This window comes from Eubalaena glacialis, chromosome 4 (assembly GCF_028564815.1).
Source record: "Eubalaena glacialis isolate mEubGla1 chromosome 4, mEubGla1.1.hap2.+ XY, whole genome shotgun sequence".
In the NCBI taxonomy this organism is placed as follows: Eukaryota; Metazoa; Chordata; class Mammalia; order Artiodactyla; family Balaenidae; genus Eubalaena; species Eubalaena glacialis.
The window spans coordinates 166,154,606-166,292,457 of record NC_083719.1 but is presented as its reverse complement, the minus strand read 5'-3'; positions in this window follow the sequence as shown (position 1 = coordinate 166,292,457).

The window sequence follows — 137,852 nt, the reverse complement described above, 5'->3', positions numbered from 1 at the left end:
AGCAGAGGCCGTCTCGACCAGCATCTCAAAGAGCGTCCAGTCACCAAAGGAACACATTGGGAGCAGGCTACCAACGCACAGCTTTCGAGGAAGGTAGCTCAGTGCCAAGAAAGTGACACCTGGAGGGTGATCCGGGCAGCGTTGTCTTCCCCTGGAAAGTAATGCGGGCCCTTGTGATCCCTAAGTGAGGTTAGCTGCACAGCGTGGGCCCCGCAATGGCGAGGCAAAAACATCTCAGAGTGCCAGTGAACCAGCAAACACACAGGCGCAGTAGCAGCACCCACTTGGCTCAGAGAACAAAGAGTTCCCGTGCAGCGCGTTCCCTCCTCGAATGGAAAGTTTCTTTTGGTGTGTTCAAAGGACAGTCATGTTCGAGAGCGCTGCACTAGCACACTCTCAACAGTTAAGGGGAAGCTGCACTCACTCGAGTGTATCAAGGCCGAACACCGTGAAGGCATTTCCCTGTGTGCCAAAGAAGAGAAGAGAAAGGCCCTCTCCCCCAAAAGCAAAGGGCTTGTACGGTGCTGCAAAGGAGCGACAATATTTTTCAGCTACGGCTCTTTCGGTGTGTGGGACTTGCTTCCACCGCTCGCTGTGCCTGCTAAAGTTTTAGAGGTCCGGCCAAAGGCTTGCGAGGCTGCCAGGAGAGGTGCCGGAAGCCTTCGCTTCAGGAGCCAAAGGAGCGTGGACTGGCTGCAAGCAGCCTGCCTAGGCTTCCTCGCTCCACAAGTATGCGTTTTCCCCAGGAAGGAGTTTGGACGTTGAAAGGCCTCCGTTACTTGCAGGGGTCCGGTACGCAGGAGAAACGAGGGCTGCACCAACGCGTTCTCAACAGAGTGAGCTCTCAAACCAAAGTCCTCACTGGCAGCGGTGGGACTTTCTGCCAATCAAGGGAGTGACCTGGACCATAACGAAGACCTTCTCCAACAGCCCATAGGCTCGGGCGGCTCCCGGGGAGGCGGAGAGAGTTGGATCCAGCAGCCACTGCAATGTTTTGGCCCCAGTTGCCTTGGCAGAGGCGATGGGCATACCGAATAGAGTCCCTTAGTGAAATCCTCGGGTAGGTAAGGGTACTTCTTAAGTGAGCTTGCGGCCAGAAAGTAGAAGCCAGGAGATGATTGGCAGGGAAAGGCTCTGAGATTGCGGCGGTCAGCACGAGCTTGACAGACGCACTGTCACCGAACGTTTCTTGTCCTAGGAAAGAACGCCAAAGCGGCGCATTCTTTCCTGGACTGGAAGAGACCTCTGAGCTCGGTGGCAAGACCACTGGTTGACTGTGACGTCCTAGAGCTCCTTGGACTCGTCCTCTGCAGCCGCGCTCATTTCTCTCTGGCGTTTGCCAAGCAGTAAGCAGGCCTCGTCCACAGCAGCAGAAGCCGGTTGCCCCCAGCTGCGAAAATACAGATAAGGGTGCAGGGAGAAGAAAGAGGTGTGCCACAGACAGTGCTCTCTGCACAGGCTACGGGAAGCCCGGCGGAGGACTGACTGCCTATGTGAGGAGAGTGGTAGGAGTTCTGCCCCCAAACCCTGTGGAGTGCTGCAGCCGCCGCCACGTAGCAAGCCGCGCTCAGAGGGTAAGTGGAAGCAGGACGCCCGTGGAGCCTGTGAAGGCTTTGGACTACTGAGCGTGGGCATCGGGGCCAGAGCGTGCCCTTGTGCCTAGGCACTTTGCGCCAGGGGCGAGGGCAGGTAAGTCGTTAGTTCAGAGCAGCAGAAGGTTGAACTTGGCGCAGGCCACGCTGAGCGTCTCCGCAAAGCAGCCTTCTCCAAGAGCAGAGAAGCAGAGGCCGTCTCGACCAGCATCTCAAAGAGCGTCCAGTCACCAAAGGAACACATTGGGAGCAGGCTACCAACGCACAGCTTTCGAGGAAGGTAGCTCAGTGCCAAGAAAGTGACACCTGGAGGGTGATCCGGGCAGCGTTGTCCTCCCCTGGAAAGTAATGCGGGCCCTTGTGATCCCTAAGTGAGGTTAGCTGCACAGCGTGGGCCCCGCAATGGCGAGGCAAAAACATCTCAGAGTGCCAGTGAACCAGCAAACACACAGGCGCAGTAGCAGCACCCACTTGGCTCAGAGAACAAAGAGTTCCCGTGCAGCGCGTTCCCTCCTCGAATGGAAAGTTTCTTTTGGTGTGTTCAAAGGACAGTCATGTTCGAGAGCGCTGCACTAGCACACTCTCAACAGTTAAGGGGAAGCTGCACTCACTCGAGTGTATCAAGGCCGAACACCGTGAAGGCATTTCCCTGTGTGCCAAAGAAGAGAAGAGAAAGGCCCTCTCCCCCAAAAGCAAAGGGCTTGTACGGTGCTGCAAAGGAGCGACAATATTTTTCAGCTACGGCTCTTTCGGTGTGTGGGACTTGCTTCCACCGCTCGCTGTGCCTGCTAAAGTTTTAGAGGTCCGGCCAAAGGCTTGCGAGGCTGCCAGGAGAGGTGCCGGAAGCCTTCGCTTCAGGAGCCAAAGGAGCGTGGACTGGCTGCAAGCAGCCTGCCTAGGCTTCCTCGCTCCACAAGTATGCGTTTTCCCCAGGAAGGAGTTTGAACGTTGAGAGGCCTCCGTTACTTGCAGGGGTCCGGTACGCAGGAGAAACGAGGGCTGCACCAACGCGTTCTCAACAGAGTGAGCTCTCAAACCAAAGTCCTCACTGGCAGCGGTGAGACTTTCTGCCAATCAAGGGAGTGACCTGGACCATAACGAAGACCTTCTCCAACAGCCCATAGGCTCGGGCGGCTCCCGGGGAGGCGGAGAGAGTTGGATCCAGCAGCCACTGCAATGTTTTGGCCCCAGTTGCCTTGGCAGAGGCGATGGGCATACCGAATAGAGTCCCTTAGTGAAATCCTCGGGTAGGTAAGGGTACTTCTTAAGTGAGCTTGCGGCCAGAAAGTAGAAGCCAGGAGATGATTGGCAGGGAAAGGCTCTGAGATTGCGGCGGTCAGCACGAGCTTGACAGACGCACTGTCACCGAACGTTTCTTGTCCTAGGAAAGAACGCCAAAGCGGCGCATTCTTTCCTGGACTGGAAGAGACCTCTGAGCTCGGTGGCAAGACCACTGGTTGACTGTGACGTCCTAGAGCTCCTTGGACCCTTCCTCTGCAGCCGCGCTCATTTCTCTCTGGCGTTTGCCAAGCAGTAAGCAGGCCTCGTCCACAGCAGCAGAAGCCGGTTGCCCCCAGCTGCGAAAATACAGATAAGGGTGCAGGGAGAAGAAAGAGGTGTGCCACAGACAGTGCTCTCTGCACAGGCTACGGGAAGCCCGGCGGAGGACTGACTGCCTATGTGAGGAGAGTGGTAGGAGTTCTGCCCCCAAACCCTGTGGAGTGCTGCAGCCGCCGCCACGTAGCAAGCCGCGTTCAGAGGGTAAGTGGAAGCAGGACGCCCGTGGAGCCTGTGAAGGCTTTGGACTACTGAGCGTGGGCATCGGGGCCAGAGCGTGCCCTTGTGCCTAGGCACTTTGCGCCAGGGGCGAGGGCAGGTAAGTCGTTAGTTCACAGCAGCAGAAGGTTGAACTTGGCGCAGGCCACGCTGAGCGTCTCCGCAAAGCAGCCTTCTCCAAGAGCAGAGAAGCAGAGGCCGTCTCGACCAGCATCTCAAAGAGCGTCCAGTCACCAAAGGAACACATTGGGAGCAGGCTACCAACGCACAGCTTTCGAGGAAGGTAGCTCAGTGCCAAGAAAGTGACACCTGGAGGGTGATCCGGGCAGCGTTGTCTTCCCCTGGAAAGTAATGCGGGCCCTTGTGATCCCTAAGTGAGGTTAGCTGCACAGCGTGGGCCCCGCAATGGCGAGGCAAAAACATCTCAGAGTGCCAGTGAACCAGCAAACACACAGGCGCAGTAGCAGCACCCACTTGGCTCAGAGAACAAAGAGTTCCCGTGCAGCGCGTTCCCTCCTCGAATGGAAAGTTTCTTTTGGTGTGTTCAAAGGACAGTCATGTTCGAGAGCGCTGCACTAGCACACTCTCAACAGTTAAGGGGAAGCTGCACTCACTCGAGTGTATCAAGGCCGAACACCGTGAAGGCATTTCCCTGTGTGCCAAAGAAGAGAAGAGAAAGGCCCTCTCCCCCAAAAGCAAAGGGCTTGTACGGTGCTGCAAAGGAGCGACAATATTTTTCAGCTACGGCTCTTTCGGTGTGTGGGACTTGCTTCCACCGCTCGCTGTGCCTGCTAAAGTTTTAGAGGTCCGGCCAAAGGCTTGCGAGGCTGCCAGGAGAGGTGCCGGAAGCCTTCGCTTCAGGAGCCAAAGGAGCGTGGACTGGCTGCAAGCAGCCTGCCTAGGCTTCCTCGCTCCACAAGTATGCGTTTTCCCCAGGAAGGAGTTTGAACGTTGAGAGGCCTCCGTTACTTGCAGGGGTCCGGTACGCAGGAGAAACGAGGGCTGCACCAACGCGTTCTCAACAGAGTGAGCTCTCAAACCAAAGTCCTCACTGGCAGCGGTGAGACTTTCTGCCAATCAAGGGAGTGACCTGGACCATAACGAAGACCTTCTCCAACAGCCCATAGGCTCGGGCGGCTCCCGGGGAGGCGGAGAGAGTTGGATCCAGCAGCCACTGCAATGTTTTGGCCCCAGTTGCCTTGGCAGAGGCGATGGGCATACCGAATAGAGTCCCTTAGTGAAATCCTCGGGTAGGTAAGGGTACTTCTTAAGTGAGCTTGCGGCCAGAAAGTAGAAGCCAGGAGATGATTGGCAGGGAAAGGCTCTGAGATTGCGGCGGTCAGCACGAGCTTGACAGACGCACTGTCACCGAACGTTTCTTGTCCTAGGAAAGAACGCCAAAGCGGCGCATTCTTTCCTGGACTGGAAGAGACCTCTGAGCTCGGTGGCAAGACCACTGGTTGACTGTGACGTCCTAGAGCTCCTTGGACTCGTCCTCTGCAGCCGCGCTCATTTCTCTCTGGCGTTTGCCAAGCAGTAAGCAGGCCTCGTCCACAGCAGCAGAAGCCGGTTGCCCCCAGCTGCGAAAATACAGATAAGGGTGCAGGGAGAAGAAAGAGGTGTGCCACAGACAGTGCTCTCTGCACAGGCTACGGGAAGCCCGGCGGAGGACTGACTGCCTATGTGAGGAGAGTGGTAGGAGTTCTGCCCCCAAACCCTGTGGAGTGCTGCAGCCGCCGCCACGTAGCAAGCCGCGCTCAGAGGGTAAGTGGAAGCAGGACGCCCGTGGAGCCTGTGAAGGCTTTGGACTACTGAGCGTGGGCATCGGGGCCAGAGCGTGCCCTTGTGCCTAGGCACTTTGCGCCAGGGGCGAGGGCAGGTAAGTCGTTAGTTCAGAGCAGCAGAAGGTTGAACTTGGCGCAGGCCACGCTGAGCGTCTCCGCAAAGCAGCCTTCTCCAAGAGCAGAGAAGCAGAGGCCGTCTCGACCAGCATCTCAAAGAGCGTCCAGTCACCAAAGGAACACATTGGGAGCAGGCTACCAACGCACAGCTTTCGAGGAAGGTAGCTCAGTGCCAAGAAAGTGACACCTGGAGGGTGATCCGGGCAGCGTTGTCCTCCCCTGGAAAGTAATGCGGGCCCTTGTGATCCCTAAGTGAGGTTAGCTGCACAGCGTGGGCCCCGCAATGGCGAGGCAAAAACATCTCAGAGTGCCAGTGAACCAGCAAACACACAGGCGCAGTAGCAGCACCCACTTGGCTCAGAGAACAAAGAGTTCCCGTGCAGCGCGTTCCCTCCTCGAATGGAAAGTTTCTTTTGGTGTGTTCAAAGGACAGTCATGTTCGAGAGCGCTGCACTAGCACACTCTCAACAGTTAAGGGGAAGCTGCACTCACTCGAGTGTATCAAGGCCGAACACCGTGAAGGCATTTCCCTGTGTGCCAAAGAAGAGAAGAGAAAGGCCCTCTCCCCCAAAAGCAAAGGGCTTGTACGGTGCTGCAAAGGAGCGACAATATTTTTCAGCTACGGCTCTTTCGGTGTGTGGGACTTGCTTCCACCGCTCGCTGTGCCTGGTAAAGTTTTAGAGGTCCGGCCAAAGGCTTGCGAGGCTGCCAGGAGAGGTGCCGGAAGCCTTCGCTTCAGGAGCCAAAGGAGCGTGGACTGGCTGCAAGCAGCCTGCCTAGGCTTCCTCGCTCCACAAGTATGCGTTTTCCCCAGGAAGGAGTTTGGACGTTGAAAGGCCTCCGTTACTTGCAGGGGTCCGGTACGCAGGAGAAACGAGGGCTGCACCAACGCGTTCTCAACAGAGTGAGCTCTCAAACCAAAGTCCTCACTGGCAGCGGTGGGACTTTCTGCCAATCAAGGGAGTGACCTGGACCATAACGAAGACCTTCTCCAACAGCCCATAGGCTCGGGCGGCTCCCGGGGAGGCGGAGAGAGTTGGATCCAGCAGCCACTGCAATGTTTTGGCCCCAGTTGCCTTGGCAGAGGCGATGGGCATACCGAATAGAGTCCCTTAGTGAAATCCTCGGGTAGGTAAGGGTACTTCTTAAGTGAGCTTGCGGCCAGAAAGTAGAAGCCAGGAGATGATTGGCAGGGAAAGGCTCTGAGATTGCGGCGGTCAGCACGAGCTTGACAGACGCACTGTCACCGAACGTTTCTTGTCCTAGGAAAGAACGCCAAAGCGGCGCATTCTTTCCTGGACTGGAAGAGACCTCTGAGCTCGGTGGCAAGACCACTGGTTGACTGTGACGTCCTAGAGCTCCTTGGACTCGTCCTCTGCAGCCGCGCTCATTTCTCTCTGGCGTTTGCCAAGCAGTAAGCAGGCCTCGTCCACAGCAGCAGAAGCCGGTTGCCCCCAGCTGCGAAAATACAGATAAGGGTGCAGGGAGAAGAAAGAGGTGTGCCACAGACAGTGCTCTCTGCACAGGCTACGGGAAGCCCGGCGGAGGACTGACTGCCTATGTGAGGAGAGTGGTAGGAGTTCTGCCCCCAAACCCTGTGGAGTGCTGCAGCCGCCGCCACGTAGCAAGCCGCGCTCAGAGGGTAAGTGGAAGCAGGACGCCCGTGGAGCCTGTGAAGGCTTTGGACTACTGAGCGTGGGCATCGGGGCCAGAGCGTGCCCTTGTGCCTAGGCACTTTGCGCCAGGGGCGAGGGCAGGTAAGTCGTTAGTTCAGAGCAGCAGAAGGTTGAACTTGGCGCAGGCCACGCTGAGCGTCTCCGCAAAGCAGCCTTCTCCAAGAGCAGAGAAGCAGAGGCCGTCTCGACCAGCATCTCAAAGAGCGTCCAGTCACCAAAGGAACACATTGGGAGCAGGCTACCAACGCACAGCTTTCGAGGAAGGTAGCTCAGTGCCAAGAAAGTGACACCTGGAGGGTGATCCGGGCAGCGTTGTCCTCCCCTGGAAAGTAATGCGGGCCCTTGTGATCCCTAAGTGAGGTTAGCTGCACAGCGTGGGCCCCGCAATGGCGAGGCAAAAACATCTCAGAGTGCCAGTGAACCAGCAAACACACAGGCGCAGTAGCAGCACCCACTTGGCTCAGAGAACAAAGAGTTCCCGTGCAGCGCGTTCCCTCCTCGAATGGAAAGTTTCTTTTGGTGTGTTCAAAGGACAGTCATGTTCGAGAGCGCTGCACTAGCACACTCTCAACAGTTAAGGGGAAGCTGCACTCACTCGAGTGTATCAAGGCCGAACACCGTGAAGGCATTTCCCTGTGTGCCAAAGAAGAGAAGAGAAAGGCCCTCTCCCCCAAAAGCAAAGGGCTTGTACGGTGCTGCAAAGGAGCGACAATATTTTTCAGCTACGGCTCTTTCGGTGTGTGGGACTTGCTTCCACCGCTCGCTGTGCCTGCTAAAGTTTTAGAGGTCCGGCCAAAGGCTTGCGAGGCTGCCAGGAGAGGTGCCGGAAGCCTTCGCTTCAGGAGCCAAAGGAGCGTGGACTGGCTGCAAGCAGCCTGCCTAGGCTTCCTCGCTCCACAAGTATGCGTTTTCCCCAGGAAGGAGTTTGGACGTTGAAAGGCCTCCGTTACTTGCAGGGGTCCGGTACGCAGGAGAAACGAGGGCTGCACCAACGCGTTCTCAACAGAGTGAGCTCTCAAACCAAAGTCCTCACTGGCAGCGGTGGGACTTTCTGCCAATCAAGGGAGTGACCTGGACCATAACGAAGACCTTCTCCAACAGCCCATAGGCTCGGGCGGCTCCCGGGGAGGCGGAGAGAGTTGGATCCAGCAGCCACTGCAATGTTTTGGCCCCAGTTGCCTTGGCAGAGGCGATGGGCATACCGAATAGAGTCCCTTAGTGAAATCCTCGGGTAGGTAAGGGTACTTCTTAAGTGAGCTTGCGGCCAGAAAGTAGAAGCCAGGAGATGATTGGCAGGGAAAGGCTCTGAGATTGCGGCGGTCAGCACGAGCTTGACAGACGCACTGTCACCGAACGTTTCTTGTCCTAGGAAAGAACGCCAAAGCGGCGCATTCTTTCCTGGACTGGAAGAGACCTCTGAGCTCGGTGGCAAGACCACTGGTTGACTGTGACGTCCTAGAGCTCCTTGGACTCGTCCTCTGCAGCCGCGCTCATTTCTCTCTGGCGTTTGCCAAGCAGTAAGCAGGCCTCGTCCACAGCAGCAGAAGCCGGTTGCCCCCAGCTGCGAAAATACAGATAAGGGTGCAGGGAGAAGAAAGAGGTGTGCCACAGACAGTGCTCTCTGCACAGGCTACGGGAAGCCCGGCGGAGGACTGACTGCCTATGTGAGGAGAGTGGTAGGAGTTCTGCCCCCAAACCCTGTGGAGTGCTGCAGCCGCCGCCACGTAGCAAGCCGCGCTCAGAGGGTAAGTGGAAGCAGGACGCCCGTGGAGCCTGTGAAGGCTTTGGACTACTGAGTGTGGGCATCGGGGCCAGAGCGTGCCCTTGTGCCTAGGCACTTTGCGCCAGGGGCGAGGGCAGGTAAGTCGTTAGTTCAGAGCAGCAGAAGGTTGAACTTGGCGCAGGCCACGCTGAGCGTCTCCGCAAAGCAGCCTTCTCCAAGAGCAGAGAAGCAGAGGCCGTCTCGACCAGCATCTCAAAGAGCGTCCAGTCACCAAAGGAACACATTGGGAGCAGGCTACCAACGCACAGCTTTCGAGGAAGGTAGCTCAGTGCCAAGAAAGTGACACCTGGAGGGTGATCCGGGCAGCGTTGTCCTCCCCTGGAAAGTAATGCGGGCCCTTGTGATCCCTAAGTGAGGTTAGCTGCACAGCGTGGGCCCCGCAATGGCGAGGCAAAAACATCTCAGAGTGCCAGTGAACCAGCAAACACACAGGCGCAGTAGCAGCACCCACTTGGCTCAGAGAACAAAGAGTTCCCGTGCAGCGCGTTCCCTCCTCGAATGGAAAGTTTCTTTTGGTGTGTTCAAAGGACAGTCATGTTCGAGAGCGCTGCACTAGCACACTCTCAACAGTTAAGGGGAAGCTGCACTCACTCGAGTGTATCAAGGCCGAACACCGTGAAGGCATTTCCCTGTGTGCCAAAGAAGAGAAGAGAAAGGCCCTCTCCCCCAAAAGCAAAGGGCTTGTACGGTGCTGCAAAGGAGCGACAATATTTTTCAGCTACGGCTCTTTCGGTGTGTGGGACTTGCTTCCACCGCTCGCTGTGCCTGGTAAAGTTTTAGAGGTCCGGCCAAAGGCTTGCGAGGCTGCCAGGAGAGGTGCCGGAAGCCTTCGCTTCAGGAGCCAAAGGAGCGTGGACTGGCTGCAAGCAGCCTGCCTAGGCTTCCTCGCTCCACAAGTATGCGTTTTCCCCAGGAAGGAGTTTGGACGTTGAAAGGCCTCCGTTACTTGCAGGGGTCCGGTACGCAGGAGAAACGAGGGCTGCACCAACGCGTTCTCAACAGAGTGAGCTCTCAAACCAAAGTCCTCACTGGCAGCGGTGGGACTTTCTGCCAATCAAGGGAGTGACCTGGACCATAACGAAGACCTTCTCCAACAGCCCATAGGCTCGGGCGGCTCCCGGGGAGGCGGAGAGAGTTGGATCCAGCAGCCACTGCAATGTTTTGGCCCCAGTTGCCTTGGCAGAGGCGATGGGCATACCGAATAGAGTCCCTTAGTGAAATCCTCGGGTAGGTAAGGGTACTTCTTAAGTGAGCTTGCGGCCAGAAAGTAGAAGCCAGGAGATGATTGGCAGGGAAAGGCTCTGAGATTGCGGCGGTCAGCACGAGCTTGACAGACGCACTGTCACCGAACGTTTCTTGTCCTAGGAAAGAACGCCAAAGCGGCGCATTCTTTCCTGGACTGGAAGAGACCTCTGAGCTCGGTGGCAAGACCACTGGTTGACTGTGACGTCCTAGAGCTCCTTGGACTCGTCCTCTGCAGCCGCGCTCATTTCTCTCTGGCGTTTGCCAAGCAGTAAGCAGGCCTCGTCCACAGCAGCAGAAGCCGGTTGCCCCCAGCTGCGAAAATACAGATAAGGGTGCAGGGAGAAGAAAGAGGTGTGCCACAGACAGTGCTCTCTGCACAGGCTACGGGAAGCCCGGCGGAGGACTGACTGCCTATGTGAGGAGAGTGGTAGGAGTTCTGCCCCCAAACCCTGTGGAGTGCTGCAGCCGCCGCCACGTAGCAAGCCGCGCTCAGAGGGTAAGTGGAAGCAGGACGCCCGTGGAGCCTGTGAAGGCTTTGGACTACTGAGTGTGGGCATCGGGGCCAGAGCGTGCCCTTGTGCCTAGGCACTTTGCGCCAGGGGCGAGGGCAGGTAAGTCGTTAGTTCAGAGCAGCAGAAGGTTGAACTTGGCGCAGGCCACGCTGAGCGTCTCCGCAAAGCAGCCTTCTCCAAGAGCAGAGAAGCAGAGGCCGTCTCGACCAGCATCTCAAAGAGCGTCCAGTCACCAAAGGAACACATTGGGAGCAGGCTACCAACGCACAGCTTTCGAGGAAGGTAGCTCAGTGCCAAGAAAGTGACACCTGGAGGGTGATCCGGGCAGCGTTGTCCTCCCCTGGAAAGTAATGCGGGCCCTTGTGATCCCTAAGTGAGGTTAGCTGCACAGCGTGGGCCCCGCAATGGCGAGGCAAAAACATCTCAGAGTGCCAGTGAACCAGCAAACACACAGGCGCAGTAGCAGCACCCACTTGGCTCAGAGAACAAAGAGTTCCCGTGCAGCGCGTTCCCTCCTCGAATGGAAAGTTTCTTTTGGTGTGTTCAAAGGACAGTCATGTTCGAGAGCGCTGCACTAGCACACTCTCAACAGTTAAGGGGAAGCTGCACTCACTCGAGTGTATCAAGGCCGAACACCGTGAAGGCATTTCCCTGTGTGCCAAAGAAGAGAAGAGAAAGGCCCTCTCCCCCAAAAGCAAAGGGCTTGTACGGTGCTGCAAAGGAGCGACAATATTTTTCAGCTACGGCTCTTTCGGTGTGTGGGACTTGCTTCCACCGCTCGCTGTGCCTGGTAAAGTTTTAGAGGTCCGGCCAAAGGCTTGCGAGGCTGCCAGGAGAGGTGCCGGAAGCCTTCGCTTCAGGAGCCAAAGGAGCGTGGACTGGCTGCAAGCAGCCTGCCTAGGCTTCCTCGCTCCACAAGTATGCGTTTTCCCCAGGAAGGAGTTTGGACGTTGAAAGGCCTCCGTTACTTGCAGGGGTCCGGTACGCAGGAGAAACGAGGGCTGCACCAACGCGTTCTCAACAGAGTGAGCTCTCAAACCAAAGTCCTCACTGGCAGCGGTGGGACTTTCTGCCAATCAAGGGAGTGACCTGGACCATAACGAAGACCTTCTCCAACAGCCCATAGGCTCGGGCGGCTCCCGGGGAGGCGGAGAGAGTTGGATCCAGCAGCCACTGCAATGTTTTGGCCCCAGTTGCCTTGGCAGACGCGATGGGCATACCGAATAGAGTCCCTTAGTGAAATCCTCGGGTAGGTAAGGGTACTTCTTAAGTGAGCTTGCGGCCAGAAAGTAGAAGCCAGGAGATGATTGGCAGGGAAAGGCTCTGAGATTGCGGCGGTCAGCACGAGCTTGACAGACGCACTGTCACCGAACGTTTCTTGTCCTAGGAAAGAACGCCAAAGCGGCGCATTCTTTCCTGGACTGGAAGAGACCTCTGAGCTCGGTGGCAAGACCACTGGTTGACTGTGACGTCCTAGAGCTCCTTGGACTCGTCCTCTGCAGCCGCGCTCATTTCTCTCTGGCGTTTGCCAAGCAGTAAGCAGGCCTCGTCCACAGCAGCAGAAGCCGGTTGCCCCCAGCTGCGAAAATACAGATAAGGGTGCAGGGAGAAGAAAGAGGTGTGCCACAGACAGTGCTCTCTGCACAGGCTACGGGAAGCCCGGCGGAGGACTGACTGCCTATGTGAGGAGAGTGGTAGGAGTTCTGCCCCCAAACCCTGTGGAGTGCTGCAGCCGCCGCCACGTAGCAAGCCGCGCTCAGAGGGTAAGTGGAAGCAGGACGCCCGTGGAGCCTGTGAAGGCTTTGGACTACTGAGTGTGGGCATCGGGGCCAGAGCGTGCCCTTGTGCCTAGGCACTTTGCGCCAGGGGCGAGGGCAGGTAAGTCGTTAGTTCAGAGCAGCAGAAGGTTGAACTTGGCGCAGGCCACGCTGAGCGTCTCCGCAAAGCAGCCTTCTCCAAGAGCAGAGAAGCAGAGGCCGTCTCGACCAGCATCTCAAAGAGCGTCCAGTCACCAAAGGAACACATTGGGAGCAGGCTACCAACGCACAGCTTTCGAGGAAGGTAGCTCAGTGCCAAGAAAGTGACACCTGGAGGGTGATCCGGGCAGCGTTGTCCTCCCCTGGAAAGTAATGCGGGCCCTTGTGATCCCTAAGTGAGGTTAGCTGCACAGCGTGGGCCCCGCAATGGCGAGGCAAAAACATCTCAGAGTGCCAGTGAACCAGCAAACACACAGGCGCAGTAGCAGCACCCACTTGGCTCAGAGAACAAAGAGTTCCCGTGCAGCGCGTTCCCTCCTCGAATGGAAAGTTTCTTTTGGTGTGTTCAAAGGACAGTCATGTTCGAGAGCGCTGCACTAGCACACTCTCAACAGTTAAGGGGAAGCTGCACTCACTCGAGTGTATCAAGGCCGAACACCGTGAAGGCATTTCCCTGTGTGCCAAAGAAGAGAAGAGAAAGGCCCTCTCCCCCAAAAGCAAAGGGCTTGTACGGTGCTGCAAAGGAGCGACAATATTTTTCAGCTACGGCTCTTTCGGTGTGTGGGACTTGCTTCCACCGCTCGCTGTGCCTGGTAAAGTTTTAGAGGTCCGGCCAAAGGCTTGCGAGGCTGCCAGGAGAGGTGCCGGAAGCCTTCGCTTCAGGAGCCAAAGGAGCGTGGACTGGCTGCAAGCAGCCTGCCTAGGCTTCCTCGCTCCACAAGTATGCGTTTTCCCCAGGAAGGAGTTTGGACGTTGAAAGGCCTCCGTTACTTGCAGGGGTCCGGTACGCAGGAGAAACGAGGGCTGCACCAACGCGTTCTCAACAGAGTGAGCTCTCAAACCAAAGTCCTCACTGGCAGCGGTGGGACTTTCTGCCAATCAAGGGAGTGACCTGGACCATAACGAAGACCTTCTCCAACAGCCCATAGGCTCGGGCGGCTCCCGGGGAGGCGGAGAGAGTTGGATCCAGCAGCCACTGCAATGTTTTGGCCCCAGTTGCCTTGGCAGACGCGATGGGCATACCGAATAGAGTCCCTTAGTGAAATCCTCGGGTAGGTAAGGGTACTTCTTAAGTGAGCTTGCGGCCAGAAAGTAGAAGCCAGGAGATGATTGGCAGGGAAAGGCTCTGAGATTGCGGCGGTCAGCACGAGCTTGACAGACGCACTGTCACCGAACGTTTCTTGTCCTAGGAAAGAACGCCAAAGCGGCGCATTCTTTCCTGGACTGGAAGAGACCTCTGAGCTCGGTGGCAAGACCACTGGTTGACTGTGACGTCCTAGAGCTCCTTGGACTCGTCCTCTGCAGCCGCGCTCATTTCTCTCTGGCGTTTGCCAAGCAGTAAGCAGGCCTCGTCCACAGCAGCAGAAGCCGGTTGCCCCCAGCTGCGAAAATACAGATAAGGGTGCAGGGAGAAGAAAGAGGTGTGCCACAGACAGTGCTCTCTGCACAGGCTACGGGAAGCCCGGCGGAGGACTGACTGCCTATGTGAGGAGAGTGGTAGGAGTTCTGCCCCCAAACCCTGTGGAGTGCTGCAGCCGCCGCCACGTAGCAAGCCGCGCTCAGAGGGTAAGTGGAAGCAGGACGCCCGTGGAGCCTGTGAAGGCTTTGGACTACTGAGTGTGGGCATCGGGGCCAGAGCGTGCCCTTGTGCCTAGGCACTTTGCGCCAGGGGCGAGGGCAGGTAAGTCGTTAGTTCAGAGCAGCAGAAGGTTGAACTTGGCGCAGGCCACGCTGAGCGTCTCCGCAAAGCAGCCTTCTCCAAGAGCAGAGAAGCAGAGGCCGTCTCGACCAGCATCTCAAAGAGCGTCCAGTCACCAAAGGAACACATTGGGAGCAGGCTACCAACGCACAGCTTTCGAGGAAGGTAGCTCAGTGCCAAGAAAGTGACACCTGGAGGGTGATCCGGGCAGCGTTGTCCTCCCCTGGAAAGTAATGCGGGCCCTTGTGATCCCTAAGTGAGGTTAGCTGCACAGCGTGGGCCCCGCAATGGCGAGGCAAAAACATCTCAGAGTGCCAGTGAACCAGCAAACACACAGGCGCAGTAGCAGCACCCACTTGGCTCAGAGAACAAAGAGTTCCCGTGCAGCGCGTTCCCTCCTCGAATGGAAAGTTTCTTTTGGTGTGTTCAAAGGACAGTCATGTTCGAGAGCGCTGCACTAGCACACTCTCAACAGTTAAGGGGAAGCTGCACTCACTCGAGTGTATCAAGGCCGAACACCGTGAAGGCATTTCCCTGTGTGCCAAAGAAGAGAAGAGAAAGGCCCTCTCCCCCAAAAGCAAAGGGCTTGTACGGTGCTGCAAAGGAGCGACAATATTTTTCAGCTACGGCTCTTTCGGTGTGTGGGACTTGCTTCCACCGCTCGCTGTGCCTGGTAAAGTTTTAGAGGTCCGGCCAAAGGCTTGCGAGGCTGCCAGGAGAGGTGCCGGAAGCCTTCGCTTCAGGAGCCAAAGGAGCGTGGACTGGCTGCAAGCAGCCTGCCTAGGCTTCCTCGCTCCACAAGTATGCGTTTTCCCCAGGAAGGAGTTTGGACGTTGAAAGGCCTCCGTTACTTGCAGGGGTCCGGTACGCAGGAGAAACGAGGGCTGCACCAACGCGTTCTCAACAGAGTGAGCTCTCAAACCAAAGTCCTCACTGGCAGCGGTGGGACTTTCTGCCAATCAAGGGAGTGACCTGGACCATAACGAAGACCTTCTCCAACAGCCCATAGGCTCGGGCGGCTCCCGGGGAGGCGGAGAGAGTTGGATCCAGCAGCCACTGCAATGTTTTGGCCCCAGTTGCCTTGGCAGAGGCGATGGGCATACCGAATAGAGTCCCTTAGTGAAATCCTCGGGTAGGTAAGGGTACTTCTTAAGTGAGCTTGCGGCCAGAAAGTAGAAGCCAGGAGATGATTGGCAGGGAAAGGCTCTGAGATTGCGGCGGTCAGCACGAGCTTGACAGACGCACTGTCACCGAACGTTTCTTGTCCCAGGAAAGAACGCCAAAGCGGCGCATTCTTTCCTGGACTGGAAGAGACCTCTGAGCTCGGTGGCAAGACCACTGGTTGACTGTGACGTCCTAGAGCTCCTTGGACTCGTCCTCTGCAGCCGCGCTCATTTCTCTCTGGCGTTTGCCAAGCAGTAAGCAGGCCTCGTCCACAGCAGCAGAAGCCGGTTGCCCCCAGCTGCGAAAATACAGATAAGGGTGCAGGGAGAAGAAAGAGGTGTGCCACAGACAGTGCTCTCTGCACAGGCTACGGGAAGCCCGGCGGAGGACTGACTGCCTATGTGAGGAGAGTGGTAGGAGTTCTGCCCCCAAACCCTGTGGAGTGCTGCAGCCGCCGCCACGTAGCAAGCCGCGCTCAGAGGGTAAGTGGAAGCAGGACGCCCGTGGAGCCTGTGAAGGCTTTGGACTACTGAGTGTGGGCATCGGGGCCAGAGCGTGCCCTTGTGCCTAGGCACTTTGCGCCAGGGGCGAGGGCAGGTAAGTCGTTAGTTCAGAGCAGCAGAAGGTTGAACTTGGCGCAGGCCACGCTGAGCGTCTCCGCAAAGCAGCCTTCTCCAAGAGCAGAGAAGCAGAGGCCGTCTCGACCAGCATCTCAAAGAGCGTCCAGTCACCAAAGGAACACATTGGGAGCAGGCTACCAACGCACAGCTTTCGAGGAAGGTAGCTCAGTGCCAAGAAAGTGACACCTGGAGGGTGATCCGGGCAGCGTTGTCCTCCCCTGGAAAGTAATGCGGGCCCTTGTGATCCCTAAGTGAGGTTAGCTGCACAGCGTGGGCCCCGCAATGGCGAGGCAAAAACATCTCAGAGTGCCAGTGAACCAGCAAACACACAGGCGCAGTAGCAGCACCCACTTGGCTCAGAGAACAAAGAGTTCCCGTGCAGCGCGTTCCCTCCTCGAATGGAAAGTTTCTTTTGGTGTGTTCAAAGGACAGTCATGTTCGAGAGCGCTGCACTAGCACACTCTCAACAGTTAAGGGGAAGCTGCACTCACTCGAGTGTATCAAGGCCGAACACCGTGAAGGCATTTCCCTGTGTGCCAAAGAAGAGAAGAGAAAGGCCCTCTCCCCCAAAAGCAAAGGGCTTGTACGGTGCTGCAAAGGAACGACAATATTTTTCAGCTACGGCTCTTTCGGTGTGTGGGACTTGCTTCCACCGCTCGCTGTGCCTGGTAAAGTTTTAGAGGTCCGGCCAAAGGCTTGCGAGGCTGCCAGGAGAGGTGCCGGAAGCCTTCGCTTCAGGAGCCAAAGGAGCGTGGACTGGCTGCAAGCAGCCTGCCTAGGCTTCCTCGCTCCACAAGTATGCGTTTTCCCCAGGAAGGAGTTTGGACGTTGAAAGGCCTCCGTTACTTGCAGGGGTCCGGTACGCAGGAGAAACGAGGGCTGCACCAACGCGTTCTCAACAGAGTGAGCTCTCAAACCAAAGTCCTCACTGGCAGCGGTGGGACTTTCTGCCAATCAAGGGAGTGACCTGGACCATAACGAAGACCTTCTCCAACAGCCCATAGGCTCGGGCGGCTCCCGGGGAGGCGGAGAGAGTTGGATCCAGCAGCCACTGCAATGTTTTGGCCCCAGTTGCCTTGGCAGAGGCGATGGGCATACCGAATAGAGTCCCTTAGTGAAATCCTCGGGTAGGTAAGGGTACTTCTTAAGTGAGCTTGCGGCCAGAAAGTAGAAGCCAGGAGATGATTGGCAGGGAAAGGCTCTGAGATTGCGGCGGTCAGCACGAGCTTGACAGACGCACTGTCACCGAACGTTTCTTGTCCCAGGAAAGAACGCCAAAGCGGCGCATTCTTTCCTGGACTGGAAGAGACCTCTGAGCTCGGTGGCAAGACCACTGGTTGACTGTGACGTCCTAGAGCTCCTTGGACTCGTCCTCTGCAGCCGCGCTCATTTCTCTCTGGCGTTTGCCAAGCAGTAAGCAGGCCTCGTCCACAGCAGCAGAAGCCGGTTGCCCCCAGCTGCGAAAATACAGATAAGGGTGCAGGGAGAAGAAAGAGGTGTGCCACAGACAGTGCTCTCTGCACAGGCTACGGGAAGCCCGGCGGAGGACTGACTGCCTATGTGAGGAGAGTGGTAGGAGTTCTGCCCCCAAACCCTGTGGAGTGCTGCAGCCGCCGCCACGTAGCAAGCCGCGCTCAGAGGGTAAGTGGAAGCAGGACGCCCGTGGAGCCTGTGAAGGCTTTGGACTACTGAGTGTGGGCATCGGGGCCAGAGCGTGCCCTTGTGCCTAGGCACTTTGCGCCAGGGGCGAGGGCAGGTAAGTCGTTAGTTCAGAGCAGCAGAAGGTTGAACTTGGCGCAGGCCACGCTGAGCGTCTCCGCAAAGCAGCCTTCTCCAAGAGCAGAGAAGCAGAGGCCGTCTCGACCAGCATCTCAAAGAGCGTCCAGTCACCAAAGGAACACATTGGGAGCAGGCTACCAACGCACAGCTTTCGAGGAAGGTAGCTCAGTGCCAAGAAAGTGACACCTGGAGGGTGATCCGGGCAGCGTTGTCCTCCCCTGGAAAGTAATGCGGGCCCTTGTGATCCCTAAGTGAGGTTAGCTGCACAGCGTGGGCCCCGCAATGGCGAGGCAAAAACATCTCAGAGTGCCAGTGAACCAGCAAACACACAGGCGCAGTAGCAGCACCCACTTGGCTCAGAGAACAAAGAGTTCCCGTGCAGCGCGTTCCCTCCTCGAATGGAAAGTTTCTTTTGGTGTGTTCAAAGGACAGTCATGTTCGAGAGCGCTGCACTAGCACACTCTCAACAGTTAAGGGGAAGCTGCACTCACTCGAGTGTATCAAGGCCGAACACCGTGAAGGCATTTCCCTGTGTGCCAAAGAAGAGAAGAGAAAGGCCCTCTCCCCCAAAAGCAAAGGGCTTGTACGGTGCTGCAAAGGAGCGACAATATTTTTCAGCTACGGCTCTTTCGGTGTGTGGGACTTGCTTCCACCGCTCGCTGTGCCTGGTAAAGTTTTAGAGGTCCGGCCAAAGGCTTGCGAGGCTGCCAGGAGAGGTGCCGGAAGCCTTCGCTTCAGGAGCCAAAGGAGCGTGGACTGGCTGCAAGCAGCCTGCCTAGGCTTCCTCGCTCCACAAGTATGCGTTTTCCCCAGGAAGGAGTTTGGACGTTGAAAGGCCTCCGTTACTTGCAGGGGTCCGGTACGCAGGAGAAACGAGGGCTGCACCAACGCGTTCTCAACAGAGTGAGCTCTCAAACCAAAGTCCTCACTGGCAGCGGTGGGACTTTCTGCCAATCAAGGGAGTGACCTGGACCATAACGAAGACCTTCTCCAACAGCCCATAGGCTCGGGCGGCTCCCGGGGAGGCGGAGAGAGTTGGATCCAGCAGCCACTGCAATGTTTTGGCCCCAGTTGCCTTGGCAGAGGCGATGGGCATACCGAATAGAGTCCCTTAGTGAAATCCTCGGGTAGGTAAGGGTACTTCTTAAGTGAGCTTGCGGCCAGAAAGTAGAAGCCAGGAGATGATTGGCAGGGAAAGGCTCTGAGATTGCGGCGGTCAGCACGAGCTTGACAGACGCACTGTCACCGAACGTTTCTTGTCCTAGGAAAGAACGCCAAAGCGGCGCATTCTTTCCTGGACTGGAAGAGACCTCTGAGCTCGGTGGCAAGACCACTGGTTGACTGTGACGTCCTAGAGCTCCTTGGACTCGTCCTCTGCAGCCGCGCTCATTTCTCTCTGGCGTTTGCCAAGCAGTAAGCAGGCCTCGTCCACAGCAGCAGAAGCCGGTTGCCCCCAGCTGCGAAAATACAGATAAGGGTGCAGGGAGAAGAAAGAGGTGTGCCACAGACAGTGCTCTCTGCACAGGCTACGGGAAGCCCGGCGGAGGACTGACTGCCTATGTGAGGAGAGTGGTAGGAGTTCTGCCCCCAAACCCTGTGGAGTGCTGCAGCCGCCGCCACGTAGCAAGCCGCGCTCAGAGGGTAAGTGGAAGCAGGACGCCCGTGGAGCCTGTGAAGGCTTTGGACTACTGAGTGTGGGCATCGGGGCCAGAGCGTGCCCTTGTGCCTAGGCACTTTGCGCCAGGGGCGAGGGCAGGTAAGTCGTTAGTTCAGAGCAGCAGAAGGTTGAACTTGGCGCAGGCCACGCTGAGCGTCTCCGCAAAGCAGCCTTCTCCAAGAGCAGAGAAGCAGAGGCCGTCTCGACCAGCATCTCAAAGAGCGTCCAGTCACCAAAGGAACACATTGGGAGCAGGCTACCAACGCACAGCTTTCGAGGAAGGTAGCTCAGTGCCAAGAAAGTGACACCTGGAGGGTGATCCGGGCAGCGTTGTCCTCCCCTGGAAAGTAATGCGGGCCCTTGTGATCCCTAAGTGAGGTTAGCTGCACAGCGTGGGCCCCGCAATGGCGAGGCAAAAACATCTCAGAGTGCCAGTGAACCAGCAAACACACAGGCGCAGTAGCAGCACCCACTTGGCTCAGAGAACAAAGAGTTCCCGTGCAGCGCGTTCCCTCCTCGAATGGAAAGTTTCTTTTGGTGTGTTCAAAGGACAGTCATGTTCGAGAGCGCTGCACTAGCACACTCTCAACAGTTAAGGGGAAGCTGCACTCACTCGAGTGTATCAAGGCCGAACACCGTGAAGGCATTTCCCTGTGTGCCAAAGAAGAGAAGAGAAAGGCCCTCTCCCCCAAAAGCAAAGGGCTTGTACGGTGCTGCAAAGGAGCGACAATATTTTTCAGCTACGGCTCTTTCGGTGTGTGGGACTTGCTTCCACCGCTCGCTGTGCCTGGTAAAGTTTTAGAGGTCCGGCCAAAGGCTTGCGAGGCTGCCAGGAGAGGTGCCGGAAGCCTTCGCTTCAGGAGCCAAAGGAGCGTGGACTGGCTGCAAGCAGCCTGCCTAGGCTTCCTCGCTCCACAAGTATGCGTTTTCCCCAGGAAGGAGTTTGGACGTTGAAAGGCCTCCGTTACTTGCAGGGGTCCGGTACGCAGGAGAAACGAGGGCTGCACCAACGCGTTCTCAACAGAGTGAGCTCTCAAACCAAAGTCCTCACTGGCAGCGGTGGGACTTTCTGCCAATCAAGGGAGTGACCTGGACCATAACGAAGACCTTCTCCAACAGCCCATAGGCTCGGGCGGCTCCCGGGGAGGCGGAGAGAGTTGGATCCAGCAGCCACTGCAATGTTTTGGCCCCAGTTGCCTTGGCAGAGGCGATGGGCATACCGAATAGAGTCCCTTAGTGAAATCCTCGGGTAGGTAAGGGTACTTCTTAAGTGAGCTTGCGGCCAGAAAGTAGAAGCCAGGAGATGATTGGCAGGGAAAGGCTCTGAGATTGCGGCGGTCAGCACGAGCTTTACAGACGCACTGTCACCGAACGTTTCTTGTCCCAGGAAAGAACGCCAAAGCGGCGCATTCTTTCCTGGACTGGAAGAGACCTCTGAGCTCGGTGGCAAGACCACTGGTTGACTGTGACGTCCTAGAGCTCCTTGGACTCGTCCTCTGCAGCCGCGCTCATTTCTCTCTGGCGTTTGCCAAGCAGTAAGCAGGCCTCGTCCACAGCAGCAGAAGCCGGTTGCCCCCAGCTGCGAAAATACAGATAAGGGTGCAGGGAGAAGAAAGAGGTGTGCCACAGACAGTGCTCTCTGCAAAGGCTACGGGAAGCCCGGCGGAGGACTGACTGCCTATGTGAGGAGAGTGGTAGGAGTTCTGCCCCCAAACCCTGTGGAGTGCTGCAGCCGCCGCCACGTAGCAAGCCGCGCTCAGAGGGTAAGTGGAAGCAGGACGCCCGCGGAGCCTGTGAAGGCTTTGGACTACTGAGTGTGGGCAGCGGGGCCAGAGCGTGCCCTTGTGCCTAGGCACTTTGCGCCAGGGGCGAGGGCAGGTAAGTCGTTAGTTCAGAGCAGCAGAAGGTTGAACTTGGCGCAGGCCACGCTGAGCGTCTCCGCAAAGCAGCCTTCTCCAAGAGCAGAGAAGCAGAGGCCGTCTCGACCAGCATCTCAAAGAGCGTCCAGTCACCAAAGGAACACATTGGGAGCAGGCTACCAACGCACAGCTTTCGAGGAAGGTAGCTCAGTGCCAAGAAAGTGACACCTGGAGGGTGATCCGGGCAGCGTTGTCCTCCCCTGGAAAGTAATGCGGGCCCTTGTGATCCCTAAGTGAGGTTAGCTGCACAGCGTGGGCCCCGCAATGGCGAGGCAAAAACATCTCAGAGTGCCAGTGAACCAGCAAACACACAGGCGCAGTAGCAGCACCCACTTGGCTCAGAGAACAAAGAGTTCCCGTGCAGCGCGTTCCCTCCTCGAATGGAAAGTTTCTTTTGGTGTGTTCAAAGGACAGTCATGTTCGAGAGCGCTGCACTAGCACACTCTCAACAGTTAAGGGGAAGCTGCACTCACTCGAGTGTATCAAGGCCGAACACCGTGAAGGCATTTCCCTGTGTGCCAAAGAAGAGAAGAGAAAGGCCCTCTCCCCCAAAAGCAAAGGGCTTGTACGGTGCTGCAAAGGAGCGACAATATTTTTCAGCTACGGCTCTTTCGGTGTGTGGGACTTGCTTCCACCGCTCGCTGTGCCTGGTAAAGTTTTAGAGGTCCGGCCAAAGGCTTGCGAGGCTGCCAGGAGAGGTGCCGGAAGCCTTCGCTTCAGGAGCCAAAGGAGCGTGGACTGGCTGCAAGCAGCCTGCCTAGGCTTCCTCGCTCCACAAGTATGCGTTTTCCCCAGGAAGGAGTTTGCACGTTGAAAGGCCTCCGTTACTTGCAGGGGTCCGGTACGCAGGAGAAACGAGGGCTGCACCAACGCGTTCTCAACAGAGTGAGCTCTCAAACCAAAGTCCTCACTGGCAGCGGTGGGACTTTCTGCCAATCAAGGGAGTGACCTGGACCATAACGAAGACCTTCTCCAACAGCCCATAGGCTCGGGCGGCTCCCGGGGAGGCGGAGAGAGTTGGATCCAGCAGCCACTGCAATGTTTTGGCCCCAGTTGCCTTGGCAGAGGCGATGGGCATACCGAATAGAGTCCCTTAGTGAAATCCTCGGGTAGGTAAGGGTACTTCTTAAGTGAGCTTGCGGCCAGAAAGTAGAAGCCAGGAGATGATTGGCAGGGAAAGGCTCTGAGATTGCGGCGGTCAGCACGAGCTTGACAGACGCACTGTCACCGAACGTTTCTTGTCCCAGGAAAGAACGCCAAAGCGGCGCATTCTTTCCTGGACTGGAAGAGACCTCTGAGCTCGGTGGCAAGACCACTGGTTGACTGTGACGTCCTAGAGCTCCTTGGACTCGTCCTCTGCAGCCGCGCTCATTTCTCTCTGGCGTTTGCCAAGCAGTAAGCAGGCCTCGTCCACAGCAGCAGAAGCCGGTTGCCCCCAGCTGCGAAAATACAGATAAGGGTGCAGGGAGAAGAAAGAGGTGTGCCACAGACAGTGCTCTCTGCACAGGCTACGGGAAGCCCGGCGGAGGACTGACTGCCTATGTGAGGAGAGTGGTAGGAGTTCTGCCCCCAAACCCTGTGGAGTGCTGCAGCCGCCGCCACGTAGCAAGCCGCGCTCAGAGGGTAAGTGGAAGCAGGACGCCCGTGGAGCCTGTGAAGGCTTTGGACTACTGAGTGTGGGCATCGGGGCCAGAGCGTGCCCTTGTGCCTAGGCACTTTGCGCCAGGGGCGAGGGCAGGTAAGTCGTTAGTTCAGAGCAGCAGAAGGTTGAACTTGGCGCAGGCCACGCTGAGCGTCTCCGCAAAGCAGCCTTCTCCAAGAGCAGAGAAGCAGAGGCCGTCTCGACCAGCATCTCAAAGAGCGTCCAGTCACCAAAGGAACACATTGGGAGCAGGCTACCAACGCACAGCTTTCGAGGAAGGTAGCTCAGTGCCAAGAAAGTGACACCTGGAGGGTGATCCGGGCAGCGTTGTCCTCCCCTGGAAAGTAATGCGGGCCCTTGTGATCCCTAAGTGAGGTTAGCTGCACAGCGTGGGCCCCGCAATGGCGAGGCAAAAACATCTCAGAGTGCCAGTGAACCAGCAAACACACAGGCGCAGTAGCAGCACCCACTTGGCTCAGAGAACAAAGAGTTCCCGTGCAGCGCGTTCCCTCCTCGAATGGAAAGTTTCTTTTGGTGTGTTCAAAGGACAGTCATGTTCGAGAGCGCTGCACTAGCACACTCTCAACAGTTAAGGGGAAGCTGCACTCACTCGAGTGTATCAAGGCCGAACACCGTGAAGGCATTTCCCTGTGTGCCAAAGAAGAGAAGAGAAAGGCCCTCTCCCCCAAAAGCAAAGGGCTTGTACGGTGCTGCAAAGGAGCGACAATATTTTTCAGCTACGGCTCTTTCGGTGTGTGGGACTTGCTTCCACCGCTCGCTGTGCCTGGTAAAGTTTTAGAGGTCCGGCCAAAGGCTTGCGAGGCTGCCAGGAGAGGTGCCGGAAGCCTTCGCTTCAGGAGCCAAAGGAGCGTGGACTGGCTGCAAGCAGCCTGCCTAGGCTTCCTCGCTCCACAAGTATGCGTTTTCCCCAGGAAGGAGTTTGCACGTTGAAAGGCCTCCGTTACTTGCAGGGGTCCGGTACGCAGGAGAAACGAGGGCTGCACCAACGCGTTCTCAACAGAGTGAGCTCTCAAACCAAAGTCCTCACTGGCAGCGGTGGGACTTTCTGCCAATCAAGGGAGTGACCTGGACCATAACGAAGACCTTCTCCAACAGCCCATAGGCTCGGGCGGCTCCCGGGGAGGCGGAGAGAGTTGGATCCAGCAGCCACTGCAATGTTTTGGCCCCAGTTGCCTTGGCAGAGGCGATGGGCATACCGAATAGAGTCCCTTAGTGAAATCCTCGGGTAGGTAAGGGTACTTCTTAAGTGAGCTTGCGGCCAGAAAGTAGAAGCCAGGAGATGATTGGCAGGGAAAGGCTCTGAGATTGCGGCGGTCAGCACGAGCTTGACAGACGCACTGTCACCGAACGTTTCTTGTCCTAGGAAAGAACGCCAAAGCGGCGCATTCTTTCCTGGACTGGAAGAGACCTCTGAGCTCGGTGGCAAGACCACTGGTTGACTGTGACGTCCTAGAGCTCCTTGGACTCGTCCTCTGCAGCCGCGCTCATTTCTCTCTGGCGTTTGCCAAGCAGTAAGCAGGCCTCGTCCACAGCAGCAGAAGCCGGTTGCCCCCAGCTGCGAAAATACAGATAAGGGTGCAGGGAGAAGAAAGAGGTGTGCCACAGACAGTGCTCTCTGCAAAGGCTACGGGAAGCCCGGCGGAGGACTGACTGCCTATGTGAGGAGAGTGGTAGGAGTTCTGCCCCCAAACCCTGTGGAGTGCTGCAGCCGCCGCCACGTAGCAAGCCGCGCTCAGAGGGTAAGTGGAAGCAGGACGCCCGCGGAGCCTGTGAAGGCTTTGGACTACTGAGTGTGGGCAGCGGGGCCAGAGCGTGCCCTTGTGCCTAGGCACTTTGCGCCAGGGGCGAGGGCAGGTAAGTCGTTAGTTCAGAGCAGCAGAAGGTTGAACTTGGCGCAGGCCACGCTGAGCGTCTCCGCAAAGCAGCCTTCTCCAAGAGCAGAGAAGCAGAGGCCGTCTCGACCAGCATCTCAAAGAGCGTCCAGTCACCAAAGGAACACATTGGGAGCAGGCTACCAACGCACAGCTTTCGAGGAAGGTAGCTCAGTGCCAAGAAAGTGACACCTGGAGGGTGATCCGGGCAGCGTTGTCCTCCCCTGGAAAGTAATGCGGGCCCTTGTGATCACTAAGTGAGGTTAGCTGCACAGCGTGGGCCCCGCAATGGCGAGGCAAAAACATCTCAGAGTGCCAGTGAACCAGCAAACACACAGGCGCAGTAGCAGCACCCACTTGGCTCAGAGAACTAAGAGTTCCCGTGCAGCGCGTTCCCTCCTCGAATGGAAAGTTTCTTTTGGTGTGTTCAAAGGACAGTCATGTTCGAGAGCGCTGCACTAGCACACTCTCAACAGTTAAGGGGAAGCTGCACTCACTCGAGTGTATCAAGGCCGAACACCGTGAAGGCATTTCCCTGTGTGCCAAAGAAGAGAAGAGAAAGGCCCTCTCCCCCAAAAGCAAAGGGCTTGTACGGTGCTGCAAAGGAGCGACAATATTTTTCAGCTACGGCTCTTTCGGTGTGTGGGACTTGCTTCCACCGCTCGCTGTGCCTGGTAAAGTTTTAGAGGTCCGGCCAAAGGCTTGCGAGGCTGCCAGGAGAGGTGCCGGAAGCCTTCGCTTCAGGAGCCAAAGGAGCGTGGACTGGCTGCAAGCAGCCTGCCTAGGCTTCCTCGCTCCACAAGTATGCGTTTTCCCCAGGAAGGAGTTTGGACGTTGAAAGGCCTCCGTTACTTGCAGGGGTCCGGTACGCAGGAGAAACGAGGGCTGCACCAACGCGTTCTCAACAGAGTGAGCTCTCAAACCAAAGTCCTCACTGGCAGCGGTGGGACTTTCTGCCAATCAAGGGAGTGACCTGGACCATAACGAAGACCTTCTCCAACAGCCCATAGGCTCGGGCGGCTCCCGGGGAGGCGGAGAGAGTTGGATCCAGCAGCCACTGCAATGTTTTGGCCCCAGTTGCCTTGGCAGAGGCGATGGGCATACCGAATAGAGTCCCTTAGTGAAATCCTCGGGTAGGTAAGGGTACTTCTTAAGTGAGCTTGCGGCCGGAAAGTAGAAGCCAGGAGATGATTGGCAGGGAAAGGCTCTGAGATTGCGGCGGTCAGCACGAGCTTGACAGACGCACTGTCACCGAACGTTTCTTGTCCTAGGAAAGAACGCCAAAGCGGCGCATTCTTTCCTGGACTGGAAGAGACCTCTGAGCTCGGTGGCAAGACCACTGGTTGACTGTGACGTCCTAGAGCTCCTTGGACTCGTCCTCTGCAGCCGCGCTCATTTCTCTCTGGCGTTTGCCAAGCAGTAAGCAGGCCTCGTCCACAGCAGCAGAAGCCGGTTGCCCCCAGCTGCGAAAATACAGATAAGGGTGCAGGGAGAAGAAAGAGGTGTGCCACAGACAGTGCTCTCTGCAAAGGCTACGGGAAGCCCGGCGGAGGACTGACTGCCTATGTGAGGAGAGTGGTAGGAGTTCTGCCCCCAAACCCTGTGGAGTGCTGCAGCCGCCGCCACGTAGCAAGCCGCGCTCAGAGGGTAAGTGGAAGCAGGACGCCCGCGGAGCCTGTGAAGGCTTTGGACTACTGAGTGTGGGCAGCGGGGCCAGAGCGTGCCCTTGTGCCTAGGCACTTTGCGCCAGGGGCGAGGGCAGGTAAGTCGTTAGTTCAGAGCAGCAGAAGGTTGAACTTGGCGCAGGCCACGCTGAGCGTCTCCGCAAAGCAGCCTTCTCCAAGAGCAGAGAAGCAGAGGCCGTCTCGACCAGCATCTCAAAGCTCGTCCAGTCACCAAAGGAACACATTGGGAGCAGGCTACCAACGCACAGCTTTCGAGGAAGGTAGCTCAGTGCCAAGAAAGTGACACCTGGAGGGTGATCCGGGCAGCGTTGTCCTCCCCTGGAAAGTAATGCGGGCCCTTGTGATCCCTAAGTGAGGTTAGCTGCACAGCGTGGGCCCCGCAATGGCGAGGCAAAAACATCTCAGAGTGCCAGTGAACCAGCAAACACACAGGCGCAGTAGCAGCCCCCACTTGGCTCAGAGAACAAAGAGTTCCCGTGCAGCGCGTTCCCTCCTCGAATGGAAAGTTTCTTTTGGTGTGTTCAAAGGACAGTCATGTTCGAGAGCGCTGCACTAGCACACTCTCAACAGTTAAGGGGAAGCTGCACTCACTCGAGTGTATCAAGGCCGAACACCGTGAAGGCATTTCCCTGTGTGCCAAAGAAGAGAAGAGAAAGGCCCTCTCCCCCAAAAGCAAAGGGCTTGTACGGTGCTGCAAAGGAGCGACAATATTTGTCAGCTACGGCTCTTTCGGTGTGTGGGACTTGCTTCCACCGCTCGCTGTGCCTGGTAAAGTTTTAGAGGTCCGGCCAAAGGCTTGCGAGGCTGCCAGGAGAGGTGCCGGAAGCCTTCGCTTCAGGAGCCAAAGGAGCGTGGACTGGCTGCAAGCAGCCTGCCTAGGCTTCCTCGCTCCACAAGTATGCGTTTTCCCCAGGAAGGAGTTTGCACGTTGAAAGGCCTCCGTTACTTGCAGGGGTCCGGTACGCAGGAGAAACGAGGGCTGCACCAACGCGTTCTCAACAGAGTGAGCTCTCAAACCAAAGTCCTCACTGGCAGCGGTGGGACTTTCTGCCAATCAAGGGAGTGACCTGGACCATAACGAAGACCTTCTCCAACAGCCCATAGGCTCGGGCGGCTCCCGGGGAGGCGGAGAGAGTTGGATCCAGCAGCCACTGCAATGTTTTGGCCCCAGTTGCCTTGGCAGAGGCGATGGGCATACCGAATAGAGTCCCTTAGTGAAATCCTCGGGTAGGTAAGGGTACTTCTTAAGTGAGCTTGCGGCCGGAAAGTAGAAGCCAGGAGATGATTGGCAGGGAAAGGCTCTGAGATTGCGGCGGTCAGCACGAGCTTGACAGACGCACTGTCACCGAACGTTTCTTGTCCTAGGAAAGAACGCCAAAGCGGCGCATTCTTTCCTGGACTGGAAGAGACCTCTGAGCTCGGTGGCAAGACCACTGGTTGACTGTGACGTCCTAGAGCTCCTTGGACTCGTCCTCTGCAGCCGCGCTCATTTCTCTCTGGCGTTTGCCAAGCAGTAAGCAGGCCTCGTCCACAGCAGCAGAAGCCGGTTGCCCCCAGCTGCGAAAATACAGATAAGGGTGCAGGGAGAAGAAAGAGGTGTGCCACAGACAGTGCTCTCTGCAAAGGCTACGGGAAGCCCGGCGGAGGACTGACTGCCTATGTGAGGAGAGTGGTAGGAGTTCTGCCCCCAAACCCTGTGGAGTGCTGCAGCCGCCGCCACGTAGCAAGCCGCGCTCAGAGGGTAAGTGGAAGCAGGACGCCCGCGGAGCCTGTGAAGGCTTTGGACTACTGAGTGTGGGCAGCGGGGCCAGAGCGTGCCCTTGTGCCTAGGCACTTTGCGCCAGGGGCGAGGGCAGGTAAGTCGTTAGTTCAGAGCAGCAGAAGGTTGAACTTGGCGCAGGCCACGCTGAGCGTCTCCGCAAAGCAGCCTTCTCCAAGAGCAGAGAAGCAGAGGCCGTCTCGACCAGCATCTCAAAGAGCGTCCAGTCACCAAAGGAACACATTGGGAGCAGGCTACCAACGCACAGCTTTCGAGGAAGGTAGCTCAGTGCCAAGAAAGTGACACCTGGAGGGTGATCCGGGCAGCGTTGTCCTCCCCTGGAAAGTAATGCGGGCCCTTGTGATCCCTAAGTGAGGTTAGCTGCACAGCGTGGGCCCCGCAATGGCGAGGCAAAAACATCTCAGAGTGCCAGTGAACCAGCAAACACACAGGCGCAGTAGCAGCCCCCACTTGGCTCAGAGAACAAAGAGTTCCCGTGCAGCGCGTTCCCTCCTCGAATGGAAAGTTTCTTTTGGTGTGTTCAAAGGACAGTCATGTTCGAGAGCGCTGCACTAGCACACTCTCAACAGTTAAGGGGAAGCTGCACTCACTCGAGTGTATCAAGGCCGAACACCGTGAAGGCATTTCCCTGTGTGCCAAAGAAGAGAAGAGAAAGGCCCTCTCCCCCAAAAGCAAAGGGCTTGTACGGTGCTGCAAAGGAGCGACAATATTTGTCAGCTACGGCTCTTTCGGTGTGTGGGACTTGCTTCCACCGCTCGCTGTGCCTGGTAAAGTTTTAGAGGTCCGGCCAAAGGCTTGCGAGGCTGCCAGGAGAGGTGCCGGAAGCCTTCGCTTCAGGAGCCAAAGGAGCGTGGACTGGCTGCAAGCAGCCTGCCTAGGCTTCCTCGCTCCACAAGTATGCGTTTTCCCCAGGAAGGAGTTTGCACGTTGAAAGGCCTCCGTTACTTGCAGGGGTCCGGTACGCAGGAGAAACGAGGGCTGCACCAACGCGTTCTCAACAGAGTGAGCTCTCAAACCAAAGTCCTCACTGGCAGCGGTGGGACTTTCTGCCAATCAAGGGAGTGACCTGGACCATAACGAAGACCTTCTCCAACAGCCCATAGGCTCGGGCGGCTCCCGGGGAGGCGGAGAGAGTTGGATCCAGCAGCCACTGCAATGTTTTGGCCCCAGTTGCCTTGGCAGAGGCGATGGGCATACCGAATAGAGTCCCTTAGTGAAATCCTCGGGTAGGTAAGGGTACTTCTTAAGTGAGCTTGCGGCCGGAAAGTAGAAGCCAGGAGATGATTGGCAGGGAAAGGCTCTGAGATTGCGGCGGTCAGCACGAGCTTGACAGACGCACTGTCACCGAACGTTTCTTGTCCTAGGAAAGAACGCCAAAGCGGCGCATTCTTTCCTGGACTGGAAGAGACCTCTGAGCTCGGTGGCAAGACCACTGGTTGACTGTGACGTCCTAGAGCTCCTTGGACTCGTCCTCTGCAGCCGCGCTCATTTCTCTCTGGCGTTTGCCAAGCAGTAAGCAGGCCTCGTCCACAGCAGCAGAAGCCGGTTGCCCCCAGCTGCGAAAATACAGATAAGGGTGCAGGGAGAAGAAAGAGGTGTGCCACAGACAGTGCTCTCTGCAAAGGCTACGGGAAGCCCGGCGGAGGACTGACTGCCTATGTGAGGAGAGTGGTAGGAGTTCTGCCCCCAAACCCTGTGGAGTGCTGCAGCCGCCGCCACGTAGCAAGCCGCGCTCAGAGGGTAAGTGGAAGCAGGACGCCCGCGGAGCCTGTGAAGGCTTTGGACTACTGAGTGTGGGCAGCGGGGCCAGAGCGTGCCCTTGTGCCTAGGCACTTTGCGCCAGGGGCGAGGGCAGGTAAGTCGTTAGTTCAGAGCAGCAGAAGGTTGAACTTGGCGCAGGCCACGCTGAGCGTCTCCGCAAAGCAGCCTTCTCCAAGAGCAGAGAAGCAGAGGCCGTCTCGACCAGCATCTCAAAGAGCGTCCAGTCACCAAAGGAACACATTGGGAGCAGGCTACCAACGCACAGCTTTCGAGGAAGGTAGCTCAGTGCCAAGAAAGTGACACCTGGAGGGTGATCCGGGCAGCGTTGTCCTCCCCTGGAAAGTAATGCGGGCCCTTGTGATCCCTAAGTGAGGTTAGCTGCACAGCGTGGGCCCCGCAATGGCGAGGCAAAAACATCTCAGAGTGCCAGTGAACCAGCAAACACACAGGCGCAGTAGCAGCCCCCACTTGGCTCAGAGAACAAAGAGTTCCCGTGCAGCGCGTTCCCTCCTCGAATGGAAAGTTTCTTTTGGTGTGTTCAAAGGACAGTCATGTTCGAGAGCGCTGCACTAGCACACTCTCAACAGTTAAGGGGAAGCTGCACTCACTCGAGTGTATCAAGGCCGAACACCGTGAAGGCATTTCCCTGTGTGCCAAAGAAGAGAAGAGAAAGGCCCTCTCCCCCAAAAGCAAAGGGCTTGTACGGTGCTGCAAAGGAGCGACAATATTTGTCAGCTACGGCTCTTTCGGTGTGTGGGACTTGCTTCCACCGCTCGCTGTGCCTGGTAAAGTTTTAGAGGTCCGGCCAAAGGCTTGCGAGGCTGCCAGGAGAGGTGCCGGAAGCCTTCGCTTCAGGAGCCAAAGGAGCGTGGACTGGCTGCAAGCAGCCTGCCTAGGCTTCCTCGCTCCACAAGTATGCGTTTTCCCCAGGAAGGAGTTTGGACGTTGAAAGGCCTCCGTTACTTGCAGGGGTCCGGTACGCAGGAGAAACGAGGGCTGCACCAACGCGTTCTCAACAGAGTGAGCTCTCAAACCAAAGTCCTCACTGGCAGCGGTGGGACTTTCTGCCAATCAAGGGAGTGACCTGGACCATAACGAAGACCTTCTCCAACAGCCCATAGGCTCGGGCGGCTCCCGGGGAGGCGGAGAGAGTTGGATCCAGCAGCCACTGCAATGTTTTGGCCCCAGTTGCCTTGGCAGAGGCGATGGGCATACCGAATAGAGTCCCTTAGTGAAATCCTCGGGTAGGTAAGGGTACTTCTTAAGTGAGCTTGCGGCCGGAAAGTAGAAGCCAGGAGATGATTGGCAGGGAAAGGCTCTGAGATTGCGGCGGTCAGCACGAGCTTGACAGACGCACTGTCACCGAACGTTTCTTGTCCTAGGAAAGAACGCCAAAGCGGCGCATTCTTTCCTGGACTGGAAGAGACCTCTGAGCTCGGTGGCAGGACCACTGGTTGACTGTGACGTCCTAGAGCTCCTTGGACTCGTCCTCTGCAGCCGCGCTCATTTCTCTCTGGCGTTTGCCAAGCAGTAAGCAGGCCTCGTCCACAGCAGCAGAAGCCGGTTGCCCCCAGCTGCGAAAATACAGATAAGGGTGCAGGGAGAAGAAAGAGGTGTGCCACAGACAGTGCTCTCTGCAAAGGCTACGGGAAGCCCGGCGGAGGACTGACTGCCTATGTGAGGAGAGTGGTAGGAGTTCTGCCCCCAAACCCTGTGGAGTGCTGCAGCCGCCGCCACGTAGCAAGCCGCGCTCAGAGGGTAAGTGGAAGCAGGACGCCCGTGGAGCCTGTGAAGGCTTTGGACAACTGAGTGTGGGCAGCGGGGCCAGAGCGTGCCCTTGTGCCTAGGCACTTTGCGCCAGGGGCGAGGGCAGGTAAGTCGTTAGTTCAGAGCAGCAGAAGGTTGAACTTGGCGCAGGCCACGCTGAGCGTCTCCGCAAAGCAGCCTTCTCCAAGAGCAGAGAAGCAGAGGCCGTCTCGACCAGCATCTCAAAGAGCGTCCAGTCACCAAAGGAACACATTGGGAGCAGGCTACCAACGCACAGCTTTCGAGGAAGGTAGCTCAGTGCCAAGAAAGTGACACCTGGAGGGTGATCCGGGCAGCGTTGTCCTCCCCTGGAAAGTAATGCGGGCCCTTGTGATCCCTAAGTGAGGTTAGCTGCACAGCGTGGGCCCCGCAATGGCGAGGCAAAAACATCTCAGAGTGCCAGTGAACCAGCAAACACACAGGCGCAGTAGCAGCCCCCACTTGGCTCAGAGAACAAAGAGTTCCCATGCAGCGCGTTCCCTCCTCGAATGGAAAGTTTCTTTTGGTGTGTTCAAAGGACAGTCATGTTCGAGAGCGCTGCACTAGCACGCTCTCAACAGTTAAGGGGAAGCTGCACTCACTCGAGTGTATCAAGGCCGAACACCGTGAAGGCATTTCCCTGTGTGCCAAAGAAGAGAAGAGAAAGGCCCTCTCCCCCAAAAGCAAAGGGCTTGTACGGTGCTGCAAAGGAGCGACAATATTTTTCAGCTACGGCTCTTTCGGTGTGTGGGACTTGCTTCCACCGCTCGCTGTGCCTGGTAAAGTTTTAGAGGTCCGGCCAAAGGCTTGCGAGGCTGCCAGGAGAGGTGCCGGAAGCCTTCGCTTCAGGAGCCAAAGGAGCGTGGACTGGCTGCAAGCAGCCTGCCTAGGCTTCCTCGCTCCACAAGTATGCGTTTTCCCCACGAAGGAGTTTGGACGCTGAAAGGCCTCCGTTACTTGCAGGGGTCCGGTACGCAGGAGAAACGAGGGCTGCACCAACGCGTTCTCAACAGAGTGAGCTCTCAAACCAAAGTCCTCACTGGCAGCGGTGGGACTTTCTGCCAATCAAGGGAGTGACCTGGACCATAACGAAGACCTTCTCCAACAGCCCATAGGCTCGGGCGGCTCCCGGGGAGGCGGAGAGAGTTGGATCCAGCAGCCACTGCAATGTTTTGGCCCCAGTTGCCTTGGCAGAGGCGATGGGCATACCGAATAGAGTCCCTTAGTGAAATCCTCGGGTAGGTAAGGGTACTTCTTAAGTGAGCTTGCGGCCAGAAAGTAGAAGCCAGGAGATGATTGGCAGGGAAAGGCTCTGAGATTGCGGCGGTCAGCACGAGCTTGACAGACGCACTGTCACCGAACGTTTCTTGTCCTAGGAAAGAACGCCAAAGCGGCGCATTCTTTCCTGGACTGGAAGAGACCTCTGAGCTCGGTGGCAGGACCACTGGTTGACTGTGACCTCCTAGAGCTCCTTGGACTCGTCCTCTGCAGCCGCGCTCATTTCTCTCTGGCGTTTGCCAAGCAGTAAGCAGGCCTCGTCCACAGCAGCAGAAGCCGGTTGCCCCCAGCTGCGAAAATACAGATAAGGGTGCAGGGAGAAGAAAGAGGTGTGCCACAGACAGTGCTCTCTGCAAAGGCTACGGGAAGCCCGGCGGAGGACTGACTGCCTATGTGAGGAGAGTGGTAGGAGTTCTGCCCCCAAACCCTGTGGAGTGCTGCAGCCGCCGCCACGTAGCAAGCCGCGCTCAGAGGGTAAGTGGAAGCAGGACGCCCGCGGAGCCTGTGAAGGCTTTGGACTACTGAGTGTGGGCAGCGGGGCCAGAGCGTGCCCTTGTGCCTAGGCACTTTGCGCCAGGGGCGAGGGCAGGTAAGTCGTTAGTTCAGAGCAGCAGAAGGTTGAACTTGGCGCAGGCCACGCTGAGCGTCTCCGCAAAGCAGCCTTCTCCAAGAGCAGAGAAGCAGAGGCCGTCTCGACCAGCATCTCAAAGAGCGTCCAGTCACCAAAGGAACACATTGGGAGCAGGCTACCAACGCACAGCTTTCGAGGAAGGTAGCTCAGTGCCAAGAAAGTGACACCTGGAGGGTGATCCGGGCAGCGTTGTCCTCCCCTGGAAAGTAATGCGGGCCCTTGTGATCCCTAAGTGAGGTTAGCTGCACAGCGTGGGCCCCGCAATGGCGAGGCAAAAACATCTCAGAGTGCCAGTGAACCAGCAAACACACAGGCGCAGTAGCAGCACCCACTTGGCTCAGAGAACAAAGAGTTCCCGTGCAGCGCGTTCCCTCCTCGAATGGAAAGTTTCTTTTGGTGTGTTCAAAGGACAGTCATGTTCGAGAGCGCTGCACTAGCACGCTCTCAACAGTTAAGGGGAAGCTGCACTCACTCGAGTGTATCAAGGCCGAACACCGTGAAGGCATTTCCCTGTGTGCCAAAGAAGAGAAGAGAAAGGCCCTCTCCCCCAAAAGCAAAGGGCTTGTACGGTGCTGCAAAGGAGCGACAATATTTTTCAGCTACGGCTCTTTCGGTGTGTGGGACTTGCTTCCACCGCTCGCTGTGCCTGGTAAAGTTTTAGAGGTCCGGTCAAAGGCTTGCGAGGCTGCCAGGAGAGGTGCCGGAAGCCTTCGCTTCAGGAGCCAAAGGAGCGTGGACTGGCTGCAAGCAGCCTGCCTAGGCTTCCTCGCTCCACAAGTATGCGTTTTCCCCACGAAGGAGTTTGGACGCTGAAAGGCCTCCGTTACTTGCAGGGGTCCGGTACGCAGGAGAAACGAGGGCTGCACCAACGCGTTCTCAACAGAGTGAGCTCTCAAACCAAAGTCCTCACTGGCAGCGGTGGGACTTTCTGCCAATCAAGGGAGTGACCTGGACCATAACGAAGACCTTCTCCAACAGCCCATAGGCTCGGGCGGCTCCCGGGGAGGCGGAGAGAGTTGGATCCAGCAGCCACTGCAATGTTTTGGCCCCAGTTGCCTTGGCAGAGGCGATGGGCATACCGAATAGAGTCCCTTAGTGAAATCCTCGGGTAGGTAAGGGTACTTCTTAAGTGAGCTTGCGGCCAGAAAGTAGAAGCCAGGAGATGATTGGCAGGGAAAGGCTCTGAGATTGCGGCGGTCAGCACGAGCTTGACAGACGCACTGTCACCGAACGTTTCTTGTCCTAGGAAAGAACGCCAAAGCGGCGCATTCTTTCCTGGACTGGAAGAGACCTCTGAGCTCGGTGGCAAGACCACTGGTTGACTGTGACCTCCTAGAGCTCCTTGGACTCGTCCTCTGCAGCCGCGCTCATTTCTCTCTGGCGTTTGCCAAGCAGTAAGCAGGCCTCGTCCACAGCAGCAGAAGCCGGTTGCCCCCAGCTGCGAAAATACAGATAAGGGTGCAGGGAGAAGAAAGAGGTGTGCCACAGACAGTGCTCTCTGCAAAGGCTACGGGAAGCCCGGCGGAGGACTGACTGCCTATGTGAGGAGAGTGGTAGGAGTTCTGCCCCCAAACCCTGTGGAGTGCTGCAGCCGCCGCCACGTAGCAAGCCGCGCTCAGAGGGTAAGTGGAAGCAGGACGCCCGCGGAGCCTGTGAAGGCTTTGGACTACTGAGTGTGGGCAGCGGGGCCAGAGCGTGCCCTTGTGCCTAGGCACTTTGCGCCAGGGGCGAGGGCAGGTAAGTCGTTAGTTCAGAGCAGCAGAAGGTTGAACTTGGCGCAGGCCACTCTGAGCGTCTCCGCAAAGCAGCCTTCTCCAAGAGCAGAGAAGCAGAGGCCGTCTCGACCAGCATCTCAAAGAGCGTCCAGTCACCAAAGGAACACATTGGGAGCAGGCTACCAACGCACAGCTTTCGAGGAAGGTAGCTCAGTGCCAAGAAAGTGACACCTGGAGGGTGATCCGGGCAGCGTTGTCCTCCCCTGGAAAGTAATGCGGGCCCTTGTGATCCCTAAGTGAGGTTAGCTGCACAGCGTGGGCCCCGCAATGGCGAGGCAAAAACATCTCAGAGTGCCAGTGAACCAGCAAACACACAGGCGCAGTAGCAGCACCCACTTGGCTCAGAGAACAAAGAGTTCCCGTGCAGCGCGTTCCCTCCTCGAATGGAAAGTTTCTTTTGGTGTGTTCAAAGGACAGTCATGTTCGAGAGCGCTGCACTAGCACACTCTCAACAGTTAAGGGGAAGCTGCACTCACTCGAGTGTATCAAGGCCGAACACCGTGAAGGCATTTCCCTGTGTGCCAAAGAAGAGAAGAGAAAGGCCCTCTCCCCCAAAAGCAAAGGGCTTGTACGGTGCTGCAAAGGAGCGACAATATTTTTCAGCTACGGCTCTTTCGGTGTGTGGGACTTGCTTCCACCGCTCGCTGTGCCTGGTAAAGTTTTAGAGGTCCGGCCAAAGGCTTGCGAGGCTGCCAGGAGAGGTGCCGGAAGCCTTCGCTTCAGGAGCCAAAGGAGCGTGGACTGGCTGCAAGCAGCCTGCCTAGGCTTCCTCGCTCCACAAGTATGCGTTTTCCCCAGGAAGGAGTTTGGACGCTGAAAGGCCTCCGTTACTTGCAGGGGTCCGGTACGCAGGAGAAACGAGGGCTGCACCAACGCGTTCTCAACAGAGTGAGCTCTCAAACCAAAGTCCTCACTGGCAGCGGTGGGACATTCTGCCAATCAAGGGAGTGACCTGGACCATAACGAAGACCTTCTCCAACAGCCCATAGGCTCGGGCGGCTCCCGGGGAGGCGGAGAGAGTTGGATCCAGCAGCCACTGCAATGTTTTGGCCCCAGTTGCCTTGGCAGAGGCGATGGGCATACCGAATAGAGTCCCTTAGTGAAATCCTCGGGTAGGTAAGGGTACTTCTTAAGTGAGCTTGCGGCCAGAAAGTAGAAGCCAGGAGATGATTGGCAGGGAAAGGCTCTGAGATTGCGGCGGTCAGCACGAGCTTGACAGACGCACTGTCACCGAACGTTTCTTGTCCTAGGAAAGAACGCCAAAGCGGCGCATTCTTTCCTGGACTGGAAGAGACCTCTGAGCTCGGTGGCAAGACCACTGGTTGACTGTGACGTCCTAGAGCTCCTTGGACTCGTCCTCTGCAGCCGCGCTCATTTCTCTCTGGCGTTTGCCAAGCAGTAAGCAGGCCTCGTCCACAGCAGCAGAAGCCGGTTGCCCCCAGCTGCGAAAATACAGATAAGGGTGCAGGGAGAAGAAAGAGGTGTGCCACAGACAGTGCTCTCTGCAAAGGCTACGGGAAGCCCGGCGGAGGACTGACTGCCTATGTGAGGAGAGTGGTAGGAGTTCTGCCCCCAAACCCTGTGGAGTGCTGCAGCCGCCGCCACGTAGCAAGCCGCGCTCAGAGGGTAAGTGGAAGCAGGACGCCCGCGGAGCCTGTGAAGGCTTTGGACTACTGAGTGTGGGCATCGGGGCCAGAGCGTGCCCTTGTGCCTAGGCACTTTGCGCCAGGGGCGAGGGCAGGTAAGTCGTTAGTTCAGAGCAGCAGAAGGTTGAACTTGGCGCAGGCCACGCTGAGCGTCTCCGCAAAGCAGCCTTCTCCAAGAGCAGAGAAGCAGAGGCCGTCTCGACCAGCATCTCAAAGAGCGTCCAGTCACCAAAGGAACACATTGGGAGCAGGCTACCAACGCACAGCTTTCGAGGAAGGTAGCTCAGTGCCAAGAAAGTGACACCTGGAGGGTGATCCGGGCAGCGTTGTCCTCCCCTGGAAAGTAATGCGGGCCCTTGTGATCCCTAAGTGAGGTTAGCTGCACAGCGTGGGCCCCGCAATGGCGAGGCAAAAACATCTCAGAGTGCCAGTGAACCAGCAAACACACAGGCGCAGTAGCAGCACCCACTTGGCTCAGAGAACAAAGAGTTCCCGTGCAGCGCGTTCCCTCCTCGAATGGAAAGTTTCTTTTGGTGTGTTCAAAGGACAGTCATGTTCGAGAGCGCTGCACTAGCACACTCTCAACAGTTAAGGGGAAGCTGCACTCACTCGAGTGTATCAAGGCCGAACACCGTGAAGGCATTTCCCTGTGTGCCAAAGAAGAGAAGAGAAAGGCCCTCTCCCCCAAAAGCAAAGGGCTTGTACGGTGCTGCAAAGGAGCGACAATATTTTTCAGCTACGGCTCTTTCGGTGTGTGGGACTTGCTTCCACCGCTCGCTGTGCCTGGTAAAGTTTTAGAGGTCCGGCCAAAGGCTTGCGAGGCTGCCAGGAGAGGTGCCGGAAGCCTTCGCTTCAGGAGCCAAAGGAGCGTGGACTGGCTGCAAGCAGCCTGCCTAGGCTTCCTCGCTCCACAAGTATGCGTTTTCCCCAGGAAGGAGTTTGGACGCTGAAAGGCCTCCGTTACTTGCAGGGGTCCGGTACGCAGGAGAAACGAGGGCTGCACCAACGCGTTCTCAACAGAGTGAGCTCTCAAACCAAAGTCCTCACTGGCAGCGGTGGGACTTTCTGCCAATCAAGGGAGTGACCTGGACCATAACGAAGACCTTCTCCAACAGCCCATAGGCTCGGGCGGCTCCCGGGGAGGCGGAGAGAGTTGGATCCAGCAGCCACTGCAATGTTTTGGCCCCAGTTGCCTTGGCAGAGGCGATGGGCATACCGAATAGAGTCCCTTAGTGAAATCCTCGGGTAGGTAAGGGTACTTCTTAAGTGAGCTTGCGGCCAGAAAGTAGAAGCCAGGAGATGATTGGCAGGGAAAGGCTCTGAGATTGCGGCGGTCAGCACGAGCTTGACAGACGCACTGTCACCGAACGTTTCTTGTCCTAGGAAAGAACGCCAAAGCGGCGCATTCTTTCCTGGACTGGAAGAGACCTCTGAGCTCGGTGGCAAGACCACTGGTTGACTGTGACGTCCTAGAGCTCCTTGGACTCGTCCTCTGCAGCCGCGCTCATTTCTCTCTGGCGTTTGCCAAGCAGTAAGCAGGCCTCGTCCACAGCAGCAGAAGCCGGTTGCCCCCAGCTGCGAAAATACAGATAAGGGTGCAGGGAGAAGAAAGAGGTGTGCCACAGACAGTGCTCTCTGCAAAGGCTACGGGAAGCCCGGCGGAGGACTGACTGCCTATGTGAGGAGAGTGGTAGGAGTTCTGCCCCCAAACCCTGTGGAGTGCTGCAGCCGCCGCCACGTAGCAAGCCGCGCTCAGAGGGTAAGTGGAAGCAGGACGCCCGCGGAGCCTGTGAAGGCTTTGGACTACTGAGTGTGGGCATCGGGGCCAGAGCGTGCCCTTGTGCCTAGGCACTTTGCGCCAGGGGCGAGGGCAGGTAAGTCGTTAGTTCAGAGCAGCAGAAGGTTGAACTTGGCGCAGGCCACGCTGAGCGTCTCCGCAAAGCAGCCTTCTCCAAGAGCAGAGAAGCAGAGGCCGTCTCGACCAGCATCTCAAAGCTCGTCCAGTCACCAAAGGAACACATTGGGAGCAGGCTACCAACGCACAGCTTTCGAGGAAGGTAGCTCAGTGCCAAGAAAGTGACACCTGGAGGGTGATCCGGGCAGCGTTGTCCTCCCCTGGAAAGTAATGCGGGCCCTTGTGATCCCTAAGTGAGGTTAGCTGCACAGCGTGGGCCCCGCAATGGCGAGGCAAAAACATCTCAGAGTGCCAGTGAACCAGCAAACACACAGGCGCAGTAGCAGCCCCCACTTGGCTCAGAGAACAAAGAGTTCCCGTGCAGCGCGTTCCCTCCTCGAATGGAAAGTTTCTTTTGGTGTGTTCAAAGGACAGTCATGTTCGAGAGCGCTGCACTAGCACACTCTCAACAGTTAAGGGGAAGCTGCACTCACTCGAGTGTATCAAGGCCGAACACCATGAAGGCATTTCCCTGTGTGCCAAAGAAGAGAAGAGAAAGGCCCTCTCCCCCAAAAGCAAAGGGCTTGTACGGTGCTGCAAAGGAGCGACAATATTTTTCAGCTACGGCTCTTTCGGTGTGTGGGACTTGCTTCCACCGCTCGCTGTGCCTGGTAAAGTTTTAGAGGTCCGGCCAAAGGCTTGCGAGGCTGCCAGGAGAGGTGCCGGAAGCCTTCGCTTCAGGAGCCAAAGGAGCGTGGACTGGCTGCAAGCAGCCTGCCTAGGCTTCCTCGCTCCACAAGTATGCGTTTTCCCCAGGAAGGAGTTTGGACGCTGAAAGGCCTCCGTTACTTGCAGGGGTCCGGTACGCAGGAGAAACGAGGGCTGCACCAACGCGTTCTCAACAGAGTGAGCTCTCAAACCAAAGTCCTCACTGGCAGCGGTGGGACATTCTGCCAATCAAGGGAGTGACCTGGACCATAACGAAGACCTTCTCCAACAGCCCATAGGCTCGGGCGGCTCCCGGGGAGGCGGAGAGAGTTGGATCCAGCAGCCACTGCAATGTTTTGGCCCCAGTTGCCTTGGCAGAGGCGATGGGCATACCGAATAGAGTCCCTTAGTGAAATCCTCGGGTAGGTAAGGGTACTTCTTAAGTGAGCTTGCGGCCAGAAAGTAGAAGCCAGGAGATGATTGGCAGGGAAAGGCTCTGAGATTGCGGCGGTCAGCACGAGCTTGACAGACGCACTGTCACCGAACGTTTCTTGTCCTAGGAAAGAACGCCAAAGCGGCGCATTCTTTCCTGGACTGGAAGAGACCTCTGAGCTCGGTGGCAAGACCACTGGTTGACTGTGACGTCCTAGAGCTCCTTGGACTCGTCCTCTGCAGCCGCGCTCATTTCTCTCTGGCGTTTGCCAAGCAGTAAGCAGGCCTCGTCCACAGCAGCAGAAGCCGGTTGCCCCCAGCTGCGAAAATACAGATAAGGGTGCAGGGAGAAGAAAGAGGTGTGCCACAGACAGTGCTCTCTGCAAAGGCTACGGGAAGCCCGGCGGAGGACTGACTGCCTATGTGAGGAGAGTGGTAGGAGTTCTGCCCCCAAACCCTGTGGAGTGCTGCAGCTGCCGCCACGTAGCAAGCCGCGCTCAGAGGGTAAGTGGAAGCAGGACGCCCGCGGAGCCTGTGAAGGCTTTGGACTACTGAGTGTGGGCATCGGGGCCAGAGCGTGCCCTTGTGCCTAGGCACTTTGCGCCAGGGGCGAGGGCAGGTAAGTCGTTAGTTCAGAGCAGCAGAAGGTTGAACTTGGCGCAGGCCACGCTGAGCGTCTCCGCAAAGCAGCCTTCTCCAAGAGCAGAGAAGCAGAGGCCGTCTCGACCAGCATCTCAAAGCTCGTCCAGTCACCAAAGGAACACATTGGGAGCAGGCTACCAACGCACAGCTTTCGAGGAAGGTAGCTCAGTGCCAAGAAAGTGACACCTGGAGGGTGATCCGGGCAGCGTTGTCCTCCCCTGGAAAGTAATGCGGGCCCTTGTGATCCCTAAGTGAGGTTAGCTGCACAGCGTGGGCCCCGCAATGGCGAGGCAAAAACATCTCAGAGTGCCAGTGAACCAGCAAACACACAGGCGCAGTAGCAGCCCCCACTTGGCTCAGAGAACAAAGAGTTCCCGTGCAGCGCGTTCCCTCCTCGAATGGAAAGTTTCTTTTGGTGTGTTCAAAGGACAGTCATGTTCGAGAGCGCTGCACTAGCACACTCTCAACAGTTAAGGGGAAGCTGCACTCACTGGAGTGTATCAAGGCCGAACACCGTGAAGGCATTTCCCTGTGTGCCAAAGAAGAGAAGAGAAAGGCCCTCTCCCCCAAAAGCAAAGGGCTTGTACGGTGCTGCAAAGGAGCGACAATATTTTTCAGCTACGGCTCTTTCGGTGTGTGGGACTTGCTTCCACCGCTCGCTGTGCCTGGTAAAGTTTTAGAGGTCCGGCCAAAGGCTTGCGAGGCTGCCAGGAGAGGTGCCGGAAGCCTTCGCTTCAGGAGCCAAAGGAGCGTGGACTGGCTGCAAGCAGCCTGCCTAGGCTTCCTCGCTCCACAAGTATGCGTTTTCCCCAGGAAGGAGTTTGGACGCTGAAAGGCCTCCGTTACTTGCAGGGGTCCGGTACGCAGGAGAAACGAGGGCTGCACCAACGCGTTCTCAACAGAGTGAGCTCTCAAACCAAAGTCCTCACTGGCAGCGGTGGGACTTTCTGCCAATCAAGGGAGTGACCTGGACCATAACGAAGACCTTCTCCAACAGCCCATAGGCTCGGGCGGCTCCCGGGGAGGCGGAGAGAGTTGGATCCAGCAGCCACTGCAATGTTTTGGCCCCAGTTGCCTTGGCAGAGGCGATGGGCATACCGAATAGAGTCCCTTAGTGAAATCCTCGGGTAGGTAAGGGTACTTCTTAAGTGAGCTTGCGGCCAGAAAGTAGAAGCCAGGAGATGATTGGCAGGGAAAGGCTCTGAGATTGCGGCGGTCAGCACGAGCTTGACAGACGCACTGTCACCGAACGTTTCTTGTCCTAGGAAAGAACGCCAAAGCGGCGCATTCTTTCCTGGACTGGAAGAGACCTCTGAGCTCGGTGGCAAGACCACTGGTTGACTGTGACGTCCTAGAGCTCCTTGGACTCGTCCTCTGCAGCCGCGCTCATTTCTCTCTGGCGTTTGCCAAGCAGTAAGCAGGCCTCGTCCACAGCAGCAGAAGCCGGTTGCCCCCAGCTGCGAAAATACAGATAAGGGTGCAGGGAGAAGAAAGAGGTGTGCCACAGACAGTGCTCTCTGCAAAGGCTACGGGAAGCCCGGCGGAGGACTGACTGCCTATGTGAGGAGAGTGGTAGGAGTTCTGCCCCCAAACCCTGTGGAGTGCTGCAGCCGCCGCCACGTAGCAAGCCGCGCTCAGAGGGTAAGTGGAAGCAGGACGCCCGCGGAGCCTGTGAAGGCTTTGGACTACTGAGTGTGGGCATCGGGGCCAGAGCGTGCCCTTGTGCCTAGGCACTTTGCGCCAGGGGCGAGGGCAGGTAAGTCGTTAGTTCAGAGCAGCAGAAGGTTGAACTTGGCGCAGGCCACGCTGAGCGTCTCCGCAAAGCAGCCTTCTCCAAGAGCAGAGAAGCAGAGGCCGTCTCGACCAGCATCTCAAAGCTCGTCCAGTCACCAAAGGAACACATTGGGAGCAGGCTACCAACGCACAGCTTTCGAGGAAGGTAGCTCAGTGCCAAGAAAGTGACACCTGGAGGGTGATCCGGGCAGCGTTGTCCTCCCCTGGAAAGTAATGCGGGCCCTTGTGATCCCTAAGTGAGGTTAGCTGCACAGCGTGGGCCCCGCAATGGCGAGGCAAAAACATCTCAGAGTGCCAGTGAACCAGCAAACACACAGGCGCAGTAGCAGCCCCCACTTGGCTCAGAGAACAAAGAGTTCCCGTGCAGCGCGTTCCCTCCTCGAATGGAAAGTTTCTTTTGGTGTGTTCAAAGGACAGTCATGTTCGAGAGCGCTGCACTAGCACACTCTCAACAGTTAAGGGGAAGCTGCACTCACTCGAGTGTATCAAGGCCGAACACCATGAAGGCATTTCCCTGTGTGCCAAAGAAGAGAAGAGAAAGGCCCTCTCCCCCAAAAGCAAAGGGCTTGTACGGTGCTGCAAAGGAGCGACAATATTTTTCAGCTACGGCTCTTTCGGTGTGTGGGACTTGCTTCCACCGCTCGCTGTGCCTGGTAAAGTTTTAGAGGTCCGGCCAAAGGCTTGCGAGGCTGCCAGGAGAGGTGCCGGAAGCCTTCGCTTCAGGAGCCAAAGGAGCGTGGACTGGCTGCAAGCAGCCTGCCTAGGCTTCCTCGCTCCACAAGTATGCGTTTTCCCCAGGAAGGAGTTTGGACGCTGAAAGGCCTCCGTTACTTGCAGGGGTCCGGTACGCAGGAGAAACGAGGGCTGCACCAACGCGTTCTCAACAGAGTGAGCTCTCAAACCAAAGTCCTCACTGGCAGCGGTGGGACTTTCTGCCAATCAAGGGAGTGACCTGGACCATAACGAAGACCTTCTCCAACAGCCCATAGGCTCGGGCGGCTCCCGGGGAGGCGGAGAGAGTTGGATCCAGCAGCCACTGCAATGTTTTGGCCCCAGTTGCCTTGGCAGAGGCGATGGGCATACCGAATAGAGTCCCTTAGTGAAATCCTCGGGTAGGTAAGGGTACTTCTTAAGTGAGCTTGCGGCCAGAAAGTAGAAGCCAGGAGATGATTGGCAGGGAAAGGCTCTGAGATTGCGGCGGTCAGCACGAGCTTGACAGACGCACTGTCACCGAACGTTTCTTGTCCTAGGAAAGAACGCCAAAGCGGCGCATTCTTTCCTGGACTGGAAGAGACCTCTGAGCTCGGTGGCAAGACCACTGGTTGACTGTGACGTCCTAGAGCTCCTTGGACTCGTCCTCTGCAGCCGCGCTCATTTCTCTCTGGCGTTTGCCAAGCAGTAAGCAGGCCTCGTCCACAGCAGCAGAAGCCGGTTGCCCCCAGCTGCGAAAATACAGATAAGGGTGCAGGGAGAAGAAAGAGGTGTGCCACAGACAGTGCTCTCTGCAAAGGCTACGGGAAGCCCGGCGGAGGACTGACTGCCTATGTGAGGAGAGTGGTAGGAGTTCTGCCCCCAAACCCTGTGGAGTGCTGCAGCCGCCGCCACGTAGCAAGCCGCGCTCAGAGGGTAAGTGGAAGCAGGACGCCCGCGGAGCCTGTGAAGGCTTTGGACTACTGAGTGTGGGCATCGGGGCCAGAGCGTGCCCTTGTGCCTAGGCACTTTGCGCCAGGGGCGAGGGCAGGTAAGTCGTTAGTTCAGAGCAGCAGAAGGTTGAACTTGGCGCAGGCCACGCTGAGCGTCTCCGCAAAGCAGCCTTCTCCAAGAGCAGAGAAGCAGAGGCCGTCTCGACCAGCATCTCAAAGCTCGTCCAGTCACCAAAGGAACACATTGGGAGCAGGCTACCAACGCACAGCTTTCGAGGAAGGTAGCTCAGTGCCAAGAAAGTGACACCTGGAGGGTGATCCGGGCAGCGTTGTCCTCCCCTGGAAAGTAATGCGGGCCCTTGTGATCCCTAAGTGAGGTTAGCTGCACAGCGTGGGCCCCGCAATGGCGAGGCAAAAACATCTCAGAGTGCCAGTGAACCAGCAAACACACAGGCGCAGTAGCAGCCCCCACTTGGCTCAGAGAACAAAGAGTTCCCGTGCAGCGCGTTCCCTCCTCGAATGGAAAGTTTCTTTTGGTGTGTTCAAAGGACAGTCATGTTCGAGAGCGCTGCACTAGCACACTCTCAACAGTTAAGGGGAAGCTGCACTCACTCGAGTGTATCAAGGCCGAACACCGTGAAGGCATTTCCCTGTGTGCCAAAGAAGAGAAGAGAAAGGCCCTCTCCCCCAAAAGCAAAGGGCTTGTACGGTGCTGCAAAGGAGCGACAATATTTTTCAGCTACGGCTCTTTCGGTGTGTGGGACTTGCTTCCACCGCTCGCTGTGCCTGGTAAAGTTTTAGAGGTCCGGCCAAAGGCTTGCGAGGCTGCCAGGAGAGGTGCCGGAAGCCTTCGCTTCAGGAGCCAAAGGAGCGTGGACTGGCTGCAAGCAGCCTGCCTAGGCTTCCTCGCTCCACAAGTATGCGTTTTCCCCAGGAAGGAGTTTGGACGCTGAAAGGCCTCCGTTACTTGCAGGGGTCCGGTACGCAGGAGAAACGAGGGCTGCACCAACGCGTTCTCAACAGAGTGAGCTCTCAAACCAAAGTCCTCACTGGCAGCGGTGGGACTTTCTGCCAATCAAGGGAGTGACCTGGACCATAACGAAGACCTTCTCCAACAGCCCATAGGCTCGGGCGGCTCCCGGGGAGGCGGAGAGAGTTGGATCCAGCAGCCACTGCAATGTTTTGGCCCCAGTTGCCTTGGCAGAGGCGATGGGCATACCGAATAGAGTCCCTTAGTGAAATCCTCGGGTAGGTAAGGGTACTTCTTAAGTGAGCTTGCGGCCAGAAAGTAGAAGCCAGGAGATGATTGGCAGGGAAAGGCTCTGAGATTGCGGCGGTCAGCACGAGCTTGACAGACGCACTGTCACCGAACGTTTCTTGTCCTAGGAAAGAACGCCAAAGCGGCGCATTCTTTCCTGGACTGGAAGAGACCTCTGAGCTCGGTGGCAAGACCACTGGTTGACTGTGACGTCCTAGAGCTCCTTGGACTCGTCCTCTGCAGCCGCGCTCATTTCTCTCTGGCGTTTGCCAAGCAGTAAGCAGGCCTCGTCCACAGCAGCAGAAGCCGGTTGCCCCCAGCTGCGAAAATACAGATAAGGGTGCAGGGAGAAGAAAGAGGTGTGCCACAGACAGTGCTCTCTGCAAAGGCTACGGGAAGCCCGGCGGAGGACTGACTGCCTATGTGAGGAGAGTGGTAGGAGTTCTGCCCCCAAACCCTGTGGAGTGCTGCAGCCGCCGCCACGTAGCAAGCCGCGCTCAGAGGGTAAGTGGAAGCAGGACGCCCGCGGAGCCTGTGAAGGCTTTGGACTACTGAGTGTGGGCATCGGGGCCAGAGCGTGCCCTTGTGCCTAGGCACTTTGCGCCAGGGGCGAGGGCAGGTAAGTCGTTAGTTCAGAGCAGCAGAAGGTTGAACTTGGCGCAGGCCACGCTGAGCGTCTCCGCAAAGCAGCCTTCTCCAAGAGCAGAGAAGCAGAGGCCGTCTCGACCAGCATCTCAAAGAGCGTCCAGTCACCAAAGGAACACATTGGGAGCAGGCTACCAACGCACAGCTTTCGAGGAAGGTAGCTCAGTGCCAAGAAAGTGACACCTGGAGGGTGATCCGGGCAGCGTTGTCCTCCCCTGGAAAGTAATGCGGGCCCTTGTGATCCCTAAGTGAGGTTAGCTGCACAGCGTGGGCCCCGCAATGGCGAGGCAAAAACATCTCAGAGTGCCAGTGAACCAGCAAACACACAGGCGCAGTAGCAGCACCCACTTGGCTCAGAGAACAAAGAGTTCCCGTGCAGCGCGTTCCCTCCTCGAATGGAAAGTTTCTTTTGGTGTGTTCAAAGGACAGTCATGTTCGAGAGCGCTGCACTAGCACACTCTCAACAGTTAAGGGGAAGCTGCACTCACTCGAGTGTATCAAGGCCGAACACCGTGAAGGCATTTCCCTGTGTGCCAAAGAAGAGAAGAGAAAGGCCCTCTCCCCCAAAAGCAAAGGGCTTGTACGGTGCTGCAAAGGAGCGACAATATTTTTCAGCTACGGCTCTTTCGGTGTGTGGGACTTGCTTCCACCGCTCGCTGTGCCTGGTAAAGTTTTAGAGGTCCGGCCAAAGGCTTGCGAGGCTGCCAGGAGAGGTGCCGGAAGCCTTCGCTTCAGGAGCCAAAGGAGCGTGGACTGGCTGCAAGCAGCCTGCCTAGGCTTCCTCGCTCCACAAGTATGCGTTTTCCCCAGGAAGGAGTTTGGACGCTGAAAGGCCTCCGTTACTTGCAGGGGTCCGGTACGCAGGAGAAACGAGGGCTGCACCAACGCGTTCTCAACAGAGTGAGCTCTCAAACCAAAGTCCTCACTGGCAGCGGTGGGACTTTCTGCCAATCAAGGGAGTGACCTGGACCATAACGAAGACCTTCTCCAACAGCCCATAGGCTCGGGCGGCTCCCGGGGAGGCGGAGAGAGTTGGATCCAGCAGCCACTGCAATGTTTTGGCCCCAGTTGCCTTGGCAGAGGCGATGGGCATACCGAATAGAGTCCCTTAGTGAAATCCTCGGGTAGGTAAGGGTACTTCTTAAGTGAGCTTGCGGCCAGAAAGTAGAAGCCAGGAGATGATTGGCAGGGAAAGGCTCTGAGATTGCGGCGGTCAGCACGAGCTTGACAGACGCACTGTCACCGAACGTTTCTTGTCCTAGGAAAGAACGCCAAAGCGGCGCATTCTTTCCTGGACTGGAAGAGACCTCTGAGCTCGGTGGCAAGACCACTGGTTGACTGTGACGTCCTAGAGCTCCTTGGACTCGTCCTCTGCAGCCGCGCTCATTTCTCTCTGGCGTTTGCCAAGCAGTAAGCAGGCCTCGTCCACAGCAGCAGAAGCCGGTTGCCCCCAGCTGCGAAAATACAGATAAGGGTGCAGGGAGAAGAAAGAGGTGTGCCACAGACAGTGCTCTCTGCAAAGGCTACGGGAAGCCCGGCGGAGGACTGACTGCCTATGTGAGGAGAGTGGTAGGAGTTCTGCCCCCAAACCCTGTGGAGTGCTGCAGCCGCCGCCACGTAGCAAGCCGCGCTCAGAGGGTAAGTGGAAGCAGGACGCCCGCGGAGCCTGTGAAGGCTTTGGACTACTGAGTGTGGGCATCGGGGCCAGAGCGTGCCCTTGTGCCTAGGCACTTTGCGCCAGGGGCGAGGGCAGGTAAGTCGTTAGTTCAGAGCAGCAGAAGGTTGAACTTGGCGCAGGCCACGCTGAGCGTCTCCGCAAAGCAGCCTTCTCCAAGAGCAGAGAAGCAGAGGCCGTCTCGACCAGCATCTCAAAGAGCGTCCAGTCACCAAAGGAACACATTGGGAGCAGGCTACCAACGCACAGCTTTCGAGGAAGGTAGCTCAGTGCCAAGAAAGTGACACCTGGAGGGTGATCCGGGCAGCGTTGTCCTCCCCTGGAAAGTAATGCGGGCCCTTGTGATCCCTAAGTGAGGTTAGCTGCACAGCGTGGGCCCCGCAATGGCGAGGCAAAAACATCTCAGAGTGCCAGTGAACCAGCAAACACACAGGCGCAGTAGCAGCACCCACTTGGCTCAGAGAACAAAGAGTTCCCGTGCAGCGCGTTCCCTCCTCGAATGGAAAGTTTCTTTTGGTGTGTTCAAAGGACAGTCATGTTCGAGAGCGCTGCACTAGCACACTCTCAACAGTTAAGGGGAAGCTGCACTCACTCGAGTGTATCAAGGCCGAACACCGTGAAGGCATTTCCCTGTGTGCCAAAGAAGAGAAGAGAAAGGCCCTCTCCCCCAAAAGCAAAGGGCTTGTACGGTGCTGCAAAGGAGCGACAATATTTTTCAGCTACGGCTCTTTCGGTGTGTGGGACTTGCTTCCACCGCTCGCTGTGCCTGGTAAAGTTTTAGAGGTCCGGCCAAAGGCTTGCGAGGCTGCCAGGAGAGGTGCCGGAAGCCTTCGCTTCAGGAGCCAAAGGAGCGTGGACTGGCTGCAAGCAGCCTGCCTAGGCTTCCTCGCTCCACAAGTATGCGTTTTCCCCAGGAAGGAGTTTGGACGCTGAAAGGCCTCCGTTACTTGCAGGGGTCCGGTACGCAGGAGAAACGAGGGCTGCACCAACGCGTTCTCAACAGAGTGAGCTCTCAAACCAAAGTCCTCACTGGCAGCGGTGGGACTTTCTGCCAATCAAGGGAGTGACCTGGACCATAACGAAGACCTTCTCCAACAGCCCATAGGCTCGGGCGGCTCCCGGGGAGGCGGAGAGAGTTGGATCCAGCAGCCACTGCAATGTTTTGGCCCCAGTTGCCTTGGCAGAGGCGATGGGCATACCGAATAGAGTCCCTTAGTGAAATCCTCGGGTAGGTAAGGGTACTTCTTAAGTGAGCTTGCGGCCAGAAAGTAGAAGCCAGGAGATGATTGGCAGGGAAAGGCTCTGAGATTGCGGCGGTCAGCACGAGCTTGACAGACGCACTGTCACCGAACGTTTCTTGTCCTAGGAAAGAACGCCAAAGCGGCGCATTCTTTCCTGGACTGGAAGAGACCTCTGAGCTCGGTGGCAAGACCACTGGTTGACTGTGACGTCCTAGAGCTCCTTGGACTCGTCCTCTGCAGCCGCGCTCATTTCTCTCTGGCGTTTGCCAAGCAGTAAGCAGGCCTCGTCCACAGCAGCAGAAGCCGGTTGCCCCCAGCTGCGAAAATACAGATAAGGGTGCAGGGAGAAGAAAGAGGTGTGCCACAGACAGTGCTCTCTGCAAAGGCTACGGGAAGCCCGGCGGAGGACTGACTGCCTATGTGAGGAGAGTGGTAGGAGTTCTGCCCCCAAACCCTGTGGAGTGCTGCAGCCGCCGCCACGTAGCAAGCCGCGCTCAGAGGGTAAGTGGAAGCAGGACGCCCGCGGAGCCTGTGAAGGCTTTGGACTACTGAGTGTGGGCATCGGGGCCAGAGCGTGCCCTTGTGCCTAGGCACTTTGCGCCAGGGGCGAGGGCAGGTAAGTCGTTAGTTCAGAGCAGCAGAAGGTTGAACTTGGCGCAGGCCACGCTGAGCGTCTCCGCAAAGCAGCCTTCTCCAAGAGCAGAGAAGCAGAGGCCGTCTCGACCAGCATCTCAAAGAGCGTCCAGTCACCAAAGGAACACATTGGGAGCAGGCTACCAACGCACAGCTTTCGAGGAAGGTAGCTCAGTGCCAAGAAAGTGACACCTGGAGGGTGATCCGGGCAGCGTTGTCCTCCCCTGGAAAGTAATGCGGGCCCTTGTGATCCCTAAGTGAGGTTAGCTGCACAGCGTGGGCCCCGCAATGGCGAGGCAAAAACATCTCAGAGTGCCAGTGAACCAGCAAACACACAGGCGCAGTAGCAGCCCCCACTTGGCTCAGAGAACAAAGAGTTCCCGTGCAGCGCGTTCCCTCCTCGAATGGAAAGTTTCTTTTGGTGTGTTCAAAGGACAGTCATGTTCGAGAGCGCTGCACTAGCACACTCTCAACAGTTAAGGGGAAGCTGCACTCACTCGAGTGTATCAAGGCCGAACACCGTGAAGGCATTTCCCTGTGTGCCAAAGAAGAGAAGAGAAAGGCCCTCTCCCCCAAAAGCAAAGGGCTTGTACGGTGCTGCAAAGGAGCGACAATATTTTTCAGCTACGGCTCTTTCGGTGTGTGGGACTTGCTTCCACCGCTCGCTGTGCCTGGTAAAGTTTTAGAGGTCCGGCCAAAGGCTTGCGAGGCTGCCAGGAGAGGTGCCGGAAGCCTTCGCTTCAGGAGCCAAAGGAGCGTGGACTGGCTGCAAGCAGCCTGCCTAGGCTTCCTCGCTCCACAAGTATGCGTTTTCCCCAGGAAGGAGTTTGGACGCTGAAAGGCCTCCATTACTTGCAGGGGTCCGGTACGCAGGAGAAACGAGGGCTGCACCAACGCGTTCTCAACAGAGTGAGCTCTCAAACCAAAGTCCTCACTGGCAGCGGTGGGACATTCTGCCAATCAAGGGAGTGACCTGGACCATAACGAAGACCTTCTCCAACAGCCCATAGGCTCGGGCGGCTCCCGGGGAGGCGGAGAGAGTTGGATCCAGCAGCCACTGCAATGTTTTGGCCCCAGTTGCCTTGGCAGAGGCGATGGGCATACCGAATAGAGTCCCTTAGTGAAATCCTCGGGTAGGTAAGGGTACTTCTTAAGTGAGCTTGCGGCCAGAAAGTAGAAGCCAGGAGATGATTGGCAGGGAAAGGCTCTGAGATTGCGGCGGTCAGCACGAGCTTGACAGACGCACTGTCACCGAACGTTTCTTGTCCTAGGAAAGAACGCCAAAGCGGCGCATTCTTTCCTGGACTGGAAGAGACCTCTGAGCTCGGTGGCAAGACCACTGGTTGACTGTGACGTCCTAGAGCTCCTTGGACTCGTCCTCTGCAGCCGCGCTCATTTCTCTCTGGCGTTTGCCAAGCAGTAAGCAGGCCTCGTCCACAGCAGCAGAAGCCGGTTGCCCCCAGCTGCGAAAATACAGATAAGGGTGCAGGGAGAAGAAAGAGGTGTGCCACAGACAGTGCTCTCTGCAAAGGCTACGGGAAGCCCGGCGGAGGACTGACTGCCTATGTGAGGAGAGTGGTAGGAGTTCTGCCCCCAAACCCTGTGGAGTGCTGCAGCCGCCGCCACGTAGCAAGCCGCGCTCAGAGGGTAAGTGGAAGCAGGACGCCCGCGGAGCCTGTGAAGGCTTTGGACTACTGAGTGTGGGCATCGGGGCCAGAGCGTGCCCTTGTGCCTAGGCACTTTGCGCCAGGGGCGAGGGCAGGTAAGTCGTTAGTTCAGAGCAGCAGAAGGTTGAACTTGGCGCAGGCCACGCTGAGCGTCTCCGCAAAGCAGCCTTCTCCAAGAGCAGAGAAGCAGAGGCCGTCTCGACCAGCATCTCAAAGAGCGTCCAGTCACCAAAGGAACACATTGGGAGCAGGCTACCAACGCACAGCTTTCGAGGAAGGTAGCTCAGTGCCAAGAAAGTGACACCTGGAGGGTGATCCGGGCAGCGTTGTCCTCCCCTGGAAAGTAATGCGGGCCCTTGTGATCCCTAAGTGAGGTTAGCTGCACAGCGTGGGCCCCGCAATGGCGAGGCAAAAACATCTCAGAGTGCCAGTGAACCAGCAAACACACAGGCGCAGTAGCAGCACCCACTTGGCTCAGAGAACAAAGAGTTCCCGTGCAGCGCGTTCCCTCCTCGAATGGAAAGTTTCTTTTGGTGTGTTCAAAGGACAGTCATGTTCGAGAGCGCTGCACTAGCACACTCTCAACAGTTAAGGGGAAGCTGCACTCACTCGAGTGTATCAAGGCCGAACACCGTGAAGGCATTTCCCTGTGTGCCAAAGAAGAGAAGAGAAAGGCCCTCTCCCCCAAAAGCAAAGGGCTTGTACGGTGCTGCAAAGGAGCGACAATATTTTTCAGCTACGGCTCTTTCGGTGTGTGGGACTTGCTTCCACCGCTCGCTGTGCCTGGTAAAGTTTTAGAGGTCCGGCCAAAGGCTTGCGAGGCTGCCAGGAGAGGTGCCGGAAGCCTTCGCTTCAGGAGCCAAAGGAGCGTGGACTGGCTGCAAGCAGCCTGCCTAGGCTTCCTCGCTCCACAAGTATGCGTTTTCCCCAGGAAGGAGTTTGGACGCTGAAAGGCCTCCGTTACTTGCAGGGGTCCGGTACGCAGGAGAAACGAGGGCTGCACCAACGCGTTCTCAACAGAGTGAGCTCTCAAACCAAAGTCCTCACTGGCAGCGGTGGGACTTTCTGCCAATCAAGGGAGTGACCTGGACCATAACGAAGACCTTCTCCAACAGCCCATAGGCTCGGGCGGCTCCCGGGGAGGCGGAGAGAGTTGGATCCAGCAGCCACTGCAATGTTTTGGCCCCAGTTGCCTTGGCAGAGGCGATGGGCATACCGAATAGAGTCCCTTAGTGAAATCCTCGGGTAGGTAAGGGTACTTCTTAAGTGAGCTTGCGGCCAGAAAGTAGAAGCCAGGAGATGATTGGCAGGGAAAGGCTCTGAGATTGCGGCGGTCAGCACGAGCTTGACAGACGCACTGTCACCGAACGTTTCTTGTCCTAGGAAAGAACGCCAAAGTGGCGCATTCTTTCCTGGACTGGAAGAGACCTCTGAGCTCGGTGGCAAGACCACTGGTTGACTGTGACGTCCTAGAGCTCCTTGGACTCGTCCTCTGCAGCCGCGCTCATTTCTCTCTGGCGTTTGCCAAGCAGTAAGCAGGCCTCGTCCACAGCAGCAGAAGCCGGTTGCCCCCAGCTGCGAAAATACAGATAAGGGTGCAGGGAGAAGAAAGAGGTGTGCCACAGACAGTGCTCTCTGCAAAGGCTACGGGAAGCCCGGCGGAGGACTGACTGCCTATGTGAGGAGAGTGGTAGGAGTTCTGCCCCCAAACCCTGTGGAGTGCTGCAGCCGCCGCCAGATAGCAAGCCGCGCTCAGAGGGTAAGTGGAAGCAGGACGCCCGTGGAGCCTGTGAAGGCTTTGGACTACTGAGTGTGGGCATCGGGGCCAGAGCGTGCCCTTGTGCCTAGGCACTTTGCGCCAGGGGCGAGGGCAGGTAAGTCGTTAGTTCAGAGCAGCAGAAGGTTGAACTTGGCGCAGGCCACGCTGAGCGTCTCCGCAAAGCAGCCTTCTCCAAGAGCAGAGAAGCAGAGGCCGTCTCGACCAGCATCTCAAAGAGCGTCCAGTCACCAAAGGAACACATTGGGAGCAGGCTACCAACGCACAGCTTTCGAGGAAGGTAGCTCAGTGCCAAGAAAGTGACACCTGGAGGGTGATCCGGGCAGCGTTGTCCTCCCCTGGAAAGTAATGCGGGCCCTTGTGATCCCTAAGTGAGGTTAGCTGCACAGCGTGGGCCCCGCAATGGCGAGGCAAAAACATCTCAGAGTGCCAGTGAACCAGCAAACACACAGGCGCAGTAGCAGCACCCACTTGGCTCAGAGAACAAAGAGTTCCCGTGCAGCGCGTTCCCTCCTCGAATGGAAAGTTTCTTTTGGTGTGTTCAAAGGACAGTCATGTTCGAGAGCGCTGCACTAGCACACTCTCAACAGTTAAGGGGAAGCTGCACTCACTCGAGTGTATCAAGGCCGAACACCGTGAAGGCATTTCCCTGTGTGCCAAAGAAGAGAAGAGAAAGGCCCTCTCCCCCAAAAGCAAAGGGCTTGTACGGTGCTGCAAAGGAGCGACAATATTTTTCAGCTACGGCTCTTTCGGTGTGTGGGACTTGCTTCCACCGCTCGCTGTGCCTGGTAAAGTTTTAGAGGTCCGGCCAAAGGCTTGCGAGGCTGCCAGGAGAGGTGCCGGAAGCCTTCGCTTCAGGAGCCAAAGGAGCGTGGACTGGCTGCAAGCAGCCTGCCTAGGCTTCCTCGCTCCACAAGTATGCGTTTTCCCCAGGAAGGAGTTTGGACGCTGAAAGGCCTCCGTTACTTGCAGGGGTCCGGTACGCAGGAGAAACGAGGGCTGCACCAACGCGTTCTCAACAGAGTGAGCTCTCAAACCAAAGTCCTCACTGGCAGCGGTGGGACTTTCTGCCAATCAAGGGAGTGACCTGGACCATAACGAAGACCTTCTCCAACAGCCCATAGGCTCGGGCGGCTCCCGGGGAGGCGGAGAGAGTTGGATCCAGCAGCCACTGCAATGTTTTGGCCCCAGTTGCCTTGGCAGAGGCGATGGGCATACCGAATAGAGTCCCTTAGTGAAATCCTCGGGTAGGTAAGGGTACTTCTTAAGTGAGCTTGCGGCCAGAAAGTAGAAGCCAGGAGATGATTGGCAGGGAAAGGCTCTGAGATTGCGGCGGTCAGCACGAGCTTGACAGACGCACTGTCACCGAACGTTTCTTGTCCTAGGAAAGAACGCCAAAGCGGCGCATTCTTTCCTGGACTGGAAGAGACCTCTGAGCTCGGTGGCAAGACCACTGGTTGACTGTGACGTCCTAGAGCTCCTTGGACTCGTCCTCTGCAGCCGCGCTCATTTCTCTCTGGCGTTTGCCAAGCAGTAAGCAGGCCTCGTCCACAGCAGCAGAAGCCGGTTGCCCCCAGCTGCGAAAATACAGATAAGGGTGCAGGGAGAAGAAAGAGGTGTGCCACAGACAGTGCTCTCTGCAAAGGCTACGGGAAGCCCGGCGGAGGACTGACTGCCTATGTGAGGAGAGTGGTAGGAGTTCTGCCCCCAAACCCTGTGGAGTGCTGCAGCCGCCGCCACGTAGCAAGCCGCGCTCAGAGGGTAAGTGGAAGCAGGACGCCCGCGGAGCCTGTGAAGGCTTTGGACTACTGAGTGTGGGCATCGGGGCCAGAGCGTGCCCTTGTGCCTAGGCACTTTGCGCCAGGGGCGAGGGCAGGTAAGTCGTTAGTTCAGAGCAGCAGAAGGTTGAACTTGGCGCAGGCCACGCTGAGCGTCTCCGCAAAGCAGCCTTCTCCAAGAGCAGAGAAGCAGAGGCCGTCTCGACCAGCATCTCAAAGAGCGTCCAGTCACCAAAGGAACACATTGGGAGCAGGCTACCAACGCACAGCTTTCGAGGAAGGTAGCTCAGTGCCAAGAAAGTGACACCTGGAGGGTGATCCGGGCAGCGTTGTCCTCCCCTGGAAAGTAATGCGGGCCCTTGTGATCCCTAAGTGAGGTTAGCTGCACAGCGTGGGCCCCGCAATGGCGAGGCAAAAACATCTCAGAGTGCCAGTGAACCAGCAAACACACAGGCGCAGTAGCAGCACCCACTTGGCTCAGAGAACAAAGAGTTCCCGTGCAGCGCGTTCCCTCCTCGAATGGAAAGTTTCTTTTGGTGTGTTCAAAGGACAGTCATGTTCGAGAGCGCTGCACTAGCACACTCTCAACAGTTAAGGGGAAGCTGCACTCACTCGAGTGTATCAAGGCCGAACACCGTGAAGGCATTTCCCTGTGTGCCAAAGAAGAGAAGAGAAAGGCCCTCTCCCCCAAAAGCAAAGGGCTTGTACGGTGCTGCAAAGGAGCGACAATATTTTTCAGCTACGGCTCTTTCGGTGTGTGGGACTTGCTTCCACCGCTCGCTGTGCCTGGTAAAGTTTTAGAGGTCCGGCCAAAGGCTTGCGAGGCTGCCAGGAGAGGTGCCGGAAGCCTTCGCTTCAGGAGCCAAAGGAGCGTGGACTGGCTGCAAGCAGCCTGCCTAGGCTTCCTCGCTCCACAAGTATGCGTTTTCCCCAGGAAGGAGTTTGGACGCTGAAAGGCCTCCGTTACTTGCAGGGGTCCGGTACGCAGGAGAAACGAGGGCTGCACCAACGCGTTCTCAACAGAGTGAGCTCTCAAACCAAAGTCCTCACTGGCAGCGGTGGGACTTTCTGCCAATCAAGGGAGTGACCTGGACCATAACGAAGACCTTCTCCAACAGCCCATAGGCTCGGGCGGCTCCCGGGGAGGCGGAGAGAGTTGGATCCAGCAGCCACTGCAATGTTTTGGCCCCAGTTGCCTTGGCAGAGGCGATGGGCATACCGAATAGAGTCCCTTAGTGAAATCCTCGGGTAGGTAAGGGTACTTCTTAAGTGAGCTTGCGGCCAGAAAGTAGAAGCCAGGAGATGATTGGCAGGGAAAGGCTCTGAGATTGCGGCGGTCAGCACGAGCTTGACAGACGCACTGTCACCGAACGTTTCTTGTCCTAGGAAAGAACGCCAAAGCGGCGCATTCTTTCCTGGACTGGAAGAGACCTCTGAGCTCGGTGGCAAGACCACTGGTTGACTGTGACGTCCTAGAGCTCCTTGGACTCGTCCTCTGCAGCCGCGCTCATTTCTCTCTGGCGTTTGCCAAGCAGTAAGCAGGCCTCGTCCACAGCAGCAGAAGCCGGTTGCCCCCAGCTGCGAAAATACAGATAAGGGTGCAGGGAGAAGAAAGAGGTGTGCCACAGACAGTGCTCTCTGCAAAGGCTACGGGAAGCCCGGCGGAGGACTGACTGCCTATGTGAGGAGAGTGGTAGGAGTTCTGCCCCCAAACCCTGTGGAGTGCTGCAGCCGCCGCCACGTAGCAAGCCGCGCTCAGAGGGTAAGTGGAAGCAGGACGCCCGCGGAGCCTGTGAAGGCTTTGGACTACTGAGTGTGGGCATCGGGGCCAGAGCGTGCCCTTGTGCCTAGGCACTTTGCGCCAGGGGCGAGGGCAGGTAAGTCGTTAGTTCAGAGCAGCAGAAGGTTGAACTTGGCGCAGGCCACGCTGAGCGTCTCCGCAAAGCAGCCTTCTCCAAGAGCAGAGAAGCAGAGGCCGTCTCGACCAGCATCTCAAAGAGCGTCCAGTCACCAAAGGAACACATTGGGAGCAGGCTACCAACGCACAGCTTTCGAGGAAGGTAGCTCAGTGCCAAGAAAGTGACACCTGGAGGGTGATCCGGGCAGCGTTGTCCTCCCCTGGAAAGTAATGCGGGCCCTTGTGATCCCTAAGTGAGGTTAGCTGCACAGCGTGGGCCCCGCAATGGCGAGGCAAAAACATCTCAGAGTGCCAGTGAACCAGCAAACACACAGGCGCAGTAGCAGCACCCACTTGGCTCAGAGAACAAAGAGTTCCCGTGCAGCGCGTTCCCTCCTCGAATGGAAAGTTTCTTTTGGTGTGTTCAAAGGACAGTCATGTTCGAGAGCGCTGCACTAGCACACTCTCAACAGTTAAGGGGAAGCTGCACTCACTCGAGTGTATCAAGGCCGAACACCGTGAAGGCATTTCCCTGTGTGCCAAAGAAGAGAAGAGAAAGGCCCTCTCCCCCAAAAGCAAAGGGCTTGTACGGTGCTGCAAAGGAGCGACAATATTTTTCAGCTACGGCTCTTTCGGTGTGTGGGACTTGCTTCCACCGCTCGCTGTGCCTGGTAAAGTTTTAGAGGTCCGGCCAAAGGCTTGCGAGGCTGCCAGGAGAGGTGCCGGAAGCCTTCGCTTCAGGAGCCAAAGGAGCGTGGACTGGCTGCAAGCAGCCTGCCTAGGCTTCCTCGCTCCACAAGTATGCGTTTTCCCCAGGAAGGAGTTTGGACGCTGAAAGGCCTCCGTTACTTGCAGGGGTCCGGTACGCAGGAGAAACGAGGGCTGCACCAACGCGTTCTCAACAGAGTGAGCTCTCAAACCAAAGTCCTCACTGGCAGCGGTGGGACTTTCTGCCAATCAAGGGAGTGACCTGGACCATAACGAAGACCTTCTCCAACAGCCCATAGGCTCGGGCGGCTCCCGGGGAGGCGGAGAGAGTTGGATCCAGCAGCCACTGCAATGTTTTGGCCCCAGTTGCCTTGGCAGAGGCGATGGGCATACCGAATAGAGTCCCTTAGTGAAATCCTCGGGTAGGTAAGGGTACTTCTTAAGTGAGCTTGCGGCCAGAAAGTAGAAGCCAGGAGATGATTGGCAGGGAAAGGCTCTGAGATTGCGGCGGTCAGCACGAGCTTGACAGACGCACTGTCACCGAACGTTTCTTGTCCTAGGAAAGAACGCCAAAGCGGCGCATTCTTTCCTGGACTGGAAGAGACCTCTGAGCTCGGTGGCAAGACCACTGGTTGACTGTGACGTCCTAGAGCTCCTTGGACTCGTCCTCTGCAGCCGCGCTCATTTCTCTCTGGCGTTTGCCAAGCAGTAAGCAGGCCTCGTCCACAGCAGCAGAAGCCGGTTGCCCCCAGCTGCGAAAATACAGATAAGGGTGCAGGGAGAAGAAAGAGGTGTGCCACAGACAGTGCTCTCTGCAAAGGCTACGGGAAGCCCGGCGGAGGACTGACTGCCTATGTGAGGAGAGTGGTAGGAGTTCTGCCCCCAAACCCTGTGGAGTGCTGCAGCCGCCGCCACGTAGCAAGCCGCGCTCAGAGGGTAAGTGGAAGCAGGACGCCCGCGGAGCCTGTGAAGGCTTTGGACTACTGAGCGTGGGCATCGGGGCCAGAGCGTGCCCTTGTGCCTAGGCACTTTGCGCCAGGGGCGAGGGCAGGTAAGTCGTTAGTTCAGAGCAGCAGAAGGTTGAACTTGGCGCAGGCCACGCTGAGCGTCTCCGCAAAGCAGCCTTCTCCAAGAGCAGAGAAGCAGAGGCCGTCTCGACCAGCATCTCAAAGAGCGTCCAGTCACCAAAGGAACACATTGGGAGCAGGCTACCAACGCACAGCTTTCGAGGAAGGTAGCTCAGTGCCAAGAAAGTGACACCTGGAGGGTGATCCGGGCAGCGTTGTCCTCCCCTGGAAAGTAATGCGGGCCCTTGTGATCCCTAAGTGAGGTTAGCTGCACAGCGTGGGCCCCGCAATGGCGAGGCAAAAACATCTCAGAGTGCCAGTGAACCAGCAAACACACAGGCGCAGTAGCAGCACCCACTTGGCTCAGAGAACAAAGAGTTCCCGTGCAGCGCGTTCCCTCCTCGAATGGAAAGTTTCTTTTGGTGTGTTCAAAGGACAGTCATGTTCGAGAGCGCTGCACTAGCACACTCTCAACAGTTAAGGGGAAGCTGCACTCACTCGAGTGTATCAAGGCCGAACACCGTGAAGGCATTTCCCTGTGTGCCAAAGAAGAGAAGAGAAAGGCCCTCTCCCCCAAAAGCAAAGGGCTTGTACGGTGCTGCAAAGGAGCGACAATATTTTTCAGCTACGGCTCTTTCGGTGTGTGGGACTTGCTTCCACCGCTCGCTGTGCCTGGTAAAGTTTTAGAGGTCCGGCCAAAGGCTTGCGAGGCTGCCAGGAGAGGTGCCGGAAGCCTTCGCTTCAGGAGCCAAAGGAGCGTGGACTGGCTGCAAGCAGCCTGCCTAGGCTTCCTCGCTCCACAAGTATGCGTTTTCCCCAGGAAGGAGTTTGGACGCTGAAAGGCCTCCGTTACTTGCAGGGGTCCGGTACGCAGGAGAAACGAGGGCTGCACCAACGCGTTCTCAACAGAGTGAGCTCTCAAACCAAAGTCCTCACTGGCAGCGGTGGGACTTTCTGCCAATCAAGGGAGTGACCTGGACCATAACGAAGACCTTCTCCAACAGCCCATAGGCTCGGGCGGCTCCCGGGGAGGCGGAGAGAGTTGGATCCAGCAGCCACTGCAATGTTTTGGCCCCAGTTGCCTTGGCAGAGGCGATGGGCATACCGAATAGAGTCCCTTAGTGAAATCCTCGGGTAGGTAAGGGTACTTCTTAAGTGAGCTTGCGGCCAGAAAGTAGAAGCCAGGAGATGATTGGCAGGGAAAGGCTCTGAGATTGCGGCGGTCAGCACGAGCTTGACAGACGCACTGTCACCGAACGTTTCTTGTCCTAGGAAAGAACGCCAAAGCGGCGCATTCTTTCCTGGACTGGAAGAGACCTCTGAGCTCGGTGGCAAGACCACTGGTTGACTGTGACGTCCTAGAGCTCCTTGGACTCGTCCTCTGCAGCCGCGCTCATTTCTCTCTGGCGTTTGCCAAGCAGTAAGCAGGCCTCGTCCACAGCAGCAGAAGCCGGTTGCCCCCAGCTGCGAAAATACAGATAAGGGTGCAGGGAGAAGAAAGAGGTGTGCCACAGACAGTGCTCTCTGCAAAGGCTACGGGAAGCCCGGCGGAGGACTGACTGCCTATGTGAGGAGAGAGGTAGGAGTTCTGCCCCCAAACCCTGTGGAGTGCTGCAGCCGCCGCCACGTAGCAAGCCGCGCTCAGAGGGTAAGTGGAAGCAGGACGCCCGCGGAGCCTGTGAAGGCTTTGGACTACTGAGCGTGGGCATCGGGGCCAGAGCGTGCCCTTGTGCCTAGGCACTTTGCGCCAGGGGCGAGGGCAGGTAAGTCGTTAGTTCAGAGCAGCAGAAGGTTGAACTTGGCGCAGGCCACGCTGAGCGTCTCCGCAAAGCAGCCTTCTCCAAGAGCAGAGAAGCAGAGGCCGTCTCGACCAGCATCTCAAAGAGCGTCCAGTCACCAAAGGAACACATTGGGAGCAGGCTACCAACGCACAGCTTTCGAGGAAGGTAGCTCAGTGCCAAGAAAGTGACACCTGGAGGGTGATCCGGGCAGCGTTGTCCTCCCCTGGAAAGTAATGCGGGCCCTTGTGATCCCTAAGTGAGGTTAGCTGCACAGCGTGGGCCCCGCAATGGCGAGGCAAAAACATCTCAGAGTGCCAGTGAACCAGCAAACACACAGGCGCAGTAGCAGCACCCACTTGGCTCAGAGAACAAAGAGTTCCCGTGCAGCGCGTTCCCTCCTCGAATGGAAAGTTTCTTTTGGTGTGTTCAAAGGACAGTCATGTTCGAGAGCGCTGCACTAGCACACTCTCAACAGTTAAGGGGAAGCTGCACTCACTCGAGTGTATCAAGGCCGAACACCGTGAAGGCATTTCCCTGTGTGCCAAAGAAGAGAAGAGAAAGGCCCTCTCCCCCAAAAGCAAAGGGCTTGTACGGTGCTGCAAAGGAGCGACAATATTTTTCAGCTACGGCTCTTTCGGTGTGTGGGACTTGCTTCCACCGCTCGCTGTGCCTGGTAAAGTTTTAGAGGTCCGGCCAAAGGCTTGCGAGGCTGCCAGGAGAGGTGCCGGAAGCCTTCGCTTCAGGAGCCAAAGGAGCGTGGACTGGCTGCAAGCAGCCTGCCTAGGCTTCCTCGCTCCACAAGTATGCGTTTTCCCCAGGAAGGAGTTTGGACGCTGAAAGGCCTCCGTTACTTGCAGGGGTCCGGTACGCAGGAGAAACGAGGGCTGCACCAACGCGTTCTCAACAGAGTGAGCTCTCAAACCAAAGTCCTCACTGGCAGCGGTGGGACTTTCTGCCAATCAAGGGAGTGACCTGGACCATAACGAAGACCTTCTCCAACAGCCCATAGGCTCGGGCGGCTCCCGGGGAGGCGGAGAGAGTTGGATCCAGCAGCCACTGCAATGTTTTGGCCCCAGTTGCCTTGGCAGAGGCGATGGGCATACCGAATAGAGTCCCTTAGTGAAATCCTCGGGTAGGTAAGGGTACTTCTTAAGTGAGCTTGCGGCCAGAAAGTAGAAGCCAGGAGATGATTGGCAGGGAAAGGCTCTGAGATTGCGGCGGTCAGCACAAGCTTGACAGACGCACTGTCACCGAACGTTTCTTGTCCTAGGAAAGAACGCCAAAGCGGCGCATTCTTTCCTGGACTGGAAGAGACCTCTGAGCTCGGTGGCAAGACCACTGGTTGACTGTGACGTCCTAGAGCTCCTTGGACTCGTCCTCTGCAGCCGCGCTCATTTCTCTCTGGCGTTTGCCAAGCAGTAAGCAGGCCTCGTCCACAGCAGCAGAAGCCGGTTGCCCCCAGCTGCGAAAATACAGATAAGGGTGCAGGGAGAAGAAAGAGGTGTGCCACAGACAGTGCTCTCTGCAAAGGCTACGGGAAGCCCGGCAGAGGACTGACTGCCTATGTGAGGAGAGAGGTAGGAGTTCTGCCCCCAAACCCTGTGGAGTGCTGCAGCCGCCGCCACGTAGCAAGCCGCGCTCAGAGGGTAAGTGGAAGCAGGACGCCCGCGGAGCCTGTGAAGGCTTTGGACTACTGAGCGTGGGCATCGGGGCCAGAGCGTGCCCTTGTGCCTAGGCACTTTGCGCCAGGGGCGAGGGCAGGTAAGTCGTTAGTTCAGAGCAGCAGAAGGTTGAACTTGGCGCAGGCCACGCTGAGCGTCTCCGCAAAGCAGCCTTCTCCAAGAGCAGAGAAGCAGAGGCCGTCTCGACCAGCATCTCAAAGAGCGTCCAGTCACCAAAGGAACACATTGGGAGCAGGCTACCAACGCACAGCTTTCGAGGAAGGTAGCTCAGTGCCAAGAAAGTGACACCTGGAGGGTGATCCGGGCAGCGTTGTCCTCCCCTGGAAAGTAATGCGGGCCCTTGTGATCCCTAAGTGAGGTTAGCTGCACAGCGTGGGCCCCGCAATGGCGAGGCAAAAACATCTCAGAGTGCCAGTGAACCAGCAAACACACAGGCGCAGTAGCAGCACCCACTTGGCTCAGAGAACAAAGAGTTCCCGTGCAGCGCGTTCCCTCCTCGAATGGAAAGTTTCTTTTGGTGTGTTCAAAGGACAGTCATGTTCGAGAGCGCTGCACTAGCACACTCTCAACAGTTAAGGGGAAGCTGCACTCACTCGAGTGTATCAAGGCCGAACACCGTGAAGGCATTTCCCTGTGTGCCAAAGAAGAGAAGAGAAAGGCCCTCTCCCCCAAAAGCAAAGGGCTTGTACGGTGCTGCAAAGGAGCGACAATATTTTTCAGCTACGGCTCTTTCGGTGTGTGGGACTTGCTTCCACCGCTCGCTGTGCCTGGTAAAGTTTTAGAGGTCCGGCCAAAGGCTTGCGAGGCTGCCAGGAGAGGTGCCGGAAGCCTTCGCTTCAGGAGCCAAAGGAGCGTGGACTGGCTGCAAGCAGCCTGCCTAGGCTTCCTCGCTCCACAAGTATGCGTTTTCCCCAGGAAGGAGTTTGGACGCTGAAAGGCCTCCGTTACTTGCAGGGGTCCGGTACGCAGGAGAAACGAGGGCTGCACCAACGCGTTCTCAACAGAGTGAGCTCTCAAACCAAAGTCCTCACTGGCAGCGGTGGGACTTTCTGCCAATCAAGGGAGTGACCTGGACCATAACGAAGACCTTCTCCAACAGCCCATAGGCTCGGGCGGCTCCCGGGGAGGCGGAGAGAGTTGGATCCAGCAGCCACTGCAATGTTTTGGCCCCAGTTGCCTTGGCAGAGGCGATGGGCATACCGAATAGAGTCCCTTAGTGAAATCCTCGGGTAGGTAAGGGTACTTCTTAAGTGAGCTTGCGGCCAGAAAGTAGAAGCCAGGAGATGATTGGCAGGGAAAGGCTCTGAGATTGCGGCGGTCAGCACGAGCTTGACAGACGCACTGTCACCGAACGTTTCTTGTCCTAGGAAAGAACGCCAAAGCGGCGCATTCTTTCCTGGACTGGAAGAGACCTCTGAGCTCGGTGGCAAGACCACTGGTTGACTGTGACGTCCTAGAGCTCCTTGGACTCGTCCTCTGCAGCCGCGCTCATTTCTCTCTGGCGTTTGCCAAGCAGTAAGCAGGCCTCGTCCACAGCAGCAGAAGCCGGTTGCCCCCAGCTGCGAAAATACAGATAAGGGTGCAGGGAGAAGAAAGAGGTGTGCCACAGACAGTGCTCTCTGCAAAGGCTACGGGAAGCCCGGCGGAGGACTGACTGCCTATGTGAGGAGAGTGGTAGGAGTTCTGCCCCCAAACCCTGTGGAGTGCTGCAGCCGCCGCCACGTAGCAAGCCGCGCTCAGAGGGTAAGTGGAAGCAGGACGCCCGCGGAGCCTGTGAAGGCTTTGGACTACTGAGCGTGGGCATCGGGGCCAGAGCGTGCCCTTGTGCCTAGGCACTTTGCGCCAGGGGCGAGGGCAGGTAAGTCGTTAGTTCAGAGCAGCAGAAGGTTGAACTTGGCGCAGGCCACGCTGAGCGTCTCCGCAAAGCAGCCTTCTCCAAGAGCAGAGAAGCAGAGGCCGTCTCGACCAGCATCTCAAAGAGCGTCCAGTCACCAAAGGAACACATTGGGAGCAGGCTACCAACGCACAGCTTTCGAGGAAGGTAGCTCAGTGCCAAGAAAGTGACACCTGGAGGGTGATCCGGGCAGCGTTGTCCTCCCCTGGAAAGTAATGCGGGCCCTTGTGATCCCTAAGTGAGGTTAGCTGCACAGCGTGGGCCCCGCAATGGCGAGGCAAAAACATCTCAGAGTGCCAGTGAACCAGCAAACACACAGGCGCAGTAGCAGCACCCACTTGGCTCAGAGAACAAAGAGTTCCCGTGCAGCGCGTTCCCTCCTCGAATGGAAAGTTTCTTTTGGTGTGTTCAAAGGACAGTCATGTTCGAGAGCGCTGCACTAGCACACTCTCAACAGTTAAGGGGAAGCTGCACTCACTCGAGTGTATCAAGGCCGAACACCGTGAAGGCATTTCCCTGTGTGCCAAAGAAGAGAAGAGAAAGGCCCTCTCCCCCAAAAGCAAAGGGCTTGTACGGTGCTGCAAAGGAGCGACAATATTTTTCAGCTACGGCTCTTTCGGTGTGTGGGACTTGCTTCCACCGCTCGCTGTGCCTGGTAAAGTTTTAGAGGTCCGGCCAAAGGCTTGCGAGGCTGCCAGGAGAGGTGCCGGAAGCCTTCGCTTCAGGAGCCAAAGGAGCGTGGACTGGCTGCAAGCAGCCTGCCTAGGCTTCCTCGCTCCACAAGTATGCGTTTTCCCCAGGAAGGAGTTTGGACGCTGAAAGGCCTCCGTTACTTGCAGGGGTCCGGTACGCAGGAGAAACGAGGGCTGCACCAACGCGTTCTCAACAGAGTGAGCTCTCAAACCAAAGTCCTCACTGGCAGCGGTGGGACTTTCTGCCAATCAAGGGAGTGACCTGGACCATAACGAAGACCTTCTCCAACAGCCCATAGGCTCGGGCGGCTCCCGGGGAGGCGGAGAGAGTTGGATCCAGCAGCCACTGCAATGTTTTGGCCCCAGTTGCCTTGGCAGAGGCGATGGGCATACCGAATAGAGTCCCTTAGTGAAATCCTCGGGTAGGTAAGGGTACTTCTTAAGTGAGCTTGCGGCCAGAAAGTAGAAGCCAGGAGATGATTGGCAGGGAAAGGCTCTGAGATTGCGGCGGTCAGCACGAGCTTGACAGACGCACTGTCACCGAAAGTTTCTTGTCCTAGGAAAGAACGCCAAAGCGGCGCATTCTTTCCTGGACTGGAAGAGACCTCTGAGCTCGGTGGCAAGACCACTGGTTGACTGTGACGTCCTAGAGCTCCTTGGACTCGTCCTCTGCAGCCGCGCTCATTTCTCTCTGGCGTTTGCCAAGCAGTAAGCAGGCCTCGTCCACAGCAGCAGAAGCCGGTTGCCCCCAGCTGCGAAAATACAGATAAGGGTGCAGGGAGAAGAAAGAGGTGTGCCACAGACAGTGCTCTCTGCACAGGCTACGGGAAGCCCGGCGGAGGACTGACTGCCTATGTGAGGAGAGTGGTAGGAGTTCTGCCCCCAAACCCTGTGGAGTGCTGCAGCCGCCGCCACGTAGCAAGCCGCGCTCAGAGGGTAAGTGGAAGCAGGACGCCCGCGGAGCCTGTGAAGGCTTTGGACTACTGAGCGTGGGCATCGGGGCCAGAGCGTGCCCTTGTGCCTAGGCACTTTGCGCCAGGGGCGAGGGCAGGTAAGTCGTTAGTTCAGAGCAGCAGAAGGTTGAACTTGGCGCAGGCCACGCTGAGCGTCTCCGCAAAGCAGCCTTCTCCAAGAGCAGAGAAGCAGAGGCCGTCTCGACCAGCATCTCAAAGAGCGTCCAGTCACCAAAGGAACACATTGGGAGCAGGCTACCAACGCACAGCTTTCGAGGAAGGTAGCTCAGTGCCAAGAAAGTGACACCTGGAGGGTGATCCGGGCAGCGTTGTCCTCCCCTGGAAAGTAATGCGGGCCCTTGTGATCCCTAAGTGAGGTTAGCTGCACAGCGTGGGCCCCGCAATGGCGAGGCAAAAACATCTCAGAGTGCCAGTGAACCAGCAAACACACAGGCGCAGTAGCAGCACCCACTTGGCTCAGAGAACAAAGAGTTCCCGTGCAGCGCGTTCCCTCCTCGAATGGAAAGTTTCTTTTGGTGTGTTCAAAGGACAGTCATGTTCGAGAGCGCTGCACTAGCACACTCTCAACAGTTAAGGGGAAGCTGCACTCACTCGAGTGTATCAAGGCCGAACACCGTGAAGGCATTTCCCTGTGTGCCAAAGAAGAGAAGAGAAAGGCCCTCTCCCCCAAAAGCAAAGGGCTTGTACGGTGCTGCAAAGGAGCGACAATATTTTTCAGCTACGGCTCTTTCGGTGTGTGGGACTTGCTTCCACCGCTCGCTGTGCCTGGTAAAGTTTTAGAGGTCCGGCCAAAGGCTTGCGAGGCTGCCAGGAGAGGTGCCGGAAGCCTTCGCTTCAGGAGCCAAAGGAGCGTGGACTGGCTGCAAGCAGCCTGCCTAGGCTTCCTCGCTCCACAAGTATGCGTTTTCCCCAGGAAGGAGTTTGGACGCTGAAAGGCCTCCGTTACTTGCAGGGGTCCGGTACGCAGGAGAAACGAGGGCTGCACCAACGCGTTCTCAACAGAGTGAGCTCTCAAACCAAAGTCCTCACTGGCAGCGGTGGGACTTTCTGCCAATCAAGGGAGTGACCTGGACCATAACGAAGACCTTCTCCAACAGCCCATAGGCTCGGGCGGCTCCCGGGGAGGCGGAGAGAGTTGGATCCAGCAGCCACTGCAATGTTTTGGCCCCAGTTGCCTTGGCAGAGGCGATGGGCATACCGAATAGAGTCCCTTAGTGAAATCCTCGGGTAGGTAAGGGTACTTCTTAAGTGAGCTTGCGGCCAGAAAGTAGAAGCCAGGAGATGATTGGCAGGGAAAGGCTCTGAGATTGCGGTGGTCAGCACGAGCTTGACAGACGCACTGTCACCGAACGTTTCTTGTCCTAGGAAAGAACGCCAAAGCGGCGCATTCTTTCCTGGACTGGAAGAGACCTCTGAGCTCGGTGGCAAGACCACTGGTTGACTGTGACGTCCTAGAGCTCCTTGGACTCGTCCTCTGCAGCCGCGCTCATTTCTCTCTGGCGTTTGCCAAGCAGTAAGCAGGCCTCGTCCACAGCAGCAGAAGCCGGTTGCCCCCAGCTGCGAAAATACAGATAAGGGTGCAGGGAGAAGAAAGAGGTGTGCCACAGACAGTGCTCTCTGCAAAGGCTACGGGAAGCCCGGCGGAGGACTGACTGCCTATGTGAGGAGAGTGGTAGGAGTTCTGCCCCCAAACCCTGTGGAGTGCTGCAGCCGCCGCCACGTAGCAAGCCGCGCTCAGAGGGTAAGTGGAAGCAGGACGCCCGCGGAGCCTGTGAAGGCTTTGGACTACTGAGCGTGGGCATCGGGGCCAGAGCGTGCCCTTGTGCCTAGGCACTTTGCGCCAGGGGCGAGGGCAGGTAAGTCGTTAGTTCAGAGCAGCAGAAGGTTGAACTTGGCGCAGGCCACGCTGAGCGTCTCCGCAAAGCAGCCTTCTCCAAGAGCAGAGAAGCAGAGGCCGTCTCGACCAGCATCTCAAAGAGCGTCCAGTCACCAAAGGAACACATTGGGAGCAGGCTACCAACGCACAGCTTTCGAGGAAGGTAGCTCAGTGCCAAGAAAGTGACACCTGGAGGGTGATCCGGGCAGCGTTGTCCTCCCCTGGAAAGTAATGCGGGCCCTTGTGATCCCTAAGTGAGGTTAGCTGCACAGCGTGGGCCCCGCAATGGCGAGGCAAAAACATCTCAGAGTGCCAGTGAACCAGCAAACACACAGGCGCAGTAGCAGCACCCACTTGGCTCAGAGAACAAAGAGTTCCCGTGCAGCGCGTTCCCTCCTCGAATGGAAAGTTTCTTTTGGTGTGTTCAAAGGACAGTCATGTTCGAGAGCGCTGCACTAGCACACTCTCAACAGTTAAGGGGAAGCTGCACTCACTCGAGTGTATCAAGGCCGAACACCGTGAAGGCATTTCCCTGTGTGCCAAAGAAGAGAAGAGAAAGGCCCTCTCCCCCAAAAGCAAAGGGCTTGTACGGTGCTGCAAAGGAGCGACAATATTTTTCAGCTACGGCTCTTTCGGTGTGTGGGACTTGCTTCCACCGCTCGCTGTGCCTGCTAAAGTTTTAGAGGTCCGGCCAAAGGCTTGCGAGGCTGCCAGGAGAGGTGCCGGAAGCCTTCGCTTCAGGAGCCAAAGGAGCGTGGACTGGCTGCAAGCAGCCTGCCTAGGCTTCCTCGCTCCACAAGTATGCGTTTTCCCCAGGAAGGAGTTTGGACGCTGAAAGGCCTCCGTTACTTGCAGGGGTCCGGTACGCAGGAGAAACGAGGGCTGCACCAACGCGTTCTCAACAGAGTGAGCTCTCAAACCAAAGTCCTCACTGGCAGCGGTGGGACTTTCTGCCAATCAAGGGAGTGACCTGGACCATAACGAAGACCTTCTCCAACAGCCCATAGGCTCGGGCGGCTCCCGGGGAGGCGGAGAGAGTTGGATCCAGCAGCCACTGCAATGTTTTGGCCCCAGTTGCCTTGGCAGAGGCGATGGGCATACCGAATAGAGTCCCTTAGTGAAATCCTCGGGTAGGTAAGGGTACTTCTTAAGTGAGCTTGCGGCCAGAAAGTAGAAGCCAGGAGATGATTGGCAGGGAAAGGCTCTGAGATTGCGGCGGTCAGCACGAGCTTGACAGACGCACTGTCACCGAACGTTTCTTGTCCTAGGAAAGAACGCCAAAGCGGCGCATTCTTTCCTGGACTGGAAGAGACCTCTGAGCTCGGTGGCAAGACCACTGGTTGACTGTGACGTCCTAGAGCTCCTTGGACTCGTCCTCTGCAGCCGCGCTCATTTCTCTCTGGCGTTTGCCAAGCAGTAAGCAGGCCTCGTCCACAGCAGCAGAAGCCGGTTGCCCCCAGCTGCGAAAATACAGATAAGGGTGCAGGGAGAAGAAAGAGGTGTGCCACAGACAGTGCTCTCTGCAAAGGCTACGGGAAGCCCGGCGGAGGACTGACTGCCTATGTGAGGAGAGTGGTAGGAGTTCTGCCCCCAAACCCTGTGGAGTGCTGCAGCCGCCGCCACGTAGCAAGCCGCGCTCAGAGGGTAAGTGGAAGCAGGACGCCCGCGGAGCCTGTGAAGGCTTTGGACTACTGAGCGTGGGCATCGGGGCCAGAGCGTGCCCTTGTGCCTAGGCACTTTGCGCCAGGGGCGAGGGCAGGTAAGTCGTTAGTTCAGAGCAGCAGAAGGTTGAACTTGGCGCAGGCCACGCTGAGCGTCTCCGCAAAGCAGCCTTCTCCAAGAGCAGAGAAGCAGAGGCCGTCTCGACCAGCATCTCAAAGAGCGTCCAGTCACCAAAGGAACACATTGGGAGCAGGCTACCAACGCACAGCTTTCGAGGAAGGTAGCTCAGTGCCAAGAAAGTGACACCTGGAGGGTGATCCGGGCAGCGTTGTCCTCCCCTGGAAAGTAATGCGGGCCCTTGTGATCCCTAAGTGAGGTTAGCTGCACAGCGTGGGCCCCGCAATGGCGAGGCAAAAACATCTCAGAGTGCCAGTGAACCAGCAAACACACAGGCGCAGTAGCAGCACCCACTTGGCTCAGAGAACAAAGAGTTCCCGTGCAGCGCGTTCCCTCCTCGAATGGAAAGTTTCTTTTGGTGTGTTCAAAGGACAGTCATGTTCGAGAGCGCTGCACTAGCACACTCTCAACAGTTAAGGGGAAGCTGCACTCACTCGAGTGTATCAAGGCCGAACACCGTGAAGGCATTTCCCTGTGTGCCAAAGAAGAGAAGAGAAAGGCCCTCTCCCCCAAAAGCAAAGGGCTTGTACGGTGCTGCAAAGGAGCGACAATATTTTTCAGCTACGGCTCTTTCGGTGTGTGGGACTTGCTTCCACCGCTCGCTGTGCCTGGTAAAGTTTTAGAGGTCCGGCCAAAGGCTTGCGAGGCTGCCAGGAGAGGTGCCGGAAGCCTTCGCTTCAGGAGCCAAAGGAGCGTGGACTGGCTGCAAGCAGCCTGCCTAGGCTTCCTCGCTCCACAAGTATGCGTTTTCCCCAGGAAGGAGTTTGGACGCTGAAAGGCCTCCGTTACTTGCAGGGGTCCGGTACGCAGGAGAAACGAGGGCTGCACCAACGCGTTCTCAACAGAGTGAGCTCTCAAACCAAAGTCCTCACTGGCAGCGGTGGGACTTTCTGCCAATCAAGGGAGTGACCTGGACCATAACGAAGACCTTCTCCAACAGCCCATAGGCTCGGGCGGCTCCCGGGGAGGCGGAGAGAGTTGGATCCAGCAGCCACTGCAATGTTTTGGCCCCAGTTGCCTTGGCAGAGGCGATGGGCATACCGAATAGAGTCCCTTAGTGAAATCCTCGGGTAGGTAAGGGTACTTCTTAAGTGAGCTTGCGGCCAGAAAGTAGAAGCCAGGAGATGATTGGCAGGGAAAGGCTCTGAGATTGCGGCGGTCAGCACGAGCTTGACAGACGCACTGTCACCGAACGTTTCTTGTCCTAGGAAAGAACGCCAAAGCGGCGCATTCTTTCCTGGACTGGAAGAGACCTCTGAGCTCGGTGGCAAGACCACTGGTTGACTGTGACGTCCTAGAGCTCCTTGGACTCGTCCTCTGCAGCCGCGCTCATTTCTCTCTGGCGTTTGCCAAGCAGTAAGCAGGCCTCGTCCACAGCAGCAGAAGCCGGTTGCCCCCAGCTGCGAAAATACAGATAAGGGTGCAGGGAGAAGAAAGAGGTGTGCCACAGACAGTGCTCTCTGCAAAGGCTACGGGAAGCCCGGCGGAGGACTGACTGCCTATGTGAGGAGAGTGGTAGGAGTTCTGCCCCCAAACCCTGTGGAGTGCTGCAGCCGCCGCCACGTAGCAAGCCGCGCTCAGAGGGTAAGTGGAAGCAGGACGCCCGCGGAGCCTGTGAAGGCTTTGGACTACTGAGCGTGGGCATCGGGGCCAGAGCGTGCCCTTGTGCCTAGGCACTTTGCGCCAGGGGCGAGGGCAGGTAAGTCGTTAGTTCAGAGCAGCAGAAGGTTGAACTTGGCGCAGGCCACGCTGAGCGTCTCCGCAAAGCAGCCTTCTCCAAGAGCAGAGAAGCAGAGGCCGTCTCGACCAGCATCTCAAAGAGCGTCCAGTCACCAAAGGAACACATTGGGAGCAGGCTACCAACGCACAGCTTTCGAGGAAGGTAGCTCAGTGCCAAGAAAGTGACACCTGGAGGGTGATCCGGGCAGCGTTGTCCTCCCCTGGAAAGTAATGCGGGCCCTTGTGATCCCTAAGTGAGGTTAGCTGCACAGCGTGGGCCCCGCAATGGCGAGGCAAAAACATCTCAGAGTGCCAGTGAACCAGCAAACACACAGGCGCAGTAGCAGCACCCACTTGGCTCAGAGAACAAAGAGTTCCCGTGCAGCGCGTTCCCTCCTCGAATGGAAAGTTTCTTTTGGTGTGTTCAAAGGACAGTCATGTTCGAGAGCGCTGCACTAGCACACTCTCAACAGTTAAGGGGAAGCTGCACTCACTCGAGTGTATCAAGGCCGAACACCGTGAAGGCATTTCCCTGTGTGCCAAAGAAGAGAAGAGAAAGGCCCTCTCCCCCAAAAGCAAAGGGCTTGTACGGTGCTGCAAAGGAGCGACAATATTTTTCAGCTACGGCTCTTTCGGTGTGTGGGACTTGCTTCCACCGCTCGCTGTGCCTGGTAAAGTTTTAGAGGTCCGGCCAAAGGCTTGCGAGGCTGCCAGGAGAGGTGCCGGAAGCCTTCGCTTCAGGAGCCAAAGGAGCGTGGACTGGCTGCAAGCAGCCTGCCTAGGCTTCCTCGCTCCACAAGTATGCGTTTTCCCCAGGAAGGAGTTTGGACGCTGAAAGGCCTCCGTTACTTGCAGGGGTCCGGTACGCAGGAGAAACGAGGGCTGCACCAACGCGTTCTCAACAGAGTGAGCTCTCAAACCAAAGTCCTCACTGGCAGCGGTGGGACTTTCTGCCAATCAAGGGAGTGACCTGGACCATAACGAAGACCTTCTCCAACAGCCCATAGGCTCGGGCGGCTCCCGGGGAGGCGGAGAGAGTTGGATCCAGCAGCCACTGCAATGTTTTGGCCCCAGTTGCCTTGGCAGAGGCGATGGGCATACCGAATAGAGTCCCTTAGTGAAATCCTCGGGTAGGTAAGGGTACTTCTTAAGTGAGCTTGCGGCCAGAAAGTAGAAGCCAGGAGATGATTGGCAGGGAAAGGCTCTGAGATTGCGGCGGTCAGCACGAGCTTGACAGACGCACTGTCACCGAACGTTTCTTGTCCTAGGAAAGAACGCCAAAGCGGCGCATTCTTTCCTGGACTGGAAGAGACCTCTGAGCTCGGTGGCAAGACCACTGGTTGACTGTGACGTCCTAGAGCTCCTTGGACTCGTCCTCTGCAGCCGCGCTCATTTCTCTCTGGCGTTTGCCAAGCAGTAAGCAGGCCTCGTCCACAGCAGCAGAAGCCGGTTGCCCCCAGCTGCGAAAATACAGATAAGGGTGCAGGGAGAAGAAAGAGGTGTGCCACAGACAGTGCTCTCTGCAAAGGCTACGGGAAGCCCGGCGGAGGACTGACTGCCTATGTGAGGAGAGTGGTAGGAGTTCTGCCCCCAAACCCTGTGGAGTGCTGCAGCCGCCGCCACGTAGCAAGCCGCGCTCAGAGGGTAAGTGGAAGCAGGACGCCCGCGGAGCCTGTGAAGGCTTTGGACTACTGAGCGTGGGCATCGGGGCCAGAGCGTGCCCTTGTGCCTAGGCACTTTGCGCCAGGGGCGAGGGCAGGTAAGTCGTTAGTTCAGAGCAGCAGAAGGTTGAACTTGGCGCAGGCCACGCTGAGCGTCTCCGCAAAGCAGCCTTCTCCAACAGCAGAGAAGCAGAGGCCGTCTCGACCAGCATCTCAAAGAGCGTCCAGTCACCAAAGGAACACATTGGGAGCAGGCTACCAACGCACAGCTTTCGAGGAAGGTAGCTCAGTGCCAAGAAAGTGACACCTGGAGGGTGATCCGGGCAGCGTTGTCCTCCCCTGGAAAGTAATGCGGGCCCTTGTGATCCCTAAGTGAGGTTAGCTGCACAGCGTGGGCCCCGCAATGGCGAGGCAAAAACATCTCAGAGTGCCAGTGAACCAGCAAACACACAGGCGCAGTAGCAGCACCCACTTGGCTCAGAGAACAAAGAGTTCCCGTGCAGCGCGTTCCCTCCTCGAATGGAAAGTTTCTTTTGGTGTGTTCAAAGGACAGTCATGTTCGAGAGCGCTGCACTAGCACACTCTCAACAGTTAAGGGGAAGCTGCACTCACTCGAGTGTATCAAGGCCGAACACCGTGAAGGCATTTCCCTGTGTGCCAAAGAAGAGAAGAGAAAGGCCCTCTCCCCCAAAAGCAAAGGGCTTGTACGGTGCTGCAAAGGAGCGACAATATTTTTCAGCTACGGCTCTTTCGGTGTGTGGGACTTGCTTCCACCGCTCGCTGTGCCTGGTAAAGTTTTAGAGGTCCGGCCAAAGGCTTGCGAGGCTGCCAGGAGAGGTGCCGGAAGCCTTCGCTTCAGGAGCCAAAGGAGCGTGGACTGGCTGCAAGCAGCCTGCCTAGGCTTCCTCGCTCCACAAGTATGCGTTTTCCCCAGGAAGGAGTTTGGACGCTGAAAGGCCTCCGTTACTTGCAGGGGTCCGGTACGCAGGAGAAACGAGGGCTGCACCAACGCGTTCTCAACAGAGTGAGCTCTCAAACCAAAGTCCTCACTGGCAGCGGTGGGACTTTCTGCCAATCAAGGGAGTGACCTGGACCATAACGAAGACCTTCTCCAACAGCCCATAGGCTCGGGCGGCTCCCGGGGAGGCGGAGAGAGTTGGATCCAGCAGCCACTGCAATGTTTTGGCCCCAGTTGCCTTGGCAGAGGCGATGGGCATACCGAATAGAGTCCCTTAGTGAAATCCTCGGGTAGGTAAGGGTACTTCTTAAGTGAGCTTGCGGCCAGAAAGTAGAAGCCAGGAGATGATTGGCAGGGAAAGGCTCTGAGATTGCGGCGGTCAGCACGAGCTTGACAGACGCACTGTCACCGAACGTTTCTTGTCCTAGGAAAGAACGCCAAAGCGGCGCATTCTTTCCTGGACTGGAAGAGACCTCTGAGCTCGGTGGCAAGACCACTGGTTGACTGTGACGTCCTAGAGCTCCTTGGACTCGTCCTCTGCAGCCGCGCTCATTTCTCTCTGGCGTTTGCCAAGCAGTAAGCAGGCCTCGTCCACAGCAGCAGAAGCCGGTTGCCCCCAGCTGCGAAAATACAGATAAGGGTGCAGGGAGAAGAAAGAGGTGTGCCACAGACAGTGCTCTCTGCAAAGGCTACGGGAAGCCCGGCGGAGGACTGACTGCCTATGTGAGGAGAGTGGTAGGAGTTCTGCCCCCAAACCCTGTGGAGTGCTGCAGCCGCCGCCACGTAGCAAGCCGCGCTCAGAGGGTAAGTGGAAGCAGGACGCCCGCGGAGCCTGTGAAGGCTTTGGACTACTGAGCGTGGGCATCGGGGCCAGAGCGTGCCCTTGTGCCTAGGCACTTTGCGCCAGGGGCGAGGGCAGGTAAGTCGTTAGTTCAGAGCAGCAGAAGGTTGAACTTGGCGCAGGCCACGCTGAGCGTCTCCGCAAAGCAGCCTTCTCCAAGAGCAGAGAAGCAGAGGCCGTCTCGACCAGCATCTCAAAGAGCGTCCAGTCACCAAAGGAACACATTGGGAGCAGGCTACCAACGCACAGCTTTCGAGGAAGGTAGCTCAGTGCCAAGAAAGTGACACCTGGAGGGTGATCCGGGCAGCGTTGTCCTCCCCTGGAAAGTAATGCGGGCCCTTGTGATCCCTAAGTGAGGTTAGCTGCACAGCGTGGGCCCCGCAATGGCGAGGCAAAAACATCTCAGAGTGCCAGTGAACCAGCAAACACACAGGCGCAGTAGCAGCACCCACTTGGCTCAGAGAACAAAGAGTTCCCGTGCAGCGCGTTCCCTCCTCGAATGGAAAGTTTCTTTTGGTGTGTTCAAAGGACAGTCATGTTCGAGAGCGCTGCACTAGCACACTCTCAACAGTTAAGGGGAAGCTGCACTCACTCGAGTGTATCAAGGCCGAACACCGTGAAGGCATTTCCCTGTGTGCCAAAGAAGAGAAGAGAAAGGCCCTCTCCCCCAAAAGCAAAGGGCTTGTACGGTGCTGCAAAGGAGCGACAATATTTTTCAGCTACGGCTCTTTCGGTGTGTGGGACTTGCTTCCACCGCTCGCTGTGCCTGGTAAAGTTTTAGAGGTCCGGCCAAAGGCTTGCGAGGCTGCCAGGAGAGGTGCCGGAAGCCTTCGCTTCAGGAGCCAAAGGAGCGTGGACTGGCTGCAAGCAGCCTGCCTAGGCTTCCTCGCTCCACAAGTATGCGTTTTCCCCAGGAAGGAGTTTGGACGCTGAAAGGCCTCCGTTACTTGCAGGGGTCCGGTACGCAGGAGAAACGAGGGCTGCACCAACGCGTTCTCAACAGAGTGAGCTCTCAAACCAAAGTCCTCACTGGCAGCGGTGGGACTTTCTGCCAATCAAGGGAGTGACCTGGACCATAACGAAGACCTTCTCCAACAGCCCATAGGCTCGGGCGGCTCCCGGGGAGGCGGAGAGAGTTGGATCCAGCAGCCACTGCAATGTTTTGGCCCCAGTTGCCTTGGCAGAGGCGATGGGCATACCGAATAGAGTCCCTTAGTGAAATCCTCGGGTAGGTAAGGGTACTTCTTAAGTGAGCTTGCGGCCAGAAAGTAGAAGCCAGGAGATGATTGGCAGGGAAAGGCTCTGAGATTGCGGCGGTCAGCACGAGCTTGACAGACGCACTGTCACCGAACGTTTCTTGTCCTAGGAAAGAACGCCAAAGCGGCGCATTCTTTCCTGGACTGGAAGAGACCTCTGAGCTCGGTGGCAAGACCACTGGTTGACTGTGACGTCCTAGAGCTCCTTGGACTCGTCCTCTGCAGCCGCGCTCATTTCTCTCTGGCGTTTGCCAAGCAGTAAGCAGGCCTCGTCCACAGCAGCAGAAGCCGGTTGCCCCCAGCTGCGAAAATACAGATAAGGGTGCAGGGAGAAGAAAGAGGTGTGCCACAGACAGTGCTCTCTGCAAAGGCTACGGGAAGCCCGGCGGAGGACTGACTGCCTATGTGAGGAGAGTGGTAGGAGTTCTGCCCCCAAACCCTGTGGAGTGCTGCAGCCGCCGCCACGTAGCAAGCCGCGCTCAGAGGGTAAGTGGAAGCAGGACGCCCGCGGAGCCTGTGAAGGCTTTGGACTACTGAGCGTGGGCATCGGGGCCAGAGCGTGCCCTTGTGCCTAGGCACTTTGCGCCAGGGGCGAGGGCAGGTAAGTCGTTAGTTCAGAGCAGCAGAAGGTTGAACTTGGCGCAGGCCACGCTGAGCGTCTCCGCAAAGCAGCCTTCTCCAAGAGCAGAGAAGCAGAGGCCGTCTCGACCAGCATCTCAAAGAGCGTCCAGTCACCAAAGGAACACATTGGGAGCAGGCTACCAACGCACAGCTTTCGAGGAAGGTAGCTCAGTGCCAAGAAAGTGACACCTGGAGGGTGATCCGGGCAGCGTTGTCCTCCCCTGGAAAGTAATGCGGGCCCTTGTGATCCCTAAGTGAGGTTAGCTGCACAGCGTGGGCCCCGCAATGGCGAGGCAAAAACATCTCAGAGTGCCAGTGAACCAGCAAACACACAGGCGCAGTAGCAGCACCCACTTGGCTCAGAGAACAAAGAGTTCCCGTGCAGCGCGTTCCCTCCTCGAATGGAAAGTTTCTTTTGGTGTGTTCAAAGGACAGTCATGTTCGAGAGCGCTGCACTAGCACACTCTCAACAGTTAAGGGGAAGCTGCACTCACTCGAGTGTATCAAGGCCGAACACCGTGAAGGCATTTCCCTGTGTGCCAAAGAAGAGAAGAGAAAGGCCCTCTCCCCCAAAAGCAAAGGGCTTGTACGGTGCTGCAAAGGAGCGACAATATTTGTCAGCTACGGCTCTTTCGGTGTGTGGGACTTGCTTCCACCGCTCGCTGTGCCTGCTAAAGTTTTAGAGGTCCGGCCAAAGGCTTGCGAGGCTGCCAGGAGAGGTGCCGGAAGCCTTCGCTTCAGGAGCCAAAGGAGCGTGGACTGGCTGCAAGCAGCCTGCCTAGGCTTCCTCGCTCCACAAGTATGCGTTTTCCCCAGGAAGGAGTTTGGACGCTGAAAGGCCTCCGTTACTTGCAGGGGTCCGGTACGCAGGAGAAACGAGGGCTGCACCAACGCGTTCTCAACAGAGTGAGCTCTCAAACCAAAGTCCTCACTGGCAGCGGTGGGACTTTCTGCCAATCAAGGGAGTGACCTGGACCATAACGAAGACCTTCTCCAACAGCCCATAGGCTCGGGCGGCTCCCGGGGAGGCGGAGAGAGTTGGATCCAGCAGCCACTGCAATGTTTTGGCCCCAGTTGCCTTGGCAGACGCGATGGGCATACCGAATAGAGTCCCTTAGTGAAATCCTCGGGTAGGTAAGGGTACTTCTTAAGTGAGCTTGCGGCCAGAAAGTAGAAGCCAGGAGATGATTGGCAGGGAAAGGCTCTGAGATTGCGGCGGTCAGCACGAGCTTGACAGACGCACTGTCACCGAACGTTTCTTGTCCTAGGAAAGAACGCCAAAGCGGCGCATTCTTTCCTGGACTGGAAGAGACCTCTGAGCTCGGTGGCAGGACCACTGGTTGACTGTGACGTCCTAGAGCTCCTTGGACTCGTCCTCTGCAGCCGCGCTCATTTCTCTCTGGCGTTTGCCAAGCAGTAAGCAGGCCTCGTCCACAGCAGCAGAAGCCGGTTGCCCCCAGCTGCGAAAATACAGATAAGGGTGCAGGGAGAAGAAAGAGGTGTGCCACAGACAGTGCTCTCTGCAAAGGCTACGGGAAGCCCGGCGGAGGACTGACTGCCTATGTGAGGAGAGTGGTAGGAGTTCTGCCCCCAAACCCTGTGGAGTGCTGCAGCCGCCGCCACGTAGCAAGCCGCGCTCAGAGGGTAAGTGGAAGCAGGACGCCCGCGGAGCCTGTGAAGGCTTTGGACTACTGAGCGTGGGCATCGGGGCCAGAGCGTGCCCTTGTGCCTAGGCACTTTGCGCCAGGGGCGAGGGCAGGTAAGTCGTTAGTTCAGAGCAGCAGAAGGTTGAACTTGGCGCAGGCCACGCTGAGCGTCTCCGCAAAGCAGCCTTCTCCAAGAGCAGAGAAGCAGAGGCCGTCTCGACCAGCATCTCAAAGAGCGTCCAGTCACCAAAGGAACACATTGGGAGCAGGCTACCAACGCACAGCTTTCGAGGAAGGTAGCTCAGTGCCAAGAAAGTGACACCTGGAGGGTGATCCGGGCAGCGTTGTCCTCCCCTGGAAAGTAATGCGGGCCCTTGTGATCCCTAAGTGAGGTTAGCTGCACAGCGTGGGCCCCGCAATGGCGAGGCAAAAACATCTCAGAGTGCCAGTGAACCAGCAAACACACAGGCGCAGTAGCAGCACCCACTTGGCTCAGAGAACAAAGAGTTCCCGTGCAGCGCGTTCCCTCCTCGAATGGAAAGTTTCTTTTGGTGTGTTCAAAGGACAGTCATGTTCGAGAGCGCTGCACTAGCACACTCTCAACAGTTAAGGGGAAGCTGCACTCACTCGAGTGTATCAAGGCCGAACACCGTGAAGGCATTTCCCTGTGTGCCAAAGAAGAGAAGAGAAAGGCCCTCTCCCCCAAAAGCAAAGGGCTTGTACGGTGCTGCAAAGGAACGACAATATTTGTCAGCTACGGCTCTTTCGGTGTGTGGGACTTGCTTCCACCGCTCGCTGTGCCTGCTAAAGTTTTAGAGGTCCGGCCAAAGGCTTGCGAGGCTGCCAGGAGAGGTGCCGGAAGCCTTCGCTTCAGGAGCCAAAGGAGCGTGGACTGGCTGCAAGCAGCCTGCCTAGGCTTCCTCGCTCCACAAGTATGCGTTTTCCCCAGGAAGGAGTTTGAACGCTGAAAGGCCGCCGTTACTTGCAGGGGTCCGGTACGCAGGAGAAACGAGGGCTGCACCAACGCGTTCTCAACAGAGTGAGCTCTCAAACCAAAGTCCTCACTGGCAGCGGTGGGACTTTCTGCCAATCAAGGGAGTGACCTGGACCATAACGAAGACCTTCTCCAACAGCCCATAGGCTCGGGCGGCTCCCGGGGAGGCGGAGAGAGTTGGATCCAGCAGCCACTGCAATGTTTTGGCCCCAGTTGCCTTGGCAGACGCGATGGGCATACCGAATAGAGTCCCTTAGTGAAATCCTCGGGTAGGTAAGGGTACTTCTTAAGTGAGCTTGCGGCCAGAAAGTAGAAGCCAGGAGATGATTGGCAGGGAAAGGCTCTGAGATTGCGGCGGTCAGCACGAGCTTGACAGACGCACTGTCACCGAACGTTTCTTGTCCTAGGAAAGAACGCCAAAGCGGCGCATTCTTTCCTGGACTGGAAGAGACCTCTGAGCTCGGTGGCAAGACCACTGGTTGACTGTGACGTCCTAGAGCTCCTTGGACTCGTCCTCTGCAGCCGCGCTCATTTCTCTCTGGCGTTTGCCAAGCAGTAAGCAGGCCTCGTCCACAGCAGCAGAAGCCGGTTGCCCCCAGCTGCGAAAATACAGATAAGGGTGCAGGGAGAAGAAAGAGGTGTGCCACAGACAGTGCTCTCTGCAAAGGCTACGGGAAGCCCGGCGGAGGACTGACTGCCTATGTGAGGAGAGTGGTAGGAGTTCTGCCCCCAAACCCTGTGGAGTGCTGCAGCCGCCGCCACGTAGCAAGCCGCGCTCAGAGGGTAAGTGGAAGCAGGACGCCCGCGGAGCCTGTGAAGGCTTTGGACTACTGAGTGTGGGCAGCGGGGCCAGAGCGTGCCCTTGTGCCTAGGCACTTTGCGCCAGGGGCGAGGGCAGGTAAGTCGTTAGTTCAGAGCAGCAGAAGGTTGAACTTGGCGCAGGCCACGCTGAGCGTCTCCGCAAAGCAGCCTTCTCCAAGAGCAGAGAAGCAGAGGCCGTCTCGACCAGCATCTCAAAGAGCGTCCAGTCACCAAAGGAACACATTGGGAGCAGGCTACCAACGCACAGCTTTCGAGGAAGGTAGCTCAGTGCCAAGAAAGTGACACCTGGAGGGTGATCCGGGCAGCGTTGTCCTCCCCTGGAAAGTAATGCGGGCCCTTGTGATCCCTAAGTGAGGTTAGCTGCACAGCGTGGGCCCCGCAATGGCGAGGCAAAAACATCTCAGAGTGCCAGTGAACCAGCAAACACACAGGCGCAGTAGCAGCACCCACTTGGCTCAGAGAACAAAGAGTTCCCGTGCAGCGCGTTCCCTCCTCGAATGGAAAGTTTCTTTTGGTGTGTTCAAAGGACAGTCATGTTCGAGAGCGCTGCACTAGCACGCTCTCAACAGTTAAGGGGAAGCTGCACTCACTCGAGTGTATCAAGGCCGAACACCGTGAAGGCATTTCCCTGTGTGCCAAAGAAGAGAAGAGAAAGGCCCTCTCCCCCAAAAGCAAAGGGCTTGTACGGTGCTGCAAAGGAACGACAATATTTTTCAGCTACGGCTCTTTCGGTGTGTGGGACTTGCTTCCACCGCTCGCTGTGCCTGGTAAAGTTTTAGAGGTCCGGCCAAAGGCTTGCGAGGCTGCCAGGAGAGGTGCCGGAAGCCTTCGCTTCAGGAGCCAAAGGAGCGTGGACTGGCTGCAAGCAGCCTGCCTAGGCTTCCTCGCTCCACAAGTATGCGTTTTCCCCAGGAAGGAGTTTGAACGCTGAAAGGCCTCCGTTACTTGCAGGGGTCCGGTACGCAGGAGAAACGAGGGCTGCACCAACGCGTTCTCAACAGAGTGAGCTCTCAAACCAAAGTCCTCACTGGCAGCGGTGGGACTTTCTGCCAATCAAGTGAGTGACCTGGACCATAACGAAGACCTTCTCCAACAGCCCATAGGCTCGGGCGGCTCCCGGGGAGGCGGAGAGAGTTGGATCCAGCAGCCACTGCAATGTTTTGGCCCCAGTTGCCTTGGCAGACGCGATGGGCATACCGAATAGAGTCCCTTAGTGAAATCCTCGGGTAGGTAAGGGTACTTCTTAAGTGAGCTTGCGGCCAGAAAGTAGAAGCCAGGAGATGATTGGCAGGGAAAGGCTCTGAGATTGCGGCGGTCAGCACGAGCTTGACAGACGCACTGTCACCGAACGTTTCTTGTCCTAGGAAAGAACGCCAAAGCGGCGCATTCTTTCCTGGACTGGAAGAGACCTCTGAGCTCGGTGGCAAGACCACTGGTTGACTGTGACGTCCTAGAGCTCCTTGGACTCGTCCTCTGCAGCCGCGCTCATTTCTCTCTGGCGTTTGCCAAGCAGTAAGCAGGCCTCGTCCACAGCAGCAGAAGCCGGTTGCCCCCAGCTGCGAAAATACAGATAAGGGTGCAGGGAGAAGAAAGAGGTGTGCCACAGACAGTGCTCTCTGCAAAGGCTACGGGAAGCCCGGCGGAGGACTGACTGCCTATGTGAGGAGAGTGGTAGGAGTTCTGCCCCCAAACCCTGTGGAGTGCTGCAGCCGCCGCCACGTAGCAAGCCGCGCTCAGAGGGTAAGTGGAAGCAGGACGCCCGCGGAGCCTGTGAAGGCTTTGGACTACTGAGTGTGGGCAGCGGGGCCAGAGCGTGCCCTTGTGCCTAGGCACTTTGCGCCAGGGGCGAGGGCAGGTAAGTCGTTAGTTCAGAGCAGCAGAAGGTTGAACTTGGCGCAGGCCACGCTGAGCGTCTCCGCAAAGCAGCCTTCTCCAAGAGCAGAGAAGCAGAGGCCGTCTCGACCAGCATCTCAAAGAGCGTCCAGTCACCAAAGGAACACATTGGGAGCAGGCTACCAACGCACAGCTTTCGAGGAAGGTAGCTCAGTGCCAAGAAAGTGACACCTGGAGGGTGATCCGGGCAGCGTTGTCCTCCCCTGGAAAGTAATGCGGGCCCTTGTGATCCCTAAGTGAGGTTAGCTGCACAGCGTGGGCCCCGCAATGGCGAGGCAAAAACATCTCAGAGTGCCAGTGAACCAGCAAACACACAGGCGCAGTAGCAGCACCCACTTGGCTCAGAGAACAAAGAGTTCCCGTGCAGCGCGTTCCCTCCTCGAATGGAAAGTTTCTTTTGGTGTGTTCAAAGGACAGTCATGTTCGAGAGCGCTGCACTAGCACGCTCTCAACAGTTAAGGGGAAGCTGCACTCACTCGAGTGTATCAAGGCCGAACACCGTGAAGGCATTTCCCTGTGTGCCAAAGAAGAGAAGAGAAAGGCCCTCTCCCCCAAAAGCAAAGGGCTTGTACGGTGCTGCAAAGGAACGACAATATTTGTCAGCTACGGCTCTTTCGGTGTGTGGGACTTGCTTCCACCGCTCGCTGTGCCTGGTAAAGTTTTAGAGGTCCGGCCAAAGGCTTGCGAGGCTGCCAGGAGAGGTGCCGGAAGCCTTCGCTTCAGGAGCCAAAGGAGCGTGGACTGGCTGCAAGCAGCCTGCCTAGGCTTCCTCGCTCCACAAGTATGCGTTTTCCCCAGGAAGGAGTTTGAACGCTGAAAGGCCTCCGTTACTTGCAGGGGTCCGGTACGCAGGAGAAACGAGGGCTGCACCAACGCGTTCTCAACAGAGTGAGCTCTCAAACCAAAGTCCTCACTGGCAGCGGTGGGACTTTCTGCCAATCAAGGGAGTGACCTGGACCATAACGAAGACCTTCTCCAACAGCCCATAGGCTCGGGCGGCTCCCGGGGAGGCGGAGAGAGTTGGATCCAGCAGCCACTGCAATGTTTTGGCCCCAGTTGCCTTGGCAGACGCGATGGGCATACCGAATAGAGTCCCTTAGTGAAATCCTCGGGTAGGTAAGGGTACTTCTTAAGTGAGCTTGCGGCCAGAAAGTAGAAGCCAGGAGATGATTGGCAGGAAAGGCTCTGAGATTGCGGCGGTCAGCACGAGCTTGACAGACGCACTGTCACCGAACGTTTCTTGTCCTAGGAAAGAACGCCAAAGCGGCGCATTCTTTCTGGACTGGAAGAGACCTCTGAGCTCGGTGGCAAGACCACTGGTTGACTGTGACGTCCTAGAGCTCCTTGGACTCGTCCTCTGCAGCCCGCGCTCATTTCTCTCTGGCGTTTGCCAAGCAGTAAGCAGGCCTCGTCCACAGCAGCAGAAGCCGGTTGCCCCCAGCTGCGAAAATACAGATAAGGGTGCAGGGAGAAGAAAGAGGTGTGCCACAGACAGTGCTCTCTGCAAAGGCTACGGGAAGCCCGGCGGAGGACTGACTGCCTATGTGAGGAGAGTGGTAGGAGTTCTGCCCCCAAACCCTGTGGAGTGCTGCAGCCCGCCGCCACGTAGCAAGCCGCGCTCAGAGGGTAAAGTGGAAGCAGGACGCCCGCGGAGCCTGTGAAGGCTTTGGACTACTGAGTGTGGGCAGCGGGGCCAGAGCGTGCCCTTGTGCCTAGGCACTTTGCGCCAGGGGCGAGGGCAGGTAAGTCGTTAGTTCAGAGCAGCAGAAGGTTGAACTTGGCGCAGGCCACGCTGAGCGTCTCCGCAAAGCAGCCTTCTCCAAGAGCAGAGAAGCAGAGGCCGTCTCGACCAGCATCTCAAAGAGCGTCCAGTCACCAAAGGAACACATTGGGAGCAGGCTACCAACGCACAGCTTTCGAGGAAGGTAGCTCAGTGCCAAGAAAGTGACACCTGGAGGGTGATCCGGGCAGCGTTGTCCTCCCCTGGAAAGTAATGCGGGCCCTTGTGATCCCTAAGTGAGGTTAGCTGCACAGCGTGGGCCCCGCAATGGCGAGGCAAAAACATCTCAGAGTGCCAGTGAAACCAGCAAACACACAGGCGCAGTAGCAGCACCCACTTGGCTCAGAGAACAAAGAGTTCCGTGCAGCGCGTTCCCTCCTCGAATGGAAAGTTTCTTTTGGTGTGTTCAAGGACAGTCATGTTCGAGAGCGCTGCACTAGCACGCTCTCAACAGTTAAGGGGAAGCTGCACTCACTCGAGTGTATCAAGGCCGAACACCGTGAAGGCCAGTTTCCCTGTGTGCCAAAGAAGAGAAGAGAAAGGCCCTCTCCCCCAAAAGCAAAGGGCTTGTACGGTGCTGCAAAGGAGCGACAATATTTTTCAGCTACGGCTCTTTCGGTGTGTGGGACTTGCTTCCACCGCTCGCTGTGCCTGGTAAAGTTTTAGAGGTCCGGCCAAAGGCTTGCGAGGCTGCCAGGAGAGGTGCCGGAAGCCTTCGCTTCCAGGAGCCAAAGGAGCGTGGACTGGCTGCAAGCAGCCTGCCTAGGCTTCCCTTCCTCGCTCCACAAGTATGCGTTTTCCCCAGGAAGGAGTTTGAACGCTGAAAGGCCTCCGTTACTTGCAGGGGTCCGGTACGCAGGAGAAACGAGGGCTGCACCAACGCGTTCTCAACAGAGTGAGCTCTCAAACCAAAGTCCTCACTGGCAGCGGTGGGACTTTCTGCCAATCAAGGGAGTGACCTGGACCATAACGAAGACCTTCTCCAACAGCCCATAGGCTCGGGCGGCTCCCGGGGAGGCGGAGAGAGTTGGATCCAGCAGCCACTGCAATGTTTTGGCCCCAGTTGCCTTGGCAGACGCGATGGGCATACCGAATAGAGTCCCTTAGTGAAATCCTCGGGTAGGTAAGGGTACTTCTTAAGTGAGCTTGCGGCCAGAAAGTAGAAGCCAGGAGATGATTGGCAGGGAAAGGCTCTGAGATTGCGGCGGTCAGCACGAGCTTGACAGACGCACTGTCACCGAACGTTTCTTGTCCTAGGAAAGAACGCCAAAGCGGCGCATTCTTTCCTGGACTGGAAGAGACCTCTGAGCTCGGTGGCAAGACCACTGGTTGACTGTGACCTCCTAGAGCTCCTTGGACTCGTCCTCTGCAGCCGCGCTCATTTCTCTCTGGCGTTTGCCAAGCAGTAAGCAGGCCTCGTCCACAGCAGCAGAAGCCGGTTGCCCCCAGCTGCGAAAATACAGATAAGGGTGCAGGGAGAAGAAAGAGGTGTGCCACAGACAGTGCTCTCTGCAAAGGCTACGGGAAGCCCGGCGGAGGACTGACTGCCTATGTGAGGAGAGTGGTAGGAGTTCTGCCCCCAAACCCTGTGGAGTGCTGCAGCCGCCGCCACGTAGCAAGCCGCGCTCAGAGGGTAAGTGGAAGCAGGACGCCCGTGGAGCCTGTGAAGGCTTTGGACTACTGAGTGTGGGCATCGGGGCCAGAGCGTGCCCTTGTGCCTAGGCACTTTGCGCCAGGGGCGAGGGCAGGTAAGTCGTTAGTTCAGAGCAGCAGAAGGTTGAACTTGGCGCAGGCCATGCTGAGCGTCTCCGCAAAGCAGCCTTCTCCAAGAGCAGAGAAGCAGAGGCCGTCTCGACCAGCATCTCAAAGAGCGTCCAGTCACCAAAGGAACACATTGGGAGCAGGCTACCAACGCACAGCTTTCGAGGAAGGTAGCTCAGTGCCAAGAAAGTGACACCTGGAGGGTGATCCGGGCAGCGTTGTCCTCCCCTGGAAAGTAATGCGGGCCCTTGTGATCCCTAAGTGAGGTTAGCTGCACAGCGTGGGCCCCGCAATGGCGAGGCAAAAACATCTCAGAGTGCCAGTGAACCAGCAAACACACAGGCGCAGTAGCAGCACCCACTTGGCTCAGAGAACAAAGAGTTCCCGTGCAGCGCGTTCCCTCCTCGAATGGAAAGTTTCTTTTGGTGTGTTCAAAGGACAGTCATGTTCGAGAGCGCTGCACTAGCACGCTCTCAACAGTTAAGGGGAAGCTGCACTCACTCGAGTGTATCAAGGCCGAACACCGTGAAGGCATTTCCCTGTGTGCCAAAGAAGAGAAGAGAAAGGCCCTCTCCCCCAAAAGCAAAGGGCTTGTACGGTGCTGCAAAGGAGCGACAATATTTTTCAGCTACGGCTCTTTCGGTGTGTGGGACTTGCTTCCACCGCTCGCTGTGCCTGGTAAAGTTTTAGAGGTCCGGCCAAAGGCTTGCGAGGCTGCCAGGAGAGGTGCCGGAAGCCTTCGCTTCAGGAGCCAAAGGAGCGTGGACTGGCTGCAAGCAGCCTGCCTAGGCTTCCTCGCTCCACAAGTATGCGTTTTCCCCAGGAAGGAGTTTGAACGCTGAAAGGCCTCCGTTACTTGCAGGGGTCCGGTACGCAGGAGAAACGAGGGCTGCACCAACGCGTTCTCAACAGAGTGAGCTCTCAAACCAAAGTCCTCACTGGCAGCGGTGGGACTTTCTGCCAATCAAGGGAGTGACCTGGACCATAACGAAGACCTTCTCCAACAGCCCATAGGCTCGGGCGGCTCCCGGGGAGGCGGAGAGAGTTGGATCCAGCAGCCACTGCAATGTTTTGGCCCCAGTTGCCTTGGCAGACGCGATGGGCATACCGAATAGAGTCCCTTAGTGAAATCCTCGGGTAGGTAAGGGTACTTCTTAAGTGAGCTTGCGGCCAGAAAGTAGAAGCCAGGAGATGATTGGCAGGGAAAGGCTCTGAGATTGCGGCGGTCAGCACGAGCTTGACAGACGCACTGTCACCGAACGTTTCTTGTCCTAGGAAAGAACGCCAAAGCGGCGCATTCTTTCCTGGACTGGAAGAGACCTCTGAGCTCGGTGGCAAGACCACTGGTTGACTGTGACCTCCTAGAGCTCCTTGGACTCGTCCTCTGCAGCCGCGCTCATTTCTCTCTGGCGTTTGCCAAGCAGTAAGCAGGCCTCGTCCACAGCAGCAGAAGCCGGTTGCCCCCAGCTGCGAAAATACAGATAAGGGTGCAGGGAGAAGAAAGAGGTGTGCCACAGACAGTGCTCTCTGCAAAGGCTACGGGAAGCCCGGCGGAGGACTGACTGCCTATGTGAGGAGAGTGGTAGGAGTTCTGCCCCCAAACCCTGTGGAGTGCTGCAGCCGCCGCCACGTAGCAAGCCGCGCTCAGAGGGTAAGTGGAAGCAGGACGCCCGTGGAGCCTGTGAAGGCTTTGGACTACTGAGTGTGGGCATCGGGGCCAGAGCGTGCCCTTGTGCCTAGGCACTTTGCGCCAGGGGCGAGGGCAGGTAAGTCGTTAGTTCAGAGCAGCAGAAGGTTGAACTTGGCGCAGGCCACGCTGAGCGTCTCCGCAAAGCAGCCTTCTCCAAGAGCAGAGAAGCAGAGGCCGTCTCGACCAGCATCTCAAAGAGCGTCCAGTCACCAAAGGAACACATTGGGAGCAGGCTACCAACGCACAGCTTTCGAGGAAGGTAGCTCAGTGCCAAGAAAGTGACACCTGGAGGGTGATCCGGGCAGCGTTGTCCTCCCCTGGAAAGTAATGCGGGCCCTTGTGATCCCTAAGTGAGGTTAGCTGCACAGCGTGGGCCCCGCAATGGCGAGGCAAAAACATCTCAGAGTGCCAGTGAACCAGCAAACACACAGGCGCAGTAGCAGCCCCCACTTGGCTCAGAGAACAAAGAGTTCCCGTGCAGCGCGTTCCCTCCTCGAATGGAAAGTTTCTTTTGGTGTGTTCAAAGGACAGTCATGTTCGAGAGCGCTGCACTAGCACGCTCTCAACAGTTAAGGGGAAGCTGCACTCACTCGAGTGTATCAAGGCCGAACACCGTGAAGGCATTTCCCTGTGTGCCAAAGAAGAGAAGAGAAAGGCCCTCTCCCCCAAAAGCAAAGGGCTTGTACGGTGCTGCAAAGGAACGACAATATTTTTCAGCTACGGCTCTTTCGGTGTGTGGGACTTGCTTCCACCGCTCGCTGTGCCTGGTAAAGTTTTAGAGGTCCGGCCAAAGGCTTGCGAGGCTGCCAGGAGAGGTGCCGGAAGCCTTCGCTTCAGGAGCCAAAGGAGCGTGGACTGGCTGCAAGCAGCCTGCCTAGGCTTCCTCGCTCCACAAGTATGCGTTTTCCCCAGGAAGGAGTTTGAACGCTGAAAGGCCTCCGTTACTTGCAGGGGTCCGGTACGCAGGAGAAACGAGGGCTGCACCAACGCGTTCTCAACAGAGTGAGCTCTCAAACCAAAGTCCTCACTGGCAGCGGTGGGACATTCTGCCAATCAAGGGAGTGACCTGGACCATAACGAAGACCTTCTCCAACAGCCCATAGGCTCGGGCGGCTCCCGGGGAGGCGGAGAGAGTTGGATCCAGCAGCCACTGCAATGTTTTGGCCCCAGTTGCCTTGGCAGACGCGATGGGCATACCGAATAGAGTCCCTTAGTGAAATCCTCGGGTAGGTAAGGGTACTTCTTAAGTGAGCTTGTGGCCAGAAAGTAGAAGCAAGGAGATGATTGGCAGGGAAAGGCTCTGAGATTGCGGCGGTCAGCACGAGCTTGACAGACGCACTGTCACCGAACGTTTCTTGTCCTAGGAAAGAACGCCAAAGCGGCGCATTCTTTCCTGGACTGGAAGAGACCTCTGAGCTCGGTGGCAAGACCACTGGTTGACTGTGACCTCCTAGAGCTCCTTGGACTCGTCCTCTGCAGCCGCGCTCATTTCTCTCTGGCGTTTGCCAAGCAGTAAGCAGGCCTCGTCCACAGCAGCAGAAGCCGGTTGCCCCCAGCTGCGAAAATACAGATAAGGGTGCAGGGAGAAGAAAGAGGTGTGCCACAGACAGTGCTCTCTGCAAAGGCTACGGGAAGCCCGGCGGAGGACTGACTGCCTATGTGAGGAGAGTGGTAGGAGTTCTGCCCCCAAACCCTGTGGAGTGCTGCAGCCGCCGCCACGTAGCAAGCCGCGCTCAGAGGGTAAGTGGAAGCAGGACGCCCGTGGAGCCTGTGAAGGCTTTGGACTACTGAGTGTGGGCATCGGGGCCAGAGCGTGCCCTTGTGCCTAGGCACTTTGCGCCAGGGGCGAGGGCAGGTAAGTCGTTAGTTCAGAGCAGCAGAAGGTTGAACTTGGCGCAGGCCACGCTGAGCGTCTCCGCAAAGCAGCCTTCTCCAAGAGCAGAGAAGCAGAGGCCGTCTCGACCAGCATCTCAAAGAGCATCCAGTCACCAAAGGAACACATTGGGAGCAGGCTACCAACGCACAGCTTTCGAGGAAGGTAGCTCAGTGCCAAGAAAGTGACACCTGGAGGGTGATCCGGGCAGCGTTGTCCTCTCCTGGAAAGTAATGCGGGCCCTTGTGATCCCTAAGTGAGGTTAGCTGCACAGCGTGGGCCCCGCAATGGCGAGGCAAAAACATCTCAGAGTGCCAGTGAACCAGCAAACACACAGGCGCAGTAGCAGCACCCACTTGGCTCAGAGAACAAAGAGTTCCCGTGCAGCGCGTTCCCTCCTCGAATGGAAAGTTTCTTTTGGTGTGTTCAAAGGACAGTCATGTTCGAGAGCGCTGCACTAGCACGCTCTCAACAGTTAAGGGGAAGCTGCACTCACTCGAGTGTATCAAGGCCGAACACCGTGAAGGCATTTCCCTGTGTGCCAAAGAAGAGAAGAGAAAGGCCCTCTCCCCCAAAAGCAAAGGGCTTGTACGGTGCTGCAAAGGAACGACAATATTTTTCAGCTACGGCTCTTTCGGTGTGTGGGACTTGCTTCCACCGCTCTCTGTGCCTGGTAAAGTTTTAGAGGTCCGGCCAAAGGCTTGCGAGGCTGCCAGGAGAGGTGCCGGAAGCCTTCGCTTCAGGAGCCAAAGGAGCGTGGACTGGCTGCAAGCAGCCTGCCTAGGCTTCCTCGCTCCACAAGTATGCGTTTTCCCCAGGAAGGAGTTTGAACGCTGAAAGGCCTCCGTTACTTGCAGGGGTCCGGTACGCAGGAGAAACGAGGGCTGCACCAACGCGTTCTCAACAGAGTGAGCTCTCAAACCAAAGTCCTCACTGGCAGCGGTGAGACTTTCTGCCAATCAAGGGAGTGACCTGGACCATAACGAAGACCTTCTCCAACAGCCCATAGGCTCGGGCGGCTCCCGGGGAGGCGGAGAGAGTTGGATCCAGCAGCCACTGCAATGTTTTGGCCCCAGTTGCCTTGGCAGAGGCGATGGGCATACCGAATAGAGTCCCTTAGTGAAATCCTCGGGTAGGTAAGGGTACTTCTTAAGTGAGCTTGCGGCCAGAAATTAGAAGCCAGGAGATGATTGGCAGGGAAAGGCTCTGAGATTGCGGCGGTCAGCACGAGCTTGACAGACGCACTGTCACCGAACGTTTCTTGTCCTAGGAAAGAACGCCAAAGCGGCGCATTCTTTCCTGGACTGGAAGAGACCTCTGAGCTCGGTGGCAAGACCACTGGTTGACTGTGACCTCCTAGAGCTCCTTGGACTCGTCCTCTGCAGCCGCGCTCATTTCTCCCTGGCGTTTGCCAAGCAGTAAGCAGGCCTCGTCCACAGCAGCAGAAGCCGGTTGCCCCCAGCTGCGAAAATACAGATAAGGGTGCAGGGAGAAGAAAGAGGTGTGCCACAGACAGTGCTCTCTGCACAGGCTACGGGAAGCCCGGCGGAGGACTGACTGCCTATGTGAGGAGAGTGGTAGGAGTTCTGCCCCCAAACCCTGTGGAGTGCTGCAGCCACCGCCACGTAGCAAGCCGCGCTCAGAGGGTAAGTGGAAGCAGGACGCCCGTGGAGCCTGTGAAGGCTTTGGACTACTGAGTGTGGGCATCGGGGCCAGAGCGTGCCCTTGTGCCTAGGCACTTTGCGCCAGGGGCGAGGGCAGGTAAGTCGTTAGTTCAGAGCAGCAGAAGGTTGAACTTGGCGCAGGCCACGCTGAGCGTCTCCGCAAAGCAGCCTTCTCCAAGAGCAGAGAAGCAGAGGCCGTCTCGACCAGCATCTCAAAGAGCGTCCAGTCACCAAAGGAACACATTGGGAGCAGGCTACCAACGCACAGCTTTCGAGGAAGGTAGCTCAGTGCCAAGAAAGTGACACCTGGAGGGTGATCCGGGCAGCGTTGTCCTCCCCTGGAAAGTAATGCGGGCCCTTGTGATCCCTAAGTGAGGTTAGCTGCACAGCGTGGGCCCCGCAATGGCGAGGCAAAAACATCTCAGAGTGCCAGTGAACCAGCAAACACACAGGCGCAGTAGCAGCACCCACTTGGCTCAGAGAACAAAGAGTTCCCGTGCAGCGCGTTCCCTCCTCGAATGGAAAGTTTCTTTTGGTGTGTTCAAAGGACAGTCATGTTCGAGAGCGCTGCACTAGCACGCTCTCAACAGTTAAGGGGAAGCTGCACTCACTCGAGTGTATCAAGGCCGAACACCGTGAAGGCATTTCCCTGTGTGCCAAAGAAGAGAAGAGAAAGGCCCTCTCCCCCAAAAGCAAAGGGCTTGTACGGTGCTGCAAAGGAACGACAATATTTTTCAGCTACGGCTCTTTCGGTGTGTGGGACTTGCTTCCACCGCTCGCTGTGCCTGGTAAAGTTTTAGAGGTCCGGCCAAAGGCTTGCGAGGCTGCCAGGAGAGGTGCCGGAAGCCTTCGCTTCAGGAGCCAAAGGAGCGTGGACTGGCTGCAAGCAGCCTGCCTAGGCTTCCTCGCTCCACAAGTATGCGTTTTCCCCAGGAAGGAGTTTGAACGCTGAAAGGCCTCCGTTACTTGCAGGGGTCCGGTACGCAGGAGAAACGAGGGCTGCACCAACGCGTTCTCAACAGAGTGAGCTCTCAAACCAAAGTCCTCACTGGCAGCGGTGAGACTTTCTGCCAATCAAGGGAGTGACCTGGACCATAACGAAGACCTTCTCCAACAGCCCATAGGCTCGGGCGGCTCCCGGGGAGGCGGAGAGAGTTGGATCCAGCAGCCACTGCAATGTTTTGGCCCCAGTTGCCTTGGCAGACGCGATGGGCATACCGAATAGAGTCCCTTAGTGAAATCCTCGGGTAGGTAAGGGTACTTCTTAAGTGAGCTTGCGGCCAGAAAGTAGAAGCCAGGAGATGATTGGCAGGGAAAGGCTCTGAGATTGCGGCGGTCAGCACGAGCTTGACAGACGCACTGTCACCGAACGTTTCTTGTCCTAGGAAAGAACGCCAAAGCGGCGCATTCTTTCCTGGACTGGAAGAGACCTCTGAGCTCGGTGGCAAGACCACTGGTTGACTGTGACGTCCTAGAGCTCCTTGGACTCGTCCTCTGCAGCCGCGCTCATTTCTCTCTGGCGTTTGCCAAGCAGTAAGCAGGCCTCGTCCACAGCAGCAGAAGCCGGTTGCCCCCAGCTGCGAAAATACAGATAAGGGTGCAGGGAGAAGAAAGAGGTGTGCCACAGACAGTGCTCTCTGCAAAGGCTACGGGAAGCCCGGCGGAGGACTGACTGCCTATGTGAGGAGAGTGGTAGGAGTTCTGCCCCCAAACCCTGTGGAGTGCTGCAGCCGCCGCCACGTAGCAAGCCGCGCTCAGAGGGTAAGTGGAAGCAGGACGCCCGCGGAGCCTGTGAAGGCTTTGGACTACTGAGTGTGGGCAGCGGGGCCAGAGCGTGCCCTTGTGCCTAGGCACTTTGCGCCAGGGGCGAGGGCAGGTAAGTCGTTAGTTCAGAGCAGCAGAAGGTTGAACTTGGCGCAGGCCACGCTGAGCGTCTCCGCAAAGCAGCCTTCTCCAAGAGCAGAGAAGCAGAGGCCGTCTCGACCAGCATCTCAAAGAGCGTCCAGTCACCAAAGGAACACATTGGGAGCAGGCTACCAACGCACAGCTTTCGAGGAAGGTAGCTCAGTGCCAAGAAAGTGACACCTGGAGGGTGATCCGGGCAGCGTTGTCCTCCCCTGGAAAGTAATGCGGGCCCTTGTGATCCCTAAGTGAGGTTAGCTGCACAGCGTGGGCCCCGCAATGGCGAGGCAAAAACATCTCAGAGTGCCAGTGAACCAGCAAACACACAGGCGCAGTAGCAGCACCCACTTGGCTCAGAGAACAAAGAGTTCCCGTGCAGCGCGTTCCCTCCTCGAATGGAAAGTTTCTTTTGGTGTGTTCAAAGGACAGTCATGTTCGAGAGCGCTGCACTAGCACGCTCTCAACAGTTAAGGGGAAGCTGCACTCACTCGAGTGTATCAAGGCCGAACACCGTGAAGGCATTTCCCTGTGTGCCAAAGAAGAGAAGAGAAAGGCCCTCTCCCCCAAAAGCAAAGGGCTTGTACGGTGCTGCAAAGGAGCGACAATATTTTTCAGCTACGGCTCTTTCGGTGTGTGGGACTTGCTTCCACCGCTCGCTGTGCCTGGTAAAGTTTTAGAGGTCCGGCCAAAGGCTTGCGAGGCTGCCAGGAGAGGTGCCGGAAGCCTTCGCTTCAGGAGCCAAAGGAGCGTGGACTGGCTGCAAGCAGCCTGCCTAGGCTTCCTCGCTCCACAAGTATGCGTTTTCCCCAGGAAGGAGTTTGAACGCTGAAAGGCCTCCGTTACTTGCAGGGGTCCGGTACGCAGGAGAAACGAGGGCTGCACCAACGCGTTCTCAACAGAGTGAGCTCTCAAACCAAAGTCCTCACTGGCAGCGGTGGGACTTTCTGCCAATCAAGGGAGTGACCTGGACCATAACGAAGACCTTCTCCAACAGCCCATAGGCTCGGGCGGCTCCCGGGGAGGCGGAGAGAGTTGGATCCAGCAGCCACTGCAATGTTTTGGCCCCAGTTGCCTTGGCAGACGCGATGGGCATACCGAATAGAGTCCCTTAGTGAAATCCTCGGGTAGGTAAGGGTACTTCTTAAGTGAGCTTGCTGCCAGAAAGTAGAAGCCAGGAGATGATTGGCAGGGAAAGGCTCTGAGATTGCGGCGGTCAGCACGAGCTTGACAGACGCACTGTCACCGAACGTTTCTTGTCCTAGGAAAGAACGCCAAAGCGGCGCATTCTTTCCTGGACTGGAAGAGACCTCTGAGCTCGGTGGCAAGACCACTGGTTGACTGTGACCTCCTAGAGCTCCTTGGACTCGTCCTCTGCAGCCGCGCTCATTTCTCTCTGGCGTTTGCCAAGCAGTAAGCAGGCCTCGTCCACAGCAGCAGAAGCCGGTTGCCCCCAGCTGCGAAAATACAGATAAGGGTGCAGGGAGAAGAAAGAGGTGTGCCACAGACAGTGCTCTCTGCAAAGGCTACGGGAAGCCCGGCGGAGGACTGACTGCCTATGTGAGGAGAGTGGTAGGAGTTCTGCCCCCAAACCCTGTGGAGTGCTGCAGCCGCCGCCACGTAGCAAGCCGCGCTCAGAGGGTAAGTGGAAGCAGGACGCCCGTGGAGCCTGTGAAGGCTTTGGACTACTGAGTGTGGGCATCGGGGCCAGAGCGTGCCCTTGTGCCTAGGCACTTTGCGCCAGGGGCGAGGGCAGGTAAGTCGTTAGTTCAGAGCAGCAGAAGGTTGAACTTGGCGCAGGCCATGCTGAGCGTCTCCGCAAAGCAGCCTTCTCCAAGAGCAGAGAAGCAGAGGCCGTCTCGACCAGCATCTCAAAGAGCGTCCAGTCACCAAAGGAACACATTGGGAGCAGGCTACCAACGCACAGCTTTCGAGGAAGGTAGCTCAGTGCCAAGAAAGTGACACCTGGAGGGTGATCCGGGCAGCGTTATCCTCCCCTGGAAAGTAATGCGGGCCCTTGTGATCCCTAAGTGAGGTTAGCTGCACAGCGTGGGCCCCGCAATGGCGAGGCAAAAACATCTCAGAGTGCCAGTGAACCAGCAAACACACAGGCGCAGTAGCAGCACCCACTTGGCTCAGAGAACAAAGAGTTCCCGTGCAGCGCGTTCCCTCCTCGAATGGAAAGTTTCTTTTGGTGTGTTCAAAGGACAGTCATGTTCGAGAGCGCTGCACTAGCACGCTCTCAACAGTTAAGGGGAAGCTGCACTCACTCGAGTGTATCAAGGCCGAACACCGTGAAGGCATTTCCCTGTGTGCCAAAGAAGAGAAGAGAAAGGCCCTCTCCCCCAAAAGCAAAGGGCTTGTACGGTGCTGCAAAGGAACGACAATATTTTTCAGCTACGGCTCTTTCGGTGTGTGGGACTTGCTTCCACCGCTCTCTGTGCCTGGTAAAGTTTTAGAGGTCCGGCCAAAGGCTTGCGAGGCTGCCAGGAGAGGTGCCGGAAGCCTTCGCTTCAGGAGCCAAAGGAGCGTGGACTGGCTGCAAGCAGCCTGCCTAGGCTTCCTCGCTCCACAAGTATGCGTTTTCCCCAGGAAGGAGTTTGAACGCTGAAAGGCCTCCGTTACTTGCAGGGGTCCGGTACGCAGGAGAAACGAGGGCTGCACCAACGCGTTCTCAACAGAGTGAGCTCTCAAACCAAAGTCCTCACTGGCAGCGGTGGGACTTTCTGCCAATCAAGGGAGTGACCTGGACCATAACGAAGACCTTCTCCAACAGCCCATAGGCTCGGGCGGCTCCCGGGGAGGCGGAGAGAGTTGGATCCAGCAGCCACTGCAATGTTTTGGCCCCAGTTGCCTTGGCAGACACGATGGGCATACCGAATAGAGTCCCTTAGTGAAATCCTCGGGTAGGTAAGGGTACTTCTTAAGTGAGCTTGCGGCCAGAAAGTAGAAGCCAGGAGATGATTGGCAGGGAAAGGCTCTGAGATTGCGGCGGTCAGCACGAGCTTGACAGACGCACTGTCACCGAACGTTTCTTGTCCTAGGAAAGAACGCCAAAGCGGCGCATTCTTTCCTGGACTGGAAGAGACCTCTGAGCTCGGTGGCAAGACCACTGGTTGACTGTGACCTCCTAGAGCTCCTTGGACTCGTCCTCTGCAGCCGCGCTCATTTCTCTCTGGCGTTTGCCAAGCAGTAAGCAGGCCTCGTCCACAGCAGCAGAAGCCGGTTGCCCCCAGCTGCGAAAATACAGATAAGGGTGCAGGGAGAAGAAAGAGGTGTGCCACAGACAGTGCTCTCTGCAAAGGCTACGGGAAGCCCGGCGGAGGACTGACTGCCTATGTGAGGAGAGTGGTAGGAGTTCTGCCCCCAAACCCTGTGGAGTGCTGCAGCCGCCGCCACGTAGCAAGCCGCGCTCAGAGGGTAAGTGGAAGCAGGACGCCCGTGGAGCCTGTGAAGGCTTTGGACTACTGAGTGTGGGCATCGGGGCCAGAGCGTGCCCTTGTGCCTAGGCACTTTGCGCCAGGGGCGAGGGCAGGTAAGTCGTTAGTTCAGAGCAGCAGAAGGTTGAACTTGGCGCAGGCCACGCTGAGCGTCTCCGCAAAGCAGCCTTCTCCAAGAGCAGAGAAGCAGAGGCCGTCTCGACCAGCATCTCAAAGAGCGTCCAGTCACCAAAGGAACACATTGGGAGCAGGCTACCAACGCACAGCTTTCGAGGAAGGTAGCTCAGTGCCAAGAAAGTGACACCTGGAGGGTGATCCGGGCAGCGTTGTCCTCCCCTGGAAAGTAATGCGGGCCCTTGTGATCCCTAAGTGAGGTTAGCTGCACAGCGTGGGCCCCGCAATGGCGAGGCAAAAACATCTCAGAGTGCCAGTGAACCAGCAAACACACAGGCGCAGTAGCAGCACCCACTTGGCTCAGAGAACAAAGAGTTCCCGTGCAGCGCGTTCCCTCCTCGAATGGAAAGTTTCTTTTGGTGTGTTCAAAGGACAGTCATGTTCGAGAGCGCTGCACTAGCACGCTCTCAACAGTTAAGGGGAAGCTGCACTCACTCGAGTGTATCAAGGCCGAACACCGTGAAGGCATTTCCCTGTGTGCCAAAGAAGAGAAGAGAAAGGCCCTCTCCCCCAAAAGCAAAGGGCTTGTACGGTGCTGCAAAGGAACGACAATATTTTTCAGCTACGGCTCTTTCGGTGTGTGGGACTTGCTTCCACCGCTCGCTGTGCCTGGTAAAGTTTTAGAGGTCCGGCCAAAGGCTTGCGAGGCTGCCAGGAGAGGTGCCGGAAGCCTTCGCTTCAGGAGCCAAAGGAGCGTGGACTGGCTGCAAGCAGCCTGCCTAGGCTTCCTCGCTCCACAAGTATGCGTTTTCCCCAGGAAGGAGTTTGAACGCTGAAAGGCCTCCGTTACTTGCAGGGGTCCGGTACGCAGGAGAAACGAGGGCTGCACCAACGCGTTCTCAACAGAGTGAGCTCTCAAACCAAAGTCCTCACTGGCAGCGGTGGGACTTTCTGCCAATCAAGGGAGTGACCTGGACCATAACGAAGACCTTCTCCAACAGCCCATAGGCTCGGGCGGCTCCCGGGGAGGCGGAGAGAGTTGGATCCAGCAGCCACTGCAATGTTTTGGCCCCAGTTGCCTTGGCAGACGCGATGGGCATACCGAATAGAGTCCCTTAGTGAAATCCTCGGGTAGGTAAGGGTACTTCTTAAGTGAGCTTGTGGCCAGAAAGTAGAAGCAAGGAGATGATTGGCAGGGAAAGGCTCTGAGATTGCGGCGGTCAGCACGAGCTTGACAGACGCACTGTCACCGAACGTTTCTTGTCCTAGGAAAGAACGCCAAAGCGGCGCATTCTTTCCTGGACTGGAAGAGACCTCTGAGCTCGGTGGCAAGACCACTGGTTGACTGTGACCTCCTAGAGCTCCTTGGACTCGTCCTCTGCAGCCGCGCTCATTTCTCTCTGGCGTTTGCCAAGCAGTAAGCAGGCCTCGTCCACAGCAGCAGAAGCCGGTTGCCCCCAGCTGCGAAAATACAGATAAGGGTGCAGGGAGAAGAAAGAGGTGTGCCACAGACAGTGCTCTCTGCAAAGGCTACGGGAAGCCCGGCGGAGGACTGACTGCCTATGTGAGGAGAGTGGTAGGAGTTCTGCCCCCAAACCCTGTGGAGTGCTGCAGCCGCCGCCACGTAGCAAGCCGCGTTCAGAGGGTAAGTGGAAGCAGGACGCCCGTGGAGCCTGTGAAGGCTTTGGACTACTGAGTGTGGGCATCGGGGCCAGAGCGTGCCCTTGTGCCTAGGCACTTTGCGCCAGGGGCGAGGGCAGGTAAGTCGTTAGTTCAGAGCAGCAGAAGGTTGAACTTGGCGCAGGCCACGCTGAGCGTCTCCGCAAAGCAGCCTTCTCCAAGAGCAGAGAAGCAGAGGCCGTCTCGACCAGCATCTCAAAGAGCGTCCAGTCACCAAAGGAACACATTGGGAGCAGGCTACCAACGCACAGCTTTCGAGGAAGGTAGCTCAGTGCCAAGAAAGTGACACCTGGAGGGTGATCCGGGCAGCGTTGTCCTCTCCTGGAAAGTAATGCGGGCCCTTGTGATCCCTAAGTGAGGTTAGCTGCACAGCGTGGGCCCCGCAATGGCGAGGCAAAAACATCTCAGAGTGCCAGTGAACCAGCAAACACACAGGCGCAGTAGCAGCACCCACTTGGCTCAGAGAACAAAGAGTTCCCGTGCAGCGCGTTCCCTCCTCGAATGGAAAGTTTCTTTTGGTGTGTTCAAAGGACAGTCATGTTCGAGAGCGCTGCACTAGCACGCTCTCAACAGTTAAGGGGAAGCTGCACTCACTCGAGTGTATCAAGGCCGAACACCGTGAAGGCATTTCCCTGTGTGCCAAAGAAGAGAAGAGAAAGGCCCTCTCCCCCAAAAGCAAAGGGCTTGTACGGTGCTGCAAAGGAACGTCAATATTTTTCAGCTACGGCTCTTTCGGTGTGTGGGACTTGCTTCCACCGCTCTCTGTGCCTGGTAAAGTTTTAGAGGTCCGGCCAAAGGCTTGCGAGGCTGCCAGGAGAGGTGCCGGAAGCCTTCGCTTCAGGAGCCAAAGGAGCGTGGACTGGCTGCAAGCAGCCTGCCTAGGCTTCCTCGCTCCACAAGTATGCGTTTTCCCCAGGAAGGAGTTTGAACGCTGAAAGGCCTCCGTTACTTGCAGGGGTCCGGTACGCAGGAGAAACGAGGGCTGCACCAACGCGTTCTCAACAGAGTGAGCTCTCAAACCAAAGTCCTCACTGGCAGCGGTGAGACTTTCTGCCAATCAAGGGAGTGACCTGGACCATAACGAAGACCTTCTCCAACAGCCCATAGGCTCGGGCGGCTCCCGGGGAGGCGGAGAGAGTTGGATCCAGCAGCCACTGCAATGTTTTGGCCCCAGTTGCCTTGGCAGAGGCGATGGGCATACCGAATAGAGTCCCTTAGTGAAATCCTCGGGTAGGTAAGGGTACTTCTTAAGTGAGCTTGCGGCCAGAAAGTAGAAGCCAGGAGATGATTGGCAGGGAAAGGCTCTGAGATTGCGGCGGTCAGCACGAGCTTGACAGACGCACTGTCACCGAACGTTTCTTGTCCTAGGAAAGAACGCCAAAGCGGCGCATTCTTTCCTGGACTGGAAGAGACCTCTGAGCTCGGTGGCAAGACCACTGGTTGACTGTGACCTCCTAGAGCTCCTTGGACTCGTCCTCTGCAGCCGCGCTCATTTCTCCCTGGCGTTTGCCAAGCAGTAAGCAGGCCTCGTCCACAGCAGCAGAAGCCGGTTGCCCCCAGCTGCGAAAATACAGATAAGGGTGCAGGGAGAAGAAAGAGGTGTGCCACAGACAGTGCTCTCTGCACAGGCTACGGGAAGCCCGGCGGAGGACTGACTGCCTATGTGAGGAGAGTGGTAGGAGTTCTGCCCCCAAACCCTGTGGAGTGCTGCAGCCACCGCCACGTAGCAAGCCGCGCTCAGAGGGTAAGTGGAAGCAGGACGCCCGTGGAGCCTGTGAAGGCTTTGGACTACTGAGTGTGGGCATCGGGGCCAGAGCGTGCCCTTGTGCCTAGGCACTTTGCACCAGGGGCGAGGGCAGGTAAGTCGTTAGTTCAGAGCAGCAGAAGGTTGAACTTGGCGCAGGCCACGCTGAGCGTCTCCGCAAAGCAGCCTTCTCCAAGAGCAGAGAAGCAGAGGCCGTCTCGACCAGCATCTCAAAGAGCGTCCAGTCACCAAAGGAACACATTGGGAGCAGGCTACCAACGCACAGCTTTCGAGGAAGGTAGCTCAGTGCCAAGAAAGTGACACCTGGAGGGTGATCCGGGCAGCGTTGTCCTCCCCTGGAAAGTAATGCGGGCCCTTGTGATCCCTAAGTGAGGTTAGCTGCACAGCGTGGGCCCCGCAATGGCGAGGCAAAAACATCTCAGAGTGCCAGTGAACCAGCAAACACACAGGCGCAGTAGCAGCACCCACTTGGCTCAGAGAACAAAGAGTTCCCGTGCAGCGCGTTCCCTCCTCGAATGGAAAGTTTCTTTTGGTGTGTTCAAAGGACAGTCATGTTCGAGAGCGCTGCACTAGCACGCTCTCAACAGTTAAGGGGAAGCTGCACTCACTCGAGTGTATCAAGGCCGAACACCGTGAAGGCATTTCCCTGTGTGCCAAAGAAGAGAAGAGAAAGGCCCTCTCCCCCAAAAGCAAAGGGCTTGTACGGTGCTGCAAAGGAACGACAATATTTTTCAGCTACGGCTCTTTCGGTGTGTGGGACTTGCTTCCACCGCTCGCTGTGCCTGGTAAAGTTTTAGAGGTCCGGCCAAAGGCTTGCGAGGCTGCCAGGAGAGGTGCCGGAAGCCTTCGCTTCAGGAGCCAAAGGAGCGTGGACTGGCTGCAAGCAGCCTGCCTAGGCTTCCTCGCTCCACAAGTATGCGTTTTCCCCAGGAAGGAGTTTGAACGCTGAAAGGCCTCCGTTACTTGCAGGGGTCCGGTACGCAGGAGAAACGAGGGCTGCACCAACGCGTTCTCAACAGAGTGAGCTCTCAAACCAAAGTCCTCACTGGCAGCGGTGAGACTTTCTGCCAATCAAGGGAGTGACCTGGACCATAACGAAGACCTTCTCCAACAGCCCATAGGCTCGGGCGGCTCCCGGGGAGGCGGAGAGAGTTGGATCCAGCAGCCACTGCAATGTTTTGGCCCCAGTTGCCTTGGCAGACGCGATGGGCATACCGAATAGAGTCCCTTAGTGAAATCCTCGGGTAGGTAAGGGTACTTCTTAAGTGAGCTTGCGGCCAGAAAGTAGAAGCCAGGAGATGATTGGCAGGGAAAGGCTCTGAGATTGCGGCGGTCAGCACGAGCTTGACAGACGCACTGTCACCGAACGTTTCTTGTCCTAGGAAAGAACGCCAAAGCGGCGCATTCTTTCCTGGACTGGAAGAGACCTCTGAGCTCGGTGGCAAGACCACTGGTTGACTGTGACGTCCTAGAGCTCCTTGGACTCGTCCTCTGCAGCCGCGCTCATTTCTCTCTGGCGTTTGCCAAGCAGTAAGCAGGCCTCGTCCACAGCAGCAGAAGCCGGTTGCCCCCAGCTGCGAAAATACAGATAAGGGTGCAGGGAGAAGAAAGAGGTGTGCCACAGACAGTGCTCTCTGCACAGGCTACGGGAAGCCCGGCGGAGGACTGACTGCCTATGTGAGGAGAGTGGTAGGAGTTCTGCCCCCAAACCCTGTGGAGTGCTGCAGCCGCCGCCACGTAGCAAGCCGCGCTCAGAGGGTAAGTGGAAGCAGGACGCCCGTGGAGCCTGTGAAGGCTTTGGACTACTGAGTGTGGGCATCGGGGCCAGAGCGTGCCCTTGTGCCTAGGCACTTTGCGCCAGGGGCGAGGGCAGGTAAGTCGTTAGTTCAGAGCAGCAGAAGGTTGAACTTGGCGCAGGCCACGCTGAGCGTCTCCGCAAAGCAGCCTTCTCCAAGAGCAGAGAAGCAGAGGCCGTCTCGACCAGCATCTCAAAGAGCGTCCAGTCACCAAAGGAACACATTGGGAGCAGGCTACCAACGCACAGCTTTCGAGGAAGGTAGCTCAGTGCCAAGAAAGTGACACCTGGAGGGTGATCCGGGCAGCGTTGTCCTCCCCTGGAAAGTAATGCGGGCCCTTGTGATCCCTAAGTGAGGTTAGCTGCACAGCGTGGGCCCCGCAATGGCGAGGCAAAAACATCTCAGAGTGCCAGTGAACCAGCAAACACACAGGCGCAGTAGCAGCACCCACTTGGCTCAGAGAACAAAGAGTTCCCGTGCAGCGCGTTCCCTCCTCGAATGGAAAGTTTCTTTTGGTGTGTTCAAAGGACAGTCATGTTCGAGAGCGCTGCACTAGCACGCTCTCAACAGTTAAGGGGAAGCTGCACTCACTCGAGTGTATCAAGGCCGAACACCGTGAAGGCATTTCCCTGTGTGCCAAAGAAGAGAAGAGAAAGGCCCTCTCCCCCAAAAGCAAAGGGCTTGTACGGTGCTGCAAAGGAACGACAATATTTTTCAGCTACGGCTCTTTCGGTGTGTGGGACTTGCTTCCACCGCTCGCTGTGCCTGGTAAAGTTTTAGAGGTCCGGCCAAAGGCTTGCGAGGCTGCCAGGAGAGGTGCCGGAAGCCTTCGCTTCAGGAGCCAAAGGAGCGTGGACTGGCTGCAAGCAGCCTGCCTAGGCTTCCTCGCTCCACAAGTATGCGTTTTCCCCAGGAAGGAGTTTGAACGCTGAAAGGCCTCCGTTACTTGCAGGGGTCCGGTACGCAGGAGAAACGAGGGCTGCACCAACGCGTTCTCAACAGAGTGAGCTCTCAAACCAAAGTCCTCACTGGCAGCGGTGAGACTTTCTGCCAATCAAGGGAGTGACCTGGACCATAACGAAGACATTCTCCAACAGCCCATAGGCTCGGGCGGCTCCCGGGGAGGCGGAGAGAGTTGGATCCAGCAGCCACTGCAATGTTTTGGCCCCAGTTGCCTTGGCAGACGCGATGGGCATACCGAATAGAGTCCCTTAGTGAAATCCCCGGGCAGGTAAGGGTACTTCTTAAGTGAGCTTGCTGCCAGAAAGTAGAAGCAAGGAGATGATTGGCAGGGAAAGGCTCTGAGATTGCGGCGGTCAGCACCAGCTTGACAGACGCACTGTCACCGAACGTTTCTTGTCCTAGGAAAGAACGCCAAAGCGGCGCATTCTTTCCTGGACTGGAAGAGACCTCTGAGCTCGGTGGCAAGACCACTGGTTGACTGTGACGTCCTAGAGCTCCTTGGACTCGTCCTCTGCAGCCGCGCTCATTTCTCTCTGGCGTTTGCCAAGCAGTAAGCAGGCCTCGTCCACAGCAGCAGAAGCCGGTTGCCCCCAGCTGCGAAAATACAGATAAGGGTGCAGGGAGAAGAAAGAGGTGTGCCACAGACAGTGCTCTCTGCACAGGCTACGGGAAGCCCGGCGGAGGACTGACTGCCTATGTGAGGAGAGTGGTAGGAGTTCTGCCCCCAAACCCTGTGGAGTGCTGCAGCCGCCGCCACGTAGCAAGCCGCGCTCAGAGGGTAAGTGGAAGCAGGACGCCCGTGGAGCCTGTGAAGGCTTTGGACTACTGAGTGTGGGCATCGGGGCCAGAGCGTGCCCTTGTGCCTAGGCACTTTGCGCCAGGGGCGAGGGCAGGTAAGTCGTTAGTTCAGAGCAGCAGAAGGTTGAACTTGGCGCAGGCCACGCTGAGCGTCTCCGCAAAGCAGCCTTCTCCAAGAGCAGAGAAGCAGAGGCCGTCTCGACCAGCATCTCAAAGAGCGTCCAGTCACCAAAGGAACACATTGGGAGCAGGCTACCAACGCACAGCTTTCGAGGAAGGTAGCTCAGTGCCAAGAAAGTGACACCTGGAGGGTGATCCGGGCAGCGTTGTCCTCCCCTGGAAAGTAATGCGGGCCCTTGTGACCCCTAAGTGAGGTTAGCTGCACAGCGTGGGCCCCGCAATGGTGAGGCAAAAACATCTCAGAGTGCCAGTGAACCAGCAAACACACAGGCGCAGTAGCAGCACCCACTTGGCTCAGAGAACAAAGAGTTCCCGTGCAGCGCGTTCCCTCCTCGAATGGAAAGTTTCTTTTGGTGTGTTCAAAGGACAGTCATGTTCGAGAGCGCTGCACTAGCACACTCTCAACAGTTAAGGGGAAGCTGCACTCACTCGAGTGTATCAAGGCCGAACACCGTGAAGGCATTTCCCTGTGTGCCAAAGAAGAGAAGAGAAAGGCCCTCTCCCCCAAAAGCAAAGGGCTTGTACGGTGCTGCAAAGGAACGACAATATTTGTCAGCTACGGCTCTTTCGGTGTGTGGGACTTGCTTCCACCGCTCGCTGTGCCTGCTAAAGTTTTAGAGGTCCGGCCAAAGGCTTGCGAGGCTGCCAGGAGAGGTGCCGGAAGCCTTCGCTTCAGGAGCCAAAGGAGCGTGAACTGGCTGCAAGCAGCCTGCCTAGGCTTCCTCGCTCCACAAGTATGCGTTTTCCCCAGGAAGGAGTTTGAACGCTGAAAGGCCTCCGTTACTTGCAGGGGTCCGGTACGCAGGAGAAACGAGGGCTGCACCAACGCGTTCTCAACAGAGTGAGCTCTCAAACCAAAGTCCTCACTGGCAGCGGTGAGACTTTCTGCCAATCAAGGGAGTGACCTGGACCATAACGAAGACCTTCTCCAACAGCCCATAGGCTCGGGCGGCTCCCGGGGAGGCGGAGAGAGTTGGATCCAGCAGCCACTGCAATGTTTTGGCCCCAGTTGCCTTGGCAGACGCGATGGGCATACCGAATAGAGTCCCTTAGTGAAATCCCCGGGTAGGTAAGGGTACTTCTTAAGTGAGCTTGCTGCCAGAAAGTAGAAGCAAGGAGATGATGGGCAGGGAAAGGCTCTGAGATTGCGGCGGTCAGCACGAGCTTGACAGACGCACTGTCACCGAACGTTTCTTGTCCTAGGAAAGAACGCCAAAGCGGCGCATTCTTTCCTGGACTGGAAGAGACCTCTGAGCTCGGTGGCAAGACCACTGGTTGACTGTGACGTCCTAGAGCTCCTTGGACTCGTCCTCTGCAGCCGCGCTCATTTCTCTCTGGCGTTTGCCAAGCAGTAAGCAGGCCTCATCCACAGCAGCAGAAGCCGGTTGCCCCCAGCTGCGAAAATACAGATAAGGATGCAGGGAGAAGAAAGAGGTGTGCCACAGACAGTGCTCTCTGCAAAGGCTACGGGAAGCCCGGCGGAGGACTGACTGCCTATGTGAGGAGAGTGGTAGGAGTTCTGCCCCCAAACCCTGTGGAGTGCTGCAGCCGCCGCCACGTAGCAAGCCGCGCTCAGAGGGTAAGTGGAAGCAGGACGCCCGCGGAGCCTGTGAAGGCTTTGGACTACTGAGTGTGGGCATCGGAGCCAGAGCGTGCCCTTGTGCCTAGGCACTTTGCGCCAGGGGCGAGGGCAGGTAAGTCGTTAGTTCAGAGCAGCAGAAGGTTGAACTTGGCGCAGGCCACGCTGAGCGTCTCCGCAAAGCAGCCTTCTCCAAGAGCAGAGAAGCAGAGGCCGTCTCGACCAGCATCTCAAAGAGCGTCCAGTCACCAAAGGAACACATTGGGAGCAGGCTACCAACGCACAGCTTTCGAGGAAGGTAGCTCAGTGCCAAGAAAGTGACACCTGGAGGGTGATCCGGGCAGCGTTGTCCTCCCCTGGAAAGTAATGCGGGCCCTTGTGACCCCTAAGTGAGGTTAGCTGCACAGCGTGGGCCCCGCAATGGCGAGGCAAAAACATCTCAGAGTGCCAGTGAACCAGCAAACACACAGGCGCAGTAGCAGCACCCACTTGGCTCAGAGAACAAAGAGTTCCCGTGCAGCGCGTTCCCTCCTCGAATGGAAAGTTTCTTTTGGTGTGTTCAAAGGACAGTCATGTTCGAGAGCGCTGCACTAGCACACTCTCAACAGTTAAGGGGAAGCTGCACTCACTCGAGTGTATCAAGGCCGAACACCGTGAAGGCATTTCCCTGTGTGCCAAAGAAGAGAAGAGAAAGGCCCTCTCCCCCAAAAGCAAAGGGCTTGTACGGTGCTGCAAAGGAACGACAATATTTGTCAGCTACGGCTCTTTCGGTGTGTGGGACTTGCTTCCACCGCTCGCTGTGCCTGCTAAAGTTTTAGAGGTCCGGCCAAAGGCTTGCGAGGCTGCCAGGAGAGGTGCCGGAAGCCTTCGCTTCAGGAGCCAAAGGAGCGTGAACTGGCTGCAAGCAGCCTGCCTAGGCTTCCTCGCTCCACAAGTATGCGTTTTCCCCAGGAAGGAGTTTGAACGCTGAAAGGCCTCCGTTACTTGCAGGGGTCCGGTACGCAGGAGAAACGAGGGCTGCACCAACGCGTTCTCAACAGAGTGAGCTCTCAAACCAAAGTCCTCACTGGCAGCGGTGAGACTTTCTGCCAATCAAGGGAGTGACCTGGACCATAACGAAGACCTTCTCCAACAGCCCATAGGCTCGGGCGGCTCCCGGGGAGGCGGAGAGAGTTGGATCCAGCAGCCACTGCAATGTTTTGGCCCCAGTTGCCTTGGCAGACGCGATGGGCATACCGAATAGAGTCCCTTAGTGAAATCCCCGGGTAGGTAAGGGTACTTCTTAAGTGAGCTTGCTGCCAGAAAGTAGAAGCAAGGAGATGATTGGCAGGGAAAGGCTCTGAGATTGCGGCGGTCAGCACGAGCTTGACAGACGCACTGTCACCGAACGTTTCTTGTCCTAGGAAAGAACGCCAAAGCGGCGCATTCTTTCCTGGACTGGAAGAGACCTCTGAGCTCGGTGGCAAGACCACTGGTTGACTGTGACGTCCTAGAGCTCCTTGGACTCGTCCTCTGCAGCCGCGCTCATTTCTCTCTGGCGTTTGCCAAGCAGTAAGCAGGCCTCGTCCACAGCAGCAGAAGCCGGTTGCCCCCAGCTGCGAAAATACAGATAAGGGTGCAGGGAGAAGAAAGAGGTGTGCCACAGACAGTGCTCTCTGCAAAGGCTACGGGAAGCCCGGCGGAGGACTGACTGCCTATGTGAGGAGAGTGGTAGGAGTTCTGCCCCCAAACCCTGTGGAGTGCTGCAGCCGCCGCCACGTAGCAAGCCGCGCTCAGAGGGTAAGTGGAAGCAGGACGCCCGCGGAGCCTGTGAAGGCTTTGGACTACTGAGTGTGGGCATCGGGGCCAGAGCGTGCCCTTGTGCCTAGGCACTTTGCGCCAGGGGCGAGGGCAGGTAAGTCGTTAGTTCAGAGCAGCAGAAGGTTGAACTTGGCGCAGGCCACGCTGAGCGTCTCCGCAAAGCAGCCTTCTCCAAGAGCAGAGAAGCAGAGGCCGTCTCGACCAGCATCTCAAAGAGCGTCCAGTCACCAAAGGAACACATTGGGAGCAGGCTACCAACGCACAGCTTTCGAGGAAGGTAGCTCAGTGCCAAGAAAGTGACACCTGGAGGGTGATCCGGGCAGCGTTGTCCTCCCCTGGAAAGTAATGCGGGCCCTTGTGATCCCTAAGTGAGGTTAGCTGCACAGCGTGGGCCCCGCAATGGCGAGGCAAAAACATCTCAGAGTGCCAGTGAACCAGCAAACACACAGGCGCAGTAGCAGCACCCACTTGGCTCAGAGAACAAAGAGTTCCCGTGCAGCGCGTTCCCTCCTCGAATGGAAAGTTTCTTTTGGTGTGTTCAAAGGACAGTCATGTTCGAGAGCACTGCACTAGCACGCTCTCAACAGTTAAGGGGAAGCTGCACTCACTCGAGTGTATCAAGGCCGAACACCGTGAAGGCATTTCCCTGTGTGCCAAAGAAGAGAAGAGAAAGGCCCTCTCCCCCAAAAGCAAAGGGCTTGTACGGTGCTGCAAAGGAACGACAATATTTTTCAGCTACGGCTCTTTCGGTGTGTGGGACTTGCTTCCACCGCTCGCTGTGCCTGGTAAAGTTTTAGAGGTCCGGCCAAAGGCTTGCGAGGCTGCCAGGAGAGGTGCCGGAAGCCTTCGCTTCAGGAGCCAAAGGAGCGTGGACTGGCTGCAAGCAGCCTGCCTAGGCTTCCTCGCTCCACAAGTATGCGTTTTCCCCAGGAAGGAGTTTGAACGCTGAAAGGCCTCCGTTACTTGCAGGGGTCCGGTACGCAGGAGAAACGAGGGCTGCACCAACGCGTTCTCAACAGAGTGAGCTCTCAAACCAAAGTCCTCACTGGCAGCGGTGAGACTTTCTGCCAATCAAGGGAGTGACCTGGACCATAACGAAGACCTTCTCCAACAGCCCATAGGCTCGGGCGGCTCCCGGGGAGGCGGAGAGAGTTGGATCCAGCAGCCACTGCAATGTTTTGGCCCCAGTTGCCTTGGCAGACGCGATGGGCATACCGAATAGAGTCCCTTAGTGAAATCCCCGGGTAGGTAAGGGTACTTCTTAAGTGAGCTTGCTGCCAGAAAGTAGAAGCAAGGAGATGATTGGCAGGGAAAGGCTCTGAGATTGCGGCGGTCAGCACGAGCTTGACAGACGCACTGTCACCGAACGTTTCTTGTCCTAGGAAAGAACGCCAAAGCGGCGCATTCTTTCCTGGACTGGAAGAGACCTCTGAGCTCGGTGGCAAGACCACTGGTTGACTGTGACGTCCTAGAGCTCCTTGGACTCGTCCTCTGCAGCCGCGCTCATTTCTCTCTGGCGTTTGCCAAGCAGTAAGCAGGCCTCATCCACAGCAGCAGAAGCCGGTTGCCCCCAGCTGCGAAAATACAGATAAGGATGCAGGGAGAAGAAAGAGGTGTGCCACAGACAGTGCTCTCTGCAAAGGCTACGGGAAGCCCGGCGGAGGACTGACTGCCTATGTGAGGAGAGTGGTAGGAGTTCTGCCCCCAAACCCTGTGGAGTGCTGCAGCCGCCGCCACGTAGCAAGCCGCGCTCAGAGGGTAAGTGGAAGCAGGACGCCCGCGGAGCCTGTGAAGGCTTTGGACTACTGAGTGTGGGCATCGGAGCCAGAGCGTGCCCTTGTGCCTAGGCACTTTGCGCCAGGGGCGAGGGCAGGTAAGTCGTTAGTTCAGAGCAGCAGAAGGTTGAACTTGGCGCAGGCCACGCTGAGCGTCTCCGCAAAGCAGCCTTCTCCAAGAGCAGAGAAGCAGAGGCCGTCTCGACCAGCATCTCAAAGAGCGTCCAGTCACCAAAGGAACACATTGGGAGCAGGCTACCAACGCACAGCTTTCGAGGAAGGTAGCTCAGTGCCAAGAAAGTGACACCTGGAGGGTGATCCGGGCAGCGTTGTCCTCCCCTGGAAAGTAATGCGGGCCCTTGTGACCCCTAAGTGAGGTTAGCTGCACAGCGTGGGCCCCGCAATGGCGAGGCAAAAACATCTCAGAGTGCCAGTGAACCAGCAAACACACAGGCGCAGTAGCAGCACCCACTTGGCTCAGAGAACAAAGAGTTCCCGTGCAGCGCGTTCCCTCCTCGAATGGAAAGTTTCTTTTGGTGTGTTCAAAGGACAGTCATGTTCGAGAGCGCTGCACTAGCACACTCTCAACAGTTAAGGGGAAGCTGCACTCACTCGAGTGTATCAAGGCCGAACACCGTGAAGGCATTTCCCTGTGTGCCAAAGAAGAGAAGAGAAAGGCCCTCTCCCCCAAAAGCAAAGGGCTTGTACGGTGCTGCAAAGGAACGACAATATTTGTCAGCTACGGCTCTTTCGGTGTGTGGGACTTGCTTCCACCGCTCGCTGTGCCTGCTAAAGTTTTAGAGGTCCGGCCAAAGGCTTGCGAGGCTGCCAGGAGAGGTGCCGGAAGCCTTCGCTTCAGGAGCCAAAGGAGCGTGAACTGGCTGCAAGCAGCCTGCCTAGGCTTCCTCGCTCCACAAGTATGCGTTTTCCCCAGGAAGGAGTTTGAACGCTGAAAGGCCTCCGTTACTTGCAGGGGTCCGGTACGCAGGAGAAACGAGGGCTGCACCAACGCGTTCTCAACAGAGTGAGCTCTCAAACCAAAGTCCTCACTGGCAGCGGTGAGACTTTCTGCCAATCAAGGGAGTGACCTGGACCATAACGAAGACCTTCTCCAACAGCCCATAGGCTCGGGCGGCTCCCGGGGAGGCGGAGAGAGTTGGATCCAGCAGCCACTGCAATGTTTTGGCCCCAGTTGCCTTGGCAGACGCGATGGGCATACCGAATAGAGTCCCTTAGTGAAATCCCCGGGTAGGTAAGGGTACTTCTTAAGTGAGCTTGCTGCCAGAAAGTAGAAGCAAGGAGATGATTGGCAGGGAAAGGCTCTGAGATTGCGGCGGTCAGCACGAGCTTGACAGACGCACTGTCACCGAACGTTTCTTGTCCTAGGAAAGAACGCCAAAGCGGCGCATTCTTTCCTGGACTGGAAGAGACCTCTGAGCTCGGTGGCAAGACCACTGGTTGACTGTGACGTCCTAGAGCTCCTTGGACTCGTCCTCTGCAGCCGCGCTCATTTCTCTCTGGCGTTTGCCAAGCAGTAAGCAGGCCTCGTCCACAGCAGCAGAAGCCGGTTGCCCCCAGCTACGAAAATACAGATAAGGGTGCAGGGAGAAGAAAGAGGTGTGCCACAGACAGTGCTCTCTGCAAAGGCTACGGGAAGCCCGGCGGAGGACTGACTGCCTATGTGAGGAGAGTGGTAGGAGTTCTGCCCCCAAACCCTGTGGAGTGCTGCAGCCGCCGCCACGTAGCAAGCCGCGCTCAGAGGGTAAGTGGAAGCAGGACGCCCGCGGAGCCTGTGAAGGCTTTGGACTACTGAGTGTGGGCATCGGGGCCAGAGCGTGCCCTTGTGCCTAGGCACTTTGCGCCAGGGGCGAGGGCAGGTAAGTCGTTAGTTCAGAGCAGCAGAAGGTTGAACTTGGCGCAGGCCACGCTGAGCGTCTCCGCAAAGCAGCCTTCTCCAAGAGCAGAGAAGCAGAGGCCGTCTCGACCAGCATCTCAAAGAGCGTCCAGTCACCAAAGGAACACATTGGGAGCAGGCTACCAACGCACAGCTTTCGAGGAAGGTAGCTCAGTGCCAAGAAAGTGACACCTGGAGGGTGATCCGGGCAGCGTTGTCCTCCCCTGGAAAGTAATGCGGGCCCTTGTGATCCCTAAGTGAGGTTAGCTGCACAGCGTGGGCCCCGCAATGGCGAGGCAAAAACATCTCAGAGTGCCAGTGAACCAGCAAACACACAGGCGCAGTAGCAGCACCCACTTGGCTCAGAGAACAAAGAGTTCCCGTGCAGCGCGTTCCCTCCTCGAATGGAAAGTTTCTTTTGGTGTGTTCAAAGGACAGTCATGTTCGAGAGCGCTGCACTAGCACGCTCTCAACAGTTAAGGGGAAGCTGCACTCACTCGAGTGTATCAAGGCCGAACACCGTGAAGGCATTTCCCTGTGTGCCAAAGAAGAGAAGAGAAAGGCCCTCTCCCCCAAAAGCAAAGGGCTTGTACGGTGCTGCAAAGGAACGACAATATTTTTCAGCTACGGCTCTTTCGGTGTGTGGGACTTGCTTCCACCGCTCGCTGTGCCTGGTAAAGTTTTAGAGGTCCGGCCAAAGGCTTGCGAGGCTGCCAGGAGAGGTGCCGGAAGCCTTCGCTTCAGGAGCCAAAGGAGCGTGGACTGGCTGCAAGCAGCCTGCCTAGGCTTCCTCGCTCCACAAGTATGCGTTTTCCCCAGGAAGGAGTTTGAACGCTGAAAGGCCTCCGTTACTTGCAGGGGTCCGGTACGCAGGAGAAACGAGGGCTGCACCAACGCGTTCTCAACAGAGTGAGCTCTCAAACCAAAGTCCTCACTGGCAGCGGTGAGACTTTCTGCCAATCAAGGGAGTGACCTGGACCATAACGAAGACATTCTCCAACAGCCCATAGGCTCGGGCGGCTCCCGGGGAGGCGGAGAGAGTTGGATCCAGCAGCCACTGCAATGTTTTGGCCCCAGTTGCCTTGGCAGACGCGATGGGCATACCGAATAGAGTCCCTTAGTGAAATCCCCGGGTAGGTAAGGGTACTTCTTAAGTGAGCTTGCTGCCAGAAAGTAGAAGCAAGGAGATGATTGGCAGGGAAAGGCTCTGAGATTGCGGCGGTCAGCACCAGCTTGACAGACGCACTGTCACCGAACGTTTCTTGTCCTAGGAAAGAACGCCAAAGCGGCGCATTCTTTCCTGGACTGGAAGAGACCTCTGAGCTCGGTGGCAAGACCACTGGTTGACTGTGACGTCCTAGAGCTCCTTGGACTCGTCCTCTGCAGCCGCGCTCATTTCTCTCTGGCGTTTGCCAAGCAGTAAGCAGGCCTCATCCACAGCAGCAGAAGCCGGTTGCCCCCAGCTGCGAAAATACAGATAAGGATGCAGGGAGAAGAAAGAGGTGTGCCACAGACAGTGCTCTCTGCAAAGGCTACGGGAAGCCCGGCGGAGGACTGACTGCCTATGTGAGGAGAGTGGTAGGAGTTCTGCCCCCAAACCCTGTGGAGTGCTGCAGCCGCCGCCACGTAGCAAGCCGCGCTCAGAGGGTAAGTGGAAGCAGGACGCCCGCGGAGCCTGTGAAGGCTTTGGACTACTGAGTGTGGGCATCGGAGCCAGAGCGTGCCCTTGTGCCTAGGCACTTTGCGCCAGGGGCGAGGGCAGGTAAGTCGTTAGTTCAGAGCAGCAGAAGGTTGAACTTGGCGCAGGCCACGCTGAGCGTCTCCGCAAAGCAGCCTTCTCCAAGAGCAGAGAAGCAGAGGCCGTCTCGACCAGCATCTCAAAGAGCGTCCAGTCACCAAAGGAACACATTGGGAGCAGGCTACCAACGCACAGCTTTCGAGGAAGGTAGCTCAGTGCCAAGAAAGTGACACCTGGAGGGTGATCCGGGCAGCGTTGTCCTCCCCTGGAAAGTAATGCGGGCCCTTGTGACCCCTAAGTGAGGTTAGCTGCACAGCGTGGGCCCCGCAATGGCGAGGCAAAAACATCTCAGAGTGCCAGTGAACCAGCAAACACACAGGCGCAGTAGCAGCACCCACTTGGCTCAGAGAACAAAGAGTTCCCGTGCAGCGCGTTCCCTCCTCGAATGGAAAGTTTCTTTTGGTGTGTTCAAAGGACAGTCATGTTCGAGAGCGCTGCACTAGCACACTCTCAACAGTTAAGGGGAAGCTGCACTCACTCGAGTGTATCAAGGCCGAACACCGTGAAGGCATTTCCCTGTGTGCCAAAGAAGAGAAGAGAAAGGCCCTCTCCCCCAAAAGCAAAGGGCTTGTACGGTGCTGCAAAGGAACGACAATATTTGTCAGCTACGGCTCTTTCGGTGTGTGGGACTTGCTTCCACCGCTCGCTGTGCCTGCTAAAGTTTTAGAGGTCCGGCCAAAGGCTTGCGAGGCTGCCAGGAGAGGTGCCGGAAGCCTTCGCTTCAGGAGCCAAAGGAGCGTGAACTGGCTGCAAGCAGCCTGCCTAGGCTTCCTCGCTCCACAAGTATGCGTTTTCCCCAGGAAGGAGTTTGAACGCTGAAAGGCCTCCGTTACTTGCAGGGGTCCGGTACGCAGGAGAAACGAGGGCTGCACCAACGCGTTCTCAACAGAGTGAGCTCTCAAACCAAAGTCCTCACTGGCAGCGGTGAGACTTTCTGCCAATCAAGGGAGTGACCTGGACCATAACGAAGACCTTCTCCAACAGCCCATAGGCTCGGGCGGCTCCCGGGGAGGCGGAGAGAGTTGGATCCAGCAGCCACTGCAATGTTTTGGCCCCAGTTGCCTTGGCAGACGCGATGGGCATACCGAATAGAGTCCCTTAGTGAAATCCCCGGGTAGGTAAGGGTACTTCTTAAGTGAGCTTGCTGCCAGAAAGTAGAAGCAAGGAGATGATTGGCAGGGAAAGGCTCTGAGATTGCGGCGGTCAGCACGAGCTTGACAGACGCACTGTCACCGAACGTTTCTTGTCCTAGGAAAGAACGCCAAAGCGGCGCATTCTTTCCTGGACTGGAAGAGACCTCTGAGCTCGGTGGCAAGACCACTGGTTGACTGTGACGTCCTAGAGCTCCTTGGACTCGTCCTCTGCAGCCGCGCTCATTTCTCTCTGGCGTTTGCCAAGCAGTAAGCAGGCCTCGTCCACAGCAGCAGAAGCCGGTTGCCCCCAGCTGCGAAAATACAGATAAGGGTGCAGGGAGAAGAAAGAGGTGTGCCACAGACAGTGCTCTCTGCAAAGGCTACGGGAAGCCCGGCGGAGGACTGACTGCCTATGTGAGGAGAGTGGTAGGAGTTCTGCCCCCAAACCCTGTGGAGTGCTGCAGCCGCCGCCACGTAGCAAGCCGCGCTCAGAGGGTAAGTGGAAGCAGGACGCCCGCGGAGCCTGTGAAGGCTTTGGACTACTGAGTGTGGGCATCGGGGCCAGAGCGTGCCCTTGTGCCTAGGCACTTTGCGCCAGGGGCGAGGGCAGGTAAGTCGTTAGTTCAGAGCAGCAGAAGGTTGAACTTGGCGCAGGCCACGCTGAGCGTCTCCGCAAAGCAGCCTTCTCCAAGAGCAGAGAAGCAGAGGCCGTCTCGACCAGCATCTCAAAGAGCGTCCAGTCACCAAAGGAACACATTGGGAGCAGGCTACCAACGCACAGCTTTCGAGGAAGGTAGCTCAGTGCCAAGAAAGTGACACCTGGAGGGTGATCCGGGCAGCGTTGTCCTCCCCTGGAAAGTAATGCGGGCCCTTGTGATCCCTAAGTGAGGTTAGCTGCACAGCGTGGGCCCCGCAATGGCGAGGCAAAAACATCTCAGAGTGCCAGTGAACCAGCAAACACACAGGCGCAGTAGCAGCACCCACTTGGCTCAGAGAACAAAGAGTTCCCGTGCAGCGCGTTCCCTCCTCGAATGGAAAGTTTCTTTTGGTGTGTTCAAAGGACAGTCATGTTCGAGAGCGCTGCACTAGCACGCTCTCAACAGTTAAGGGGAAGCTGCACTCACTCGAGTGTATCAAGGCCGAACACCGTGAAGGCATTTCCCTGTGTGCCAAAGAAGAGAAGAGAAAGGCCCTCTCCCCCAAAAGCAAAGGGCTTGTACGGTGCTGCAAAGGAACGACAATATTTTTCAGCTACGGCTCTTTCGGTGTGTGGGACTTGCTTCCACCGCTCGCTGTGCCTGGTAAAGTTTTAGAGGTCCGGCCAAAGGCTTGCGAGGCTGCCAGGAGAGGTGCCGGAAGCCTTCGCTTCAGGAGCCAAAGGAGCGTGGACTGGCTGCAAGCAGCCTGCCTAGGCTTCCTCGCTCCACAAGTATGCGTTTTCCCCAGGAAGGAGTTTGAACGCTGAAAGGCCTCCGTTACTTGCAGGGGTCCGGTACGCAGGAGAAACGAGGGCTGCACCAACGCGTTCTCAACAGAGTGAGCTCTCAAACCAAAGTCCTCACTGGCAGCGGTGAGACTTTCTGCCAATCAAGGGAGTGACCTGGACCATAACGAAGACATTCTCCAACAGCCCATAGGCTCGGGCGGCTCCCGGGGAGGCGGAGAGAGTTGGATCCAGCAGCCACTGCAATGTTTTGGCCCCAGTTGCCTTGGCAGACGCGATGGGCATACCGAATAGAGTCCCTTAGTGAAATCCCCGGGTAGGTAAGGGTACTTCTTAAGTGAGCTTGCTGCCAGAAAGTAGAAGCAAGGAGATGATTGGCAGGGAAAGGCTCTGAGATTGCGGCGGTCAGCACCAGCTTGACAGACGCACTGTCACCGAACGTTTCTTGTCCTAGGAAAGAACGCCAAAGCGGCGCATTCTTTCCTGGACTGGAAGAGACCTCTGAGCTCGGTGGCAAGACCACTGGTTGACTGTGACGTCCTAGAGCTCCTTGGACTCGTCCTCTGCAGCCGCGCTCATTTCTCTCTGGCGTTTGCCAAGCAGTAAGCAGGCCTCATCCACAGCAGCAGAAGCCGGTTGCCCCCAGCTGCGAAAATACAGATAAGGATGCAGGGAGAAGAAAGAGGTGTGCCACAGACAGTGCTCTCTGCAAAGGCTACGGGAAGCCCGACGGAGGACTGACTGCCTATGTGAGGAGAGTGGTAGGAGTTCTGCCCCCAAACCCTGTGGAGTGCTGCAGCCGCCGCCACGTAGCAAGCCGCGCTCAGAGGGTAAGTGGAAGCAGGACGCCCGCGGAGCCTGTGAAGGCTTTGGACTACTGAGTGTGGGCATCGGAGCCAGAGCGTGCCCTTGTGCCTAGGCACTTTGCGCCAGGGGCGAGGGCAGGTAAGTCGTTAGTTCAGAGCAGCAGAAGGTTGAACTTGGCGCAGGCCACGCTGAGCGTCTCCGCAAAGCAGCCTTCTCCAAGAGCAGAGAAGCAGAGGCCGTCTCGACCAGCATCTCAAAGAGCGTCCAGTCACCAAAGGAACACATTGGGAGCAGGCTACCAACGCACAGCTTTCGAGGAAGGTAGCTCAGTGCCAAGAAAGTGACACCTGGAGGGTGATCCGGGCAGCGTTGTCCTCCCCTGGAAAGTAATGCGGGCCCTTGTGACCCCTAAGTGAGGTTAGCTGCACAGCGTGGGCCCCGCAATGGCGAGGCAAAAACATCTCAGAGTGCCAGTGAACCAGCAAACACACAGGCGCAGTAGCAGCACCCACTTGGCTCAGAGAACAAAGAGTTCCCGTGCAGCGCGTTCCCTCCTCGAATGGAAAGTTTCTTTTGGTGTGTTCAAAGGACAGTCATGTTCGAGAGCGCTGCACTAGCACACTCTCAACAGTTAAGGGGAAGCTGCACTCACTCGAGTGTATCAAGGCCGAACACCGTGAAGGCATTTCCCTGTGTGCCAAAGAAGAGAAGAGAAAGGCCCTCTCCCCCAAAAGCAAAGGGCTTGTACGGTGCTGCAAAGGAACGACAATATTTGTCAGCTACGGCTCTTTCGGTGTGTGGGACTTGCTTCCACCGCTCGCTGTGCCTGCTAAAGTTTTAGAGGTCCGGCCAAAGGCTTGCGAGGCTGCCAGGAGAGGTGCCGGAAGCCTTCGCTTCAGGAGCCAAAGGAGCGTGAACTGGCTGCAAGCAGCCTGCCTAGGCTTCCTCGCTCCACAAGTATGCGTTTTCCCCAGGAAGGAGTTTGAACGCTGAAAGGCCTCCGTTACTTGCAGGGGTCCGGTACGCAGGAGAAACGAGGGCTGCACCAACGCGTTCTCAACAGAGTGAGCTCTCAAACCAAAGTCCTCACTGGCAGCGGTGAGACTTTCTGCCAATCAAGGGAGTGACCTGGACCATAACGAAGACCTTCTCCAACAGCCCATAGGCTCGGGCGGCTCCCGGGGAGGCGGAGAGAGTTGGATCCAGCAGCCACTGCAATGTTTTGGCCCCAGTTGCCTTGGCAGACGCGATGGGCATACCGAATAGAGTCCCTTAGTGAAATCCCCGGGTAGGTAAGGGTACTTCTTAAGTGAGCTTGCTGCCAGAAAGTAGAAGCAAGGAGATGATTGGCAGGGAAAGGCTCTGAGATTGCGGCGGTCAGCACGAGCTTGACAGACGCACTGTCACCGAACGTTTCTTGTCCTAGGAAAGAACGCCAAAGCGGCGCATTCTTTCCTGGACTGGAAGAGACCTCTGAGCTCGGTGGCAAGACCACTGGTTGACTGTGACGTCCTAGAGCTCCTTGGACTCGTCCTCTGCAGCCGCGCTCATTTCTCTCTGGCGTTTGCCAAGCAGTAAGCAGGCCTCGTCCACAGCAGCAGAAGCCGGTTGCCCCCAGCTGCGAAAATACAGATAAGGGTGCAGGGAGAAGAAAGAGGTGTGCCACAGACAGTGCTCTCTGCAAAGGCTACGGGAAGCCCGGCGGAGGACTGACTGCCTATGTGAGGAGAGTGGTAGGAGTTCTGCCCCCAAACCCTGTGGAGTGCTGCAGCCGCCGCCACGTAGCAAGCCGCGCTCAGAGGGTAAGTGGAAGCAGGACGCCCGCGGAGCCTGTGAAGTCTTTGGACTACTGAGTGTGGGCATCGGGGCCAGAGCGTGCCCTTGTGCCTAGGCACTTTGCGCCAGGGGCGAGGGCAGGTAAGTCGTTAGTTCAGAGCAGCAGAAGGTTGAACTTGGCGCAGGCCACGCTGAGCGTCTCCGCAAAGCAGCCTTCTCCAAGAGCAGAGAAGCAGAGGCCGTCTCGACCAGCATCTCAAAGAGCGTCCAGTCACCAAAGGAACACATTGGGAGCAGGCTACCAACGCACAGCTTTCGAGGAAGGTAGCTCAGTGCCAAGAAAGTGACACCTGGAGGGTGATCCGGGCAGCGTTGTCTTCCCCTGGAAAGTAATGCGGGCCCTTGTGACCCCTAAGTGAGGTTAGCTGCACAGCGTGGGCCCCGCAATGGCGAGGCAAAAACATCTCAGAGTGCCAGTGAACCAGCAAACACACAGGCGCAGTAGCAGCACCCACTTGGCTCAGAGAACAAAGAGTTCCCGTGCAGCGCGTTCCCTCCTCGAATGGAAAGTTTCTTTTGGTGTGTTCAAAGGACAGTCATGTTCGAGAGCGCTGCACTAGCACACTCTCAACAGTTAAGGGGAAGCTGCACTCACTCGAGTGTATCAAGGCCGAACACCGTGAAGGCATTTCCCTGTGTGCCAAAGAAGAGAAGAGAAAGGCCCTCTCCCCCAAAAGCAAAGGGCTTGTACGGTGCTGCAAAGGAATGACAATATTTGTCAGCTACGGCTCTTTCGGTGTGTGGGACTTGCTTCCACCGCTCGCTGTGCCTGCTAAAGTTTTAGAGGTCCGGCCAAAGGCTTGCGAGGCTGCCAGGAGAGGTGCCGGAAGCCTTCGCTTCAGGAGCCAAAGGAGCGTGAACTGGCTGCAAGCAGCCTGCCTAGGCTTCCTCGCTCCACAAGTATGCGTTTTCCCCAGGAAGGAGTTTGAACGCTGAAAGGCCTCCGTTACTTGCAGGGGTCCGGTACGCAGGAGAAACGAGGGCTGCACCAACGCGTTCTCAACAGAGTGAGCTCTCAAACCAAAGTCCTCACTGGCAGCGGTGAGACTTTCTGCCAATCAAGGGAGTGACCTGGACCATAACGAAGACCTTCTCCAACAGCCCATAGGCTCGGGCGGCTCCCGGGGAGGCGGAGAGAGTTGGATCCAGCAGCCACTGCAATGTTTTGGCCCCAGTTGCCTTGGCAGACGCGATGGGCATACCGAATAGAGTCCCTTAGTGAAATCCCCGGGTAGGTAAGGGTACTTCTTAAGTGAGCTTGCTGCCAGAAAGTAGAAGCAAGGAGATGATTGGCAGGGAAAGGCTCTGAGATTGCGGCGGTCAGCACGAGCTTGACAGACGCACTGTCACCGAACGTTTCTTGTCCTAGGAAAGAACGCCAAAGCGGCGCATTCTTTCCTGGACTGGAAGAGACCTCTGAGCTCGGTGGCAAGACCACTGGTTGACTGTGACGTCCTAGAGCTCCTTGGACTCGTCCTCTGCAGCCGCGCTCATTTCTCTCTGACGTTTGCCAAGCAGTAAGCAGGCCTCGTCCACAGCAGCAGAAGCCGGTTGCCCCCAGCTACGAAAATACAGATAAGGGTGCAGGGAGAAGAAAGAGGTGTGCCACAGACAGTGCTCTCTGCAAAGGCTACGGGAAGCCCGGCGGAGGACTGACTGCCTATGTGAGGAGAGTGGTAGGAGTTCTGCCCCCAAACCCTGTGGAGTGCTGCAGCCGCCGCCACGTAGCAAGCCGCGCTCAGAGGGTAAGTGGAAGCAGGACGCCCGCGGAGCCTGTGAAGGCTTTGGACTACTGAGTGTGGGCATCGGGGCCAGAGCGTGCCCTTGTGCCTAGGCACTTTGCGCCAGGGGCGAGGGCAGGTAAGTCGTTAGTTCAGAGCAGCAGAAGGTTGAACTTGGCGCAGGCCACGCTGAGCGTCTCCGCAAAGCAGCCTTCTCCAAGAGCAGAGAAGCAGAGGCCGTCTCGACCAGCATCTCAAAGAGCGTCCAGTCACCAAAGGAACACATTGGGAGCAGGCTACCAACGCACAGCTTTCGAGGAAGGTAGCTCAGTGCCAAGAAAGTGACACCTGGAGGGTGATCCGGGCAGCGTTGTCCTCCCCTGGAAAGTAATGCGGGCCCTTGTGATCCCTAAGTGAGGTTAGCTGCACAGCGTGGGCCCCGCAATGGCGAGGCAAAAACATCTCAGAGTGCCAGTGAACCAGCAAACACACAGGCGCAGTAGCAGCACCCACTTGGCTCAGAGAACAAAGAGTTCCCGTGCAGCGCGTTCCCTCCTCGAATGGAAAGTTTCTTTTGGTGTGTTCAAAGGACAGTCATGTTCGAGAGCGCTGCACTAGCACACTCTCAACAGTTAAGGGGAAGCTGCACTCACTCGAGTGTATCAAGGCCGAACACCGTGAAGGCATTTCCCTGTGTGCCAAAGAAGAGGAGAGAAAGGCCCTCTCCCCCAAAAGCAAAGGGCTTGTACGGTGCTGCAAAGGAACGACAATATTTGTCAGCTACGGCTCTTTCGGTGTGTGGGACTTGCTTCCACCGCTCGCTGTGCCTGCTAAAGTTTTAGAGGTCCGGCCAAAGGCTTGCGAGGCTGCCAGGAGAGGTGCCGGAAGCCTTCGCTTCAGGAGCCAAAGGAGCGTGAACTGGCTGCAAGCAGCCTGCCTAGGCTTCCTCGCTCCACAAGTATGCGTTTTCCCCAGGAAGGAGTTTGAACGCTGAAAGGCCTCCGTTACTTGCAGGGGTCCGGTACGCAGGAGAAACGAGGGCTGCACCAACGCGTTCTCAACAGAGTGAGCTCTCAAACCAAAGTCCTCACTGGCAGCGGTGAGACTTTCTGCCAATCAAGGGAGTGACCTGGACCATAACGAAGACCTTCTCCAACAGCCCATAGGCTCGGGCGGCTCCCGGGGAGGCGGAGAGAGTTGGATCCAGCAGCCACTGCAATGTTTTGGCCCCAGTTGCCTTGGCAGACGCGATGGGCATACCGAATAGAGTCCCTTAGTGAAATCCCCGGGTAGGTAAGGGTACTTCTTAAGTGAGCTTGCTGCCAGAAAGTAGAAGCAAGGAGATGATTGGCAGGGAAAGGCTCTGAGATTGCGGCGGTCAGCACGAGCTTGACAGACGCACTGTCACCGAACGTTTCTTGTCCTAGGAAAGAACGCCAAAGCGGCGCATTCTTTCCTGGACTGGAAGAGACCTCTGAGCTCGGTGGCAAGACCACTGGTTGACTGTGACGTCCTAGAGCTCCTTGGACTCGTCCTCTGCAGCCGCGCTCATTTCTCTCTGGCGTTTGCCAAGCAGTAAGCAGGCCTCGTCCACAGCAGCAGAAGCCGGTTGCCCCCAGCTGCGAAAATACAGATAAGGGTGCAGGGAGAAGAAAGAGGTGTGCCACAGACAGTGCTCTCTGCAAAGGCTACGGGAAGCCCGGCGGAGGACTGACTGCCTATGTGAGGAGAGTGGTAGGAGTTCTGCCCCCAAACCCTGTGGAGTGCTGCAGCCGCCGCCACGTAGCAAGCCGCGCTCAGAGGGTAAGTGGAAGCAGGATGCCCGCGGAGCCTGTGAAGGCTTTGGACTACTGAGTGTGGGCATCGGGGCCAGAGCGTGCCCTTGTGCCTAGGCACTTTGCGCCAGGGGCGAGGGCAGGTAAGTCGTTAGTTCAGAGCAGCAGAAGGTTGAACTTGGCGCAGGCCACGCTGAGCGTCTCCGCAAAGCAGCCTTCTCCAAGAGCAGAGAAGCAGAGGCCGTCTCGACCAGCATCTCAAAGAGCGTCCAGTCACCAAAGGAACACATTGGGAGCAGGCTACCAACGCACAGCTTTCGAGGAAGGTAGCTCAGTGCCAAGAAAGTGACACCTGGAGGGTGATCCGGGCAGCGTTGTCTTCCCCTGGAAAGTAATGCGGGCCCTTGTGACCCCTAAGTGAGGTTAGCTGCACAGCGTGGGCCCCGCAATGGCGAGGCAAAAACATCTCAGAGTGCCAGTGAACCAGCAAACACACAGGCGCAGTAGCAGCACCCACTTGGCTCAGAGAACAAAGAGTTCCCGTGCAGCGCGTTCCCTCCTCGAATGGAAAGTTTCTTTTGGTGTGTTCAAAGGACAGTCATGTTCGAGAGCGCTGCACTAGCACACTCTCAACAGTTAAGGGGAAGCTGCACTCACTCGAGTGTATCAAGGCCGAACACCGTGAAGGCATTTCCCTGTGTGCCAAAGAAGAGAAGAGAAAGGCCCTCTCCCCCAAAAGCAAAGGGCTTGTACGGTGCTGCAAAGGAACGACAATATTTGTCAGCTACGGCTCTTTCGGTGTGTGGGACTTGCTTCCACCGCTCGCTGTGCCTGCTAAAGTTTTAGAGGTCCGGCCAAAGGCTTGCGAGGCTGCCAGGAGAGGTGCCGGAAGCCTTCGCTTCAGGAGCCAAAGGAGCGTGAACTGGCTGCAAGCAGCCTGCCTAGGCTTCCTCGCTCCACAAGTATGCGTTTTCCCCAGGAAGGAGTTTGAACGCTGAAAGGCCTCCGTTACTTGCAGGGGTCCGGTACGCAGGAGAAACGAGGGCTGCACCAACGCGTTCTCAACAGAGTGAGCTCTCAAACCAAAGTCCTCACTGGCAGCGGTGAGACTTTCTGCCAATCAAGGGAGTGACCTGGACCATAACGAAGACCTTCTCCAACAGCCCATAGGCTCGGGCGGCTCCCGGGGAGGCGGAGAGAGTTGGATCCAGCAGCCACTGCAATGTTTTGGCCCCAGTTGCCTTGGCAGACGCGATGGGCATACCGAATAGAGTCCCTTAGTGAAATCCCCGGGTAGGTAAGGGTACTTCTTAAGTGAGCTTGCTGCCAGAAAGTAGAAGCAAGGAGATGATTGGCAGGGAAAGGCTCTGAGATTGCGGCGGTCAGCACGAGCTTGACAGACGCACTGTCACCGAACGTTTCTTGTCCTAGGAAAGAACGCCAAAGCGGCGCATTCTTTCCTGGACTGGAAGAGACCTCTGAGCTCGGTGGCAAGACCACTGGTTGACTGTGACATCCTAGAGCTCCTTGGACTCGTCCTCTGCAGCCGCGCTCATTTCTCTCTGGCGTTTGCCAAGCAGTAAGCAGGCCTCGTCCACAGCAGCAGAAGCCGGTTGCCCCCAGCTGCGAAAATACAGATAAGGGTGCAGGGAGAAGAAAGAGGTGTGCCACAGACAGTGCTCTCTGCAAAGGCTACGGGAAGCCCGGCGGAGGACTGACTGCCTATGTGAGGAGAGTGGTAGGAGTTCTGCCCCCAAACCCTGTGGAGTGCTGCAGCCGCCGCCACGTAGCAAGCCGCGCTCAGAGGGTAAGTGGAAGCAGGACGCCCGCGGAGCCTGTGAAGGCTTTGGACTACTGAGTGTGGGCATCGGGGCCAGAGCGTGCCCTTGTGCCTAGGCACTTTGCGCCAGGGGCGAGGGCAGGTAAGTCGTTAGTTCAGAGCAGCAGAAGGTTGAACTTGGCGCAGGCCACGCTGAGCGTCTCCGCAAAGCAGCCTTCTCCAAGAGCAGAGAAGCAGAGGCCGTCTGGACCAGCATCTCAAATAGCGTCCAGTCACCAAAGGAACACATTGGGAGCAGGCTACCAACGCACAGCTTTCGAGGAAGGTAGCTCAGTGCCAAGAAAGTGACACCTGGAGGGTGATCCGGGCAGCGTTGTCTTCCCCTGGAAAGTAATGCGGGCCCTTGTGATCCCTAAGTGAGGTTAGCTGCACAGCGTGGGCCCCGCAATGGCGAGGCAAAAACATCTCAGAGTGCCAGTGAACCAGCAAACACACAGGCGCAGTAGCAGCACCCACTTGGCTCAGAGAACAAAGAGTTCCCGTGCAGCGCGTTCCCTCCTCGAATGGAAAGTTTCTTTTGGTGTGTTCAAAGGACAGTCATGTTCGAGAGCGCTGCACTAGCACACTCTCAACAGTTAAGGGGAAGCTGCACTCACTCGAGTGTATCAAGGCCGAACACCGTGAAGGCATTTCCCTGTGTGCCAAAGAAGAGGAGAGAAAGGCCCTCTCCCCCAAAAGCAAAGGGCTTGTACGGTGCTGCAAAGGAACGACAATATTTGTCAGCTACGGCTCTTTCGGTGTGTGGGACTTGCTTCCACCGCTCGCTGTGCCTGCTAAAGTTTTAGAGGTCCGGCCAAAGGCTTGCGAGGCTGCCAGGAGAGGTGCCGGAAGCCTTCGCTTCAGGAGCCAAAGGAGCGTGAACTGGCTGCAAGCAGCCTGCCTAGGCTTCCTCGCTCCACAAGTATGCGTTTTCCCCAGGAAGGAGTTTGAACGCTGAAAGGCCTCCGTTACTTGCAGGGGTCCGGTACGCAGGAGAAACGAGGGCTGCACCAACGCGTTCTCAACAGAGTGAGCTCTCAAACCAAAGTCCTCACTGGCAGCGGTGAGACTTTCTGCCAATCAAGGGAGTGACCTGGACCATAACGAAGACCTTCTCCAACAGCCCATAGGCTCGGGCGGCTCCCGGGGAGGCGGAGAGAGTTGGATCCAGCAGCCACTGCAATGTTTTGGCCCCAGTTGCCTTGGCAGACGCGATGGGCATACCGAATAGAGTCCCTTAGTGAAATCCCCGGGTAGGTAAGGGTACTTCTTAAGTGAGCTTGCTGCCAGAAAGTAGAAGCAAGGAGATGATTGGCAGGGAAAGGCTCTGAGATTGCGGCGGTCAGCACGAGCTTGACAGACGCACTGTCACCGAACGTTTCTTGTCCTAGGAAAGAACGCCAAAGCGGCGCATTCTTTCCTGGACTGGAAGAGACCTCTGAGCTCGGTGGCAAGACCACTGGTTGACTGTGACCTCCTAGAGCTCCTTGGACTCGTCCTCTGCAGCCGCGCTCATTTCTCTCTGGCGTTTGCCAAGCAGTAAGCAGGCCTCGTCCACAGCAGCAGAAGCCGGTTGCCCCCAGCTGCGAAAATACAGATAAGGGTGCAGGGAGAAGAAAGAGGTGTGCCACAGACAGTGCTCTCTGCAAAGGCTACGGGAAGCCCGGCGGAGGACTGACTGCCTATGTGAGGAGAGTGGTAGGAGTTCTGCCCCCAAACCCTGTGGAGTGCTGCAGCCGCCGCCACGTAGCAAGCCGCGCTCAGAGGGTAAGTGGAAGCAGGACGCCCGCGGAGCCTGTGAAGGCTTTGGACTACTGAGTGTGGGCATCGGAGCCAGAGCGTGCCCTTGTGCCTAGGCACTTTGCGCCAGGGGCGAGGGCAGGTAAGTCGTTAGTTCAGAGCAGCAGAAGGTTGAACTTGGCGCAGGCCACGCTGAGCGTCTCCGCAAAGCAGCCTTCTCCAAGAGCAGAGAAGCAGAGGCCGTCTCGACCAGCATCTCAAAGAGCGTCCAGTCACCAAAGGAACACATTGGGAGCAGGCTACCAACGCACAGCTTTCGAGGAAGGTAGCTCAGTGCCAAGAAAGTGACACCTGGAGGGTGATCCGGGCAGCGTTGTCCTCCCCTGGAAAGTAATGCGGGCCCTTGTGACCCCTAAGTGAGGTTAGCTGCACAGCGTGGGCCCCGCAATGGCGAGGCAAAAACATCTCAGAGTGCCAGTGAACCAGCAAACACACAGGCGCAGTAGCAGCACCCACTTGGCTCAGAGAACAAAGAGTTCCCGTGCAGCGCGTTCCCTCCTCGAATGGAAAGTTTCTTTTGGTGTGTTCAAAGGACAGTCATGTTCGAGAGCGCTGCACTAGCACGCTCTCAACAGTTAAGGGGAAGCTGCACTCACTCGAGTGTATCAAGGCCGAACACCGTGAAGGCATTTCCCTGTGTGCCAAAGAAGAGAAGAGAAAGGCCCTCTCCCCCAAAAGCAAAGGGCTTGTACGGTGCTGCAAAGGAACGACAATATTTTTCAGCTACGGCTCTTTCGGTGTGTGGGACTTGCTTCCACCGCTCGCTGTGCCTGGTAAAGTTTTAGAGGTCCGGCCAAAGGCTTGCGAGGCTGCCAGGAGAGGTGCCGGAAGCCTTCGCTTCAGGAGCCAAAGGAGCGTGGACTGGCTGCAAGCAGCCTGCCTAGGCTTCCTCGCTCCACAAGTATGCGTTTTCCCCAGGAAGGAGTTTGAACGCTGAAAGGCCTCCGTTACTTGCAGGGGTCCGGTACGCAGGAGAAACGAGGGCTGCACCAACGCGTTCTCAACAGAGTGAGCTCTCAAACCAAAGTCCTCACTGGCAGCGGTGAGACTTTCTGCCAATCAAGGGAGTGACCTGGACCATAACGAAGACATTCTCCAACAGCCCATAGGCTCGGGCGGCTCCCGGGGAGGCGGAGAGAGTTGGATCCAGCAGCCACTGCAATGTTTTGGCCCCAGTTGCCTTGGCAGACGCGATGGGCATACCGAATAGAGTCCCTTAGTGAAATCCCCGGGTAGGTAAGGGTACTTCTTAAGTGAGCTTGCTGCCAGAAAGTAGAAGCAAGGAGATGATTGGCAGGGAAAGGCTCTGAGATTGCGGCGGTCAGCACCAGCTTGACAGACGCACTGTCACCGAACGTTTCTTGTCCTAGGAAAGAACGCCAAAGCGGCGCATTCTTTCCTGGACTGGAAGAGACCTCTGAGCTCGGTGGCAAGACCACTGGTTGACTGTGACGTCCTAGAGCTCCTTGGACTCGTCCTCTGCAGCCGCGCTCATTTCTCTCTGGCGTTTGCCAAGCAGTAAGCAGGCCTCATCCACAGCAGCAGAAGCCGGTTGCCCCCAGCTGCGAAAATACAGATAAGGATGCAGGGAGAAGAAAGAGGTGTGCCACAGACAGTGCTCTCTGCAAAGGCTACGGGAAGCCCGACGGAGGACTGACTGCCTATGTGAGGAGAGTGGTAGGAGTTCTGCCCCCAAACCCTGTGGAGTGCTGCAGCCGCCGCCACGTAGCAAGCCGCGCTCAGAGGGTAAGTGGAAGCAGGACGCCCGCGGAGCCTGTGAAGGCTTTGGACTACTGAGTGTGGGCATCGGAGCCAGAGCGTGCCCTTGTGCCTAGGCACTTTGCGCCAGGGGCGAGGGCAGGTAAGTCGTTAGTTCAGAGCAGCAGAAGGTTGAACTTGGCGCAGGCCACGCTGAGCGTCTCCGCAAAGCAGCCTTCTCCAAGAGCAGAGAAGCAGAGGCCGTCTCGACCAGCATCTCAAAGAGCGTCCAGTCACCAAAGGAACACATTGGGAGCAGGCTACCAACGCACAGCTTTCGAGGAAGGTAGCTCAGTGCCAAGAAAGTGACACCTGGAGGGTGATCCGGGCAGCGTTGTCCTCCCCTGGAAAGTAATGCGGGCCCTTGTGACCCCTAAGTGAGGTTAGCTGCACAGCGTGGGCCCCGCAATGGCGAGGCAAAAACATCTCAGAGTGCCAGTGAACCAGCAAACACACAGGCGCAGTAGCAGCACCCACTTGGCTCAGAGAACAAAGAGTTCCCGTGCAGCGCGTTCCCTCCTCGAATGGAAAGTTTCTTTTGGTGTGTTCAAAGGACAGTCATGTTCGAGAGCGCTGCACTAGCACACTCTCAACAGTTAAGGGGAAGCTGCACTCACTCGAGTGTATCAAGGCCGAACACCGTGAAGGCATTTCCCTGTGTGCCAAAGAAGAGAAGAGAAAGGCCCTCTCCCCCAAAAGCAAAGGGCTTGTACGGTGCTGCAAAGGAACGACAATATTTGTCAGCTACGGCTCTTTCGGTGTGTGGGACTTGCTTCCACCGCTCGCTGTGCCTGCTAAAGTTTTAGAGGTCCGGCCAAAGGCTTGCGAGGCTGCCAGGAGAGGTGCCGGAAGCCTTCGCTTCAGGAGCCAAAGGAGCGTGAACTGGCTGCAAGCAGCCTGCCTAGGCTTCCTCGCTCCACAAGTATGCGTTTTCCCCAGGAAGGAGTTTGAACGCTGAAAGGCCTCCGTTACTTGCAGGGGTCCGGTACGCAGGAGAAACGAGGGCTGCACCAACGCGTTCTCAACAGAGTGAGCTCTCAAACCAAAGTCCTCACTGGCAGCGGTGAGACTTTCTGCCAATCAAGGGAGTGACCTGGACCATAACGAAGACCTTCTCCAACAGCCCATAGGCTCGGGCGGCTCCCGGGGAGGCGGAGAGAGTTGGATCCAGCAGCCACTGCAATGTTTTGGCCCCAGTTGCCTTGGCAGACGCGATGGGCATACCGAATAGAGTCCCTTAGTGAAATCCCCGGGTAGGTAAGGGTACTTCTTAAGTGAGCTTGCTGCCAGAAAGTAGAAGCAAGGAGATGATTGGCAGGGAAAGGCTCTGAGATTGCGGCGGTCAGCACGAGCTTGACAGACGCACTGTCACCGAACGTTTCTTGTCCTAGGAAAGAACGCCAAAGCGGCGCATTCTTTCCTGGACTGGAAGAGACCTCTGAGCTCGGTGGCAAGACCACTGGTTGACTGTGACGTCCTAGAGCTCCTTGGACTCGTCCTCTGCAGCCGCGCTCATTTCTCTCTGGCGTTTGCCAAGCAGTAAGCAGGCCTCGTCCACAGCAGCAGAAGCCGGTTGCCCCCAGCTGCGAAAATACAGATAAGGGTGCAGGGAGAAGAAAGAGGTGTGCCACAGACAGTGCTCTCTGCAAAGGCTACGGGAAGCCCGGCGGAGGACTGACTGCCTATGTGAGGAGAGTGGTAGGAGTTCTGCCCCCAAACCCTGTGGAGTGCTGCAGCCGCCGCCACGTAGCAAGCCGCGCTCAGAGGGTAAGTGGAAGCAGGACGCCCGCGGAGCCTGTGAAGTCTTTGGACTACTGAGTGTGGGCATCGGGGCCAGAGCGTGCCCTTGTGCCTAGGCACTTTGCGCCAGGGGCGAGGGCAGGTAAGTCGTTAGTTCAGAGCAGCAGAAGGTTGAACTTGGCGCAGGCCACGCTGAGCGTCTCCGCAAAGCAGCCTTCTCCAAGAGCAGAGAAGCAGAGGCCGTCTCGACCAGCATCTCAAAGAGCGTCCAGTCACCAAAGGAACACATTGGGAGCAGGCTACCAACGCACAGCTTTCGAGGAAGGTAGCTCAGTGCCAAGAAAGTGACACCTGGAGGGTGATCCGGGCAGCGTTGTCTTCCCCTGGAAAGTAATGCGGGCCCTTGTGACCCCTAAGTGAGGTTAGCTGCACAGCGTGGGCCCCGCAATGGCGAGGCAAAAACATCTCAGAGTGCCAGTGAACCAGCAAACACACAGGCGCAGTAGCAGCACCCACTTGGCTCAGAGAACAAAGAGTTCCCGTGCAGCGCGTTCCCTCCTCGAATGGAAAGTTTCTTTTGGTGTGTTCAAAGGACAGTCATGTTCGAGAGCGCTGCACTAGCACACTCTCAACAGTTAAGGGGAAGCTGCACTCACTCGAGTGTATCAAGGCCGAACACCGTGAAGGCATTTCCCTGTGTGCCAAAGAAGAGAAGAGAAAGGCCCTCTCCCCCAAAAGCAAAGGGCTTGTACGGTGCTGCAAAGGAATGACAATATTTGTCAGCTACGGCTCTTTCGGTGTGTGGGACTTGCTTCCACCGCTCGCTGTGCCTGCTAAAGTTTTAGAGGTCCGGCCAAAGGCTTGCGAGGCTGCCAGGAGAGGTGCCGGAAGCCTTTGCTTCAGGAGCCAAAGGAGCGTGAACTGGCTGCAAGCAGCCTGCCTAGGCTTCCTCGCTCCACAAGTATGCGTTTTCCCCAGGAAGGAGTTTGAACGCTGAAAGGCCTCCGTTACTTGCAGGGGTCCGGTACGCAGGAGAAACGAGGGCTGCACCAACGCGTTCTCAACAGAGTGAGCTCTCAAACCAAAGTCCTCACTGGCAGCGGTGAGACTTTCTGCCAATCAAGGGAGTGACCTGGACCATAACGAAGACCTTCTCCAACAGCCCATAGGCTCGGGCGGCTCCCGGGGAGGCGGAGAGAGTTGGATCCAGCAGCCACTGCAATGTTTTGGCCCCAGTTGCCTTGGCAGACGCGATGGGCATACCGAATAGAGTCCCTTAGTGAAATCCCCGGGTAGGTAAGGGTACTTCTTAAGTGAGCTTGCTGCCAGAAAGTAGAAGCAAGGAGATGATTGGCAGGGAAAGGCTCTGAGATTGCGGCGGTCAGCACGAGCTTGACAGACGCACTGTCACCGAACGTTTCTTGTCCTAGGAAAGAACGCCAAAGCGGCGCATTCTTTCCTGGACTGGAAGAGACCTCTGAGCTCGGTGGCAAGACCACTGGTTGACTGTGACGTCCTAGAGCTCCTTGGACTCGTCCTCTGCAGCCGCGCTCATTTCTCTCTGGCGTTTGCCAAGCAGTAAGCAGGCCTCGTCCACAGCAGCAGAAGCCGGTTGCCCCCAGCTGCGAAAATACAGATAAGGGTGCAGGGAGAAGAAAGAGGTGTGCCACAGACAGTGCTCTCTGCAAAGGCTACGGGAAGCCCGGCGGAGGACTGACTGCCTATGTGAGGAGAGTGGTAGGAGTTCTGCCCCCAAACCCTGTGGAGTGCTGCAGCCGCCGCCACGTAGCAAGCCGCGCTCAGAGGGTAAGTGGAAGCAGGACGCCCGCGGAGCCTGTGAAGGCTTTGGACTACTGAGTGTGGGCATCGGGGCCAGAGCGTGCCCTTGTGCCTAGGCACTTTGCGCCAGGGGCGAGGGCAGGTAAGTCGTTAGTTCAGAGCAGCAGAAGGTTGAACTTGGCGCAGGCCACGCTGAGCGTCTCCGCAAAGCAGCCTTCTCCAAGAGCAGAGAAGCAGAGGCCGTCTCGACCAGCATCTCAAAGAGCGTCCAGTCACCAAAGGAACACATTGGGAGCAGGCTACCAACGCACAGCTTTCGAGGAAGGTAGCTCAGTGCCAAGAAAGTGACACCTGGAGGGTGATCCGGGCAGCGTTGTCCTCCCCTGGAAAGTAATGCGGGCCCTTGTGATCCCTAAGTGAGGTTAGCTGCACAGCGTGGGCCCCGCAATGGCGAGGCAAAAACATCTCAGAGTGCCAGTGAACCAGCAAACACACAGGCGCAGTAGCAGCACCCACTTGGCTCAGAGAACAAAGAGTTCCCGTGCAGCGCGTTCCCTCCTCGAATGGAAAGTTTCTTTTGGTGTGTTCAAAGGACAGTCATGTTCGAGAGCGCTGCACTAGCACACTCTCAACAGTTAAGGGGAAGCTGCACTCACTCGAGTGTATCAAGGCCGAACACCGTGAAGGCATTTCCCTGTGTGCCAAAGAAGAGGAGAGAAAGGCCCTCTCCCCCAAAAGCAAAGGGCTTGTACGGTGCTGCAAAGGAACGACAATATTTGTCAGCTACGGCTCTTTCGGTGTGTGGGACTTGCTTCCACCGCTCGCTGTGCCTGCTAAAGTTTTAGAGGTCCGGCCAAAGGCTTGCGAGGCTGCCAGGAGAGGTGCCGGAAGCCTTCGCTTCAGGAGCCAAAGGAGCGTGAACTGGCTGCAAGCAGCCTGCCTAGGCTTCCTCGCTCCACAAGTATGCGTTTTCCCCAGGAAGGAGTTTGAACGCTGAAAGGCCTCCGTTACTTGCAGGGGTCCGGTACGCAGGAGAAACGAGGGCTGCACCAACGCGTTCTCAACAGAGTGAGCTCTCAAACCAAAGTCCTCACTGGCAGCGGTGAGACTTTCTGCCAATCAAGGGAGTGACCTGGACCATAACGAAGACCTTCTCCAACAGCCCATAGGCTCGGGCGGCTCCCGGGGAGGCGGAGAGAGTTGGATCCAGCAGCCACTGCAATGTTTTGGCCCCAGTTGCCTTGGCAGACGCGATGGGCATACCGAATAGAGTCCCTTAGTGAAATCCCCGGGTAGGTAAGGGTACTTCTTAAGTGAGCTTGCTGCCAGAAAGTAGAAGCAAGGAGATGATTGGCAGGGAAAGGCTCTGAGATTGCGGCGGTCAGCACGAGCTTGACAGACGCACTGTCACCGAACGTTTCTTGTCCTAGGAAAGAACGCCAAAGCGGCGCATTCTTTCCTGGACTGGAAGAGACCTCTGAGCTCGGTGGCAAGACCACTGGTTGACTGTGACGTCCTAGAGCTCCTTGGACTCGTCCTCTGCAGCCGCGCTCATTTCTCTCTGGCGTTTGCCAAGCAGTAAGCAGGCCTCGTCCACAGCAGCAGAAGCCGGTTGCCCCCAGCTACGAAAATACAGATAAGGGTGCAGGGAGAAGAAAGAGGTGTGCCACAGACAGTGCTCTCTGCAAAGGCTACGGGAAGCCCGGCGGAGGACTGACTGCCTATGTGAGGAGAGTGGTAGGAGTTCTGCCCCCAAACCCTGTGGAGTGCTGCAGCCGCCGCCACGTAGCAAGCCGCGCTCAGAGGGTAAGTGGAAGCAGGACGCCCGCGGAGCCTGTGAAGGCTTTGGACTACTGAGTGTGGGCATCGGGGCCAGAGCGTGCCCTTGTGCCTAGGCACTTTGCGCCAGGGGCGAGGGCAGGTAAGTCGTTAGTTCAGAGCAGCAGAAGGTTGAACTTGGCGCAGGCCACGCTGAGCGTCTCCGCAAAGCAGCCTTCTCCAAGAGCAGAGAAGCAGAGGCCGTCTCGACCAGCATCTCAAAGAGCGTCCAGTCACCAAAGGAACACATTGGGAGCAGGCTACCAACGCACAGCTTTCGAGGAAGGTAGCTCAGTGCCAAGAAAGTGACACCTGGAGGGTGATCCGGGCAGCGTTGTCCTCCCCTGGAAAGTAATGCGGGCCCTTGTGATCCCTAAGTGAGGTTAGCTGCACAGCGTGGGCCCCGCAATGGCGAGGCAAAAACATCTCAGAGTGCCAGTGAACCAGCAAACACACAGGCGCAGTAGCAGCACCCACTTGGCTCAGAGAACAAAGAGTTCCCGTGCAGCGCGTTCCCTCCTCGAATGGAAAGTTTCTTTTGGTGTGTTCAAAGGACAGTCATGTTCGAGAGCGCTGCACTAGCACACTCTCAACAGTTAAGGGGAAGCTGCACTCACTCGAGTGTATCAAGGCCGAACACCGTGAAGGCATTTCCCTGTGTGCCAAAGAAGAGGAGAGAAAGGCCCTCTCCCCCAAAAGCAAAGGGCTTGTACGGTGCTGCAAAGGAACGACAATATTTGTCAGCTACGGCTCTTTCGGTGTGTGGGACTTGCTTCCACCGCTCGCTGTGCCTGCTAAAGTTTTAGAGGTCCGGCCAAAGGCTTGCGAGGCTGCCAGGAGAGGTGCCGGAAGCCTTCGCTTCAGGAGCCAAAGGAGCGTGAACTGGCTGCAAGCAGCCTGCCTAGGCTTCCTCGCTCCACAAGTATGCGTTTTCCCCAGGAAGGAGTTTGAACGCTGAAAGGCCTCCGTTACTTGCAGGGGTCCGGTACGCAGGAGAAACGAGGGCTGCACCAACGCGTTCTCAACAGAGTGAGCTCTCAAACCAAAGTCCTCACTGGCAGCGGTGAGACTTTCTGCCAATCAAGGGAGTGACCTGGACCATAACGAAGACCTTCTCCAACAGCCCATAGGCTCGGGCGGCTCCCGGGGAGGCGGAGAGAGTTGGATCCAGCAGCCACTGCAATGTTTTGGCCCCAGTTGCCTTGGCAGACGCGATGGGCATACCGAATAGAGTCCCTTAGTGAAATCCCCGGGTAGGTAAGGGTACTTCTTAAGTGAGCTTGCTGCCAGAAAGTAGAAGCAAGGAGATGATTGGCAGGGAAAGGCTCTGAGATTGCGGCGGTCAGCACGAGCTTGACAGACGCACTGTCACCGAACGTTTCTTGTCCTAGGAAAGAACGCCAAAGCGGCGCATTCTTTCCTGGACTGGAAGAGACCTCTGAGCTCGGTGGCAAGACCACTGGTTGACTGTGACGTCCTAGAGCTCCTTGGACTCGTCCTCTGCAGCCGCGCTCATTTCTCTCTGGCGTTTGCCAAGCAGTAAGCAGGCCTCGTCCACAGCAGCAGAAGCCGGTTGCCCCCAGCTGCGAAAATACAGATAAGGGTGCAGGGAGAAGAAAGAGGTGTGCCACAGACAGTGCTCTCTGCAAAGGCTACGGGAAGCCCGGCGGAGGACTGACTGCCTATGTGAGGAGAGTGGTAGGAGTTCTGCCCCCAAACCCTGTGGAGTGCTGCAGCCGCCGCCACGTAGCAAGCCGCGCTCAGAGGGTAAGTGGAAGCAGGATGCCCGCGGAGCCTGTGAAGGCTTTGGACTACTGAGTGTGGGCATCGGGGCCAGAGCGTGCCCTTGTGCCTAGGCACTTTGCGCCAGGGGCGAGGGCAGGTAAGTCGTTAGTTCAGAGCAGCAGAAGGTTGAACTTGGCGCAGGCCACGCTGAGCGTCTCCGCAAAGCAGCCTTCTCCAAGAGCAGAGAAGCAGAGGCCGTCTCGACCAGCATCTCAAAGAGCGTCCAGTCACCAAAGGAACACATTGGGAGCAGGCTACCAACGCACAGCTTTCGAGGAAGGTAGCTCAGTGCCAAGAAAGTGACACCTGGAGGGTGATCCGGGCAGCGTTGTCTTCCCCTGGAAAGTAATGCGGGCCCTTGTGACCCCTAAGTGAGGTTAGCTGCACAGCGTGGGCCCCGCAATGGCGAGGCAAAAACATCTCAGAGTGCCAGTGAACCAGCAAACACACAGGCGCAGTAGCAGCACCCACTTGGCTCAGAGAACAAAGAGTTCCCTTGCAGCGCGTTCCCTCCTCGAATGGAAAGTTTCTTTTGGTGTGTTCAAAGGACAGTCATGTTCGAGAGCGCTGCACTAGCACACTCTCAACAGTTAAGGGGAAGCTGCACTCACTCGAGTGTATCAAGGCCGAACACCGTGAAGGCATTTTCCTGTGTGCCAAAGAAGAGAAGAGAAAGGCCCTCTCCCCCAAAAGCAAAGGGCTTGTACGGTGCTGCAAAGGAACGACAATATTTGTCAGCTACGGCTCTTTCGGTGTGTGGGACTTGCTTCCACCGCTCGCTGTGCCTGCTAAAGTTTTAGAGGTCCGGCCAAAGGCTTGCGAGGCTGCCAGGAGAGGTGCCGGAAGCCTTCGCTTCAGGAGCCAAAGGAGCGTGAACTGGCTGCAAGCAGCCTGCCTAGGCTTCCTCGCTCCACAAGTATGCGTTTTCCCCAGGAAGGAGTTTGAACGCTGAAAGGCCTCCGTTACTTGCAGGGGTCCGGTACGCAGGAGAAACGAGGGCTGCACCAACGCGTTCTCAACAGAGTGAGCTCTCAAACCAAAGTCCTCACTGGCAGCGGTGAGACTTTCTGCCAATCAAGGGAGTGACCTGGACCATAACGAAGACCTTCTCCAACAGCCCATAGGCTCGGGCGGCTCCCGGGGAGGCGGAGAGAGTTGGATCCAGCAGCCACTGCAATGTTTTGGCCCCAGTTGCCTTGGCAGACGCGATGGGCATACCGAATAGAGTCCCTTAGTGAAATCCCCGGGTAGGTAAGGGTACTTCTTAAGTGAGCTTGCTGCCAGAAAGTAGAAGCAAGGAGATGATTGGCAGGGAAAGGCTCTGAGATTGCGGCGGTCAGCACGAGCTTGACAGACGCACTGTCACCGAACGTTTCTTGTCCTAGGAAAGAACGCCAAAGCGGCGCATTCTTTCCTGGACTGGAAGAGACCTCTGAGCTCGGTGGCAAGACCACTGGTTGACTGTGACGTCCTAGAGCTCCTTGGACTCGTCCTCTGCAGCCGCGCTCATTTCTCTCTGGCGTTTGCCAAGCAGTAAGCAGGCCTCGTCCACAGCAGCAGAAGCCGGTTGCCCCCAGCTGCGAAAATACAGATAAGGGTGCAGGGAGAAGAAAGAGGTGTGCCACAGACAGTGCTCTCTGCAAAGGCTACGGGAAGCCCGGCGGAGGACTGACTGCCTATGTGAGGAGAGTGGTAGGAGTTCTGCCCCCAAACCCTGTGGAGTGCTGCAGCCGCCGCCACGTAGCAAGCCGCGCTCAGAGGGTAAGTGGAAGCAGGACGCCCGCGGAGCCTGTGAAGGCTTTGGACTACTGAGTGTGGGCATCGGGGCCAGAGCGTGCCCTTGTGCCTAGGCACTTTGCGCCAGGGGCGAGGGCAGGTAAGTCGTTAGTTCAGAGCAGCAGAAGGTTGAACTTGGCGCAGGCCACGCTGAGCGTCTCCGCAAAGCAGCCTTCTCCAAGAGCAGAGAAGCAGAGGCCGTCTGGACCAGCATCTCAAATAGCGTCCAGTCACCAAAGGAACACATTGGGAGCAGGCTACCAACGCACAGCTTTCGAGGAAGGTAGCTCAGTGCCAAGAAAGTGACACCTGGAGGGTGATCCGGGCAGCGTTGTCTTCCCCTGGAAAGTAATGCGGGCCCTTGTGATCCCTAAGTGAGGTTAGCTGCACAGCGTGGGCCCCGCAATGGCGAGGCAAAAACATCTCAGAGTGCCAGTGAACCAGCAAACACACAGGCGCAGTAGCAGCACCCACTTGGCTCAGAGAACAAAGAGTTCCCGTGCAGCGCGTTCCCTCCTCGAATGGAAAGTTTCTTTTGGTGTGTTCAAAGGACAGTCATGTTCGAGAGCGCTGCACTAGCACACTCTCAACAGTTAAGGGGAAGCTGCACTCACTCGAGTGTATCAAGGCCGAACACCGTGAAGGCATTTCCCTGTGTGCCAAAGAAGAGGAGAGAAAGGCCCTCTCCCCCAAAAGCAAAGGGCTTGTACGGTGCTGCAAAGGAACGACAATATTTGTCAGCTACGGCTCTTTCGGTGTGTGGGACTTGCTTCCACCGCTCGCTGTGCCTGCTAAAGTTTTAGAGGTCCGGCCAAAGGCTTGCGAGGCTGCCAGGAGAGGTGCCGGAAGCCTTCGCTTCAGGAGCCAAAGGAGCGTGAACTGGCTGCAAGCAGCCTGCCTAGGCTTCCTCGCTCCACAAGTATGCGTTTTCCCCAGGAAGGAGTTTGAACGCTGAAAGGCCTCCGTTACTTGCAGGGGTCCGGTACGCAGGAGAAACGAGGGCTGCACCAACGCGTTCTCAACAGAGTGAGCTCTCAAACCAAAGTCCTCACTGGCAGCGGTGAGACTTTCTGCCAATCAAGGGAGTGACCTGGACCATAACGAAGACCTTCTCCAACAGCCCATAGGCTCGGGCGGCTCCCGGGGAGGCGGAGAGAGTTGGATCCAGCAGCCACTGCAATGTTTTGGCCCCAGTTGCCTTGGCAGACGCGATGGGCATACCGAATAGAGTCCCTTAGTGAAATCCCCGGGTAGGTAAGGGTACTTCTTAAGTGAGCTTGCTGCCAGAAAGTAGAAGCAAGGAGATGATTGGCAGGGAAAGGCTCTGAGATTGCGGCGGTCAGCACGAGCTTGACAGACGCACTGTCACCGAACGTTTCTTGTCCTAGGAAACAACGCCAAAGCGGCGCATTCTTTCCTGGACTGGAAGAGACCTCTGAGCTCGGTGGCAAGACCACTGGTTGACTGTGACCTCCTAGAGCTCCTTGGACTCGTCCTCTGCAGCCGCGCTCATTTCTCTCTGGCGTTTGCCAAGCAGTAAGCAGGCCTCGTCCACAGCAGCAGAAGCCGGTTGCCCCCAGCTGCGAAAATACAGATAAGGGTGCAGGGAGAAGAAAGAGGTGTGCCACAGACAGTGCTCTCTGCAAAGGCTACGGGAAGCCCGGCGGAGGACTGACTGCCTATGTGAGGAGAGTGGTAGGAGTTCTGCCCCCAAACCCTGTGGAGTGCTGCAGCCGCCGCCACGTAGCAAGCCGCGCTCAGAGGGTAAGTGGAAGCAGGACGCCCGTGGAGCCTGTGAAGGCTTTGGACTACTGAGTGTGGGCATCGGGGCCAGAGCGTGCCCTTGTGCCTAGGCACTTTGCGCCAGGGGCGAGGGCAGGTAAGTCGTTAGTTCAGAGCAGCAGAAGGTTGAACTTGGCGCAGGCCACGCTGAGCGTCTCCGCAAAGCAGCCTTCTCCAAGAGCAGAGAAGCAGAGGCCGTCTGGACCAGCATCTCAAAGAGCGTCCAGTCACCAAAGGAACACATTGGGAGCAGGCTACCAACGCACAGCTTTCGAGGAAGGTAGCTCAGTGCCAAGAAAGTGACACCTGGAGGGTGATCCGGGCAGCGTTGTCTTCCCCTGGAAAGTAATGCGGGCCCTTGTGATCCCTAAGTGAGGTTAGCTGCACAGCGTGGGCCCCGCAATGGCGAGGCAAAAACATCTCAGAGTGCCAGTGAACCAGCAAACACACAGGCGCAGTAGCAGCACCCACTTGGCTCAGAGAACAAAGAGTTCCCGTGCAGCGCGTTCCCTCCTCGAATGGAAAGTTTCTTTTGGTGTGTTCAAAGGACAGTCATGTTCGAGAGCGCTGCACTAGCACACTCTCAACAGTTAAGGGGAAGCTGCACTCACTCGAGTGTATCAAGGCCGAACACCGTGAAGGCATTTCCCTGTGTGCCAAAGAAGAGGAGAGAAAGGCCCTCTCCCCCAAAAGCAAAGGGCTTGTACGGTGCTGCAAAGGAACGACAATATTTGTCAGCTACGGCTCTTTCGGTGTGTGGGACTTGCTTCCACCGCTCGCTGTGCCTGCTAAAGTTTTAGAGGTCCGGCCAAAGGCTTGCGAGGCTGCCAGGAGAGGTGCCGGAAGCCTTCGCTTCAGGAGCCAAAGGAGCGTGAACTGGCTGCAAGCAGCCTGCCTAGGCTTCCTCGCTCCACAAGTATGCGTTTTCCCCAGGAAGGAGTTTGAACGCTGAAAGGCCTCCGTTACTTGCAGGGGTCCGGTACGCAGGAGAAACGAGGGCTGCACCAACGCGTTCTCAACAGAGTGAGCTCTCAAACCAAAGTCCTCA